Consider the following 144,179-nt stretch of genomic DNA (forward strand, 5'->3'; position numbering starts at 1 on the left):
GATTGATTTTTATATTGTTCATAAAGTTATCGCGAGTGAGTCAGCCAAACTGGGGCATACCTATAACCTGTCATGAAAATGTCGCTTTTGACAATGTCAGACACGGCTTCTGTCAGAGTTAAGCCGCAACGCCCACTTTAACAATCATCTTATTTAGACAAAATCATTACATCTAACGCACGTCTATAATAGATAATATTTATTCCAGGTCAAGGTGAAACATACGGAAGCTTATTCGAGCCACACTTTTCAATTTGTTCTTGAAAGTTTAATATAGTATGTTGAAATGTCAAAATATTAACGTGATACTAAGTTGGAAATTGAAGATACTACCATGATTTTGTTTTGTCTGTTTGTTGTTTAACGCCGTAATCAGCAATATTACAGCTATATGACGGCGGTCTGTAAATAATCGAGTCTGGACCAGACAAGTACAATCTAGTTATTGACATCATGGACATCGATCCACGCAATTGGGATGCGGTAGCATGCATCAACCAAGTCAGCGAGCCTGACCACCCGATCCCGTTAGTCGCCTCTTTCGACAAGCATAGTCGCCTTTCACGGCAAGCATGGGTTGCTGAAGACCCATTCTAGTCCGGATCTTCACGGGTAACACTACCATGAAATGACAAGGGCAATAAAAGTGTTGGAGCATGAGTTGTAGTATCTTGAAATTTCAACTAATTATCTTGAGTTTTCAACATGATAGTAGCTTCAATTTTCAACGTAGTAGTTTGAATTTTAAACATAATTGCTTGAAATTTTAAATTAATTTCGATAAAAATTATATGACCCTAATGGGCTTCCGTAGGAAACACCTTCGTACTCGTTGGTCCCCACAGTCGTTACAAAACGAGGTTGGAAATAACTCATATCATATTATTCAGCGTCATATTAAAGATGAATATAATCCTTGACGGAAATGTCAGTCCATTGATTGCATTATGAAACTTTACAGATGACATTTAAAAGAAAATATATGAGGTGAAGTGGGGTTTAACGTCGCGTTAGAATATTGCACTTATATAACGTGTGTGTGTGTGTGTGTGCGTGCGTGCGTGCGTGCGTGCGTGCGTGCGTGCGTGCGTGCGTGCATGCGTCCATGCGTACGTGCTTGGATTTGTCGGGACTCGTTCCGATTTTATAATGCTAGCCAACTGAGATACCATGCCGCCGTTTAACATGAATACCCCACTCAGACACGGTATACTGACTCCCAGCCGACCAGTCCTTGTTTTGGCCCCTTAAAGCGGAGCGCCAGGCAGGGTGACAACAAGTACCATATTTTAACGTCTTTTGGTATGACGCACCCGGGGCGAAAGTATATGAGTAAATATCAGGAAATGATGCTGATGCATATGCATCACATTTCATAATCAGCATGATCAGCATTACGACACCCCCTCTCTCCCTTGACAGCCTTCTCCACGACACCCCTCTCTCCCTCAACAGCCTTCGCCACGACAGCCCCTTCTCCCCCTGCAGCCTTCTCCATGACACCCCTCTCTCCCTTGACAGCCTTCTCCACGACACCCCCTCTCTCCCTTGACAGCCTTCTCCACGACACCCCCTCTCTCCCTTGACAGCCTTCTCCACGACACCCCCTCTCTCCCTCAACAGCCTTCGCCACTACAGCCCCTTCTCCTCCTGCAGCCTTCTCCATGACACCCCTCTCTCCCTTGACAGCCTTCTCCACGACACCCCCTCTCTCCCTTGACAGCCTTCTCCACGACACCCCCTCTCTCCCTCAACAGCCTTCGCCACTACAGCCCCTTCTCCCCCTGCAGCCTTCTCCATGACACCCCTCTCTCCCTTGACAGCCTTCTCCACGACACCCCCTCTCTCCCTTGACAGCCTTCTCCACGACACCCCCTCTCTCCCTTGACAACCTTCTCCACGTCACCCCCTCTCTCCCTTGACAACCTTCTCCACGACACCCCCTCTCTCCCTGCAGCCTTCTCCATGACATCCTCTCTTCCTTGACAGCCTTCTCCACGACACCCCCTCTCTCCCTGCAGCCTTCTCCATGACATCCTCTCTTCCTTGACAACCTTCTCCACGACACCCCTCTCTCCCTGCAGCCTTCTCCATGACACCCTCTCTTCCTTGACAGCCTTCTCCACGACACCCCCTCTCACCATGCAGCCTTCTTTATGACACCACCTCTCTACCTTGACAGACTTCTTCATGACACCTCCTCTCTACCTTGACAGCCTTCTCCATGACACCTCCTCTCTACCTTGACAACCTTCTTCACGACGCCCCCTCTCTCCCTTGACAACCTTCTCCACGACACCCCCTCTCTCCCTGCAGCCTTCTCCATGACATCCTCTCTTCCTTGACAACCTTCTCCACGACACCCCTCTCTCCCTGCAGCCTTCTCCATGACATCCTCTCTTCCTTGACAGCCTTCTCCACGACACCCCCTCTCACCATGCAGCCTTCTTTATGACACCACCTCTCTACCTTGACAGACTTCTTCATGACACCTCCTCTCTACCTTGACAGCCTTCTCCATGACACCTCCTCTCTACCTTGACAACCTTCTTCACGACGCCCCCTCTCTTCCTTGACAGCCTTCTCCACGACACCCCCTCTCACGATGCAGCCTTCCCCATGACATCCTCTCTTCCTTGACAACCTTCTCCACGACACCCCCTCTCACGATGCAGCCTTCTTTATGACACCCCCTCTCACCATGCAGCCTTCTTTATGACACCTCCTCTCTACCTTGACAGCCTTCTCCATGACACCTCCTCTCTACCTTGACAACCTTCTTCACGACGCCCCTCTCTTCCTTGACAGCCTTCTATCGCCTTCAGCCTTCAATAATATTTTTCAGATTTTTGAATGAACACAAATTTCAGGTTATGTTAAAATGTAAATGTTTACGATCACCTTGATGTTTAGATAATTCTACCAGGCTTGCTGTACGCGCCGTGGCAATATGTAAGATTGATGCCAGCAGCCTTGGTTCTTGTCCTTATGACAGACCCGCTCACTGGCTGCGTCACGTCAAGGAAACATCCCACCCCCCGTTGCGTATCGTACACTCCATCACGTCATCCCAAAAATGTGATATTTAATCATAGATACCAACATTTCTCCTTAGATATAGAACCCCTCAGACAGTGATAAGAGCCCAGGACGAATTCTTCGAGTAAAACCAATTATTATTTCTGACATGTTCCTGGAATAAACTCTTCATGTTTGATAAGCAGGTATATTACATTACCGTAGTCTGTCTCACAGTCCCCGCACCATATTATTTCCCCTCCCGCCAAGCGGTTACTGTAATGCGATTGCTCTAAATGAAGCAAGTCTATATTTTTTTTATTATCACCTGCGACAAAAGTAACTCACTACACGGGTTGGATTGCACAGTAAACATACCCCATGGCTGGCTGGACCAAAACCTCTGCCAGTGGCAAGGAATCGTTTCTTTTGCATCTGCCAACTGTTAATCAGCAAGCACAGGGTGTGGAAGAAGCTAGTAAGGTTAGGACCTAGTCCTGCACCACATGTTGTACACCTAGTCCTGAAATATGTATCAGGCCTTGTAACAGAGAGGCAAGTCTAGCTACATGTGTCTATAAGTCACCGCTTGGAGAAATGCTCCTTATTAATTTTATTTAGTAAATGTTAGAATGTGATGATGCCTAAAAATGGTCTGATTGGAGTTCTTACTTATTGAAACCCACTTGATCCACCGACTTGATCTCATTTTCTAGGGTTAGGTACTGAAACACAATTAGACAATGCGGCCTGTGCGTTTTTCACATGCGTGGGTATTGAGGACTGAGTGGAATGTTCTATAGCTTAACCTTGAGGGTTTATACATAAAACAACACATTTTGTAAAAACAAACGGGAAACGTGTACACGTATTACTAAGCACTGGTCAACTCAAATTAATATTCTATGCTCATCCACTAATATATCAACATTACAAACACATTGAACACTCGTTACCTGTGACTTGATCTTTAATCATTAAGCTAATTATCATTTTTGCTTCTGCAGATTATAACAACCTTTCCATAGTCTTTTTCTCTATTTGAGCAACAAAATTAATTTAATTATCATACTAATTAATTCACCATGTTTAATATTCGAATTTAAATTTAATTGCTCTGAACGGTAACATCTCTCCTGTTCCCCCCATACACGTACTTAAACTCATCCAGTCACGTGTACGGTCCGCCGCTGAACGCCAACATCGGATCAAATGGGGAAGGGGGACCAGAGACCATAACATAGATCTGTTTCATGGTCTCCGGGGGAACCCAGTCTTTAATTAGACGAGTATTTGTGGGTCGAGTATTTGGTTAATTTTAGATCAAGTGGGCTGGAACCCTTCAAACACACATGGCAGATCTCATCTCACGTTGGCTACTTTTCCGTTAAATGGGTTTGTTTGTTTCTATCGAAATTACATATTTTCAGAGACTAAGCATTAACCTACTTTACTTACTGCCTCTAGCGAAGCCATACATTGCAGAATCCCGAGTGGCTGTTGAGATAACTGTCTATAGAGGTGCCATGGGAACAGTTGAGTGAGTAAGCTGAGTTGAACACCTCTTAGAGATATATTTCAATTATATCACGGCACGTCAAGCCATTGTTGAAGGAAAACTCCAAAGTCGCGAAAATAGTGTCAACCTGTCCACCTTGCTGAAATCTATGAACACAGGTATGTGTCGGCATACTTAGGGCCAAAATCCGAGATTCAAACCTACGATTAGTGATCCTGACACGGTACAAATCTCCCGTACCACCTAAAGATAAAAATCCTACATTGAAGAACCTAGTACAATCCATTTCCTTAGATAACGTTCTGAAATCATGAACTGCTCATTTAAATTGCGTAACTTATAAGGGTGGCAACGCTGACAGTAAGTGTTTATGTATATGTGTGTACCTCTATGTGTCTGTGTACATATATGAATGGCCCCGTGAAGATCCGGGGTAGAATAGGTCTTCAGCAACCCATGCTTGCCGTAAAAGGCGACTATGCTTGTCGAAAGAGGCGACTAACGGGCTCGCTGACTTGGTTGATGCATGTCATCGTATCCCAATTGCGTGGATCGATGTTCATGATTTCAATAACTGGATTGTCTGGTCCAGACTCGATTATTTTCAGACAGCCTTCATATAGCTGTCGGCTGAGTGCGGCTTTAACCAACCAACAAACAAACGAATATGAATGTGCATATGTTTATGTTCATATAACTTATGATATTAGGGGCACGGGTGGCCTAGTCGTCTAAGGCGCCGCGATTCGCTGTGCAGAGTTGCGTCCCTTGGGCATGCCAGAAACCTATGATTGTGGGTTCGAACCCCGGTTCGCCCCGATTATGTTTCTAGGTTTGTCAGCACCATACCCGTGCTCGTGGGTTTCACCAAAGTGGTAAACGTCTGAGACCTGCATCCCTTCGGGCTTTCCTCCCACATTAAGCTGACACGCCGTGATATAACTGGAATAATGTTAAAAGCGGCGTTAAACCCAACTCACTCACTCACTCACTTATGATACTGTTCTGGTACTGGTCATAATGATCTGATACCTGTTATTGTATCTGATTATGTAATGTTTTGTACCACCGTGGGTGGATGTCTGAGTTGAACTGAGCTGTGTCGACAAGTTGTACCCGGCTACCGATTTACTGCTTTAGAGCTCGCTCACACTCAGTCTGGCTACCGATTTACTGCTTTAGAGCCCGCTGACACTCAGTCTGGCTACCGATCTACTGCAGAAGAGCTCGCTGACACTCAGTCTGGCCACCGATCTGCTGCATAAGAGCCCGCTGACAGTCTGGCCACCGATCTACCTATTAGAGTTCGCTGACACTCAGTCTGGCCACCGATCTGCTGCATTAGAGCCCGCTGACAGTCTGGCCACCGATCTACCTATTAGAGCCCGCTGACACTCAGTCTGGCCACCGATCTGCTGCATAAGAGCCCGCTGACAGTCTGGCCACCGATCTACCTATTAGAGCTCGCTGACACTCAGTCTGGCCACCGATCTGCTGCATAAGAGCTCGCTGGCAGTCAGTCTGGCCACCGATCTACTGCATAAGAGCCCGCTGACACTCAGTCTGGCCACCGATCTGCTGCATTAGAGCCCGCTGACAGTCAGTCTGGCCACCAATCTACTGCATAAGAGCTCGCTGACAGTCAGCCTGGCCACCGATCTACCTATTAGAGCCCGCTGACACTCAGTCTGGCCACCGATCAAATGCATTAGAGCCCGCTGACAGTCAGTCTGGCCACCAATCTACTGCATAAGAGCTCGCTGACAGTCATCCTGGCCACCGATCAACTGCGTTAGAGCTTGCTTACAGTCAGTCTGGCCACCGATCTACTGCAGAAGAGCTCGCTGACACCCAGTCTGGCCACCGATCTGCTGCATAAGAGCTCGCTGACTCTCAGTCTGGCCACCGATCTACTGCATTAGAGCTCGCTGACAGTCAGTCTGGCCACCGATCTACCTATTAGAGCCCGCTGATGCTAAGTCTGGCCACCGATCAACTGCATTAGAGCTCGCTGGCAGTCAGTCTGGCTACCGATCTGCTGCATAAGAGCCCGCTGACACTCAGTCTGGCCACCGATCTGCTTCATAAGGGCCCGCTGACAGTCAGTCTGGCCGCCGATCTACCTATTAGAGTCCGCTGACTGTCAACCTGGCCGCCGATCAACTGCATTAGAGCCCGCTGACACTCAGTCTAGCTACCGATCTACCTATTAGAGCCCGCTGACACTCAGTCTGGCCACCGATCTACCTATTAGAGCCCGCTGACAGTCAGTCTGGCCACCGATCAACTGCATTAGAGCCCGCTGACAGTCAGTCTGGTCACCGATCTGCTGCATTTGAGCCCGCTGACACTCAGTCTGGCCACCAATCTACTGCATTTGAGCCCGCTGACACTCAGTCTGGCCACCGATCTACCGCATAAAAGCCCACTGACCGCAACCATCACACTGGAACTGTCAGTATGATCACAGATTATTATCACCCGATCTCCACCCATGTGAGACTGTTTTACTACTGTGTAACAGCACATGGGACTGGACACCCAACATAATCCGACATCAGCACTGGACCGTGCGGAAAACATCATACGTTCCTGGTGCAATGCTGTGACGACATTCGACTTATAAGGTCGAGAAAGGGCATTTGATCATCGAATCGAGACATTTTATATGTATTTTATCGGCGGAATGCTAATGGAGGTAGCCCCAATACGCCCCAACATTTTCTGTTTCTGTAAGCACGTTCTGTGGTACTAAAAAGGTTATTTTCGTTAACTGTTGAAGATAAGATGCCAGCAGGAGAAGTTTTAATTACAAAGAAAATGGTTTGGCTGTTGTAATTGGCCTGTTTGATTCATCGTTAATCTTCACACCGTGTTGGGAATTAGTCTAATTAGCTAGTTTCCTTCACAGGGTAGAGGTAACAACACTGAGATTGTCAGACTCATGACATCGCCATGGAGTCACTCTTGGAATAAAACAAGTCTGTCAGGAATTGTGCGTGAAGAAATGAGACAAGTGGACGATTTTGACAGCGGATTTTGCGCTTTCTTTTATTCATCACTGAATTCACAGACGTAACATCACCATTTCACAGATATGGAATAACATAATTAAACTCCTCCAAGTACGAACATTGAATTATAATACGACATTCCACCACGTTGTTGGGTTCTTCAGAAGCAGAGGCACCTGCCCAGGTAAGGTTTCACAAAGCGATCTTAGAAACCCCTCTCTGCTAAGTCTGTTGTTTGTTTGTTTGTTTGTTTGTTGTTTAATGCCGCAACACTCCACCAATATGACCGCGGTCTGTACTTAATTGAAATCTGGACCAGACAATCCAGTGATTGACACCATGAGCATCAAACCACGCAATTGGGATACGATGACATGCATCAACCAAGTCAGCGAGCCTGACCACCCAATCCCGTAAGTCGCCTCCTACGACAAGCTAGGCTAAAGCATGGGTGTTACGACAGTGTCGTAGTGTTATGTTAAGAGGGGTTTGTTTTCAGAATTGACATGGAAATCGGTTGTAAGTACTTGTGAGACAGAGATACAGTGTCCATCACAAGCACTAAAGAGTGTTTACAACAACAGTGTGAACATCGTATACTATGAATTCGACACCAATCAATTATTTTTTCGAAATTAAATAATTACAGATTGTATCCTATTGTGCGAGGGGCGGTCGGGTAGCCTAATGTTAAAGCGTTGGCTCGTCACGCCGAAGACCCGGGTTCGATTCCCCACATGGGTACAATGTGTGGAGCCCATTTCTGGTGTCCCCCGCCGTGATATTGCTGGAATATTGCTAAAAGCGGCGTAAATCCATACTCACTCACTCTATTGTACGAATACCTAGGTATACAGTACCACAATGAAAGCTGTAATGACTGCATCCTGCTAATCGCTTTGTTCGAAGTACTCCTTCAAGCACACAGTCCCCTAATCAGGATCTGGGAAGGACGTTAGAGGGATGTGTAGGATGTTACCGACCAAAGACACGGTCATATAATGGGGCTTAAGAAGTATGTCGGCAATAGGTTTGTTGATTGTACATTTTGTTGCCTAGGTACTTTATCATCCTGAACTAGCTTCCACATGCGATGTGGCTTGGGTAAGATATCTCCTTAGCGATATCACTACAATGACGCTGCATCACAATGCTTTGTAGAACATTGTGACGTCATCGTTTACCATGACATCACCATCAAATTACATATTAATATGTGTCACTGAAGCTGGTGAGCTGTACTCTATACACTCAAGACATTGATAATTATGTAAGACCCGTGAAGATTTCGGGGTAGAATAGGTCTTCAAAACCCATACTTGCCGTAAAAGGCGACTATGATTGTCGTAAAAGGCGACTAACGGGATCGGTTGGTCAGACTCGCTGACTTTGTTGATACATGTCATCGATCCCAATTGCGTGGATCGATGCTCATGATGTCAATCACTGGATTGTCTTGTCCAGACTCGTTTATTTTACAGACAGAGTGCGGCGTTAAACAACAAACAAACAAACAAACTGTATTTAAATCGCAAAGAACAATGAAGAACGAAGCGTGGTTTATTTTACGATAAAACATTGTTGTATCACTACGTCATTTCTGGACATGCGAACATGCGCTCGCAACTTGATGACGTCGCAAATTAGACGACGCTATTTTTGAGTGTCTCGTGAGTTGTTCCCCATAGATGTAGTTGGACAGCGCAGTGGTCGAACGATCGCACCCAAAAGTGGGAAAGATGTGACAATCGGTAGTGGGAGAAAAGGTACAGATACTCGACGTGACACTTGTGAGAATTTGCGGGAGAGACCAAATGTAACCCCCCCTGTTCATAAATGGACGCGGTCGGGTTCTATTCAGGGGGTCATCATTATTTAAATGCGGGTAAATAAGTGTAAAGCGTGTACTTTTTACAAACTGTACGTAATGATAATCACTCATATAAGAAATAAACGATCCGCGGTCGTTGTTTATCGTACAATAAAACTCTGCAGGGAGAATAAACTCGGGGGGGGGGGGGGGGGGGGGGGGGGCGGTATCCTCCCTGGAGGGTTTTATAGTACAATAAACAACTGCACTCGTCGTTTGTTTCTTAATTACAAACAGAAACAAATTGAAAAATGATAAACAGAACCTCACTCTTGTGTGTTCGAATTGCAAATGTACCAACACTCGCCAATAACAGATTACAACAACACCTCAGCAAGCCTTTCATACATTTGATAACAAAAGTCACTCGGGTGAGATTCTCCATTGGCCACTATACATTCCTTGGAGTATCAAATACTAGCGTGTGTGAAGGAACAGACACTACGATGATGACTCGTTCACTAACTGACGACATGGGGAGATACGAACTGTTGTCCCTAAAGCGTACCAGGATCCGCTGATATATGTGTTCGAACCCAAGACCTGAATGTGGTCCATAACCTCCGAGGAGAGTCCTCTTATCGGTCACTAAGTAGTTTTTAATGGTAGCCGTGTTATATCTAGCAAACATCCATATTAACGTATAAAACACGGACGTGGTACAGAAACTTGACTTTGTTTTTTTGCGAGGACGCAAAAGAGATAATCATCTGGCCACGAGTGGGGCATGAGTCAACTTTCGGCTATTTCCGGAAGGACACGAGTGGCCACGAATGCACCATGCCCTTGCTCTTGGATTTCTACTTCCAGCGTCATCTTGGATTTTTTCACCCGAAGCTGACATGACTTGACAATCATAAAACTATCCACAGTGGCGTACCATCCAATCTCACTCACCCCCCTGTCGATGGTTAAGATGAAAGAAAACGTTGTTTTTGATTTTCATATGTAAGTATTTTATTTGTTGTGACGTCTGATGCAGGTAGACCCCCACTCTCACTATTCAGGTCTTTCCTTGATGTTGGATACACTGCCTGTGTCAAGGTCTCTTTGTGGTCACTGCTGAGACATGAGTTCGTCTTGATGATTGGATTAAGACGCCGTTTCTGCTGCAGATGTTTCATGTTTCCGTTATCTTTTCTTCGACCGATGTACTGACTACACAGGTGTTTCGTCAAAAACAGCAAGAAGGAAAAACCTGCTCCACGGCTCCCGAGATCCTACACGCATCACTGAATAACATCCGTGTCTGATGTTGGTTTAGATTTCTGGGAGAATTCGGTTGCGTGGCAACGGGGACTTCTGTCACAGAACACCGACCCTCACACCGTCGTACCTTGAAGCTGAATCGCAACAAATCCTAGTCATCCCTTTTCATGGACGCCATTCTCATTCCTGCAGTGGGAGCTATTAAGGAGCTGTTCTTGGCCACTGTTAGCCGACGCCATTTCTATATGGTCAGTCTGCTCGGTCACAATGTCGAGGTCATCTTCACTGCGGTTGAGGCAACCGCAGCAGGCCTGTCTGATCTCAGGAACAAGGATCCAAAATAGAGGTCGGATACCCGGGCATGCTGACCGAAGCCAACTAAGCGCCTGCATCATCTTGACCGTTGATTCACACGTCGCGTCCACGCAATTTGGCTGTAACATCGATATAGCGCCAAATGGGAGCTGCATTGCCAAGGTGCAGAAGTTGACCATGCACAATGACATCACAATAGATCTATGACCTCGTTTGATGGTCTTCTTGTCCAATCGTTGTCCGTTAAATATTACGCTGGTTAACTCTCCGAGTTCGTCTGGAAACCCTCCAATGACTGTGACCAACACAAGGACTGTCAGCACCATGATGTTAATAGCTGGAATGTACAGAGATATCAATGATGACGCCAACATCGCCTCACCTGTTATACCATAGATGCAAAACTCGGGATGGGGCTCCTGAACAGACGACAGCAGCCACATGGGCGACAAGATGCCGCTGCTTACTACCCACGGCACCAAGATGACCAGACTGCGTGAGAGCCATTTACAGAATAGCTTGTAGTACAACGGTGGTCGGAGAGCAAATATAAGCCGGTCCAGGTTAAGTGTTATAATGATTATCAGGGATACAAAAGGTAAAATGGCATCCAGGATCATCCACGCTTTACACACGTGTTGACCAAGTTGCCACGGCTCCAGCTCATAGTATACTGTCACTGTATCCACTAGCATGCTGTAGGCGAGGTCGGATGCCGCCAGGTTAACTATTTGGGCATAGATGTACCGGTTGTGGGCCTGACGTCGACAGATGAGCAGGATAATGAGAAAGGAGTTCACAAGAAAGTTCCACAAGCAGATGAAGATTCCGAAGCCTGCACTGTGAACAAAGCCGCGCTCGTACGAGCTGTTGTGATAGTCGGCCCACACATCGTCTGTGACGGCGAAGGGTGGCGTGCTGTTGGACGTCATCTGCAACAAAGAAAGCAAGACACTGCTAGTATGGAGGAAGAGTGGTCATTAGACTGCCCATGTCATATACACCAGTCATGTCACTACCACTGTCATATACACCAGTCATGTCACTACCACTGTCATATACACCAGTCATGTCACTACCACTGTCATATACACCAGTCATGCCACAACCACTGTCATATACACCAGTCAGTCATATCAATACCACTGTCATATATACCAGTCATGCCACTACCACTGTCATATACACCGGTCATGTCACTACCACTGTCATATACACCAGTCATGCCACTACCACTGTCATATACACCGGTCATGTTACTACCACTGTCATATACACCAGTCATGTCACTACCACTGTCATATACACCAGTCATGCCACTACCACTGTCATATACACCGGTCATGTTACTACCACTGTCATATACACCAGTCGTGTTACTACCACTGTCATATACACCAGTCATGCCACTACCACTGTCATATACACCAGTCATGTTACTACCACTGTCTTATACACCAGTCATGTCACTACCACTGTCATATACACCGGTCATGTTACTACCACTGTCATATACACCAGTCAGTCATGTCACTACCACTGGCATATACACCAGTCAGTCATGTCACTACCACTGTCATATACACCAGTCATGCCACTACCACTGTCATATACACCAGTCTTGTCACTACCACTGTCATATACACCAGTCATGTCACTACCACTGTCATAGACACCAGTCATGTTACTACCACTGTCATATACACCAGTCTTGTCACTACCACTGTCATATACACCAGTCATGTCACTACCACTGTCATATACACCAGTCGTGTTACTACCACTGTCATATACACCAGTCATGTCACTACCACTGCCATATACACCAGTCTTGTTACTACCACTGTCATATACACCAGTCATGTCACTACCACTGTCATATACACCAGTCATGTTACTACCACTGTCATATACACCAGTCATTCATGTCACTACCACTGTCATATACACCAGTCAGTCATGTCACTACCACTGTCATATACACCAGTCATGTCACTACCACTGTCATAGACACCAGTCAGTCATGTCACTACCACTGTCATATACACCAGTCGTGTCACTACCACTGTCATATACACCAGTCATGTCACTACCACTGTCATAGACACCAGTCAGTCATGTCACTACCACTGTCATATACACCAGTCATGTCACTACCACTGTCATATACACCAGTCATGTCACTACCACTGTCATAGACACCAGTCATGTTACTACCACTGTCATATACACCAGTCATGCCACTACCACTGTCATATACACCAGTCTTGTGACTACCACTGTCATATACACCAGTCGTGTTACACTACCACTGTCATATACACCAGTCAGTCATGTCACTACCACTGTCATATACACCAGTCAGTCATGTCACTACCACTGTCATATACACCAGTCATGTTACTACCACTGTCATTTACACCAGTCATGTTACTACCACTGTCATATACACCAGTCGTGTTACTACCACTGTCATATACACCAGTCATGTCACTACCACTGCCATATACACCAGTCTTGTTACTACCACTGGCATATACACCAGTCATGTCACTACCACTGTCATATACACCAGTCATGTCACTACCACTGGCATATACACCAGTCAGTCATGTCACTACCACTGTCATATACACCAGTCATGCCACTACCACTGTCATATACACCAGGCTTGTCACTACCACTGTCATATACACCAGTCATGTCACTACCACTGTCATAGACACCAGTCATGTAACTACCACTGTCATATACACCAGTCTTGTCACTACCACTGTCATATACACCAGTCATGTCACTACCACTGTCATATACACCAGTCGTGTTACTACCACTGTCATATACACCAGTCATGTCACTACCACTGCCATATACACCAGTCTTGTTACTACCACTGTCATATACACCACTCATGTCACTACCACTGTCATATACACCAGTCATGTTACTACCACTGTCATATACACCAGTCATTCATGTCACTACCACTGTCATATACACCAGTCAGTCATGTCACTACCACTGTCATATACACCAGTCATGTCACTACCACTGTCATAGACACCAGTCAGTCATGTCACTACCACTGTCATATACACCAGTCAGTCATGTCACTACCACTGTAATTTCAGTCACATGGCAATATACTATTTGCCTCTGTATTTGAACTGTATGCGTTCTATATCGGAACATTATCAGATACTTTTGTCACTCACTGGTACACAACACAAGCTTAGAAAACATGATTAAATCGGTTTCAGAACAGACACAGTACGGTTATACATACACCAACCACCGTGTCACAGCAGCTTCCCATGCCGTACAATGCCCACAGTGCGGTATTCAGCCATGCTCGAGTCTGGTTCAGATGGCAATGAGGTGGTACGTGCCAGCAGAATGACTACCTCAAATTTCAAAACTGAGTTTTATCAACTAGGGGCCAACCTTCTCTTTTTTTGCCAGAATATGACATTGTTGCAAGGCGATTTTCTTCAAAACCTATTCAGGTTCAACAGTTTTAATTTTTTAAGAATCTGGTATTGCAGCGCTGATCATATCTCCAGACAAACCCACCACATGAGTGAGTGAGTATAGTCTTACGCCGCTTTTAGCAATATTCCAGCAACATCCGAAATGGGCTTCACACATTTTACCCATGTCGGGAATCGAACCCGGGTCTTCGGCGTGACGAGCCAACGCTTTAACCACTAGGCTACCCGACCGCCCCTCCCCACCACATGAGGAGCCAGCTTGTAATTGTGAGCCGTGAGAAGACCCCGTTGGGACCCAGAGTGCAATAGGTCCCCGGCACTCTATTGTTGTCGTGAGAAGACCCCGTGGGGACCAGGTTGCAATATGCCCCCGGCGCTCTATTGTTTGACGTGAGAAGACCACGTAGGAACCAAGGGTGCATTAGGACCACGCCCGGTTTGTCGTGAGAGGAGACTAAACCGGATCCAATGATCAGACCTGACGTGCCACGACGGTGTTGATCGTCGTCCATGTTGTCAGTCACTGATTTGCCTGGTCCAGTTTCTAGGCAACCATAACGTAGCAAAATAACGCCTGCGACGTTATACAACACTTACTCACGTAGTCGTCAATAGCAACTAGACCCGTGAAGATCCAGGGTAGAACAGGTCTTCAGCAACCCATACTTGCCGTAAAAGGAGACTATGCTTGCCGTAAGAGGCGGCTAACGGAATCGGGTGGTCAAGCTTGCTGACTTGATCGATGCATGTCATCGTATCCCAATAACGTGAAGCGATGCTCATGATGTCAATCACTGGATTGTCTGGTCCAGACTCGAATATTTACAGACCGTCGTCATATAGGTGGAATATTGCTGAGTGCGGCGTTAAACACCAAACAAACAATAGCAACTACGGCCGTGATCCTGCTTCCATAATCATCACCGTTGTTGTGATGGAAACATGAGGAAGATCGATCACGTACGGACACCTTTCCTGTATCTCCTCCATGATGCCACATCAGGTCAGCGTTGACGTACAAACCTATCCGTGTACATCAACTCAAACGCATTACCTGTGATTGAAACAGGCGTGGTTGAGGCCATTACTGAGTGCAATGCGCGCAGTTGCTGATGGTGAACTGATACGAGACTTGATTAGGAAACGAAAAAGTTTGGTTACGGAAACACCTGCTCGTGACAAATATGTTCTGTACAGATAGTAACAGGTAAAATACTTTCGTGTGAAATGGTATTAACATGAGACTATACGAAGAGTTCGGTGATCAATTATAACAGGTGTCTTCACTGGTGATCAACGCGATGGAAAGCAAATCTATTTTACCAACATTTGGAATACAGTTTTCACGGAAGCTGTATAATATACGCAAATACGACTTATAAAGAGTTTGTTTGTTGAAAGACTAGAGGAGTTATGTCGAAAAACGCGAATGTGTCGAGGCAAAAACAAGTTGGGCCTCGTCAAAAAACCCTCGTTCTGTTATTTATGAGTGTGCACGTGCAGTGTATAACGAATGTTACATGTGGAAATTACATGGTAGATAACATTATGAGCTTGGCAGTTCTGCCTGTTTAAGCTTCTTGGAAAGTTTCATGAAATTGATGTGTGTTTTGTTCTATTTAGTTGTTATTCCTGTTTGTTTGGTTCGTTTTCTTTTTTTGTTTTTTAACGCCGTACTCAGCAATATTCCAGCTATATGAAAGCGGTTTGAAAATAATCGAGTCTGGACCAGATAATCCAGTGATTGACATCATGTGCATCGATCTACGCAATTGGGATACGATGACATGCATCAACAAAGTCAGCGAGTCTGACCACCCGATCTAGCTAGTCGCATCTTACGACAAGCATGGGTTGCTGATGACCAATTCTACCCCGGAATCTTATCAGGACTGTTTGTTTGGTGAGAGGGTAGATTTGTGTTGTTGTCATTTGATGTTGGGTTGTTATTGTTGTGCTGTGAATGTGTTATATATATTTACTGTAAACAGCTTTATTTCTGCGCCGTTAAAATATTGCGAATACCACACCAAAGACAATACTGCGACAAGATATTTTTGCGTTTTGCGAGTTTCCGTGTTGATATGACCTCTCGATTACCAAACAATAGACAGCTTCTCTCCGAAGCTAGTTAATCTGAGTTGGCCGGAAAGTTGCGACCAATTATCAAATACGACTAAACTCAGTGTCATGACTGTGAGTTTGAATGCAAACAAAATTGTGGACAAAATTGCAAAGGACACTGACGCAATCAAGAGAGGTTGGAAGAAGGCAGGATTACTGTGAGGTAACTTATTGAGTAACTTATTGAGTAACTTGTGGTTCTGGTTGATGATTTCAACATTTGATGACGTGTTGCAATGAATAAAGTATGTATGTATTATTTATACTTATTTTTGCGTTTTTATTTTTGCGATTGAGTCTCGTTCGCAAAACTCGCAATAATAAAACGGTCACAAAAAATTCCCTGTTTACAGTATTTATTTATTTGTTTGTGTGTTTCTTTTTGTCTCTCTTTTTTATTACTTCTTTTTCATCTTGCACCTATCAATTTACAAGGTATAGTTGAAACAGTAAAGATTATGGTCAGGAGTTGTTAATGAATGTAAGATAAAAAATGTTTGAACAAAGGATGAAGATATCAGAGGTCATATTAAAGACAACTACGGAAAACCATGACAATCTGGAATCATCAAACACCATACAAGCACAAGTCAGGTCGCCCTGCCAAATATAATCTATAAAGTCGCAGTATGATGTGAGAGTGCGCAGTAGGTTGATGGTGTAGTTCCGGCATCAGTAGGTGACTTTGAATACATGAAATGGAGGTCTTTCATGAGCCCGTATAGACCGTTGCGATTTGTCCCAACAGTCAATCAAAGAGTGAATGGTGTAAATTAGGATCCGAGGATCAATGAACCCCTTAAACACGGTGATCTTTAATGTGTGAATGAAAAAGGTGTAGGTCATCTTGGCAGTGACCTATTTAACTCTGCACTAAGTGTACGGTATTGGGTTCATTTCGTGAACCCAATATAAAAACGGGTCCTTTTAGCCAAATCTCGGGTGACATTACTGAGACGTACAGACAATATCTTTAGACACATTCTTTCACCAACGAACTCCATGAGCACGTTTTGTATGGCCGACGGGGGATATCTTAGATATTCATGATCGCGAAGTAAAACAAGATTCACGCCACTATCAATAAAAGGCAATACAAAACAATAAAACAATACGATTTACTGTCACATCTTGATACAGCAGGCGATTGAATGACTCTTGTTTTAACCCGCAGCCAGCGTTATTACAACTGTTTATTATGTTGTTTAACGCCGCACTCACCAACACTGAGGTTGTTTTATGGAGGTTTGTAAATAATCGAGTCTGGACCAGACAATCCAGCGATTGACATCATGAGCATCGATCCAGGCAATTTGGATACGATGACGGGGATCAACCAAGTCAGCGAGCCTGACCACCCGATCCCGTTAGTCGCCTCGTACGACAAGTAGGGGTTTTTGATGACTTATTCTAACCCGGATCTTCAAGGTTGTATTCGAACTGCCACCGGGTGTATTCCAACTGTAACATGAGTGTTTGTAAAAACTTGAGCACGACAAGCAACGAACCATGCTACTGGGGCACGATGACACCATCAGCCAGGTGACCCATTGTATCAACGTCATCCTCAGTCTGTTTGCGGATTACAGGGCGCTATAGTTCAGACCACAATACGTCAATGTATTCCATTATAGATATTACATGTATTTTTAATGAGCTGTTACACCACCACGTGATCAAACTGAACATTGATGAATAGTAAAAGTGCAACATTCAACAGTATGTGAAGCATCTGATAATAAAGTCGTGTATCATACCAGTAAATAGTGAGTGAGTGAGTGAGTGAGTTGGGTTTAATGCCGCATTGAACAGTATTCCAGTTATATTACGGTGTGTCAGGTTAATGAGGGAGGAAAGCTCTAAGAGATGCAGATCTCAGACGTTTACAACGTTGGTGAAACACACGAGCAGGGGCGTGGTGCTGACAACCCTAATCGGGGAGAACCGGAATTTGAACCCACAGCCACAGGTTTCTGGCGTGCCCAAGGGACGCAACTCCGCAGAGCGAATTGCGGCGCTTTAGACGACTGGGACACCCGTGCCCGCAACAGTAAGTACAATACACCAATTCTCAACAATATCCACTGGAACAGAATAAATTATTCAAAACGAAATACTCTTGTACTTCATTGGAATTTGTGATTGTCAATGAATGGTGTCCAGGTGTCTATATCTGAACCTTCAAAATTCTCACTCCAATGGCGTCAAACTTATGTGTACTTAACCTTGAGGTCAAATAACACCAGGGCCCCGTTCCTCAAAGCAATCTTAGCGCTAAGGTGATCGTAAGTCCCATACTTTAACATAGGCTTACGATCATTGTAGCGCTAAGACCGCTTTGAGGAACGGGGCCCTGTACTCTACCTCATACACAACGTTAAGGGTATAGGGACTCGTTAAGGGTATAGGGACACGTAGAGGGTATAGGGACACGTTAAGGGTATAGGGACACGTAGAGGGTATAGGGACACGTTAAGGGTATAGGGGCACGTTGAGGGTATAGGGACACGTAGAGGGTATAGGGACACGTAGAGGGTATAGGGACACGTAGAGGGTATAGGGACACGTTGAGGGTATAGGGACACGTAGAGGGTATAGGGACAGGTTAAGGATATAGGGACACGTAGAGGGTATAGGGACACGTTAAGGGTATAGGGACACGTAGAGGATATAGGGACACGTAGAGGGTATAGGGACACGTTAAGGGTATAGGGACACGTTAAGGGTATAGGGACAGGTTAAGGGTATAGGGACTCGTTAAGGGTATATGGACACGTTGAGGGTATAGGGACACGTTAAGGGTATAGGGACACGTAGAGGGTATAGGGACACGTTGAGGGTATAGGGACACGTTAAGGGTATAGGGACACGTAGAGGGTATAGGGACACGTAGAGGGTATAGGGACACGTTAAGGGTATAGGGACGCGTTGAGGGTATAGGGACACGTTGAGGGTATAGGGACACGTTGAGGGTATAGGGACACGTTGAGGGTATAGGGACACGTTGAGGGTATAGGGACGCGTTGAGGGTATAGGGACACGTTGAGGGTATAGGGACACGTTAAGGGTATAGGGACACGTTAAGGGTATAGGGACGCGTTGAGGGTATAGGGACGCGTTAAGGGTATATGGACACGTTAAGGATAAAGGGACACGTTAAGGGTATAGGGACACGTAGAGGGTATAGGGACACGTTGAGGGTATAGGGACGCGTAGAGGGTATAGGGACACGTTGAGGGTATAGGGACACGTTAAGGGTATAGGGACACGTAGAGGGTATAGGGACACGTTGAGGGTATAGGGACACGTTGAGGGTATAGGGACGCGTTGAGGGTATAGGGACACGTTGAGGGTATAGGGACGCGTTGAGGGTATAGGGACACGTTAAGGGTATAGGGACGCGTTGAGGGTATAGGGACACGTTGAGGGTATAGGGACGCGTTGAGGGTATAGGGACACGTTGAGGGTATAGGGACACGTAGAGGGTATAGGGACACGTAGAGGGTATAGGGACACGTAGAGGGTAGAGGGACGCGTTGAGGGTATAGGGACACGTTAAGGGTATAGGGACACGTTGAGGGTATAGGGACACGTAGAGGGTATAGGGACACGTTGAGGGTATAGGGACACGTTAAGGGTATAGGGACTCGTTGAGGGTATAGGGACACGTTGAGGGTATAGGGACGCGTTGAGGGTATAGGGACACGTTGAGGGTATAGGGACACGTTAAGGGTATAGGGACATGTAAAGGGTATAGGGACAGGTTAAGGGTATAGGGACACGTAGAGGGTATAGGGACACGTTGAGGGTATAGGGACACGTAAAGGGTATAGGGACACGTAGAGGGTATAGGGACAGGTTAAGGGTATAGGGACACGTAAAGGGTATAGGGATACGTAGAGGGTATGGGGACAGGTTAAGGGTATAGGGACACGTAAAGGGTATAGGGACACGTTCAGCAAGATGTTAACTTCCGGGGAAAAGAAACTATACTCTTTAAAATTGGATTGGACTAAACAAATTACAAACGTTATCCTAACATTACTAGGTTAAAAACTCGTATACCTGTATTAAATACATCAGCATCGAATTACCATTTCTTGTCTGTTTCATTATTATCCGTCATCAAACATGGGTGTACACTAGGGCTGGAACGATTCCAAATTTAAAACCCGGGTATCAGACCCCTTATTACCCGACCCTACCCTAGTACCTGCTGTAGGTCTCAAGAGTTGGGTACAAAATGTCCGATTGAGAATAGTTTGACCGTAGCCCTGGCAAAATGTATTTATATTCACGTATTAAACGATCTGGTCATGCATACACTGAAGTTGACTGAAGTTTTATCTAAATTCAAACCTATAAAGGTCAGTAGGAATGGGTGCATAGTCAGAAAGAAATGTGAACGTTAGTGACTTGTACTGTAACCATGGAGTTCTGGATATTTTTTGTCATTAAACAATATATAACGTGACTAACCACGGGTCCGGATGATCTTGTGGGTACCCGAGTCCTACTCAGTACCCCCCGACCAAGGTACCCGAGTTACCCGTCCCAGCCCTGGCGTATACTTTTTTTATGAGGCAGCTTATAAAACAAACTCACCACATGGTGTCACAAAGTTTCAGGTTCATTAAATACACCAGAAGTCCTTGGAACAACACTGAAATTCTTTCAAGAAAACGCGTTTTCAGGTTCCCAGACGTTCTAATGTTTGTCGACACTCGCGTCTGTCTGTAACACAAGGAGTGACGAATGGCTTCATGCTAGTTATCCAGACAAAGCGTCTATGTTGAACAACAGGCTCGCTAGCCAGGTTGTGACTTTCCACGAAGGCGCAACCCCTAAGTTCTTTGTTATTCATCTTGTAGTCTATTTGTCTCAATTAAATGTTCCAGCAGCCTATTACAGTGAGAAATGCTCTGTCAACATATCTCTGTATCAACATGGGATGAGGGATGGAGTGAGTGAGTTACAATTTAAAGTCACATCGGCAGTATTTCAGCCATATTGTGACTTTCAAAGGTTGTACATAATAAATACATGTAAATTATAAAAGCCTGTCAACAACGGACAGTAAAATGACAGACTTATCACAGATTGATATTTAAAACTGTCAGGGAACCTGAACTAAGTACCCAAAGCCTGGACAAGTGTACGTGATAATACACAAAGCCTGGACTAAGTGTACGTGGTAGTACCCAAAGCCAGGACAAGTGTACGTGACAGTACCAAAAGCCTGGACAAGTGTACGTGACAGTACCAAAAGCCCGGACTAAGTGTACGTGGTAGTACCCAAAGCCAGGACAAGTGTACGTGACAGTACCAAAAGCCCGGACTAAGTGTACGTGGTAGTACCCAAAGCCAGGACAAGTGTACGTGACAGTACCAAAAGCCTAGATTAAGTGTACGTGATAGTACCCAAAGCCAGGACAAGTGTACGTGACAGTACCAAAAGCCAGGACAAGTGTACGTGACAGTACCAAAAGCCCGGACTAAGTGTACGTGACAGTACCAAAAGCCCGGACTAAGTGTACGTGGTAGTACCCAAAGCCAGGACAAGTGTACGTGGTAGTACCCAAAGCCAGGACAAGTGTACGTGACAGTACCAAAAGCCAGGAAAAGTGTACGTGACAGTACCAAAAGCCTAGATTAAGTGTACGTGATAGTACCCAAAGCCTGGACAAGTGTACGTGACAGTACCAAAAGCCAGGACAAGTGTACGTGACAGTACCAAAAGCCCGGACTAAGTGTACGTGGTAGTACCCAAAGCCAGGACAAGTGTACGTGACAGTACCAAAAGCCTAGATTAAGTGTACGTGATAGTACCCAAAGCCTGGACAAGTGTACGTGACAGTACCAAAAGCCAGGACAAGTGTACGTGACAGTACCAAAAGCCCGGACTAAGTGTACGTGACAGTACCAAAAGCCCGGACTAAGTGTACGTGGTAGTACCCAAAGCCAGGACAAGTGTACGTGGTAGTACCCAAAGCCAGGACAAGTGTACGTGACAGTACCAAAAGCCAGGAAAAGTGTACGTGACAGTACCAAAAGCCTAGATTAAGTGTACGTGGTAGTACCCAAAGCCAGGACAAGTGCACGTGACAGTACCAAAAGCCAGGACAAGTGTACGTGACAGTACCAAAAGCCTAGATTAAGTGTACGTGATAGTACCCAAAGCCTGGACAAGTGTACGTGACAGTACCAAAAGCCAGGACAAGTGTACGTGACAGTACCAAAAGCCCGGACTAAGTGTACGTGACAGTACCAAAAGCCCGGACTAAGTGTACGTGGTAGTACCCAAAGCCAGGACAAGTGTACGTGGTAGTACCCAAAGCCAGGACAAGTGTACGTGACAGTACCAAAAGCCAGGAAAAGTGTACGTGACAGTACCAAAAGCCCGGACTAAGTGTACGTGGTAGTACCCAAAGCCAGGACAAGTGTACGTGACAGTACCAAAAGCCAGGAAAAGTGTACGTGACAGTACCAAAAGCCCGGATTAAGTGTACGTGACAGTACCAAAAGCCAGGACAAGTGTACGTGGTAGTACCCAAAGCCAGGACAAGTGTACGTGACAGTACCAAAAGCCCGGACTAAGTGTACGTGGTAGTACCCAAAGCCAGGACAAGTGTACGTGACAGTACCAAAAGCCTAGATTAAGTGTACGTGATAGTACCCAAAGCCTGGACAAGTGTACGTGACAGTACCAAAAGCCAGGACAAGTGTACGTGACAGTACCAAAAGCCAGGAAAAGTGTACGTGACAGTACCCAAAGCCAGGAAAAGTGTACGTGACAGTACCCAAAGCCAGGAAAAGTGTACGTGACAGTACCAAAAGCCAGGACAAGTGTACGTGACAGTACCAAAAGCCAGGAAAAGTGTACGTGACAGTACCAAAAGCCCGGACTAAGTGTACGTGACAGTACCAAAAGCCCGGACTAAGTGTACGTGATAGTACCCAAAGCCAGGACAAGTGTACGTGACAGTACCAAAAGCCAGGAAAAGTGTACGTGACAGTACCAAAAGCCTAGATTAAGTGTACGTGATAGTACCCAAAGCCAGGACAAGTGTACGTGACAGTACCCAAAGCCAGGAAAAGTGTACGTGACAGTACCAAAAGCCTAGATTAAGTGTACGTGATAGTACCCAAAGCCAGGACAAGTGTACGTGACAGTACCCAAAGCCAGGACAAGTGTACGTGATAGTACCCAAAGCCAGGACAAGTGTACGTGACAGTACCCAAAGCCAGGACAAGTGTACGTGATAGTACCCAAAGCCAGGACAAGTGTACGTGACAGTACCAAAAGCCAGGAAAAGTGTACGTGACAGTACCAAAAGCCCGGACTAAGTGTACGTGGTAGTACCAAAAGCCAGGACAAGTGTACGTGGTAGTACCAAAAGCCAGGAAAAGTGTACGTGACAGTACCAAAAGCCTAGATTAAGTGTACGTGATAGTACCCAAAGCCAGGACAAGTGTACGTGACAGTACCCAAAGCCAGGACAAGTGTACGTGACAGTACCCAAAGCCAGGAAAAGTGTACGTGACAGTACCAAAAGCCTAGATTAAGTGTACGTGACAGTACCAAAAGCCAGGACAAGTGTACGTGACAGTACCAAAAGCCAGGAAAAGTGTACGTGACAGTACCAAAAGCCCGGACTAAGTGTACGTGATAGTACCCAAAGCCAGGACAAGTGTACGTGACAGTACCAAAAGCCTAGATTAAGTGTACGTGATCGTACCCAAAGCCTAGATTAAGTGTACGTGACAGTACCAAAAGCCTAGATTAAGTGTACGTGGTAGTACCAAAAGCCTGGACAAGTGCACGTGGTAGTACCAAAAGCCAGGACAAGTGTACGTGACAGTACCAAAAGCCTAGATTAAGTGTACGTGGTAGTACCAAAAGCCTGGACAAGTGCACGTGGTAGTACCAAAAGCCAGGACAAGTGTACGTGACAGTACCAAAAGCCTAGATTAAGTGTACGTGGTAGTACCCAAAGCCTGGACAAGTGTACGTGACAGTACCAAAAGCCAGGACAAGTGTACGTGACAGTACCAAAAGCCCGGACTAAGTGTACGTGACAGTACCAAAAGCCCGGACTAAGTGTACGTGGTAGTACCCAAAGCCAGGACAAGTGTACGTGACAGTACCAAAAGCCAGGACAAGTGTACGTGACAGTACCAAAAGCCAGGAAAAGTGTACGTGACAGTACCAAAAGCCCGGACTAAGTGTACGTGATAGTACCCAAAGCCAGGACAAGTGTACGTGACAGTACCAAAAGCCTAGATTAAGTGTACGTGATCGTACCCAAAGCCTAGATTAAGTGTACGTGACAGTACCAAAAGCCTAGATTAAGTGTACGTGGTAGTACCAAAAGCCTGGACAAGTGCACGTGGTAGTACCAAAAGCCAGGACAAGTGTACGTGACAGTACCAAAAGCCTAGATTAAGTGTACGTGGTAGTACCAAAAGCCTGGACAAGTGCACGTGGTAGTACCAAAAGCCTGGACAAGTGTACGCGATAGTACCAAAAGCCTAGATTAAGTGTACGTGGTAGTACCCAAAGCCTAGATTAAGTGTACGTGACAGTACCAAAAGCCTGGACAAGTGTACGTGGTAGTACCCAAAGCCAGGACAAGTGTACGTGACAGTACCAAAAGCCTAGATTAAGTGTACGTGATAGTACCCAAAGCCAGGACAAGTGTACGTGACAGTACCAAAAGCCTAGATTAAGTGTACGTGATAGTACCCAAAGCCAGGACAAGTGTACGTGACAGGAGCAAAAGCCTAGATTAAGTGTACGTGGTAGTACCAAAAGCCTGGACAAGTGTACGCGATAATACCAAAAGCCTGGACTAAGTGTACGTGTTAGTACCCAAAGCCCGGATTCAGTGTATGTGATATACCCTACGCTTCGGCTAAATATACGTTGATTAAACTTTGCAATCTATAAAGATTAAACAGGATAAAGGTTATGCATCCATTGCTTATATTCCAAGGAGTTGGAAAACCTATGTCATAACTTTTGGAAACACTACACCCCTGAAGCAGATTGGCTAGATTGTTGCTACCAGAAATAATAACTTTCATACGCGCATATAGCATCTTTGGATCAATGGATACGGCGCTTCCTAGCGAGGATAGTCTTGAATTACGTGTATTACAGACCTCTGACGCGCCTTTACGGAATCCAACTCTTGCAGTTCAATAAACCAGGGATTTGCGACAGCTGAAGACCCTCGGGTCGAGACGTTCATGAGGACCAAGATATCAGCGAGAGAGCTCCGTCCTTCACTGAATCTTCCAATGTCTTAACCACAGACACCATCAGAGGATATCCTAATACGAAGCATTATTAAGAAGCTGTTCGGGATTCTGTTTGTGGGGATCGCGCACTGACGGATGAGTAACGTGGGCTTCAACAGACTGCTGGATGGAAGGCTTGGAGAAGGATGGAAGTACTCAATGCAAGCCTCTTACAGTTGGTTCAGTCAAAGATCAATCTACGGACACAACTCATTCAGATATAACAATAATAAGTTGTTCTTGTCTACAAGTGCTATGCGACATACATATTAGAAAGAATATGGGGTCTCCAAATCAGGAATATCTAGCATCAATCAGGACAAAGTTTGGGTTCGACCATGGAGCAAGACATCATCAGACAAAGACAAAATTCGCAAAACATCTCCAGACAAAGGCAAAGTTCGCAAAACATATATAAACAAAACAAAATCGCAACACATCTCCAGAATAAGACAAAAATCGCAAAACATCTCCAGACAAAGACAAAAATCGCAACACATCTCCAGACAAAGACAAAGCTCGCAACACATCTCAAGAATAAGACAAAGTTCGCAAAACATCTCCAAAGTCACAGTTCGCAAAACATCTCTAGACAAAGACAAAGTTTGCGAAACATCTCCAGACAAAGACAACGTTCCCAACACATCTCCAAAGACACAGTTCGCAAAACATCTCTAGACAAAGACAAAGTTCGCAAAACATCTCCTGACAAAGACAAAGTTCGCAAAACATCTCCAAAGACACAGTTCGCAAAACATATCTAAACAAAGACAAAGTTCGCAAAACATCCCCTGACAAAGACAAAGTTCGCAAAACATCACCTGAGAAAGACAAAGTTCGCAAAACATCTCTAGACAAAGACAAAGTTCGCAACACATCTCCAGACAAAAACAAAGTTAGCAACACAGCCCCAGACAAAGACAAAGTTCGCAAAACATCTCCAGAATGAGACAATGTTCGCAACACATCACCAGACAAAGACAAAGTTCCCAACACATCTCCAGAATAAGACAAAGTTCGCAAAACATCTCCTGACAAAGACAAAGTTCGCAACACATCTCCAGACAAAGACAAAGCTCGCAACACATCTCCAGACAAAGACAAAGTTGTTCCTTAGCGACATGTTTGATGATAAAAAGCTCCCATAACAAGGAACTCCCATAGAGTTTATCTTCTTTCGAACTATTTTAATAAGATCCGTAATCAAAGTACACTTTATAAATGGCTGCAGACTTCGCGGGAGACGTTGGTGGGCGTGAATATAGAGATGGAAGAAATATCACAAGTAAAATGCAAGGTATAAGTAGAGCGACTTGGTCATACAGTGATAACAGGCTTCCCCCACTACCCCCGCCACTGTCCGCGTTCTCCTGTGTCGCTATGTTCGTCCTATCATTCAGATGCACGTTCGCTGGGAAAATTGAAGCATTTCTGTATGATTCCGTCTGAAAGAATCCCTACAAATCACAAAGTGTACGAGTTTATCCGGTCGGGTAAATACGAATCTATCATTTAGTAAATTAGGCGGTACGCATTGGTCCTTTGCCATTCCACTACGATTGAAGGCAAAAATAATCATACACAATACTGTCGGAGTATGACGTCACACAATACGCCAGTCCGCACACTGCAACCAGCCTGTCCTTATTACTGTCACAGAGTGACTTAATAGAACTCTGGACAACGTATTATCTTTTAAGAATTATAGCTTCTGAACTACTTCCCTTTAATTTCCCTTGTACATACGCGTTGACATTACCATGCGGCTCCTCGGACTATTGAGACCTTTTCTCACCGGAAATGTCCTTACGTTTATTGGTGAATATAGGTCGTAATTTCTATCTTTTGCGCATCATACGACGAGAATTCTGATTATTTTTTTAAGATCTGATTGATAAGAACAAACAATCTATTTGTGATAATCGTCTCCCGTCGGGAATCAGCATGTTAGTTATTCGTAAAGACTCGGGATAGAATAGGTCTTCAGCAACCCATGCTTGCCGTAAGAAGCGACTATGCTTGTCGTAAGAGGCGCTAATATACCGGGATCGGGTGGTCAGGTTCGCTCGCTTCATTGATGCATGTCATCGTATCCTAATTGGACCCGTGAAGATTCGGGGTAGACTAGGTCTTCAGCAACCCATGCTTGCCCTAAAAGGCAACAACGCTTGTCGAAACAGGCGACTAACGGGATCGGGTGGTCAGGTTCGCTGACTTGGTTGATGCATATCATCGTATCCAAATTGCTTGGATCGATGTTCATGATTTCGATCACTGGATTGTCTGGTCCAGATTCGATTATGAACAGACCGCCGCCATATAGCTGGAATATTGGGGAGTATGGCGTTAAACAACAAACCAACAAAAAGATGTGGCTAGCGAAACATCGGCTTCAAAGAGGACATCATCGATTCTGGAGTTTATCCAAGCAACGTATGAGAGCGTAAATCTCTAGCTATCCCAATAACTATCGATTTTACTCACACAAGAAGGACTTGAATATAATAAACACCGTCTCTAAAAATCAATATATGTCTTATGAAGGCTGAAAAAGTATGTGTTCTCAACAACATAAATGACACCTAGTGGTAATAACATGAACCATACAAATAAAAAAACCCACAAACTTTCACATATATGTTTTCCATCACATCACGTCCATTTCTGACACATGTTCTGTCATTTTCTGACATTTCCTTGAAAACTGACAAGTTTGCTTGCTGAGGACAAAATATAAAACAAATTAAGGAAGGGTGTGAACGACGTGAGTTACACGTACTAACGTTTCTGTGTCTAACCAACAGTAATAGTATCTGCCTCGCGTCACCCCTGGGAGGGTTATGGCTGCATCACATCCCCTGCCAGTTGTGTCACACTAACAAGCCGGACCTAGAACCACATAAATTCATTTTGTATTGATACGTTTCTTTGCAAGACACACGGTGCGTGAATAATGAACTGCGGTTAAAATGTACACTTCCGATCAGACACCGTGATATCTGGTTATATTTATACTGTAATTATTATCAATCAACTTACAAGGCGACTGCATGTAATTAACACCCCCACTGTTTACTTCTCGTAATGATGACGAATGCTTAGCGGCTCACCGCTGAATATTCCATATAACGCAGTTTCTTGTTTTGTGACTAAAATGTTTTATTATGATAATTATGATTAATGGGGTCTCCTTTGGGAGGCAAGGGAGCATTGGGAATCACATATGGATGCTGCAAAACAATTACACTTTCCCTTGTGATTAATCCTCTGTCCATCACAGCCTTCGTTTAGAACGTATGTAGTCAACATGACTACCTAAACAGACTAAAACAACGATCTATACTACTTAAAAAAAGTCAAAGAACATCCGATTTTTTTCATATGACTATAGCTAATCTGTCATGGCATGATAGATTATCTCTGGTCATTTGAAAAATCGTATGTTCTTTAAAATGATTCATAAATCTCACGAAGGATCACACATGAATTTAAAACAATGTGCCATGATGGAGTATGATTACCCCCAATACGTGACAGATATTCTTCTATACATCTTCTCATATCATATTTCGGATACGCACCGAGGTTTTCAGAATGAGAATACGTCCCTCACCGGAAATACACCTCGGATTGATTAGTTAATTATTAGTTAATTATTTGGCAGCCATTTCGATCGTCAGATTTCCTTCTGCCAGATCGGAATTATTTTTCCACTTTAAGACTAGTCCATGTCTTGAGTGGCCTTACCGATATGAAATTAAAAAGAAATGTTTTATTCCACTTTCAATCAATAATGAGCTGTTAAAAAAATGTCATACATTAGAGAACGGATGCTGGAATATTCTTGGTCGATCTCACAGACGGAGTTCAAGAGGGCGTACACAGAACTCCTGACGCTAATGCACAGTTTGTGTTGTTCAATTATGCAGGATAGTTCACGAAACTGTCACCCTGGTACTTCTAGACCCATAAAGTTGTTAATTACCCCGACCGAGAAAATGAGGTGCTGAATACGACGTAATACATCATGTTCAAGGTCAGTAATGGGTCGCCTTCGCTCTGAGAAAATGGTTTCAGAAATCTGAACTGATAACTGAAAACATTTTAACTCATTTCCACTTATAGCCCTGTGATCGTTAATGTTTAGCCTGGGTGGTCGGGTAGCCTAGTTGTTTAAGCGTTCAGTCATTACGCCGAAGACCCTACAATGTGTGAAGCCCATTTCTGGTGTCCCCCGCAGTGATATTGCTGGCATATTGCTAAAAGCGACGTAAACCCATACTCACTCACTCACTCACTCACTGATGTTAAGTCTATTGAATTAAAGCGACAAAAGCCTTTTTTTAATGTGTGTTTTTTCAAGTACGCACACACATTAAAGAACAGCCACATCATATTATAAACATTCAGATATGAAGAGATGTAACGTATATTAATAACAATATAACATAGTTAAACAACTGATGGTAATTCAAAGGAATTAACATCCACTACATTCTATATATTATATCAATATATACTTTATACATATACATAGTGTTACGCTAACTTGTTGTAATAGCATTCATTTTTAAGCTTTTGTCTGTACTGTGTATTCATAGCTTTCGAGCATGGGAGCCGTGCCAATTTACACTTGTCATAGGGGTACTCAAAGTGCGTGATCTAGACTACCAGTTGCCGACCATTCCTCTTTTGTGGAAGCCTCGGTGGCTCAATGGGTTAGATCGCTGACTGTGAGTGCTGGCGATAAGGAGCCTCACTCTGGCAAGTGTGGGTTCGAATCCCGGACGGGACTCAACCCCCCAAAAGTACGAGAATCTGTACTTTACTATAAAAGGGTTATCCCAATTATAACATTTGTTACTTTTGTCTGTACCATATAAAAAAATTAGGTTTGTAGGAAATATTGCACCAATAGAAATACCTTTGTGTTTATATTCCCCCGAACCATAATCGCTAAGATTTCGGCACATATAATAAACAAGTAGGCATGCTGGGAACACTGCGTGAGTCGGCCCTGCGTGGTGCACGTGGAATATGTTCCCTGTGCCTTTGGCACGTGCATCTCGCTTTTGGCGACTCGAATAATGGAATGCACGTCCCGGGGCAAATATAGAATTAATATTTGACCAACTTGAGCATTTCTATCATTCACGTAAATATTTTTGTATTATGTTGATAGGCCTATTAAGAGCAAGAAGAATCCTGATCAAGAAAAAAGTAACATCTGAACATATCACACATATGCACTTTCACGGAAAAGAGTAACTGTTAGTTTTGACGTTAGATCCGTTAGATCCGGTTTAGAATGGGTCTTCAGCAAAACATGCTTGTCGAAAGAGGCGACAATGCTTGCCGTAAGAGGCGACAAACGGGATCGGGTGGTCAGACTCGCTAAATTGGTTGATGCTTGTCATCGTATCCCAATGCGGTGGATATGTATGTATGTATGTATGGGGTCTGGTTTTACGCCGCTTTTAGCAATATTCCAGCGATATCACGGCGGGGAACACCAGAAATGGGCTTCACACAGTGTTCCCATGTCGGGAATAGAACCCGGGTCTTCGGCGTGACGAGCGAACGCTTTAACCACTAGGCTACCCGACCGCCCCTATATGCTCATGATATATACAATGGGGATCTGTAGAAATACGGTAACTTATTATGTTTATATATAAAAAAAGGCTCCTTTGTCTTTGATCGTGCATTAACTAACTTACCCCTTACGACAAGCATGGGTTGGTGACGACCAGTTCTAACTAGAAATCTTTTCAGGTTCTTTGTCCCGAACTTCAAGATCCGTGGCAGAGTAGACCCCAGTGCGCCGTTGTCGCACGATACAACTGCTTACGGTCGGTGGTCACAATGTGTCACTTGCTTCAGTTTCTGTCATTGATACACGACGGTGTTTCTTATGCAAACAAACACTTGGTTGCCTGGCCCTAGAAACATAATTAAGGCAAACCGGGAATCGAACCCTTGATCATAGGTTTGTGGCGTGACCAAGGGACGCAACTCTGCACAGCGAAATGCCGCGCGTTAGACGACTGAGACCCCGAAATGACACAGACAGAATCCTTTCGATTCAAAGAGCATCTTACATTAATATATCCGTCCACTGTACGATATTATCTTTTTTCTAAAAAAATCGTATATAATACTCAAGAGGCAGACAATGCATATGTCTTTTAACAGTTTTATTTGCCCAACTCCAAATACATTTCTGAAACCGTCCATTTATACGAATGTCATACCTGTGAATATCCCTTCTATTGTCTAGGACTACGAAGCTACGGGTTGTTTTAGATGCAGCAAAGGAAATAGAGGTAGGCGGCCCTATTCGTACAGCTTCCGATTACTTCCGAGCGAGCGCCACCGTTATCAGCCGAGAGTTATCCGTCTAATCAGCGCTCGGCACCATGTTGATCCCGACACATCTGGACATCTGGACATGAGACGGTCAGGGGACACTGACGTCCTAACAACCACATCGGCAGCGACCACTCAATCTTTGACTACTTCAACTGATTCATGTTTGTCGTATGATGCGGGCGAGCATTCCCTGAACAAGTCGGTTATAACAAGTCTTTGGGATGCTGAGACTACCTGAAAACCAGCCATCAGTCGCCTGGTGTAGTAAATTACCGGATCTCGACAGGACGGAGCCATATTTGCTTTCTCTGATCAAGGTGGGGCGCCGCTTTAAACTTTCCGTCTCCGGTGTAATATCAACTACTAGTTGTTCTGAGTAAGATGTGTTTTGCCGCTTTGAACAGTGTTTCAGTTATATCATGGCGTGTTAACTTTACAGGGGACGGAATCCCGCATCGACATGGGACGAGGATCAACAAACAGCGAGTAAAATTTACATCTTACAACGCGTATATAGAATATTATTTACGTGTATAATTCTATGAGCGTTGTAAGATGTAAACTTACTCGCTACTTGTTGATCTTCGTGACATGACGGTCAACTTCCGGTCAACTTCCTTCTTCTTCTGCGCATGCTTAGTGTGAGAGGTTCCGGTCTGTTGTTTCTACGTTTTCGGCAGCGTGCTTTAAGTTATATGATGCTGTTTCTTAGTTTTGGGTTACGTTCTCAGTATTTTCTTTGGCCGATTCCTTGTGTATTTTAAACATATGACAGTTTTCTGTTGCAGCCTGTCAAATGTCATCGATAGGCCGGTACTTTCTCAAACTCAATTTTCATCCCTTCTTTTTGACAATGACAAAACATATTTTTTGGTCGAAAACTTTTGAAAATTATACCAGAACGCACTCAGCAATATTCCAGCGGCCTTTATAATCGAATCTGGGCCAGGCAATCCAGTGATTGATATTGTGAGTAACGGTCACGCCGTCGGGTTCCGATGACTCGCAATCAGCCATGTCACCGAGTCTGACAACCCGATCCATGTGGTCTCCCCTTGCGACCAGCATAGGTTGCCTATAGGACCTATTCCTAACTCGGAATCCTAACGCTATATATTTTCTCATATGATACATGTTACACCGTGTTGCGAACTAAGGGTTAATAATTCACATAAGAAAAAAAACTATGAAGTAATTGGGTGTTTTTTCTGCTTTACAAATCCCCCGACCTAATATTTCACACATTTTGGCTGAAAAAAATCGTTTGTAAAAAGTATATTTTGTCTTGTTGCCGGACGCGTTGCCAAATTTTAATCAAAAGATATCCCCGCTGTAGATCAAAACTTATTCTGACCTGACATTTCATTAACTCCAAGCACATTTATTTCAGCACAGCAGCGTGTCCTCTCCGACGTACGCGCCTCAACAACCAATCGACTCACTCTCTGAATTAAAAATAGTTCCGTTCCCATTCCTCTCATGTTCAGCTTTTGACGAGTGTAGGTCAATTATGGATGTTATTTTTCGAAAGTATGAACATCCATATAGGGTCGCTATTTAGTGCAAAAATCTTGGACGCGACGTTAAACCCCATTTCACCTCACCATATAGGGTGTTTTACTGGCAAAACTACAAGAAATCTTCCCCAAAGTTTCAACACTCACAACATGGATTTTAGTTGAAAAGCTGTATCTACAGTTTGTTTTGTTACCGTAACATAGTGCCACCGGATCGTAGCCTGGGGACTATTGGCGTGAAAGGTTATTTGAGGAGCCTAGGAAAATAACACTTACCTTAATGTAGAATTCCTGTTTCGGGGAGAAAGCACCGGAAACATAGCATCATGACTGTGTACAATAACATTTCCCGAAACTTTTAGTGAGATGTAGGTCACCTAATTGAACGGTCGTGATGTTAATGTGATAATAAAGTATGGATACATTACTAACAGGATGGTGTTGGTCCTGCGGTCTCAACTATTGGGGCTAGTCCTGCAGTCACACCTATTGGCGCCAGTATGTTTCGGTATTGCGGTTCAACCTGATTATGTTTCTAGTTTGTCAGCACCATACCCGTTCTCGTTGATTCCACCGAAGTGGTAAACGTCTGTGACCTGCATCACTTCGGGCTTTCCTCCCACATTAAGCTGACACGCCGTGATATAACTGGAATACTGTTCAAAGCCGTGTTAAAACCAGTTCACTTACTCACTCCATTGACAATATGTTGTGGCGTTCTGGGAGTCATAGTGACCCCGCTTCATATTATAACAGACCATAGCCACACATTTGTCATGTTGCCTCACGTCGACGTTTGCATGCCTCACGTCGACGTTTGCATGACATTCGTTAGGACGCCCCCAACACGTTCATACCTGTTCAGAAAGTCCAGAGTGAATTTGGACACATCTGAAATCATCACACGAGCCATCGGCGACTCCCCAAGTTTCTACAACCTAAATTCCATTGGCGTCTGGCCAGAATGTGTCGATTTCTTTACCGGTATATACATAACACTTAGCTTTATATAGAATTCTCATTTCATGGAGAAAGCACCGGAATAATTGCATCATCACTGTGTATCATAACAGTTCCCGAAACGTTTAATGATAGCTTGATCATCATAACTCAACTCAAGTGAGTGAGTTAATCTCTTGCTTTTAACGCTGCTTATAAATAGTATTCCAGTTATATCACTGCATGTCAGTGTAATGTGAATCGGGATTCGAACCCACAACCATAGGCGTGCCAGGGGACGAACCTTTACACAGTGAATTGAGGCGCCTTAGACGACCAGGGCCCACTTGCACAAAGCGATCTTAGCGCTACGACTATTATAAGCCTATGTTAAAGTATGGGAGATACGATCATCTTAGCGCTAAGATCGCTTTGTGCAAGTGGGCCCAGGTCTCCCGGATACCACTGATGTCCCTTGGGCATCTTAGAAACCTATGATTGATTGTTCGAACCCTGTTTCGTCCAAATTATGTTTTCTCGTGTTTTCAGCACCGTGCTCGTGGGTTTCACCGAAGTGGTAAACGTCTGAGGCCTGCATCACTTCGGACTTTCCTCCCATATTAAGCTGACACGCCGCGATATAACCGAAACACTGCGGCGATAAACCCAATTCACTCACTCACTCAGAACTATCTGTTAGATCTATTTTAATTACCATTCTGTCTGGCGGAGATTGCCCGAGATGATGGTGCCAATGGTTTTTGTTTTGCTCTGTAAGGTTTGGCCTCAAATGTGCACCCGGATTGAAGTAAACGGTGGTGATAGGTGGTATAGACGGTGGTGTAGATGGGTCACCGTAGGGTCAACTCATTCGCAGAGACATCAAGTCTGGGAGATAAGTGAGTAAATGAGTGAGTTTGGTTTTACGCCGCTTTTAGCAATATTCCAGTAATATCACGGCGGGGGACACCAGAAATGGGCTTCACACATTGTACCCATGTCGGGATTCGAACCCGGGTCTTCGGCGTGACGAGCGAACGCTTTAACCACTGGGCTACCCGACCGCCCCCCCCTGGGAGATAAGCAGGAGTCCGGACTGAATGAGTGATTGGATATAATTCTAACTCTCCTTTAGTTCTCTCACACCAAGAATGTGTTCCACATATGTTGGCAATAATACCCAGATATTCAGCGTGATGTGCGAACGCTTGACCAAATGGCTACCTCATCACTACGTTAACACTGAACTAATGAATCAGCTACAGCAACAAAAAACACTCTCCACTAGACTGTATGACAAGAGGGATGACTTTATGTGGAGCAATATTCCTGCAGTTCTAGCCTTTTGTGTCTACATTTCACAGTTTTTGAGGTACACTCGAGCATGCTTTTACCAAGCTGACAATGGTACAAAAAAGAAATGCCTATTCGATGGTGATGTATTTCATAAGGGTATATAACAGTTGTGTTTTTGACTTTTAAAGTGTTTTGGCAACTGGTTTCAGGCTAGTAACGTTCTTTGGTGAAATGGACTTTAAAGTGTTTCGGCAACTGTTTTCAGGCTAGTAACGTTCTTTGGCGAAATGGACTTTTCAGGTGTTTCGGCAACATTTTCAGGCCAGTAACGTCCTTTGGTGAAATGGACTTAAAAAGTGTATCGGCAACTGTTTTCAGGCTAGTAGCGTTCTCTGGTGAAATCCAAGTTTCAAGAGTGTACTTTCTTTTGGAATTTATATATTTATAAACATCTTCAACATTTTTTTCAAGTGGAAACTATCAATTAGACCCTCCATTTCGAAATTTGCATATTTACTAATAATGTACAAGCATAGCCTAGAATATCCGTACATATTTCTTATGATCATGAACTGTGCTTCATGAGTAATGGCGCTTCCTTGCAAATGTATCGTCCTAATAACCCAGATTATTCAATAATGAAAGGGCTTATTGAAGTCACTCCAGACAGAACCAGCACCAGCACTGGGTGTGGTGTAGACGTTTTGTACATCTGTAGTGAGTCCCAATCAGATGTTCCGTTAACAGTAGTGCCATTACCTAATACACGGTTGCTATTTTGGTCAAGGTCACGTCTCTACTTTCAATACATGTTACAGGTGGTTTCCATAAATCTCCTGGCATTATTGATGCCTCCCTCTGATGCTTTTAATTTCAACTTCGCTGATATACTGAAACCCGAAAACATCTGAATAAAGCAAGTTTGTTTGTATTGTTACGAAGGATTTGTATGATTCTGTTGAATGAAATCAAGTAAAATGTTTTTTCTTTAACCTTAGGCCACAATATACTCTGCTAAAAAAATTGTTCACAATTGGCATACATCATTGTCATTGACCAAGGTTCCACATGGCACACGTGGAACAGTAGACTTTCAAGGTGAAGGTCATCTGTTCTCAATATCTTGAATGGCCACCATTAAAGCCCAAAACTGACTGGCATGGTCGTCCCATGGAAGCAATCAGATCCCGAAAAGTGGCCTGGGGAATGTTCACCCACTCTGCCTGCAGTGCTTGTGCCAACTGTCGGAGGTTCTGTGGTTGTTGCTGAAGTGCTCGCATTCGTTGATCCAGTGCATCCCATCAATATGTCCGATTGGGTTTAAATCTGGAGACCCCGAGGGCTATGGCAGGACCTGGATGTTGTGATTCCTGAAAAGGCTGCGGTCAGTCTTGCCGTGTGAGGCCGGGCGTTGTCTTGTTGGAAAATGACGTTCGCTAGTTGCATAATGGGAAGGACGTGTGGCCGAAGAATCTCATCCGCGTAACGTTGTGCCGTTAAATTACCCAGAACTTGCACCAAGTCTGTTCTACCAGTGCTGGAGATGGCTGCGCACATCATCACACTACCACCACAACATCTCTTCACTTCTTGCATGCAGTTTCTTGCAGAACGTTCTCCGCGACGCCTGCAAACACGACGTGGACAATCCGCACGGCGAAGCATAAAACGTGACTCGGCAAAAAAACAAACTCCATCGCAGCTGTGGCCATACTCTGTGACCTTGACACCATTGACGTCGCGGCCGACGATACAGCTCCGTCAAAATGACGCCTCGAACTGGTCGTCTAGCGCGAATATCTTCAGCGCGTAAACGGTTCCCCACTGTCTGGGCTGATATCCCACGCACTACTGGTATTGCCTTAGTTATAGAGGTGAGCGATGATCCGTATGGATGATGAGCCTGTTTGTAGTCGGCCGATGGTGTTGTTGCGCTGGACATGTTTTCGATGTCCTTTTGCTGTAAGATTGTGATGCCATGCAAATAAAAACCCAACGTTTTTATCGCCAAACAAGTGATGTTAGTGTGTTTCGGCGCCAGGCACTCACGTGGTTGTGTTTGTGCGATTTTTCCATCTTTTCACCAAATTTCTTCTTCTTCCATACAAATCAATCCAAATTCATGCAGAAATGACCAATTCAATTTTGGTCTTGCGTTTGTACGGATGTCGTCAGATATATACGATTTCACTACTTTTGCGTTTCTTTTTCTACGGTGTATACATACATTTCAAGTTAACACACATTGTACTATGGCAGTGAAGTAAGTTTGATTCCGATTGGTTAATATAAGATTAAAATGAGTTGTCTAATTCCATTAGATTCCACAAAATTCAAATGCTTCTTCACACAAAAATATTGTGTATGAAAGTATCGATCTGTTGATAGCCTATAAATCGATGCAACTGTTGGTCATCCATTATAACTGTATACGGTTGATGCGGTAACGACAGCTCATCAAACATGATGAAATCTATTTCAAAATACACATAATTCAGTAAAACATTCACACAACATTTTGTCAAGCCCACATGATCAACGGTCACAAAAATGAGCAGCCACCCAGACTCTCTCGTTTCGTACAATGCCAACTCGTCTTCAGCTAAAAACGGCGGTATTCAGAAATACTTCAGGATGATTCCGTTGGCAAAGAGGTTGTGCCAGCGGTCTCATTTCAAGTAATAAATCATAACGTTTATGGTGCACTTATTTAGTGAAGAGGAACAGTTCGGGGTGGAGATATAGTCACACTGACTATGAATCACTGTTAATGAGACTCTGAGTTTTTCCAAACCAACTGGGTTGATTCCAGTGTTTTGAGTGGGTTGTTGATGTGAATTACGGATTCACCGACAACAGTCTATAAACAAAATATGGCGCTCTATGTGCTCAGGCAGTTTGTTTACTCAGTAATATTTCACTCGAACATATGACAGGCACTGAAAGCATATAAGCACGGCATCCTGGAAAGATGACATGAGGTTGGCACCCCTAAAGAAAACTAAGCAAGCTTTACAAAGCTTTCGTTCTACACCGAACGTCACCATTATGACATCATGTCGCAAATTGTGACGCAAAAGATATGATGTCACAGTCGTATATAGAAAAGCACCAAATTCCAAGCTCTCTGTTGTCCCCAAAACTTCAATAACACTCTCTTTGTTGATTTTATCACGTTTTCTGTATGAAATGTATTGCCACGCATCCTTAGAATTTTGAAGTAACCGTAACTTTGCATTTTGTAACCTATAATTGTTGGTATAATTGCTTAAATACGCCTACCGACAATGACTAAAAAAAGTCATATTCTATGAATATTAGCTTCCGCGGTGATGCGGTCGTCAAACCAGCTATGATTATTGTGACCAATCAGAATCGAGTAATTTCCAAATTCATGGTAGAATGTCAGTTACCCATTTCCTGTCATGATAAAGTATGATTGATTAATTATTCGCCTCTGCTACTCTAAAAGTAAAATGGGGTAACAAAGACAACTGGACGCTTTGTAGATAAAGTATGCATACCTCCCATTCACGACTTATTAAGGAATTTTTAATTTGAGGTATCCTAAAATTTGCGCAATTCAACCTAATTCTACGCCAAAGCCACTGTTATCTTTTTTCCGTGTATAGTTTCTGCATCCTCCCGAGGAACCCCACCGCCATCACAACTGGGATAAAACTAGATGCGTCCTTACCCAGCTTAAAACAGATTAAAACGCCTTAAAAACCGTATCAGCCAGTTACATTGTTTTCAACAAGCCACGAAACTAACAAAAAAGATTTAAAAACTCCCCGCTCAACGACAGTCCATCCCCACAACAACGTAATACGTCAAGAAGGTTGTAAATACTAATGTCAAACCCTTGCCACATACAACTGAAAGTCATTATTAAGTCTCCCTTTTGTGCCAGAGTTTGTAAGATTAGACAGTAAGTATACAGTGTATGGGAGAGTGTCTGTGAGTGAGCGGTGCCTGTAGACAGGTGTACTGACGTCCAGAAGGTGGTCTTCAGGAGCCCCACAGACGCCTGGAACCCGGAGCCCAGTGGCCTAGTGGCCCAGTTGCGTTTCTTAGCGGGTTCAAATCCAGGATTCCACCTGATTATGAAGCTTGATGTGACACAGCATGCTGTCACACCATACTGTCACACCATACTGTCACATCATACTGACGCGCCATACTGTCACACCATACTGACACGCCATACTGTCAGATCATACTGAAGCGCCATACTGTCACACCATACTGTCACACCATACTGACACGCCATACTGTCACATCATACTGTCACATCATACTGACACGCCATACTGACACGCCATACTGTTACACCATACTGTCACATCATACTGACACGCCATACTGACACGCAATACGGTCACACCATACTGACACACCATACTGTCACACCATACTGTCACATCATACTGACACACCATACTGACACACCATACTGTCACACCATACTGTCACATCATACTGACACACCATACTGTCACACCATACTGTCACACCATACTGTCACACCATACTGACACACCATTCTGTCACACCATACTGTCACATTATACTGACACACCATACTGTCACACCATACTGTCACATCATACTGTCACACCATACTGTCACACCATACTGACACACAATACTGTCACATCATACTGTCACACCATACTGTCACACCATACTGACACACAATACTGTCACACCATACTGTCACATCATACTGACACGCCATACTGTCACATCATACTGACACGCCATATTGTCACACCATACTGTCACACCATACTGACACACCATACTGACACACCATACTGTCACACCATACTGTCACACAATACTGACACACCATACTGTCACACCATACTGTCACACAATACTGACACACCATACTGTCACATCATACTGACACGCCATACTGACACACCATACTGACACACCATACTGTCACACCATACTGTCACACCATACTGACACACCATACTGTCACACCATACTGTCACACCATACTGTCACACCATACTGACACACCATACTTTCACACCATGCTGACACGCCATACTGTCACACCATACTGACACGCCATACTGTCCCACCACACTGACACATGATACTCATGCATGTTGGTTTCTCTGTGAGCCCTCTCCTGCCACTGAAATCCCGAGGTTTAATTAAAATACTGCTACTGTCATCAGACCCTCTCCCCAAATAAAGCATGTGTTTTCGGTCACGCCCAGGAGCTCCCACAGAAGGCGCACATGGCCAAGAAGCCAATGAGCAACTACACTGAAACGAGCATGACATATCATAGCAGTCTTCACGGCCCACAATTAAATATGTGCAACGGCACCTCACCTCCACCCCACCTCCACCCCTACTCCACCCACAACGTATTCCATACCATCTGATATCCAGTCCTCTCACCTTTCTATATACAACCAACACGCTTATAACGAACTACTGTTATAACGAACTAAAATTAGTGGTCCCTTTGAGTTTGTAATAACCGTAGTTTGATGAACATTCTATTATCATTCTGCTGTTGTCACATTCAAAGTCTTAACGCTGGTTTTCGAGAAGATCGACCAGACACTGTCAGAATATGGTATAAAAATGAACACGTAAAAGAAATACAAATATGTATACACACAGACAATGTATATTTGATTCCGTTCATTTTACAGTATGTCTAATATACATTTTTACATATAAATGTATTTGTGCATATTTAAATAATCAGAGACACCACCCAAATGAATTAAGATACATGTAAATACCCAAACTTCTAAAAAGAATCTAAAGTACCACCAGAGACCATATAATATGGTTTCTGCTACCCCCAACGCCCATTGGGAACTCACCTGTCCGTGTGCCACTCTCAAGCAGCTCCACCTCCGTTCTAATCAACGCGGTCTTTGAGCGGAAGTTTCTGATGTTCGCCCCTACCCTGGGTCACGTGGGCCGCTCAGCCTGCGTCTAGTGCTGTATCGATTTGACTTTATGCAGTAATTACCTCCGCGCCAACCAGGCTGGAGACCATGGTATACGCAGCCTGTTTAATTATCTGAATCTTCATTTTGCCGTAACGAGGGCCTTAGTTACATCACAAATGTATATTACGATTTATTGACATATGTTGCGATAATTTGACACTGGACGGAAATAGAAATCCTTGTTAATAGACGTGGTACTGATTATTGATTTAATTATGTAATAATTAACACACAGTGGTAATCACCTGTAGCAAGCTATACATATTATACTGAACAGCATTGAAAACGCACCACCATGAAAATGGATGTATTTTTATCCGGGCTTATGTCATATGAAAATATATAATTGAATGAGTAATATACGACGTTCTGGACGAAGCATGAAGAAGAACAGCTCGTCAAAACACATTCCTAATTTTTTTATAAGCGACAACGCCAAAACGCAACAAATTGCGTGCGCATCATGGAAAACGTGTTTTGTTTCACGTGAAGCATGCAGAATAGGGCTATAAAAGACAGACTTTTAAAAGCCACATCACTTGTAGCTGCAGAAGTAAAGGGTACTGACACAAGAAATGCCAAGATTAACAGCAGAGGAACGTGAACGTGCCTTGTGCATGCTTCAAGTTGGTACGTCAAGTAGAGTCGTTGCACAACGGTTTCAATGCCATCATTCAACAGTCCTCAAGCTAGTGAGAAGATACCAGTAGACAGGAACCACCAGAGATCGACCACGTCCGGTCAACGTCGTGTAAGTACACCACGTCAGGGTCGCCATATTGTTCGTCGGCATCTGCGTGATAGTACACTTCCGGCTACCAGGACTGCAGCAACCGTACAAGGCCGACGGGGTTTGATCAGCGCTGACACCGTACGTCAACGTCTCCGCTCAGCACAGCTACGTGCTCGACGTCCATATGTTGGACCCATACTAAGTCATCGACATCGAAATGAACGTCTGGGTTGGGCCGAAAGGCATCGTTATTTTCCTTCAGTGGCATGGTGTGCTGTTCTCTGATGAGTCCCGTTTTCATTTACGGAATGCTGACGGTCGACTGCGAGTGTGGCGTCGACGTGGAGAACGTTACCACAATGACTGCGTTGTACAGACAGATCGATTTGGGGGGAGGGAGTGTCATGGTGTGGACGGCATCAGTCATAACCATCGAACAGACCTCCATGTTTGTCGTGGAAGAGTTAATGCCCTTTACTACAGGAATAACAAATTGGCAAATCACATCATCCCATTCTTTCATCAGCACCAGAATATGCACACCTTCCAGCAAGATAATGCAAGAGCGCACACGGCACGTGCTTCAACACAGTACCTAGCGAACAATAATGTGCCTCTGCTTCCATGGCCAGTCCTGTCACCCACCTATCGCCAATTGAACATCTATGGGATTACCTGGGTCAACGCCTCTCACGTCGTCCGCAAGTACGGAACCTGAGAGAACTTGAAGATACACTACGTCAAGAGTGGAATGCTATCCCACAGAACACATCTTCCCGTGGCAAGTGAGTTAACTGACTATAAAAGTCCAGTTTCCACCCTTGCCGAACTAGGCTGGTATTATGGAGTTACATTTTGGCTGGACTAACGAGTCTATGCATAGCCCAATCAAAATTGCGCACTGAAATCGAAATCCGGTTCGTAAAGTGTCATGCAGATTTCGGTCGACTGCAGGATTTGCAAAGCATGTGCACCGCTAACTCGTCAACAGATATTTTCTAAATCTTTTCATGCTTTTAATCAAGGTGATCTCGTGATTTGATGCACTTCGCGATGTAAGACTCGTTTTATCACAATATAGATCTTGATTATCAATCAGATCGTCTTGACTGGGCGCCACCGTTTCGTTTGAAGCAAATGCAGGTAATACGAGAGGTTGAATCTGATTGGTCAATAGGAAAGGCATAGAAAGGACATAACTCGTAATAGCCACTGGTGGCGCTACGATCGAGCGCAGGAATTCCAGCCTAGTTCGGCAAGGGTGGAAACTGGACTTTTAAAGTCAGTTAACTCTCTTGCCTCCGGAAGATGCACAGAACACTATTCGCAGAGTTATTCGATCAATGAAAAGACGTTGCATGGCCTGTGTTGCCGCCGATGGCGGACATACCAGATATTGACTTTTCATTTTAACCCTATGTGTCTTCCTCACACTGATGACGTAAATGTAATTACTGTGTGGTATTCCTGTTTCCTTTGTCGTCTTTCTTAATAATCCGTCTATGTCTGTTCTAATTAAAATCGATCATTGCTCAAGTTGTTTTTGTAATATTTCAAGATTTATTGCTGGTGCGTTTTCAATGATGTTCAGTATATTATTACGAAAGTAACAGTTTTGAGGAAATGAATGAAATAGTGTTTGTATACTCAAGTAAGTCAAAAGTTACTGTGACGTTGGTGGTTTCCACTTACAAATCATTTTTGGACATTTGGATTTGAATCATGGAAACCTTTTATGAAAAAAGCTCTAAGAAACGCAACCAACCAAATTGCATGCGTGGTTTTATTGATAGAATCTGCCCAGAGAGCGGGAGGTCAGTGGTTCGATCCCCGGCGCGTCAAAGACGTTAAAGCTAGTTTCCCAGCCTGGCGTTTGGCATGAAGGGGATGACGTATGGGGAGTCATAGGAATGCTTGAATTCAACGTCCACAGGAACACCAGATAACGTCCCCATAGTGGCCGCCAACACATGGCAACCCCTCGTCATATGGTGGTAGATGGTATATTCGAACCACGCATCCATGACACATGTTCCAGACAGCACTTCCCACAGCCCGTACCATCCCTGGCAACTGAGGCGTTTATGCGAGGAGAGTCCCCCAAGATCTCTTGATCTGCTACCAATCGAACATGACCGGATGAAATACAACAATGTTTGCGACGTCTTCCAAATCTCCCAACAACGTTGCAGGAGCTATAGAATGTCATCACCCGGGCCTTTCTTCAACGTATAGTGGTCTCGATAGAGCGAGGGTGTCAGGCCAGCATCGATGTACAATGTGGACACACTCACTGACTGTGTATTTGCCTCTGAACTCTCTCCTGTGACAGGACTCATTTACATATGGGATGAACAGTTTTCAGTACGCGGGTACGGATGGCCCAGTCGTCAAAGGCGCCGCAATTGACTGTGCAGAGTTGCGTCCCTTGGGCACGCCAGAAACCTATCGTTGTGGGTTCGAATCCCGGTTCGTCCAAAATATGTTACTAGGTTTGTCAGCACCATACCCGTGCTCGGGTTAACATCTGAGACCTGCATCACTTCGGGCTTTCCTCCTACATTAAGCTGGCACGTCGTGATATGACTGGAAAACTGTTAGAAGCGGCGTCAAACCTAACTCACTTACTCACTCTTTTCAATTCCTTCAGACATTGTTCTTTCCATGGGATAGAATTCCCTCCGGAGCTGTAATTGGTTTTGACCGATTCTCTTTGCGTTTTTTGTACGTCACAATAACTTTTATCGCTTATAACGAATTGACTGATATAACGAACTTATTTTATAGTCCCGGCCATTTGTTGTATATATGCTGTATATATGCTTATAACGAACTACGGTTATAACGACCTAAAATAAGTGGTCCCTTTGAGTTCGTTATAACCGTAGTTTACTATACTTTGGAAACCTTAGCACAATGCAAAATAGCAATGCCTTGTATTCAATGAAAGCAATTTTGGGAAAACATATAAAAGATTGCAGCATAATAAATATTTAAAAACATTAGGGTTCTTTGTATATAAGGAATAAATTTAATGTACGAACACGTGACACCAGTATGAGTAATAATGCAGTATTTATAGCCCCGAGTTTCTGTTTAACGGAGTGACAACCTGCACAGGCACTCCTCGTCCCAAGGCATCCAGATATACATAGCGGAGAACGTAACTGTTTCAACGAACAAGTTTAAACCATCAACGTCATATACATGTCCCAGATGACGTCGAAAGTTTGATATTAAATGAGAAAACGCCCGATAACTTTCCAACAAAGAACAAAATACACTGGTAAGACATACACAGAGACCAGCTCAACTGTGTTTGGCGTGACTATGGGATTGCTATCGATCTTATACTCGCTGTGCCGTTTCCATTGCGTCATTCTCCTCTAAACCTTTCTCGCATTGATCAACATAAAGACTGCATGGCCACAGCTACCTCTCATCCTTACTAGGCGTGGTGCAAATCAGCGCTACCTCTCATCCTTACTGGGCGTAGTGCAATCAGTGCTACCTCTCATCATCACTGGGCGTAGTGCAATCAGCGCTACCTCTCATCATCACTGGGCGTAGTCCAATCAGCGCTACCTCTCATCATCGCTGGGCGTAGTGCAAATCAGCGCTACCTCTCATCCTTACTGGGCGTGGTGCAATCAGCGCTACCTCTCATCCTTACTGGGCGTGGTGCAAATCAGCCCTACCTCTCATCCTTACTGGGCGTGGTGCAAATCCGCACTACCTCTCATCCTTACTAGGCGTGTTGCAATCACCGCTACCTCTCGTCCTTACTGGGCGTGGGGCAAATCAGCGCTACCTCTCATCCTTACTGGGCGTATTGCAATCACCGTTACCTCTGATCCTTACTGGGCGTGGTGCAAATCAGCCCTACCTCTCATCCTTACTGGGCGTGTTGCAATCACCGCTACCTCTCATCCTTACTGGGCGTGGTGCAATCACCGCTACCTCTCATCCTTACTGGGCGTTGTGCAAATCAGCGCTACCTCTCATCTTTACTAGGCGTTGTGCAAATCAGCGCTACCTCTCATCCTTCCTGGGCGTGGTGCAATCACCGCTACCTCTCATCCTTACTGGGCGTTGTGCAATCACCGCTATCTCTCATCCTTACTAAGCGTTGTGCAAATCAGCGCTACCTCTCATCCTTACTGGGCGTGGTGCAATCACCGCTACCTCTCATCCTTACTAGGCGTGGTGCAATCACTGCTACCTCTCATCCTTACTAGGCGTGTTGCAATCACCGCTACCTCTCATCCTTACTAGGCGTGGTGCAATCACTGCTACCTCTCATCCTTACTAGGCGTGGTGCAATCACCGCTACCTCTCATCCTTACTAGGCGTGGTGCAATCACTGCTACCTCTCATCCTTACTGGGCGTGTTGCAATCACCACTACTTCTCATCCTTACTAAGCGTTGTGCAAATCAGCGCTACCTCTCATCCTTACTGGGCGTTGTGCAAATCAGCGCTACCTCTCATCCTTACTAAGCGTTGTGCAAATCAGCCCTACCTCTCATCCTTCCTGGGCGTGGTGCAAATCAGCCCTACCTCTCATCCTTACTGGGCGTGGTGCAATCACCGCTACCTCTCATCCTTACTGGGCGTAGTGCAATCAGCGCTACCTCTCATCCCTACTGAGCGTGGTGCAATCACCGCTACCTCTCATCCTTACTGGGCGTAGTGCAATCAGCGCTACCTCTCATCCTTACTGGGCGTAGTGCAATCAGCGCTACCTCTCATCCCTACTGAGCATGTTGCAATCACCGCTACCTCTCATCCTTACTAGGCGTTGTGCAAATCATCGCTACCTCTCATCCTTACTAGGCGTTGTGCAAATCAGCGCTACCTCTCGTCCTTACTAGGCGTTGTGCAAATCAGCGCTACCTCTCGTCCTTACTGGGCGTGGTGCAATCACCGCTACCTCTCATCCTTCCTGGGCGTGGTGCAAATCAGCCCTACCTCTCATCCCTACTGAGCGTGGTGCAATCACCGCTACCTCTCATCCTTACTGGGCGTAGTGCAATCAGCGCTACCTCTCATCCTTACTGGGCGTGGTGCAATCAGCCCTACCTCTCATCCTTACTGGGCGTGGTGCAATCACCGCTACCTCTCATCCTTACTGGGCGTAGTGCAATCAGCGCTACCTCTCAGCCTTACTGAGCGTGGTGCAATCACCGCTACCTCTCATCCTTACTGGGCGTAGTGCAATCAGCGCTACCTCTCATCCTTACTGGGCGTAGTGCAATCAGCGCTACCTCTCATCCCTACTGAGCATGTTGCAATCACCGCTACCTCTCATCCTTACTAGGCGTTGTGCAAATCATCGCTACCTCTCATCCTTACTAGGCGTTGTGCAAATCAGCGCTACCTCTCATCCTTCCTGGGCGTGGTGCAATCACCGCTACCTCTCATCCTTCCTGGGCGTGGTGCAAATCAGCCCTACCTCTCATCCTTACTGGACGTTGTGCAAATCAGCCCTACCTCTCATCCTTCCTGGGCGTAGTGCAATCAGCCCTACCTCTCATCCTTACTGGGCGTGGTGCAATCACCGCTACCTCTCATCCTTACTGGGCGTAGTGCAATCAGCGCTACCTCTCATCCCTACTGAGCGTGGTGCAATCACCGCTACCTCTCATCCTTACTGGGCGTAGTGCAATCAGCGCTACCTCTCAGCCTTACTGGGCGTAGTGCAATCAGCGCTACCTCTCATCCCTACTGAGCATGTTGCAATCACCGCTACCTCTCATCCTTACTAGGCGTTGTGCAAATCATCGCTACCTCTCATCCTTACTAGGCGTTGTGCAAATCAGCGCTACCTCTCATCCTTCCTGGGCGTGGTGCAATCACCGCTACCTCTCATCCTTCCTGGGCGTGGTGCAAATCAGCCCTACCTCTCATCCTTACTGGGCGTTGTGCAAATCAGCCCTACCTCTCATCCTTCCTGGGCGTGGTGCAATCACCGCTACCTCTCATCCTTACTAGGCGTGGTGCAAATCAGCCCTACCTCTCATCCTTACTGGGCGTGTTGCAATCACCACTACTTCTCATCCTTACTGGGCGTAGTGCAATCACCGCTACCTCTCATCCTTACTGGGCGTAGTGCAATCAGCGCTACCTCTCATCCCTACTGAGCGAGGTGCAATCACCGCTACCTCTCATCCTCACTGAGCGTGGCTCTGTCCCCACTGTCTCTCATCCTAAAGGAATGTGGCTCGTCAAAGAATCCTCAAATCCTTACTGCATGTGGCTCGATCAAAGTTGCCTCTCATCTTTACTGAAGACGGCTTGATCTAAACTGGTCTGCCCAGCCAAAGACGACACATCGCCTTTTGACAACCTCTCAACGCGCCTGCTGTGACCATATCAGCACACTTTACAAATAACTAGTGAGTTGCAGCGATCTGGCCTCGTAAATCTTTAAAGCCAACAAATCCCAACCGAATGTTGTGTCTGTATCGGGCTCAGTGATAACGTCCACGACTGTCGTAACCTTCGAAACAACATGGCGTCGTCTTACACACAACATTAGTGCGTGCACCGAGGAAAAAGACATTTTTGATCGGCACTTTGCGATCACAGGTCTAAACACAGTTCATGATAAATCGTCAAACGAGGTGGCTCGGTTTTTCATTTACTCCGCTACAGGGGCGGTCGGGTAGCCTAGTGGTTAAAGCATTCGCTCGTCACGCCGAAAACCCGGGCTCGATTCCCGACATGGGTACGTTGTGTGAAGCCCATTTCTGGTGTCACCCGCCGTGATATAAAACCATACTCACACACTCACTCACTCACTCACTACTCCGCTACGTTATTATTTCCATCTGTGACGTATAATTGCCGACTGCAACGTTATATTGTTGACTGTGACGTACTCTTTCCAATTGTGACGTATTGTTGCCGACTGGCGAACTAATGCCGACGATAATGTGGTATAGCCGTTTGTCCTTATCATTCTCTGCTGTGACATAAACATCGCCGAAAGTGACATATTTTAGCCGAATAACAATATAATTGTCGGCTGTGACTATGTTATTTTGCCGAATATGACCTAGTATGACAACTGTAACGTAGCGTTGCTGACTGTGACGAATATGACGTAGTATCAAAACTATGACGTAGCGTTGCCGACTGTGAAGAATATGACGTAGTATCAAAACTATGACGTAGCGTTGCTGACTGTGACGAATATGACATAATGATTGTATAAATATTACAACTCTGACTTTGCGTTGCTGACTGTGAAGAATATGACGGTGTATCCCGACATAGTATCACGACTATGACGTAGCGTTGCCGACTGTTCTAATATATGACCTAGTATCAAAACTATGACGTTGCTTTGCCGACTGTGACGAATACGACGTAGTATCACGACTATGACGTAGTTTTGTCGACTGTGACGAATATGACATAGTATCAAAACTATGACGTAGCGTTGCCGAGTGTGAAGAATATGGCGTAGTATCAAAACTATGACGTAGCGTTGCCGACTGTGACGAATATGACGTAGTATCAAAACTATGACGTAGCGTTGCCGACAGTGACGAACATGACTTAGTATTACGACTGTGACGAATATGACGTAGCATCACAACTGTGATGTTGGTTTGCCAACCCATTTTGTTTCCCTTCGCCAACTTCGACTTGTTTTTTCGTCAATACACTTCATTCATCCAGAATACAGAATACTTCAACAAGTTCTATGAAATGAAGGGGCAACCGACACAAACCATCAGGTGTAATTACGTAACATCTGAATATAACACAACGATAAGACCGCCTCCGTGGTCTAGTGGTAGAGCGTCCGCCCGGAGAGCGGAAGGTCCGGGGTTCGATCCCCAACCGCGTCATACCAAAAGACGTTAAAAGATGGTACTTGTTGTTACCCTGTCTGGCGCTCGGCATTAAAGGGCTAAAACAAGGACTGACTCGGCTCGGAGTCAGTATACTGTGTCTGAGTGGGGTATTCATGTTAAACTGCGGCATGGTATCTCAATGAGCTAGCACTATAAATCGGCATCAGTCCGGACTAGTACAAGCAGCCACACAAACACACACACGTACATGCACATCGCTATATAAGTGCAATAATCTTGGACGCGACGTTAAACCCCATTTCACCTCACCTCACCACGATAAGCATATTAGTATCATAATTGCCGACTCAAAAAAAATGTACCCAAGGCGATGTCAGGCGATAAAGGGACATAATCCTGATCTGTTTCTTCTGTCGTATGAATAGAAACCCACAACGTATCACCTGTCAATGACCTGAGGTAACCCGAGAAGTATATCTGTGTCTGGCTATCTAACTAAGCACGGGGCTTAGTTCACGTCGGGAATCAGAGATGCTATTGTAACCAGACTAAAGTTATCATATCAAGAAATGCAATCCTTTGACGTGATCTGTGTTAAGAACGGCAACTGTTTCCCCGGAGGGTGTTGTTCACTTTACAACATACCCTATCGCTTCAAATCACGACAGCCGAATTGGCTCATTAGCTGGTTGGTCCATATTCATTACCCGACAGTTCAAATGCAATTTATGTCAAACTGAAGGCTGAAGGCTGAAGGCTGAAGGCTGAAGGTCTCATGGAGTATACAATAAGAAGTGTAGGCGTATTCTTGTCGTTTTTATATCAAGGTCATCCCTTTAATTTCGATGTCTTTTTGTGTGTATCTGATAAGGATATTTTCATATACAATACAAAAAGATAATTGTTGCTTGAATAGCATTGTTACACAAGTTAACTGTCTTTTTGGACAAAGAAACATACAGTTAGTGAATAGGGTTTTACGGCCATTTTAGCAAAGTTCCAGCCACGTTGTGGCAGTGCACACAAAATATGCTTCATATATTGTGCCCACCCCGGATATACCACCCGGGCTAGCGGCGTGATGATTGAACACATGTTTTTCTTGGCTTCGCAAACACTCCCCATGCACGTGCAAATGAGAAATGCTCTCATATACGACAGAACACTGGCTAACAACTTCGTCTCCAACAGCTCTAATCAACATTTTTGATGTTGTATGTGGTAATATGGCCTCACGACACTCGTGGTAGTCTGCAGATGAGCGCTTAAGTCAGTCAATCTGGAAGGATACATAACCAATCATTTGTAATAACTCATGCGGAATAATGCTGACTGGCATTCATTGGAACTAACAACGTTTTCGGGTGATAAACAGTACAGGTATTGAAATACCAGGACTAAGACAGCTGGTTACCTACTAATTACCACAGAATTACCTCACAGCGCATTTCTTAAACTGAAATAAATTTCAGTCTATGTCTACATATCCTACTCGCACACAAAAACCCAATACTTTGAATACCGTTTGCAATTAAACACTTGATTGAGAATGTTTCTGAAGCGCACCAAGTCGACGAGACTTGTCTATGAATATTCCCGTAAAGCATAAACGAAAGCGGACGTGACTGTTTGCCATCAATTTAACTAACACAACAAATTATCATCATCGAGCAAAAGGGTTTCCCGAAAACATGAAAGGGTTTTCTTGTAGTGGGATGTTTATTTGCAACAGTGATTTGAACAGTGCTATCCACTGTGGGAGCTGGAATTGCCCACCCACCCCACCCCCCATAACACAGCACTAAAACACACCGTGTCATCAGGTCCGGCAGCTGGGGAGGGAGGATGAACTGTCATAAATCTGTCGTTAAACCTTACTCTAGCCTCAAGCCTATCAGCAAACTGGATTATTTGCACTGCCACACTAATGACGACTCGATGAGTATTGCCGTCCGAATAACATCAGGCGTCAACTTTGACTGACTCCAAGTTGGGAATATGTATTCTCACTTGCGGATGAATGTATTTAGGATATTAATTATGTATATATGATGGAGTGATGACGAATAAGTGAAATATCACATCGACTGTCTACTCCCGTCGAAAGAAAAAGAGTAAACCTACAAGAAATCCATTATTCCGCGGACAGTAACAGGCGGTCTGTCTCTCTGTCCATTATTCCATGGAAAGACACAGTCGGTCTAGCTCTCTGTCCATTATTCCATGGATATAAACAGTCGGTCTAGCTCTCTGTCCATTATTCCATGAACAGTAACAGTCGGTCTAGCTCTCTGTCCATTATTCCATGGATAGACACAGTCGGTCTAGCTCTCTGTCCATTATTCCATGGATAGAAACAGTCGGTCTAGCTCTCTGTTCATTATTCCATGAACAGTAACAGTCGGTCTAGCTCTCTGTCCATTATTCCATGGATAGACACAGTCGGTCTAGCTCTCTGTCCATTATTCCATGGATAGACACAGTCGGTCTAGCTCTCTGTCCATTATTCCATGGATAAAAACAGTCGGTCTAGCTCTCTGTTCATTATTCCATGAACAGTAACAGTCGGTCTAGCTCTCTGTCCATTATCCCATGAACAGTAACAGTCGGTCTAGCTCTCTTTCCATTATTCCATGGACAGTAACAGTCGGTCTGTCTCTCTGTCCATTATTCCATGAACAGTAACAGTCCGTCTAGCTCTCTGTCCATTATTCCATGGATAGAAACAGTCGGTCTAGCTCTCTGTCCATTATGCCATGGAAAGACACAGTCTGTCTAGCTCTCTGTCCATTATTCCATGGATAAAAACAGTCGGTCTAGCTCTCTGTTCATTATTCCATGAACAGTAACAGTCGGTCTAGCTCTCTGTCCATTATTCCATGGATAGAAACAGTCAGTCCAGCTCTCTGTCCATTATTCTATGGATAGAAACAGTCGGTCTAGCTCTCTGTCCATTATTCCATGAACAGTAACAGGCGGTCTAGCTCTCTGTCCATTATTCCATGGATAGACACAGTCGGTCTAGCTCTCTGTCCATTATTCCATGGATAGAAACAGTCGGTCTAGCTCTCTGTCCATTATGCCATGGAAAGACACAGTCTGTCTAGCTCTCTGTCCATTATTCCATGGATAAAAACAGTCGGTCTAGCTCTCTGTTCATTATTCCATGAACAGTAACAGTCGGTCTAGCTCTCTGTCCATTATTCCATGGATAGAAACAGTCAGTCCAGCTCTCTGTCCATTATTCTATGGATAGAAACAGTCGGTCTAGCTCTCTGTCCAATATTCCATCGATAGTATCAGTCAGTCTGTCTCTCTGTGCATTATTCCATGGATAGAAACAGTCGGTCTAGCTCTCTGTCCATTATTCCATGGATAGACACAGTCGGTCTAGCTCTCTGTCCATTTTCCCATGAACAGTAACAGTCGGTCTAGCTCTCTGTCCATTATTCCATGTAACAGTAACAGTCGGTCTGTCTCTCTGTCCATTATTCCATGGATAGAAACAGTCGGTCTAGCTCTCTGTCCAATATTCCATGGATAGTAACAGTCGGTCTGTCTCTCTGTCCATTAGTCCATGGATAGAAACAGTCGGTCGAGCTCTCTGTCCATTATTCCATGAACAGTAACAGTCGGTCTAGCTCTCTGTCCATTATTCCATGGATAGAAACAGTCGGTCTAACTCTCTGTCCATTATTCCATGAACAGTAACAGTCGGTCTAGCTCTCTGTCCATTATTCCATGGATAGAAACAGTTGGTCTAGCTCTCTGTCCATTATTCCATGGATAGAAACAGTCGGTCTATCTCTCTGTCCATTATTCCATGGATAGTAACAGTCGGTCTGTCTCTCTGTCCATTATTCCATGAATAGAAACAGTCGGTCTATCTCTCTGTCCATTATTCCATGGATAGTAACAGTCGGTCTGTCTCTCTGTCCATTATCCCATGAACAGTAACAGTCGGTCTAGCTCTCTGTACATTATTCCATGAATAGAAACAGTCGGTCTAGCTCTCTGTCCAATATTCCATGGATAGTAACAGTCGGTCTGTCTCTCTGTCCATTATTCCATGGATAGAAACAGTCGGTCTAGCTCTCTGTCCATTTTTCCATGGATAGAAACAGTCGGTCTAGCTCTCTGTCCATTATTCCATGGATAGAAACAGTCGGTCTAGCTCTCTGTCCAATATTCCATGGATAGTAACAGTCGGTCTGTCTCTCTGTCCATTTTCCCATGAACAGTAACAGTCGGTCTAGCTCTCTGTCCATTATTCCATGGATAGAAACAGTCGGTCTAGCTCTCTGTCCAATATTCCATCGATAGTATCAGTCGGTCTGTCTCTCTGTCCATTATTCCATGGATAGAAACAGTCGGTCTAGCTCTCTGTCCATTATTCCATGAACAGTAACAGTCGGTCTAGCTCTCTGTCCATTATTCCATGGATAGAAACAGTCGGTTTAACTCTCTGTCCATTATTCCATGAACAGTAACAGTCGGTCTAGCTCTCTGTCCATTATTCCATGTAACAGTAACAGTCGGTCTGTCTCTCTGTCCATTATTCCATGGATAGAAACAGTCGGTCTAGCTCTCTGTCCATTATTCCATGGATAGAAACAGTCGGTCTAGCTCTCTGTCCAATATAATATTCCATGAACACTAACAGTCGGTCTAACTCTCTGGCCATTATTCCATGGATAAAAACAGTCGGTCTAGCTCTCTGTCCATTATTGCATGGATAGAAACAGTCGGTCTAGCTCTCTGTCCATTATTCCATCGATAGAAACAGTCGGTCTAGCTCTCTGTCCATTATTCCATGGATAGAAACAGTCGGTCTAGCTCTCTGTCCATTTTCCCATGAACAGTAACAGTCGGTCTAGCTCTCTGTCCATTATTCCATGGATAGTAACAGTCGGTCTGTCTCTCTGTCCATTATTCCATGAACAGTAACAGTCGGTCTAGCTCTCTGTCCATTATTCCAAGGATAGAAACAGTCGGTCTAGCTCTCTGTCCATTATTCTATGAACAGTAACAGTTGGTCTGGCTCTCTGTCCATTATTCCAAGGATAGAAACAGTCGGTCTAGCTCTCTGTCCAATATAATATTCCATGAACAGTAACAGTCGGTCTAACTCTCTGGCCCTTATTCAATGGATAAAAACAGTCGGTCTAGCTCTTTGTCCATTATTCCATGGATAGAAACAGTCGGTCTAGCTCTCTGTCCATTATTGCATGGATAGAAACAGTCGGTCTAGCTCTCTGTCCATTATCCCATGAACAGTAACAGTCGGTCTAGCTCTCTGTACATTATTCCATGGATAGAAACAGTCGGTCTAGCTCTCTGTCCAATATTCCATGGATAGTAACAGTCGGTCTGTCTCTCTGTCCATTATTCCATGGATAGAAACAGTCGGTCTAGCTCTCTGTCCATTTTTCCATAGATAGAAACAGTCGGTCTAGCTCTCTGTCCATTATTCCATGGATAGAAACAGTCGGTCTAGCTCTCTCTGCAATATTCCATGGATAGAAACAGTCGGTCTAGCTCTCTGTCCATTATTCCATGGACAGTAACAGTCGGTCTAGCTCTCTGTCCATTTTTCCATGGACAGCAACAGTCGGTCTAGCTCTCTGTCAATTATTCCATGGATAGAAACAGTCGGTCTAGCTCTCTGTCCATTATTCCATGGATAGTGACAGTCGGTCTATCTCTCTGTCCATTATTCCACGGACAGTAACAGTCGGTCTAGCTCTCTGTCCATTATTTCACGGACAGTGACAGTCGTTCTAGCTCTCTATCCATTATTCCATGGATAGTAACAGTCGGTCTGTCTCTCTGTCCATTATTCCATGAATAGAAACAGTCGGTCTATCTCTCTGTCCATTATTCCATGGATAGTAACAGTCGGTCTGTCTCTCTGTCCATTATCCCATGAACAGTAACAGTCGGTCTAGCTCTCTGTACATTATTCCATGAATAGAAACAGTCGGTCTAGCTCTCTGTCCAATATTCCATGGATAGTAACAGTCGGTCTGTCTCTCTGTCCATTATTCCATGGATAGAAACAGTCGGTCTAGCTCTCTGTCCATTTTTCCATGGATAGAAACAGTCGGTCTAGCTCTCTGTCCATTATTCCATGGATAGAAACAGTCGGTCTAGCTCTCTGTCCAATATTCCATGGATAGTAACAGTCGGTCTGTCTCTCTGTCCATTTTCCCATGAACAGTAACAGTCGGTCTAGCTCTCTGTCCATTATTCCATGGATAGAAACAGTCGGTCTAGCTCTCTGTCCAATATTCCATCGATAGTATCAGTCGGTCTGTCTCTCTGTCCATTATTCCATGGATAGAAACAGTCGGTCTAGCTCTCTGTCCATTATTCCATGAACAGTAACAGTCGGTCTAGCTCTCTGTCCATTATTCCATGGATAGAAACAGTCGGTTTAACTCTCTGTCCATTATTCCATGAACAGTAACAGTCGGTCTAGCTCTCTGTCCATTATTCCATGTAACAGTAACAGTCGGTCTGTCTCTCTGTCCATTATTCCATGGATAGAAACAGTCGGTCTAGCTCTCTGTCCATTATTCCATGGATAGAAACAGTCGGTCTAGCTCTCTGTCCAATATAATATTCCATGAACACTAACAGTCGGTCTAACTCTCTGGCCATTATTCCATGGATAAAAACAGTCGGTCTAGCTCTCTGTCCATTATTGCATGGATAGAAACAGTCGGTCTAGCTCTCTGTCCATTATTCCATCGATAGAAACAGTCGGTCTAGCTCTCTGTCCATTATTCCATGGATAGAAACAGTCGGTCTAGCTCTCTGTCCATTTTCCCATGAACAGTAACAGTCGGTCTAGCTCTCTGTCCATTATTCCATGGATAGTAACAGTCGGTCTGTCTCTCTGTCCATTATTCCATGAACAGTAACAGTCGGTCTAGCTCTCTGTCCATTATTCCAAGGATAGAAACAGTCGGTCTAGCTCTCTGTCCATTATTCTATGAACAGTAACAGTTGGTCTGGCTCTCTGTCCATTATTCCAAGGATAGAAACAGTCGGTCTAGCTCTCTGTCCAATATAATATTCCATGAACAGTAACAGTCGGTCTAACTCTCTGGCCCTTATTCAATGGATAAAAACAGTCGGTCTAGCTCTTTGTCCATTATTCCATGGATAGAAACAGTCGGTCTAGCTCTCTGTCCATTATTGCATGGATAGAAACAGTCGGTCTAGCTCTCTGTCCATTATCCCATGAACAGTAACAGTCGGTCTAGCTCTCTGTACATTATTCCATGGATAGAAACAGTCGGTCTAGCTCTCTGTCCAATATTCCATGGATAGTAACAGTCGGTCTGTCTCTCTGTCCATTATTCCATGGATAGAAACAGTCGGTCTAGCTCTCTGTCCATTTTTCCATAGATAGAAACAGTCGGTCTAGCTCTCTGTCCATTATTCCATGGATAGAAACAGTCGGTCTAGCTCTCTCTGCAATATTCCATGGATAGAAACAGTCGGTCTAGCTCTCTGTCCATTATTCCATGGACAGTAACAGTCGGTCTAGCTCTCTGTCCATTTTTCCATGGACAGCAACAGTCGGTCTAGCTCTCTGTCAATTATTCCATGGATAGAAACAGTCGGTCTAGCTCTCTGTCCATTATTCCATGGATAGTGACAGTCGGTCTATCTCTCTGTCCATTATTCCACGGACAGTAACAGTCGGTCTAGCTCTCTGTCCATTATTTCACGGACAGTGACAGTCGTTCTAGCTCTCTATCCATTATTCCATGGATAGTAACAGTCGGTCTAGCTCTTGGTCCATTATTCCACGGACAGTGACTGTCGGTCTAGCTCTCGGTCCATTATTCCACAGACAGTAACAGTCGGTCTAGCTCTCTGTCCATTATTCCATGGACAGTAACAGTTGGTCGATGTCCCAAATGATGCAGTGTGTTAATCCAATCTTGGTCTGCGCCGCCGTGATATAGCTGGGACTCTGCTAAAAGCAGGTTAAATCCCGACTCACTCACTCACTCACTCACTCACTCACGAACCATTTTTCATACTCTAATATGAAGTACAATTAACTCCCTACCGTGTTTTCTGCTATATTTAGTATCCCTGCTTTAAACTGACCTTTCTCGTATACCAATTTCCTTTTCAGAGCGACAGAAGAACTATAATTTTAGCTTTAAGGAAATGCATTTATTGTATTAATCTACAGATCCATTTCCATATTCCCTTCACATATCCACTCATTCACGTCTGCTTTTTACGATTACCCCGGGGGTCCTTACAGAACTCGGCGCATTTATATATGGACCTCAGCACTCAGTGTCCTTCTGTCTCAGTCCGCATGTCCGAGAATGAAACCGCCATTAACCCCACATCGTCGTGTAAGATATATGATAAACTAAGATTACATCGTACAATCCTATAATCATGGCGGTAATGCACGGGATAACCACAGCATTTCCACGCGATTAGACACAGATTTCCACTGACACGTCGTTAATAAACTGCAGTTGTCCCTCGTGATTCATGAACGGCTCTTGATGTAATAAGCGAGAAACAACCTCGGGTTAAATATAGGTTATTAAGTGAAAACTTAAGACAATCAGGTTAGGTCAGTTAGGTACGATTATCAAAGTTACACTCAAAGTCTATATTAAATATGTTAAGATGAGTGAGCGAGTACGGTTTTACGCCGCTTTTATCAATATTCCAGCAATATTACGGCGGGGGACACCAGAAATGGGTTCACACATTGTACCAAATGTCGGGAGTCGAACCCGGGTCTTCGGCGTGACGAGCGAACGCTTTAAACACTAGGCTACCCGACCGCCCCGTTAAGAAGATGAAACATCTAAACTGGTATTGAAGCATTAAACTGCACTTTATTAAATCTGTGTTATACTTCCAGTGTGTGTTTTTTTCATATTGATGTTGATTGACAAAAATAATATATTTCAGAGATATATATCAACCGACCTGTGGTATCAACGCAATCGCAGAATTATGGAAAAGGCCCATTTAAACAGTACAATGTCACAATTACCTCATTAATAATAAGAGCGGAAAGAACTGATGTATATGTATTCTCATTTGTATTATATCAAAATGTTTGTTTAGATTTGTGTCGTCAGTTAATAGTCTCTAGGCGAACGTTTCCACGCATCACTGGTGTCGTTTTTAATCTATTGATACAAACTTGATTTTTGTCATGAAACTTATTATTCTTTCATAAACTGTTTCGTGGTGTGTGGTTTTGAACTAATAACCTAGATATAATGAACCTGACGTAATAAGCCTAATTATTAAATGTTTTTAAAGTTGCATATGGACTTCAGGTTCTTACTCGGTACTATTAGAAATGTATCCTATTTGTAGCCTATGGCAACATTATAATGGCTCCTGTCGATAATTAGTATGATGCACATTTCGTCTTCAAAGCCGCGGTAACGCCAAGGCCGATCTTAGTTTGGCTTGTTTTTTTCTGTTATATAAATAAACCTCTTTGTACTTTACAAAAAGCTCCTTGGACCGTTGTGTTTGCAAGAGAATATCCATATTTCGATTTTCTCAAATCAGAAATTGAACTTTCTCTACCAGACACCTCGTAATAAAGGTCGGAGATGAACCAGCATCAAAGGTTGCACATCACAAGTAATTTTCACAAAGACCACAGTTTTGACTGATGACAAAGCTAACCAGGATTTGCCAACGTGGTAGGAATGAGCCTCGGAGGTTTTCGGGAGCAACAAAATGTGTCCCCGCTTCGTTGCCCTTGAAGACTCCGTCACGAAAATAAACTACTGCGGACAGGATTCAAGGGACAAGGTATTTGTTGTGAGGTGACCCTAATACATAGACAGATAACGACCACGTACAGACCATGGCCAGATTGGCCTACTCACAGACAGGTTATGAACACGTTCAGACCATGGCCAGATTGGTCTACTCTCAGACAGGTGATGAACACCTACAGACCATGGCCAGATTGGTCTACTCTCAGACAGGTGATGAACAGGTACAGACCATGCCCAGGTGGGTCTACTCTCGGACAGGTCATGAACACGTACAGACTATGCCAAGATGTGTCTACTCTCGGACAGGTCATGAACACGTACAGACCATGCCAAGATGTGTCTACTCTCAGACAGGTGATGAACACGTAAAGACCATGCCAAGATGTGCCAACACTCAGACAGGTGATGAACACGTACAGACCATGCTAAGATGTGCCAACACTCAGACAGGCGATGAACACGGTCAGACCATGATAAGATGTGCCAACACTCAGACAGGTGATGAACACGTACAGACCATGCTAAGATGTGCCAACACTCAGACAGGTGATGAACACGGTCAGACCATGCCAAGATGTGCCAACACTCAGACAGGTGATGAACACGTACAGACCATGCTAAGATGTGCCAACACTCAGACAGGTGATGAACACGGTCAGACCATGCCAAGATGTGCCAACACTCAGACAGGTGATGAACACGGTCAGACCATGCCAAGATGTGCCAACACTCAGACAGGTGATGAACACGTAAAGACCATGCCAAGATGTGCCAACACTCAGACAGGTGATGAACACGTACAGACCATGCTAAGATGTGCCAACATTCAGACAGGTGATGAACACGTACAGACCATGCTAAGATGTGCCAACACTCAGACAGGTGATGAACACGTACAGACCATGCCAAAATGTGCCAACACTCAGACAGGTGATGAACACGTACAGACCATGCTAAGATGTGCCAACACTCAGACAGGTGATGAACACGGTCAGACCATGCCCAGCTGGGTCTACTTTCAGACAGGTGATGAACACGGTCAGACCATGCCAAGATGTGCCAACACTCAGACAGGTGATGAACACGTACAGACCATGCTAAGATGTGCCAACACTCAGACAGGTGATGAACACGTAAAGACCATGCTAAGATGTGCCAACTCTCAGACAGGTGATGAACACGTACAGACCATGCTAAGATGTGCCAACACTCAGACAGGTGATGAACACGTACAGACCATGCTAAGATGTGCCAACACTCAGACAGGTGATGAACACGTACAGACCATGCTAAGATGTGCCAACACTCAGCGGGTGATGAACACGTAAATACCATGCCAAAATGTGCCAACACTCAGACAGGTGATGAACATGTACAGACCATGCCAAGATGTGTCTACTCTCAGACAGGTGATGAACACGTACAGACCATGCCAAGATGTGCCAACACTCAGACAGGTGATGAACACGTAAAGACCATGCTAAAATGTGCCAACACTCAGACAGGTGATGAACACGTACAGACCATGCCAAGATGTGTCCCTTCTCAGACAGGTGATGAACACGTACAGACCATGCCAGGATGTGCCAACACTCAGACAGGTGATGAACACGTACAGACCATGCCAAGATGTGCCAACACTCAGACAGGTGATGAACACGTACAGACCATGCCAAGATGTGTCCCTTCTCAGACAGGTGATGAACACGTACAGACCATGCCAAGATGTGTCCCTTCTCAGACAGGTGATGAACACGTACAGACCATGCCAGGATGTGCCAACACTCAGACAGGTGATGAACACGTACAGACCATGCCAAGATGTGCCAACACTCAGACAGGTGATGAACACGTACAGACCATGCCAAGATGTGCCAATACTCAGACAGGTGATGAACACGTACAGACCATGCCCAGCTGGGTCTACTGTCAGACAGGTGATGAACACATATGGTCCATATTCACGTGTAAGCATGTGCTCTTAGATACACTATTAGCTAACACAGTAATTGATTTGATGTAGACAGCGAGCCTGGGCCGATGACATGGAACATCCTTGTGTTACCTGCAACCTTCATCATGTGATGACGTCACTGACACTAAAGACGAAGGCTGAACCGGCTAGTAAGAACTACAGACCACCAGGCGAATAAACCAATACAACTATCGAGTTTCGAGTGATAGTGGATATAGTTAAGTGCTTCGCACTCCTTGGGGGAAACAGTCGCGCTTCATAACGCGGACCACGTCTCATGATAAATGTCTTCCTTGATATAACAAACAGTCTGGTTTCCATAACAATTTTGATTCCTGACATTTACTGAGCTCGTAAAAGACAGACGGAGATACAAATCTCATTATGCTTGAATAATACATTCTGAATGAGTGATCAACATGTCCCGTCTATTGACATACGAACAATTTTCGTTTGGTTTGCATTAGGTATTACCTCAAATTATTGTTGCATTGGGGTTTTATTTGAGAGTCGCGTTTACACACGTGATGGTTTTCATCTTGATAAGGTTTTAACTTTTAATGTGCTTTTTGAATGAGAGTGAACATTAGCTCACCTAACTCAGACTGTGGCTGTGTATTGAGAAAGAATGGTGTATTTTGTGTAAACACTATATGTACATAGTAGTGTTGTTGCAATTCTAGCCACAGGCCATAATTAAGCAGCAAGTGCAATTTTGGATACCTAACATAATGCTCCCTGGTAGCGTTATCTTCCATGTTACAGAGGCATGTTCCATTAGCGACGTGAGCTCTACGACAACCGTAGACCTGCGTGTGTGAGCTACAATAGTCCTGTTAGTCCCAGTACACAATTACGGTGAGTCATTGCACCAAATACACAATTACAATGAGAGTCGTTAACGTCTATTTCAGCTGGGTGCCAACAAAACTGTCCAACATGACCTGAATGCTATGTTGCCACTTGAAGCAAGGTGGATCTGAATGCCATGTTGCCACTTGAAGCAAGGTGGACCTGAATGCCATGTTGCCACTTGAAGCAAGGTGGACCTGAATGCCATGTTGCCACTTGATGCAAGGTGGACCTGAATGCCATGTTGCCACTTGAAGCAAGGTGGACCTGAATGCCATGTTGCCACTTGAAGCAAGGTGGATCTGAATGCCATGTTGCCACTTGAAGCAAGGTGGACCTGAATGCCATGTTGCCACTTGAAGCAAGGTGGATCTGAATGCCATGTTGCCACTTGAAGCAAGGTGGACCTGAATGCCATGTTGCCACTTGAAGCAAGGTGGACCTGAATGCCATGTTGCCACTTGAAGCAAGGTGGACCTGAATGCCATGTTGCCACTTGAAGCAAGGTGGACCTGAATGCCATGTTGCCACTTGAAGCAAGGTGGACCTGAATGTCATGTTGCCACTTGAAGCAAGGTGGATCTGAATGCCATGTTGCCACTTGAAGCAAGGTGGACCTGAATGCCATGTTGCCACTTGAAGCAAGGTGGACCTGAATGCCATGTTGCCACTTGAAGCAAGGTGGACCTGAATGCTATGTTGCCACTTGAAGCAAGGTGGACCTGAATGCCATGTTGCCACTTGAAGCAAGGTGGACCTGAATGCCATGTTGCCACTTGAAGCAAGGTGGATCTGAATGCCATGTTGCCACTTGAAGCAAGGTGGACCTGAATGCCATGTTGCCACTTGAAGCAAGGTGGATCTGAATGCCATGTTGCCACTTGAAGCAAGGTGGACCTGAATGCCATGTTGCCACTTGAAGCAAGGTGGACCTGAATGCCATGTTGCCACTTGAAGCAAGGTGGACCTGAATGCCATGTTGCCACTTGAAGCAAGGTGGACCTGAATGCCATGTTGCCACTTGAAGCAAGGTGGACCTGAATGTCATGTTGCCACTTGAATCAAGGTGGATCTGAATGCCATGTTGCCACTTGAAGCAAGGTGGACCTGAATGCCATGTTGCCACTTGAAGCAAGGTGGACCTGAATGCCATGTTGCCACTTGAAGCAAGGTGGATTTGAATGCCATGTTGTCACTTGAAGCAAAGGAAATTGTCCTGTCTTTCTTCCTTCAGAACACCGTCGAAGCAGCGATATACGACTAAAACAGGAACTAGTTCTGAGGCCTCGGATATTTCTTTTTGCCAATAAAAATATAAATAGAATTCCAGCGTCAAAGGAAGCAGACTCTGCTATCTGTTGACGATGTACATGGCAACTGACGTTGTTTTGAAGAGCCGAGTTATATATGTGCCCAGTTTTGTTTGTTGGTATTATTGGTAGGAAAAAACTATGTTTCTCACTTTTATTTTCAACAATCAATTTATCAAAAAGTCTAACTTCCCTTTGATAGCAATGCAGCCTAAACAACTACTGAGCGACTTTACGCGTTGAACGAGACTGACCGACTGCAAGATGTCATCAATTAGGCATTTTGTAGTGATATAGAAGCGATAACCATTGCCAGTCCTCACAACACAAACATGGATCTTCTTCAATGATTGGAATACCATTTAGCACTGGTTGTGTAATCGTAGAGGTGCACAGTGTGTAGGGCAGACAGACAGACAGACAGACAGACAGACAGACAGACAATTTATTCAGTAATTTGGGCATCAAGGCCCATAGTACAATGCAGATTGAATGTACATGATTAGATTTTAAACGAAGTTACACATTCCTCATTTTAAAGACATGTTTTAAGAACACAGAAACAGCACGGATCATATCAGGATTTTCAGAGTTTAGCAGAATTGTCATTAACTGAGGGTCTTTAAAAATACCTTGCAACTTGGGGAGAAATTTATACCTTAGATGGCAATACGTTTCACATATTAGTAAGACATGGTATTCATCCTCTACTTCTCCGGATGAACAGTTTGTACAAATAGAGTTCACAATATGACCGTCTTTGGACCTGCGACATACATTTACATAAGTTTACAATAAGCTCTGATTAAACTTTTGTCATTTAAACACGTTAAATATCTTTCATTTTGTAACAATGATTTTACTTTGCTGTAATTGCTAAGATAAAGTGATTCAGAAATACTTTGGTGCTACTGTTGACAAAAAATATCCTTTAGTTTTTGCTTAAATGAATATAAAAATAACTGTGGATCTCCCAAATCTTGGAAAATCCATACATATGAAAAGCCACTAACAAATAACAGATTTCTCACATCTGAAACCCAATTATTTTTACCATTATCATCAAGTACCTTTAACATTTAGTAACACTGCAGGCATCATTCTAAGTAATGTAATCCGATACTTAATTACCCTTAATTGGCTGGCTACAAAAATAATACCACGGTCCTTTTCACCAAGGATTGCCTTGTTTGAAGCAACCTTACCAACACCTAGAAAACATTGGAAAAATGAAGTGTGAACTTTTTCAATTGCAGCGTAATACTTAGCACCCCATATTTCAGAACCATACAAGAGTAAAGGCATAATTTTGCCTTCAAAAATGGTACATGCTGTGAAAAAAGACACGCAACTATTTTTCCTGAATAAATTATGTAGATGCATAATGGCTTTCGACGCCTGAACAGCTAATTGCTTACATGCCATAGACCAGGACAATCTAGAGGAGAACATAAGACCTAAATATTTATAGTAAGTGACTACACTCAAGGGTGACGAACCAGGAAAACACTTTTCATGTTTTGCAACAATACCACCTTTTCTAAAAACTACAGCATGGGCTTTAATCAGATTTACTTCAAGCCTCCATTTTAAACAGTAACTCTTTAACACATTTAACTGTTTTGGCAAGCCATTTACAGAATAGGAAAAAATGACAACATCATCAGCAAAGAGAAGGAGCATAATGTCCATTATTTCTTGTGTTACCAATATCCCATGTTGGCAACAATTTTGCATCTCTGTGGCGAATTCATTTATGAAACATATTAACAACAGTGTGTATGGCAAGCTAGGGTTGTACTCACGCCCGATAGGGCTATACAGTAGAACGTCCACATCATAGCTTGTTACAAACAAATTGTCTCAAGGCTATCACTGGCGTTGATGTGGTTGTCAAATGACTTCAAATGTTCTGTAAATCAGTTCACCTGTCACTGCTGGACTAAGATTAAAGAAACCTCTGTGCAAATGTTGGAGTTGGTGTAAAGAAATATTTTTTTCATATTTCTTCCCACAATTAACAAAATAATGTTGATATTATTAAAAATGCCACAACATAATAGTAATGAATGTAATTTTATGGGATGTTTTATTCACAGAAACTTTCATAGTGAAAAAGGGTAACGAATGTAAATGTTTAAAGAGGCTTAACAGTGCATAAAAGAGGTTAAAACAGTCAAAACCAAAGTCTCTTCGTGCGATCTGTACAACGTGTACCAGCTTTTGGTAAGACGCGGCCGAGGAAGGATCCGGGAACTTCCGCTCTCCAGAAGGACGCTCTACCACTAGACCACGGAGGCGGTCTCCTACACCTAAGACGTTGGTGCTTATTATTTGTAACACTGGAACCATTTACATCAGCAAACTGACAACCGTGCACGCAGTAATTATATTTTTAAGCATAATCTAATTTATTGTTATCAAAGTACCATGATGTCATCACTGTCAAATTTCCTTGACTTAGCTGATCGTTGAGTGATTCTAAAATCTTTTTTTTTACAGAACTTTCAACCACGCCGAGTGATATTTCCGACCTGGAGGTTTTCTATTTTCAACCGACACCGAGGAGGAGCGTTTTATCCGTCAAAATGCAAGAAATACCAGAAAGAATAAGAATCGAGTGAAACAATACAGTAGTCGCGGTATAAAACTAATTTAATGGCAGTGGGCGAGAGAAAGACCACGTGCAGCATGAGACAACTGAAGTCATGACACGTAAGATTGAACACCCTTTCATCACCTGCCGTGGTTGCTCAGTGGGTTACAATACTAAACATGGTATTTCAGGCTGCGGGTCGATTAACGTAATGGAATTTTCAGGTGATGAAATGTGACTTTTAACCATTGAATGTGAGACGCATATTAAAAGATTGTGTACACAATTCAAATGTAAAACCTCTGAGCAGGTCTCGTTTGAAAGTAGTACCTCTCACAAGTTACGTTGAGATAGCAAAATATCAACAGTACTGCAGGCTAACGTGGCAATACGTTTATAGTGAGTGAGTGAGATGTGTTTAACGCCACTTTTAACAGTATTCCAGTTATATCGCGGTGCGTCAGTTTAATGTGGGGGTGGAAAGCCCGAAGTGATACAGGTCTCAGACGTTTACCACTTCGGTGAAACCCAGGAGCACGGGTATGGTGCTGACAAACCTAGAAACATAATCGGGGCGAACCGGGATTCAAACCCACAATCATTGGTTTCTTGGCTGCCCAAGAGGCGCAACTCTGCACAGCGAATAGCCCCGTGCCCCCTAATAAGTTTATAATAGCAGTTACCTCGAAATACGATAACCATTCGACACCATTCCGTACATGCAGTTCAGTAGTGTATCTTACTTGTGCATATCTTTATAGCAGAAGGTCCTGTGGAAAAGACGGTCTATCATGGAAGATAATCTTTACTGGCAAAACATCATTTGGAGATGCCAGAAATATAGTTATCACAAGACATTTGCAAGCAGATTAACCATCCTGGAGTGAAAACCCAATATGCAGATGATAGACGAATGTGGCAAGATAGTTTTTTTCTGGTTGATCTAAGTATATCAAATATAGGCTACAGGGTACAAACTAGATGAAAATTATCAGTTCTAGACCTTGTGGGGGTGGGGTGGGGGGGAGGGGGGTCAATGAACCAACCACAGACAAGAGTACAAGCATCGAGGCATATATACATACTAAAATACACTCGGGCAACAGATGGTATACGCCCATGTTTGGTGGTAGTTATGCGTGAAGATCCGGGATATAACAGGTCTTCAGCAATACATGCTTCCGTAAAAAGCGACTTTGCTGGGTCGTTAGGCTCACTGACGTAGTTGATGTATGTCATCTTATCCCAGTTGAGAAGATCGATGCTCGTGATGTCAATCACTGGACTGTCTGGTCCAGATTCGATTATGTACAGACCGCCGTCATATAGCTCATATATTGCTGAGTGCGGTGTTAAACAACAAATAATCAAAAGCTATACGTGAAACACAATTGTGTTTTGTGTTTTGGACCTTCAGCCTAATAACGTTTGTACTCTTTTGGTCAAATCGAATTTTCATGTATATACGTTATTTTGCACGGTCGGTTAGGTATACAATAGACGTCAACATTGTATAAGGTGAGGTGAGGTGAAATTGGGTTTAACGTCGCGTCCAAGATTATTGCACTTATATAGCGACGTGCATGCACGTGTGTGTGTGTGTGGCTGCTTGTACTGGTCCGGACTGATGCCGATTTATAGTGCTAGCTCACTGAGATACCATGCCGCAGTTTAACATGAATACCCCACTCAGACACAGCCGACCAGTCCTTGTTCACCAGTCCTTAATGCCGAGCGCCAGACAGGGTAACAACAAAGACCATCTTTAACGTCTTTTGATATGACGCGGCCGGGGATCGAACCGCGGACCTTCCGCTCTCCGGGCGGAGGCTCTACCACTAGACCACGGAGGCGGTCCCCAACACTGTATAAAATAACTACGTCTAAGAGTGCAGCAGTGCTGATATTCGAACAAGTACAGACATGTACAGACCTCATTGTTTACAATATCAACTGGGGTAACTCGGGTACTCAGGTCGGGTGGGTCCTTAGTAGGACTCGGGTACCCACAGGCCTATCTGGACCCGTGGTTAGTCACGTGATATATTGTTCGATGACAAAAATGATCTAAAACTCTATGGTTACACTGTCTACAAGTCGCTAATGTTCCCACATCTTTCTGACAATGCACCCATTCCTTCTGACTTTTATATGTTTGAATAAAGATAAAACTTCATGCAGTGAACTTCAGTGTATGCATGACTAGATCGTTTTACACGTGTATCTAAATACATTTTGCCAGGGCTACGGTCAAACGTTTGTACGGCCAGTTTGTACTTATCTATAAATATATACGAGTAACCGGGTAGGGTCCGGTAATAGGGTGGTGGGTACCCGGGTAGTAAATTTAGACTCGTCCCAGCCCTTATATCAACCAGTGGTTTGTTCGGCTCAGATCCGATTACCGTGACCTCTGTCATATAAAAGCTACCTTCGGCGTACAGATTCACCCAGCCTCTCATATCGCCTGTTACAGAAGGACACAGAGCAACGCTTGCAGCCCCTTAACACACTATCAACATCATCTACATCACTTAATGACACCAATTTACCTTTGACTTACAACAAATAATGTATTCTCCGCACCCTCAGGCTGTTTTGGCTTCGAGGTGTAGTGCTGAGATCATATCTGTTTGCCTACCTGCCTACTGAAGCGCGCTGACACAGAGTTCTGACGTAGGGATAATGACTTATATTTAAGACCAGGTGACCCCGGGTTAATGGTAAGACAGACGTTCAGTGACAACTTGTGTAAGACAAGGAGGGAAATGTTCGTAAAACAAGGTGTATATATATCTGCCCGTGTCTCCCTCCCGGATCTATACCATTGTGTTTTAAATGTACCCTGTCCTCGTAACGTTGATTTATCGGCTACGTCTACATGGTATTTTGTACTGCACGTGGGCCTGGTTATACTATCACGTGTTGTGTTATATTTGTAAATGAGGGTAATTACGTAATAGGTCCTCGTGCGTTGACTCTTACAGTACGTGCCTCCATGGCGATCGCGCGATGTCGTCCTCGTTCTACAACTGCGAAAAACACGACCCCCTATTTCTCCCTGTAAAACACTTCGATTATCCTCTGATGTCATACCTCGAGCATCCTCAATTATCATGTATTACATGACACACTCAACTCTAGTCTGAGTTTGATTCTGGCTAAATCAATAGAAATTAAAACTAAAAAAAAATAATTATTTCTTTTGAATTTGAAACTGCTGTTGATTTGATCATTCGGAATCATTCGTCATGTCGTTTAAAGCTTCCGGGTACTGAATTAAGTTTTCAAATCTCATGTTATTTGACAATTGAGAATGAAAATCAAGAGAATATCCTATTAGCCTGTTTTTAGACCATACACTGTGTTATCAAAAGTAATTATCACCTTGCACATGATGATGTTCATCTCACGTTTTCCCACGTGGATAAGCGAGAAGTGCACGTCAGAATCGGAGTGTCGTGCTGCAATTCTTTTATGGCAGACGTGTGTTATGCCACACAGCACGTGATTCATTACTGTGAGATGCGTTTAAACATCAGCTTCTTGTGGTGATAAATGGAGACAATTTTCACCTTCGTCCCCTCAATGACGGCGTGACCAGGTACAACAATCACAGCAGACGACACTCTCTGCCGGGTGACACTGTACGATCACGCGTGAATCATGCTAATGTCACAGTATGCCTGTGTTGTAATAATCATTTATTACTTCATTAGCATAATCGTGACAGCATATGTCGCGAGGCTGCGATGACATCAGGACAGAGGCCCCTTGTTTACTTTACATTTAGATGCTGAGGGTAGCACAGTAGTTGACGTGGTCGCATGGTTGCTATCTCACATACACATAACGTTACCAGACAGATCAGCTTCCCCAACCCGACCAGCGCTTATAATGACCGCAATGATATCATATTCTGTGGGGACGTATAACATAGGCGGAACCAGAGGACACAACCCAACCCCCCCCTACCTCCACCCACCCCACAACCCACCCACCCCACAACCCACCCTACCTCCACCCACCCACCCCACAACCCACCCTACCCCCACACAACCCACAACCCACCCACACACACATCTTTTGAAGACCAAATGTGGTATGTTGTAGGCAGTAAAATTGACTGAGAGAGGATTTTGATATTTTGGACTCGTTCCTTTTACAAATGCTGGAACGGACCCCTCCATTTGAAAATGTTGGATGCGCCCTTGTTTAATGATCGAGAACGAAAAGAAAAAGGAAAAAAGAAAAATGTGGGTGTTCAAAGATCAATACATCAAATACCAACTCTGAAATTAAGGGTGGGGTATGTTAACTCTAGTATTGTGAAATACAGTTCCATGTTTCGATTCTCCCGTGTCAATGTTTTAGTTCGGCACGTGACTTGCACAAGATGTAATTTATTCCACTTATCTAACCTGCCCTGGGGAGTGTTATCAGTGATTAGCGTGTGTTAATGTTCGCTGAAGTTGTCTACCGAAGATCTCAATCTGGCCGAAGGATATATTACAACTGCGGTTTTGTGGTTTAGTTTATCAGTCATCTGTGCCACACTACGGGGAGTTCTATAAACACATTTTGTTTTATTTCTGAACTGGAATTATAGCAACGGAAACATTACTTTAGTTGCACTCGTATGTTTCATTCATTCGCATGTCGGACCCGCTTTAAACCCAGTCGTCGCGTGTTAAATGTGTTTGTTTGTCTGTTTAACGCCGCACTAGTCCAGCTGTATGACGACGGTCTGTAAATAATCGAGTCTGGACCAGACAATCCAGTGATTGACATTATGAGCACTGATCAACATAATTTGGATACGATAACATGCATCATCCAAGTCTGAACACCCGATCCCGTTAATCGCCTCTTACGACAAGCATAGTCGCCTTTTACGGCAAACATGGGTTGTTGAAGACCTATTCTATCCCGGATCTTCATGGGTCAGTTGTCGCCGTGCAAGAAGCAGCTCACCGCCAACTCTGTTAGAAGCATCCCGAGCTCACCCTGGTGGTGACGGCCAGCCTAAATGACGATCTGCCGTCCTAACTCTGAAACTAACGGTGTTTAGTCATTACCCAATGGCGTGTGCATGCTTCAATCACTGGTTTTTCTGGTTCAGACAATTATTCACAGGCTTTCACCGGAGATAATGCTTGGATGAGATCAATCGAATAAGGACTCCTACACTGAAACTGCATCGCAATGTTTTGCAGATCATTGTGTGACGTCATCTGCTACAATCGAATGACATCCATAATCTCTATGCCTCTTAATTAAGCTGGATAGATTTGCTTTTTACATCGAGGACACTGAGTATTACCGTTTACAAACTGAAACATTTGGAAGAATAATTTTGGATTACAAACAGAATCCCACCCACGTGCATTTTGATATCAAACATGTCAACTCTTGTCGGCAAGCATCGGAGTTTAACACTTTCAGCGACTCGTGTTGATAAAGTTGATGTCAACAGACTTGGGTGAGATTTTCTTTATAAGTTCAGTACACCCAGGCAGAGTAGCACTGGGACTACTCAGGTAGTTAAATGTTCAACAGCCATTTTAGCCACCTGATCCACATCGCACAGAGAGGACTTATTCAGCGCCATCTGATACACATTACATACACATACAGGGACCCGTGAAGATTCGGGGTAGAATAGGTCTTCAGCAACCCATACTTGCCGTAAAAGGCGGCTATGCTTGTCGTAAAAGGCGACGGGATCGGGTGGTCAGGCTCGCTGACTTGGTTGATACATGTCATCGATCCCAATTGCGTGGATCGATGCTCATGATATCAATCACTGGATTGTCTGGTCCAGACTCGATTATTTACAGACCGGCGTCTTACAGCTGGAATATTGCTGAGTGCGACGTTAAACAACAAACCAACCAACATACCGAGGACTTATTCAGCGCCATCTGATACACATTACATACCGAGCACCCGGATCCCCTGAAAAACGTCGTGAACCTACAAAGCCTGTATGTAGTTAGTCTATGTGATGGCTACTACCGGGGTACTATCCATCACACGACTACACATCCCCCAACACGACTATCTCACATGATGAACACACATTCTTGATCATTCATGCTTCGTCATAGTATTTAGTGTCAGCTTCCCCGCAGTCTGGGAGTCTTAAGTCTCTTGGTCTGACTATCTAATAAAACTAAGGAAATCACACATTTCGTTTATGACATTTTACATATATCAATAAAGAAATTATCAAAAGTTGAGTCACGATAACTAGTAGCGTATTTACCTGTGATTCAGTCAGTGTGCACCTAGCGGGTCCAGCTAGAGCAGTCCTGTGACAGTTAATCCCGACTCGGATGGTGACAACAAACAGTCGTGACGGACACGATATGGAATGCAGGTGTTTTTCTGTAACACAGGCCGAGTTGTGTTCAAGCTGGATCCGACGTTTATATGGAGTTTATACCACTGCTCATGGTCCACCGGTTCCCTATCAGCGTCAGGACGAACGTTCGTCCTGCCCGAAGCTCGCTCTTGTACTGCAGAATCATGGTAACCTTAGACTGACGTTGTTTTTTTTGCAGACACTGTTGTGACTGTCCTACCGTCCATCAAGGAAAGTATTCAGAAGCCTGATTTCAATTTACTCGATATATAACTTAAAATGATGTATGTTCCTGGTCCTGTAAAATCGTATAGATGTTATTGTCTAATATCGACCCCCTGTTTGTTTCGAACTATCAGTTTGAGTTGGATTTTCCAGCAATATCACCGCGGGGGATGCCAGAAATTGGCTTCACACATTGTACTTATGTGGGGAATCGAACCCGGGCCTTGAGCGTGACTAACTAACGCTTTAATCACTCGGCTAATCCACCGCCCCCGAACTATCAGAACTCTTTAACTGTTCAATAGTCTTCAAATTAAGGAGGTATTAAATGTTCTATTGAATTAATGAAAGCTGAAGGGATAGATTTACCTCTAAACTAAGGGAAAGGTTTGTATTCCGTACACAATACAAGCGCTTTTGAAGATTCTGTAGTAAATATAGATAAAATGGCTCATTAATGTACGTTTTAAGTTTGACAGGGAAACCCCGGGACGCAACCCCGGGCGACAGGGGAAGAACGATCACTGTGACCTTGTGACGATACGCCATGCAATTCATTGTGCCAGTCCACGGTGTTGCAAAGTACGTGCAAACCTACAACCCACGTTCACATCACCCTACACCCCTGTATCACTTCACCCCACACCCCTGTATCACTTCACTCTTCACCCCTGTATCACTTCCCCCTTCACCCCTGTATCACTTCACCCTTCACCCCTGTATCACTTCACCCTACACCCCTGTATCACTTCACTCTTCACCCCTGTATCACTTCACCCTTCACCCCTGTATCACTTCACCCTACACCCCTGTATCACTTCACTCTTCACCCCTGTATCACTTCCCCCTTCACCCCTGTATCACTTCACCCTTCACCCCTGTATCACTTCACCCCACACCCCTGTATCACTTCACCCTTCACCCCTGTATCACTTCACCCCACACCCCTGTATCACTTCACCCCTGTATCACTTCACCCTACACCCCTGTATCACTTCACTCTTCACCCCTGTATCACTTCACCCTTCACCCCTGTATCACTTCACCCTACACCCCTGTATCACTTCACTCTTCACCCCTGTATCACTTCCCCCTTCACCCCTGTATCACTTCACCCTTCACCCCTGTATCACTTCACCCTACACCCCTGTATCACTTCACCCTTCACCCCTGTATCACTTCACCCCACACCCCTGTATCACTTCACCCCTGTATCACTTCACCCTACACCCCTGTATCACTTCACCCCTGTATCACTTCACCCTACACCCCTGTATCACTTCACTCTTCACCCCTGTATCACTTCACCCTTCACCCCTGTATCACTTCACCCTACACCCCTGTATCACTTCACCCTACACCCCTGTATCACTTCACCCCACACCCCTGTATCACTTCACCCCTGTATCACTTCACCCCACACCCCTGTATCACTTCACCCCACACCCCTGTATCACTTCACCCTACACCCCTGTATCACTTCACCCCACACCCCTGTATCACTTCACCCCTGTATCACTTCACCCCACACCCCTGTATCACTTCACCCCACACCCCTGTATCACTTCACCCTACACCCCTGTATCACTTCACCCTACACCCCTGTATCACTTCACCCCACACCCCTGTATCACTTCACCCCACACCCCTGTATCACTTCACCCCACACCCCTGTATCACTTCACCCTACACCCCTGTATCACTTCACCCCACACCCCTGTATCACTTCACCATACACCCTTGTATCACTTCACCCCACACCCCTGTATCACTTCACCATACACCCTTGTATCACTTCACCCTACACCCCTGTATCACTTCACCCTTCACCCCTGTATCACTTTACCCTACACCCCTGTATCACTTCACCCTTCACCCCTGTATCACCCCCACCATACACCCTTGTATCACTTCACCCGACACCCCTGTATCACTTCACCCTACACCCATGTATCACTTCACCCCACACCCCTGTATCACTTCAACATACACCTCTGTATCACTTCACCCCACACCCCTGTATCACTTCACCCTACACTCCTATATCACTTCACCCTACACCCCTGTATCACTTCAACATACACCCCTGTATCTCTTCACCCTACACGCCTGTATCACTTCAACATACACCCCTGTATCACTTCACCCTACACCCCTGTATCACTTCACCCCGCACCCCTGTATCACTTCACCCCACACCCCTGTATCACTTCACCCCTGTACCACTTCACCCTACATCCCTGTATCACTTCACTCTTCACCCCTGTATCACTTCACCCCTGTATCACTTCTCCCTACACCCCTGTATCACTTCACCCTACACCCCTGTATCACTTCACCCTACACCCCTGTATCACTTCACCCTAAAACCATGTATCACTTCACCCTACATTCCTGTATCACTTCAGCCTACACCCCTGTATCACTTCACCCTACACCCCTGTATCACTTTACCCTACATTCCTGTATCACTTCACCATGTATCACTTCACCCCTCACCCCTGTATCACTTCACCCTTCACCCCTGTATCACTTCACCCCACATCCCTGTATCACTTCACCCTACACCCCTGTATCACTTCACCCTACACCCCTGTATCACTTCACCCTACACCCCTGTATCATTTCACCCCACACCCCTGTATCACTTCACCCTACACCCCTGTATCACTTCACCCTACACCCCTGTATCACTTCACCCCACACCCCTGTATCACTTCACCCCTGTATCACTTCACCCCACACCCCTGTATCACTTCACCCCACACCCCTGTATCACTTCACCCTACACCCCTGTATCACTTCACCCCACACCCCTGTATCACTTCACCATACACCCTTGTATCACTTCACCCCACACCCCTGTATCACTTCACCATACACCCTTGTATCACTTCACCCTACACCCCTGTATCACTTCACACTGTATGCTTATTTAAATCTCTGGTTTCAAGGAAGAGCTTCTGTACACGAATTTAATACACTCGCCTTTCAAAAGGAAGAAGTTAATATTCACTGACAACGAAAGCGTGTACATTAATACCCCCTGTTTAAAAGGGAGCAGCAATTTCTCCCTTGCACAAATTTGAACATTTACTCTGCGGAAGATGATCACCTCTCAGAAAGATGGATGGTAAAACAGTTTCAAAAACTCTTTACAGTCCGTATGTAGACTTATATTTCACATACAGCCAGTCAACATAATTTGATCATTTGCAACGTTTAGAAGGAGGGTAATGTGTTTGTATTCTTGTCTGTATCAAGTCACCACGCAATAAACACACGATGCCAATATAACTCTCTTGAAGCAGCATCACGTTGCAGCAGCTATACAAGATAGTACTTCGCATCTCGGATGATCAAACATTTCCGCTCTTGGTCAACATAGTTTTAGTTTGAAAAGACATTTTAATCTACTCAATACATGTGCGTTCGTTTTAATACAATACAAAAACTGCGGCGTTAAACAACACATAAACAAATAAACAATAATCAGAAACTCGCACATCGTTTAGTTTAATATTCACCTGGGGAAATGTCATTTTGCATGTAATATCTTGATTTGATATTGTGATCAGCGCAAAAAGATCAGTGGAATGCAAAATGGCAGGTTCTGTGATTGGGTCGGAAAGTTTGTCGGAAATCAATCTCATTAAAATCAGATCTTAGTTCTCGCTATCGCTAAACTAAGATCTGAGGACATCCCATTACGGGTCACATCAGACCGACCTTTCACGAACTCTGACCGACCAATGGAATGGCTGACAAGAAATCGACATTAGCCAGCTTTCTCGTGCTTTACGGCACTAATTTCAAATTGGCGACAGTGCTTCGAAACATATTTTGACAAATTCTCGCTTAAAGATTTGAAACCTGAACAAAAGAACATTCTGGAAGGGCTAATATATGGTCTTGATTGCATGGATTCAGTCGTTAAGCCCGTATTTATCGCTCGGAATACCCCGTGTTAAAGTTTTCGAGGTTGCATGATTAGAAATCAGACTGTCACTTTCATGATCTGGTAAGCGACGCTCTGATTGGTCGGATGAAAGGACGTTCTTACGCGACCCCTAATGGGATGTCCTCAGAATATTGGTCGGAAATGAAACAAAAGTAGATGTTTCTTGATGCAATAATATGTTTTGTCTACTTGGCACGCGGGATCAGAAGTAATTATTGCAAAAAAGTGTTATTCTGCATTTTATAGAAACGCCTTGTAGATTACGGAAAGGATAATGGTGGCGAAAGAATCGGCAGTTTATTCAAAGGTCTTGCGGGTTCGTGTTTGAATCAACGACTATTAGTTTCGTGTGAGTAGACATGCTACTGCAAGGTCGGACCATAAATAGCTCATACATAATACCAAACTACTCCTGAAGAGGCGTAATATTTGAAGCAAATCAGATGAACCGTTATGACGACTTGGTGCCTATAGGGTGAAACACTCAGAAGACAGAAACAGTTTCCAAACGAAATAATTCTAGCCATTAGAAGAACTTCTATGACCAAATTTGATTGATGGATCATACCTCCCGTGTTTCTAGGGACATCATTAAGTAACAGAAACATGAAAGCTAGGTCCTTTGATTTAATCTATTTTCCGAATCACTTCCTCTGCCATTTATCCTTAAATATATGAAACAGTTGGGAAATAACGACAAAAGTACCAGTAAGTATTTAAGCTTAGTGTGGGTTATTTAGGGCGCAGCTCAAGAGCCTTCAAGTGGATCGCCACATATGCTACTTGACACTCTCCTTGCACTCCATAGACATCCCGTTCACCTTAACACTGTCAGACTCAATTTAGACGTCAGGTGGCGCTGTTAATATTGATGTAAATTGGACTTTTTATCCTCTTGTTGAAAATTACACATTCAAGACGCAATTCCGTTCTGTAGACGGGAACAAATACACAACTATTTAGTGTCTCTTTTTAGGTGTTTATGCTGTCCTATTTTCCTTCGTGGCGCTGACCTGGCTCTGGGAGTGACAGACGCGAGACAGTGTATACCATTTGTGAGCACCAATCATAGGAAACAACCCGTATGAATCTACACAAGCTTGGTTATCTTACGCTGTGGATCGAGGTAGCTGTCTGATTAATGAGCATCCATGTCTGTATACAAAATGGCTTCTCTTTTAGAGTCTTGTATCTGTCTTCTTCTGTAGAACTGAAGCTGGTCCGTTTGTACAGATGTATAACCCTTACTTTAATATGGAAGACTAAGCGTTGGTGCGTCCTCATGAAACGTCAGACACACACGGCTAGACCAAAAAACTACGGCGTTAAAGCATCAAAGTTTTAGAATAAATAATTATCAACGCGTCAGGAGTTTCTATGGAGCACACAACGCCCCCATTGTGACAAAGGATAGCAAGGTAACACACCTGAAACTATCGTAGCTATCGAGACATCAGAAGATGGCTTCAATTGACGATGCATCGATTTTGTTTGTGTGTTTGTTTGTTTGTTTGTTTGTTTGTTTGTTGATAAACGCCCCACTCAGAAATATTCCAGCTGTAAGACGCCGGTCTGTAAATAACCGAGTCTGGACCAGACAATCCAGTGATTGACATCATGAGCATCGATCCACACATTTGGGATACGATGACATGCATCAACCATGTCAGCGAGCATGACCACCCGATCTAAGTCGTCTATTACGACAAGCATAGTCACCTGTTAAAGCAAGCATGTGTTACTGAAGACCGATTCTGCCCCGGATATTCACGGGTCCGTTGCTTCGAGTGCGGGGTGGGCCAGTGGTCTAAGGCGCGGATATTCGCTTTGCGGTGTTGCGTCCCTTCTACCGTGGCAGGATCCGCTGACCGTAGGTTAGAATTATATCCGTGGTCGAAGGTTTAAAAACAATGGTACCCGTCTACGATATGATTCATTTTGAGTTATCAATCAATACACTTTATAGCCGTCTGTTTATAGTAGCCACCTCTATGGTACTTATATTAGCACGTACATCTAAATATTCAAATAGTCTTGGACGGCATACATAACAGTGTGATACATTTATGATTATTGAAGTGATGAAATAGCCATAAGCCACGCGTTATTCAACATACAGTCATTATCGTCGCACACAGAAGACGCCAGTGTTCGCGACATGTGAACAAGGTAACGTGGTCCTAATATGCCGTCATTGTCGTCGCCTAGAGAAGACGTAAGTGTTCCAGGCAACATAGCACTAGGAAGCGGTATATGCGTTATACATCATCGCCACCAGCCTGACCACTGAGAGCTGTATGGAGCTCCCAGCTATGAGAGATGTTTGGATATTGATCGACTCGTTTCTCACACCAACTACAAATGCGCATTAACTGTTAAATTACTGTAGTCGTAAGTCCCTCCTAGATACGCATGTGTACGAGAGACCAGTGTGTTATACGGCCTTCTGCTGAGTATAGTCGTGCCAGGGAGATTGCGAGATGTCTCTCTGTTCAACATGCGACCACACGTATCTCTGGGTGTTGGGGCTCGTCGTGGGGGCTTACTTCACTAAAGCATATGGACACTTACAACAGGAAGGAAGGGGGTGGCGGTGTGGCGGGTGTTAAACGGCCTACTGCTGAGTATAGTCGTGCCAGGGAGATTGCGAGATGTCCCTCTGTTCAACATGCGACCACACGTATCTCTGGGTGTTGGGGCTCGTCGTGGGGGCTTACTTCATTAAAGCATATGAACACTTACAACAGGAAGGAAGGGGGTGGCGGGTGTTATACTGCCTACTGCTGAGTATAGTCGTGCCATGGTGATTGCGAGATGTCTCTCTGTTCAACATGCGACCACACGTATCTCTGGGTGTTGGGGCTTGTAGTGGGGGCTTACTTCACTAAAGCATATGAACACTTACAACAGGAAGGAAGGGGGTGGCGGGTGTTAAACGGCCTACTGCTGAGTATAGTCGTGCCAGGGAGATTGCGAGATGTGTCTCTGTTCAACATGCGACCACACGTATCTCTGGGTGTTGGGGCTCGTCGGGGGGCTTACTTCACTAAAGCACATGAACACTTATAACAGGAAGGAAGGGGGTGGCATCGAGTCTATCATCCCTGTAGCGTCCTCGCCTCTGCGTCCGGTGGCTACTGAAGATTTGTTCCGAATCTTACATCATGGGTCTTACTAAGACAGGAAGAACAGGAAATTGCGAATCATTTTGTGTTTAGGTGTGTTCTTTGTGTGCCAACTATTCTTCAATTTGAACGGATGTAAATGTCAGACACAGATACACGTTGTCACGAAATCAATCAATATCTCAGACACACAAACTGTTGGGCACACAACCATTTCAACAGTCCTTCCTCTTCAAGCCTCAAAATACATCACACTACCATAATGAAGCTGGCCTGTACCCTGCATATTTAAACAATGACTGTGGTGTATATTTTATAAACTGAAAAACTGAACAATAATTAAGATGGGAATTTCATGGGTTTTTTGTGAACACAACGTTCACTACACACAGTTTTGAAATCTGCGGGACTCTCTGTTCTCTAAAACCATCCGTTGTAACAACCTCTAAAAATTGGATTCATCACAAATATTTTGACCTTTTACTAAATCACGTTTCGATTTTTTATACGTTAAATATCGGATGGTTACTCTGAGAATACAACTACAAACGTATCACAATTGTGATCACGGGCTTCGATGACTTATTAAATCATCAATTATCATTCCGAAACAACAGCACTTACCCTGGTCTAGTTTGGTAGATTTAAGTAAATAGGTAAAGCCGAGAGGTAGTGAACTTACCGACCTATTTTTAGTTCTCTCAAAATAGCCGGATAATACTGAGAAACATGAACAGAACCAACCACAGTCAAATGCAATACAAACACGTCCGACAGCCACCCGTGTCATTTTATTATCTATATTTTTTTATATCATTATTTCTTTTTTATTATTTATTTCTTTCTTTATTTTTTTGTTTTATTATTTATTTATTATCGCGACATTGCTAAGACAGTAATTGTATGCATGTCGTGTCGAAAAAGCTTTGAATTCTGTTTAACAACTCAAGTTTTTTTTAAACAAACTATGAACAAACATTAGGTGAAATAATATACAACTTAAAATAGTCGTGGCATGGCAGGTTAATCATAGTAATATGCAAGAATCGGGTGTTGTTTAACTTCTTTTGAGTGGTATATAACAGTGTACTGAGTATGGAAATGATGTCTTTCTCTCACGTCAGACTCGCCTCCGTGGTTGATGCATGTCATCGTATCCCAATTGCGTGGGGACCGCCTCCGTGGTCAAGTGATAGAGCGTCCGCCCGGAGAGCGGAAGGTCCGGGGTTCGATCCCCGGCCGCGTGATACCAAAAGACGTTAAAAGATGGTACTTGTTGTTACCCTATCTGGCGCTTGGCATTAAGGGGCTAAAACAAACACTGGTCGGCTCGGAGTCAGTATACTGAGTCTGAGTGGGGTATTCATGTTTAACTGCGGCATGGTCCCCACTAGTACAAGCAGCCATACACACACACGTGCATGCACGTCGCTATATAAGTGCAATAATCTTGGACGCGACGTTAAACACAATTTCACCTCACCTCTCACGCCAAAGACAAGATGTCCATGTCGTCACACAAAAAGTTACATTTGATGAAAAGTCAGTGTACAGTACTCGTACTACGCGGGCCAAAGACATAATAATGTAAATAGGGTAATGTCAGCAATACCATACGTATTTGACAGGACCATCCATTTCGAGATTTCCATTCCATATTTGTGTTGGAATACTGGGAACTAAACAATACGAACATGTATCATCATGATCAACTCTGTCAAAAATACCACCAGGAACGCCGAGAGACGGTGGCCTGTTTCTCAGAATATGGCGGACATTTGGCTCGTGTGTAACCCCTCTGTCGTCTATTGACGTCACGGGGGGATATTGATTTTCGTTATTTACAGCACGTTATTTGTCGGATCGAATGAGTAGCGTTATAAATAAGCACAGAAATATTTTTGCTTCATCATTATGTCATTCAGATATTTAGCAGTATTTTGCTCGCTAAGTTAACTTCCCCACTGACAATATGTTATTCCTCTTTAGTGTTCAAGCGGGATTCCTTGATTCTTATAAATACGTGTAATATAGTTGATATGTCACAATTTAAAAAAATCAAATATAATGGCATTACCACATGTATTATAAGTACTCTTTGTACGCTATAAGGGGGCGGTCGTGTAGCCTAGTGGTTAAAGCGTTCGCTCGTCACGCTGAAGACCCGGGTTCGATTCCCGACATGGGTACAATGTGTGAAGCCCATTGCTGGTATCCCCCGCCGTGATATTGCTGGAATATTGCTAACTGAGGCGGCGTAAAACCATACTCACTCAAGACCACAAGCATTGTTATTACGTAGTGCATGCAGCTGCAGCAATTTGTTTTTTTTAGATTGTCAAGTAGCTCGTATACACAACTCGTAAATAAACAAGCAGATCAACAAGATATCTTCATCTGCATTGCAACCATTAAGATCCTTAAAATATACTTTCAGCTGTCCAATGTTAATCATATCACCATCACATGTCTTTCACTAAAAGATTTATATATGCCTTTAAACAAAAAATATTTGTATTTTTGTTTCACTCAGTTTTTCAGTGATTTCTTCTTATTGGTAAGTTATTTGACGTTTGATAATTTCCATATACTATTTACTGGCAAGTAGATACACGTTGCGGTTTTCCTTACCTTCTTCTTGTCAGTAGGCCCGTTTTTGTTTGTGACATCTTTTTAGGGGCCGATTTATAGTCGGCATAAAACCATGGTTTGGATTTTTACAACCAAAAGTGATTTCCTTTTTTACAACAAAAAGTGATTTCAACTGCCGATACTTTTTCTACAAAGTAAGCTATAGACTGTTTCTTCGCTTTCTTGGTCATAGCATTCGTGGGTAAGTGTTTACAGACATCATCAACACATTTCTCATCAATATGCCGGCCTTTTCAGCAACCCATCTACACCCTGTTAGCAATGAGCAGTCTATGGTCGTTTCGCAGTTCAGCTTATTACGCTTAAATGAAACACTTACAGCAGAGTGCACGCCTGAAAAAATATCATAATCGAAAATATCTATATACTTGCGGGGAAAAGTAACTGTGGTGTAATAAATGTGATTGAAAATACATTATAATGTTTAGACATTCGTCTGATCAATATTTTATCATTACAATTCACTGACAAAAGCCATAACTGGTAACAGAAGACAGAGCCACGCACCCCAAAAGAGGGGTGGTCTAACAACTCAATTAACAATGTCAATGTGACAAACATTTGCGTTGATACGGGAAGTGCAGCGTTGAAGCCCAAGGGGATGTTTGTTCTAAATGTCAACAAATATTGGCCCAACTGTGTTAGCGTTACCGGCTAGTTCTGGTCCTATCGTAGGCGTCACTCCATCTCATCCCAGACATGTACCATGAGGGACAGCCGGCCATGGCAGTACAGCAGTGGCATGCTACCTCAAAAAGTCTGTTACAACACGTGCAACAATGTGGGCGGGCATTATCCTGCATTTGCAAACTTAAGAAGATGATCTCGAACGATGTCCCGCCATCTAAATTGTCAAATATAACAATGATGAGTTGCGTTCTCCCATGAGTTGTGATGCCTACCATGCCATTACACTCTACCCCAAAATGATGACGTTGAGTAACACAAGCACGACCATCAGAGCTGTCCAGATGAAACCTGAAGTCATCTGTGAACAGTACATTGTCCTAGTCTTGTTTTCTGAACCTCAGATGCTGTCTACACCAAGTGAGGCATGCCAGACAGGACGTGGAACATACTTGCAGTTATCGCTTGACATGGGGACCGGATACTTTGCTTTCTCAATCGGTTGCGTGCGGTTCTGCCACTAATTGGTCTCAACCCAGGTATTGTCCGAGGTGTTGATGTGGCAGTTTGGTATCGATTCCGTAGATGCACCAACCTAATATGGTTGTCTCGTCGACGTGACGTCACATGTGGTCGACCGTCCCGGCAAGTCATGATCGTTGTTCTGCTGTAGATAAGTCCCCAAAAATATGATATTGCGTTTTGATGAACATAAAAAGGTTGCCACACATTTTGCACCAGTCCTGATGCAGCATACCCATGGCGCGTAGACGTTGATTTTCAGCAAGCCGTGGTGATGCGTAAGCGTTATTTACGGTTAAACAAAAGTGGTTTTATGAGCACCTGATAGCTGAACGACCATTGTGGGTTGTTCACATTAAAAACCATGTGTGTGACTCTCATGCTCCCAACAAACATGCAAATTGTGAATCACGACCTTAAAGTCGAGGAGATGTCTGCATGAAATTGGATTGAAAGATTCATCATTTAATTTCAAAATGAATTTACTTATATTGAACTTATATGAAGCACAGTAACTTAAAAACAAACCTTCTTTCCAATTTCTAACAGTTCATAGCCCCACAAGTAAACACAGGAGTCCATTGACCTCAGATTAGTGTTACATATGTCCTTCCTTATATGAGACCTGCGCATGCGTGTGTGTGTTTTATAAGTAGGCGTGAGACTCAAATATATTATCAGTCTGTCTGTCTTGATTGAGACAAGATCATAATAGTTGTTTGTTAGCCGCACTATATTCGAGTTATATGACGCCGGTCTGTAAATACAGACAGAAATACATAAGGTCCCTTCTAAACCCATTCTAGGGCCCCGGGTACGTCATGACCTTGGTTGATGTTATTGACCAAATAAAGCAATAGTCTAAAAGTACGGGAAATAGGTTACGAGAACTTCCCCAGAACAATTATATCACATAGGCTTACAGTCTTTGTCAAACATGTTTGGCTCGTAAGCTGACATTGTGACAGTTTGTTTGTTTGTTTGTTGTTTAACGCAGCACACATCAATATTCCAGCTATATGACGGCGGTTGTAAATAATCGAATGTCGACCAGTGATGGACATAACGAGCATCGGTCGATCTACGCAAATGGGATACGATAACATGCATCAACAAAGTCAGCGAGCCAGACCACCCGGTCCCGTTACAAGCATAGCCGCCCCTTACGACACGCATGGGCTGCTGAAGACAGTTCTAACCCGGATCTTCACGGGTTAGACCCTAATGTATGAGGTTTGTGTGTGTAGGTGGGTGCACTTTAAATACAAGCAATTTGTACAAGATTGCAGATAATTCATCGGGAGGAATAATTTACGATTGATAATTGTCACCAAATGATTCAGTAAAATGCCTTCGTAATTTGATAGGAAGGGATGAATCGTGAAAACTCTCGCGCAAACGGTCTGTACATTATTGAGTACTCGGGTGCTCATAAGTATACGATCTCTATGGTATCAATGAGTGAGTCAGTCGAGTTTTACGTCACTTTTAGCAAGCATCATTCTAGCAATATCACGGCGGGGGACACCAAAAATGGGCTTCACACCTTGTACCCATGTGGGAATCGAACCCGGGACTTCGGCGTGACGAGCGAACGCTTTAACCACCCAGGTAACCACACCGCGCGTGCCTGTGTGGATCAGAAAGACGGAAACTGTGATGCAGCAGAATCGCTGTAAGACCACGCCTGTCTTGTGTGTCCGGTGGGTTAAACTTAAAAAAGTCTCATCCAAAACAGGAAATCGACCCCCTGTTTACGAACTTCTTGGTTCTCAAATGGCTGATTTATCTATACGACCAACTTGGCCTTGGAATTAGTCACCAAACGTCCACGGGAAACGGGGATCTGGAACAGTTCAGCGGACTTAGTGTCGTGTAGCTGTTACTATCACGTCCACGCCCACATGGTGTAGGTTGGGCAATACACGTGGGGCGGGATGGATGAGTTGGCTGCAGGCGTAAGTGTGGGAGGAATAATATATCTGGACGGGTTAGAGAGCTTAGCGTACCGCTAACGATAGTTATTACTCCCGTACGAGTGCCCTTTGCGGTTTAACGGCTGTATACTGTGGGTAAATTGGGGGATAACGCCGCGTTCAGGAATACTGCACTTCTGTAGCGACGAGCGCGCGCACACACACACCACACAGACACACACACACCACTAACATACCACACACACATACGCAGTGACACACACGCAGTGTACAAGGGTATCCCACTTAGACACTGTATACTGACTCCGAGACGGCCAGTCCTTGTTGTTTTATCCCCTTTATTGAGCGCCAGTGTCATCAAGATCCACATTTTAACGTCTTTTAGTATGATGCGGTCTTGAAGGTAGACGTTACTGAGTATAGTTTTACGCCGCATTTAGCAATATCACGACGGGGGACTCCAAAAATGGGCTTCACACATTGTACCCATGTGGGGAATTGAACCCGGGTCTTCGGGAGGCTACCTCCCCCTCCCCCTCCCCCTGGAAGGTAGGAAAGAAGCCAGACATGGCCGTACGTTCCCCGTGAAGATCCGGGGTAGAATAGGTCTTCAGCAAACCGGGGGCACGGGTGGCCCAGTCGTCTAAGGTGCCGCGATTCGCTGTGCAGGATTGCGTCCCTTGGGCACGCCAGAAACCTATGATTGTGGGTTCGAGTCCCGGCTCACCCCGATTATGTTTCTAGGTTTGTCAGCACCATACCCGTGCTCATGGGTTTCACCGAAGTGGTAAACGTCTGAAACCTGCATCACTTCGAGCTTTCCTCCCACATTAAGCTGACACGCCGTGATATAACTGTAATACTGTTAAAAGCGGCGTTAAACCCAACTCACTCACTCACTCACTTCAGCAAACCATGCTTGTCGTAAAAGGCTACGCTTGTCGAAAGAGGCGACTGACCAGATCGGGTGGTCAGGCTCGCTGACTTGCTTGATGCATGTCATCGTATCTCAATTGAGTGGATAGATGCTCATGATGTCAATCACTGGATTGTCTGGTCCAGACTAGATTATTTACATATATATGGAATATTGCTGAGTGCGGCGTTCAATAACAAACAAACAAAAAGTATCCCACATTAGTCCGGATCGGATCCTAAGATCGACGGTTCAAGACCAACATTCGCCCTGATCACGATTCTTGGTTTGTCACCAGACCCGCTCATTGATTTCACTAAAGTGGAAAACCTTTAAAAGATGTACCACTAAGGCCTCTACACGCCGGAGAGAGCTGAAACACCACATACGCGTCTCAAAGCGGCACTCCGCCCAGCTCATGCACTCATTCACTCATATGGTAATCTGAATAATACTGTGTTAATGAAGACATCAACCGGTTTGGGTCGGCCGTGTCCAGCTGTCACATGAGACTAAACAACATGGATGCTACTTCTTAAACGTGAATGAGGTGAGGTGAGGTGAAATTGGGTTTAACGTCGCGTCCAGGATTATTGCATTTATATAGCGACGTGCATGTGTGTGTGTGTGGCTGCTTGTACTAGTCCGGACTGATGCCGATTTATAGTGCTTAGCCCACTGAGATACCATGCCGCAGTTTAACATCAATACCCCACTCAGACACAGTATACTGACTTCGAGCCGACCAGTCCTTGTTTTAGCCACTTAATGCCGAGCGCCAGACAGGGTAACAATAAGTACCATCTTTTAACGTCTTTTGGTATGACGCGGCCAGGCATCGAACCCCCGACCTTCCGCTCTCCGGGTGGTCTAAACGTGAATGACGACACTGGGTGTCCGTGAAACGGCCGAGCATGCTCCCGATCACAACAAACGTTCTGTAAAACGTGAGGCTCCCCAACCGTCTTGAAATATTTTACAGCGCTTCCAGTAAATCGGAATGATGGAAAGTCAGATACTGAGAAATGGGCTTTATTTGCAATATTCAAAATAACAGTTGATATATATGTTGGACTACACAGACACTTCCCTTCAGATCGCGCACCGTCATAGTATTCCTGTCCATCCAACCCAGTTCTATGTGTCCTACACGTGTAGTAGGCCAACGGCCCATGGGACATTAAGTTTGTCCATAGCAGTTATTATTGTCATATGTTTCCATTAAGGCTGAAAGGACGATGGACAAATTCCATTTTGGGAAGATGTGTCTTTTTCTTCCACTAAGAGTAAACAAATCTTCTAGTGTTGAGCTTCCCCGGTATGTGGCGTACTTTTAGCCTGCAGCTGATCGAGCCTGCATTTACGAAAACACGTGTAGTCCCCCTCAACAAATTCGTCGATCCCCTTGACGCTGTTTATAGGCTACCACCGTGTACGAGTGTTCAAACTGACGGGTCTTTATCGTGATTGCTGGTGCAGAGCGCTCATCTCCAGACAAATGACGTGCAGTTCCTACTCTCGGCCCGACCATCCCCCTTGGACCGAAACACTATCCATGTGAGCACACCAACCTTCTGGGTGTCAGTGTACAGGTGATTTTGTGGTGAGGGGAGCATGACCTGACGTTGCGACGATCTAGCCATCCATAAATTCCAACAACCGAGTATGTGTAGCAATGTCTCCAGATTGAGGGACCTTGTGGAGTGGAATACAAGATAGGAGAGGACGTAGCTGAATCCTCCCGATTTGGAGTATGTTGAACTCTATCTTTTTACGTTGACTGCGCAGGCACTGTCGAGTGAGTGAATGAGTTGGGTTTAACGCCGCTTATAACAGTATTCCAGTTATATCGCGGCGTGTCAGCTTAATGTGGGAGGAAAGCCCGAAGTGATGCAAGTCTCAGACGTTTACCACTTCGGTGAAACCCATGAGCACGGGTATGGTGCTGACAAACCTAGAAACATAATCGGGGCGAACCGGGATTCGAACCCACAATCATAGGTTTCTGGCGTGCCCAGGGGACGCGACTCTGCACAGTACTATCGACAACTCGGATGAATGAATCTAGGCTGAATAACCCGTCTGCCATCCTGGGTGCGCTTCTTAGTTTCTTGGCCGATTCCTTCTGGAACTTTGGAGGAAAAACAACATAGTCTGTGTTGAGAATCTTTATGTCGTTATCCTACGCGTGTCCGATTTAGTCTTCTTCAAGACTAGGAAGACAAGCGAATAAAACCCCAAGGTTGTGTCTGGGTGTTCTAGTGAACGAACCGCTCCCTTGACCAGTAGAGTCCGTATGGCCAAGTTCGCAGCTGACACCTTAGGTCCTTTCGGGTGAAATCGACGGGATACAAGTGCTGGTCCGAGTGTGTAGGAGTGAGTTGTTATCAGCATCGGCATTATTTCAGCCATATGGTGGCGGATGCAGGAGAAGTGCAACTTGTACGAAGGACTCACAACTTCACAGGTCAGAGAGTTGGTGCTGAAGTCCGCCACGTTGAGTGGTTTCTCGGCAAACCTCGTCCAGAACTGTGTGAAGTTCTTCTGGAAGAATTCCGGCGACGTGACAGGTGTAGATAATACGGACCTCTTCAATAGCTCAGGAATCCAAGTATGCACTTGAGTGAGGAAATGATGCCGTTGACGAAGTAGGAGTTGGGGAGACATCCACACATAGCCTGACAGATCTTCTGCATCTTCAACATGCAATCAAAAGCACTGTGAATGAACCCAAAGTCATCTCAAGCTGTCTACCTGTTGGCAAGTCTGCATAATCCTCGTGAATGGGAGATGGGACGTGGCGTATTCCTGCCGCAAGTCAGTTAATGTACGAGCCAGTATTCACTATCTGCATGTTGACAATATCCATGTTCTTGAACTTGACGATCTGTGTATTCGTCGTATTGACGGTTGACAGAATCCATGTACTTGAACTTGGCCACCTGTGTATTCACTATCTGCGTGTTGACAATATCCATGTTCTTGAACTTGACGATCTGTGTATTCGTCGTATTGACGGTTGACAGAATCCATGTACTTGAACTTGGCCACCTGTGTATTCACTATCTGCGTGTTGACAGTATCCATGTTCTTGAACTTGGCGATCTGTGTATTCGTCATATTGACGGTTGACAGAATCCATGTTCTTGAACATGGCCATCGGTGTATTCATTCTAAGTGAAATTGGCTTAAAGTTTAGAGTAGCCGTCATCAATGAGAGACTGAGGGGAGGGCGAATAATGAGACTTGTAGAAAGATTTACTTTTGTGTTGGAATGGTAATCTGTCCTCCACCTTGGGTTTCATCAGGTAATTATAATCACGTTTGATAAAGTTGTGTATGTCTCAATTCATCAAGTCGACACACCATGGGAACCTGTTGATCTCTATTACGGTTACAATGTGGCTCAGAAGACCTGTCTCATTATCTTGCATGCTGAAAAGTGACCACCATGTCACACTTTAACATGCATACTAGGGCTGGGACGAGTCCAAATTTACTACCTTGGTACCCGACCCGACCCGACCCTACCTGGGTACCCACTGTAGATCTCAAGATGAGGGAACAAAAAGTCTGATTGGGAATCGTTTTACGCCAGCCCTGGCAAAAATTGTATCAAACGATAAGATCATGATACAATGAAGTTGACTGAAGCTTTATCTGTACTCAAACATATACAAGTCAAAAGTAATGTGTGAATCGTCAGAAAGGATTTCGAACACTAACGGCTTATTGTGTAACCACTGAGCTACAGTGAGTTTTTGTCATTAAACAATATCTCACGTGATTAACCATGGGTCCGAATAGTCCTGTGGGTACCCGGGTCCTATGCTGGACCCACCCGACCTGAATACCCGTCCCAGCCCTAATGTATACCCAATTCCAAAACAGTAAACTGACTCCAAGCTGACCAGTCCTAGTTTTACCCAAAAATGTTGAGTGAGAGTGAATGAGTGAATGAGTGATGTTTTACGCCGCATTTAACAATATTCCAGCAATATCACGGTGAGGGGACACCAGAAATGGGCTTCACACTTTGTACCCATGTCGGGAATCCAACCTGGGTCTTCGGCATGACATGCGAATGCTTCAACCACTGGGCTACCTGAATGCCCCACCAGGCAGGGTAACAAGAAGTATATTTTTTTTTAATGTCTTTAGGTATGACAAGACTGAGCATCCAGCCTCTGACCTTCCACTCACCAGGCAGACACTCTATCCACGAGACAATGGAGGCGGTCTCCAGGCAGACGCTCTATCCACAAGACCATGGAGGCGGTCTCCAGGAAGATGCTCTATCCACAAGACCATGGAGGCGGTCTCCAGGCAAATGTTCTATCCATAAGACCACAGAGACCTCCTCTGCCACCAAACAAAACTAACATCAAGTCTTCATAAATCATTTATTGAGGAAATATTTGATATTCCAGCCTGGAAGAGGTTGCATAAAATTGCTTCAGAAAGTAGCTTCCTATAACTGAAGCCATCAAGGAACAATGCGTGTACAAGTCATATGCAATATAATAATAATACACAGTATCACGGCTAAATAATGGGAACAACAAAAGGCAGAGGTTTTGACAAGTTTTCCATAATAAATAACTGATGCCATACGAACAAGTGCCTTGCTCTTCATGAAAGCCAAGCACCCTCCGAACAATATATTATCAGTTTCAGCAAATGTACAATCAAGGTCAGTGACATTAAATTAAAATACACACAAATTAAAATAAGGCTTGAGAGGAGTAAGACATGCCTGTTATCCAACTGCCATAGCCACACACCAGCCAGACTGTGACGTTCAGATCTGCAGCAGTCCAAGCCATCAGTAAAGGAAGTCGCGTCACAACACAAGACATAGCCATGTCTCAAATGCCTACATCTCCAGTCTGGCTTCATATTACAAGGAACTATTGCAAGGCAAGACCTCAATGTGCGAACTCATGTGTGTGTGGATATGACAGTGTCCTGTACACAATTACTTATGGTCAAGGCATGATGCGACATTAAACAGAGCAACAAAGTAAAATGAATAAAATAGCAATAGTAGTGTCCAATACTATTCCTTTGCATAGGAAGAGCAATGCTTCAAGGGGCAATCAACAGCTAAGAATGCCCCTTACTTGCCAGTCACAATACAACAGTATTTCCTAGAAGATTAAGCACACAACTCCTTTGCTTGTGTTCTGCCAATAGTAATCTATCCCATCTTTACAAATACAATAATGCAGACGTAACCACCATAGTGTTACAAGACTGCAGTTATTTGCAATCAGGTCATAATTAAAGTTAATACTTCAAATCTCATGTCTTCCTCCTTGTACATAAGTCCATGAATTGCTTGTAACCATTTGTGCCATTGCAGCGATGGCATTGTTTCAGACAACTGTACAGTTTTTGTAAATAATACAAAATGTAGGCATGGACAATGATGAGCAGCAAATAGTTATCCCACAAGATAGAAGTGGTGAACTGAGATCAGCCTTTCATCAGTAGTCTACAACTGCTTCCAATGGCCATCACGCAGCATATAGCCATATGTCAGGCTGTGGGACTCAACAGTCAGCATTTTGCAAAACAGTCAAATAACTGACATGACTGCTAAACTAAGTTGACATTATGTAGTCACTCCCTCCCTCCCTCCCTCCCCCCCATCCCCAAACCCTCCCTCCCCATCAAATAATACCAAAAGCACCCACCACCAGAACCACGCCCGATTTCCCCACCCCTTCGTAAGAATCTTTAAGACAATAATCAATAAATCAAAAGACTTCCATCCCCACCTCACTTACAACAACCCAGCTCAGTTAACTATTACCCATGATCAAGACTGCCATTCTTATCCATTCAGTCTTCATGTGAGTTTCCAGATGATTTGTAGTGGAATGAGACATCAATTTCAAGAAAAATATATTGGAAGCATAAAATGCTTCTCAACTGATTTCGAAATAAATTGGGATGAAAATCTCACTATTGACCAATTGTGGCCTACTGGCTGAATTTAGTCACCATGTTTCAGTTGAGCACAATTATAGCTATGCTCCCTTAAGTCATGTGAATACTATGTACACAACAATGGTCAACTGCTACAATGTACACAATAACCTTGCAGCCAGCCAATGGCAACTGGTTTCTCTTTTACATGCCATCCTACAAAACAATGAAGAATGTATAACGAGATGAGGGTCACTCTATCACAAGAGACAAACCCCTGACCATGCTTACTCCCATCCAATTGTCCACTCCAGGGGTCTAGGCAAGTCCCTACCAACTCAGAGACACTTGTTGTTTGATACGATGTGACATCACAGCCGCCAGCTTCATAACATGCACAGTTCTGTAGATGCAGAGTGTAAACCTTAGCAACACAGACCTTCCAGTAGCATCATTCGTCCTATTTTCCTCATCACAAATGCAATGACCTGCTCTTCATATCCCATTGGGAACAAGATTCCCCAATGCACAAGCTGATCAGATAATCAGCTTTCCAGTTCTGCTGGATATACTTGCTTGATCAGCTATTATCAGTGTATCAGCATGCCTTTAGTATGATCTGATGTTGAAACAGTAATGAGCAGATTTAAAAATACTTCATGTTAATGAAACCAGACCTCTGACTCTGGCAAGACTCTGGGAGACCAGTCAAGGCAACATCTACAGCCCTATTAAATTCCTGTACACATGAACTCTTCACACACTACATGTAAAACAAGGACTGCGTTAACAATCTGTGTGATCACTAGTCCACACCCATCTGGGTGATAACAGGTATGCACTCATCTGTGTGATAACTCGGTTCACATTCTTCTGTGTGATTGTAAGGTTTACACTCAGCATCTATCTCCTATCACCAGCTCTGTGATAGCTCTCTGTTAAAATGCTAATGAGATTGATGTTGAAAGTCATGTGATGATGTACAGTGACACATAATGGTTTTCCATCACTGCATATGTGACAACATGTTAATAATAAATCACAATAATCATAATAAATCATCCCTTCCATCAAATCCTCCTGCTGAATCTACAGGTTACATGCCCAGGGCACATGTTCAAAATACTTCTCATGTTGGCAAAGTCCATACATTATGGGAACCTGAAATTTGGGATTAGAAAGATCTAATATCAAAATGTGCATCCACATTCATAAAACTGTATCATCAACTAGGTAAAGTATAAGGCACACTACCTATCTGATACCAAGTCATGTCCATGGAGCCAACACAACAGGATTATGGCAGCATTGACATGACTGTTCAGAAGACATCTTTACACGGATTTCATTTTCAAAAAGGGCAGTCTTTAATGTTTACTCATCAGCCTTAAAAACTCATTTTCTGAACCATACATGAAAGCTACAAAGAATTTTGACAAGGCCTGAAACAAATGAAAATTTTAATCATCTGTCAAGATATTTTAGATATGAACAGCAGTCACTGCCTGGCTGCAGTGTTTAATCATTTTGGAGTAGAAACCAAAAGCAGAATCAATAAAAGCGACAGCAGTCTTTGAACGAGGTAATTGTGGTACTCTTGACAGTAACATCAGCCCAAAGAATCTTTGGACGGGTACAGCCTGTCGACGAGTCATACTGTCGCCTCATCATAGTGTCGACATTGTTTTGACAGTTTTACAGTGTACAGTCTGAGGACAAATGGTTATTTCTAAGGCTGATGTACACAGATCCTGTATACTCATATCATTCTCAACACCAAAGAAGGATGGGTCAACTAGAGTCGGGGGAGTTGCCTCCCCTTGTGTAATCTTCTTTCTCCTTGCTGTCCACAAAATAACATCAGTCACATCCAACATCGTATCACAGTATTTGGAATTGCGTATCAAACCTCCCTCTCATCCTTAAAAATGTCTGTGTGCCTAATATGCAAACTTCAAATAAATCACAAATATTATGTACAATAGACATTGGAAACCTGGAAGTGTACATACATGTTTAATGATAACTTCATCATATTCTCATGGGTCAAGTTAGGGCTGTCCACAACTAACACCAGGTGTCGAGACACACAGATCTTGTCAGGAGTAGCTTTCTGTATCGACACAGAAGCAAGTAACGTAGGACACATCTTTAAAGAGAAGGGGTAACCAGCAAAAACAATCTTTCCAAAGTCTGGACAGAATAATCACCTGTGTGCATGAACTTTATTACAAAACATGTCTTTCGGATAGAAATAGTCAAAAGTGTCCTGTTGTATTGCACCCTATGGTACGTACCCCTGACAAAGTGTATCACTACAACCACCGTCTGAGGACAACCTTCCATACAGGGTCGTCACCATGAGTTGAAGCCAACTAGACCACAGCCTGTACTTACGGTTCATGTCGTACCACAATATGGGCTAAACTAGACCTCAGCTTAGTGTCAGTGTCCAACCCTACCTACCACTGCAATTACTGATGGCGTACATACACCACCAAGCCTTCAGTCGTGTCCAGATCATGATGCCCTTTCACAAGTGATCCCAGCACCAGCCACTCCTTTTCTTTGATGAAGACGTTTAGTAATCTGAGTATAACCCTGCTTAGCACTATCATAGGCCCTATCTTTAACATGGGCGTACGATCAGCATGTCCATGTATGCACTGTAGTGTTTACTACACACAAAATGCCCAAACGTATCTGCCTCAGCAGTTGTGAAAAATCATATCCGCTTGGAAAATGGAAAATATTAGTTCACTTTAAACTTAACAAGAACGCTTGTTATCGGTTTGGTTTTAGTTCTGTGTGTCATATGCAAAGAAATGATGAATTTGTCTAAATCCAAGTAGTCATATGTCCTGACTGGACCCCTGAATATGCTGCAGTTATCTCCCCTAGATGGCAGTGGGCATGCTGATGATGATGTGAATGTGAGCACTATCACACGTCCTAGCTTTGATGAGGAGCTACAATAATCTTGGCACTGGGATCCTGGGTTTGTGAAAACACACACGTGATTCCAGCCCATCAGGTTCCCCAAACTGGAGACATTAAAGCTTCAAATGGATGCTGATTGATTTCATGACATTTCATAAAGCAGTCAAATCTGTACAATGTCAAATACAATGGTGATAGCCTTGCCATCTTTATGTACACAAACTGTACAAATACACGTTGAGGGTTGAAACACTCCCAAGAACCTCTCATGTTTCTTGCACAGGGCAGACTGTGGTGGGTGGTCACTCTAGAAACATGTCGCCAAACGGAAAAAAACACTCTCATTACAGAATATAACATACTTCAACACAGGCAGTCATTATTTTTGGCCATTCTGATTTCCTTAAAATGTTGTGAATTTTGAAGACACTAGACACAAAGCACACAATATGTAAAGCAAGATGTATGGCACAAGGCTTGGAGATTCCTGCTCTGCGTTATCCCAGCAAGCCAACAGCTGACACTGCAACTTCGCTACAAAGGCAGTACATGGAATGTGAGGCATGGAAAGAAGCATACAGCTCTTTGGAATTGTCATTTCCTAATGTCTCTGTACCCAATCTCATTTAAATCAGATCTAAGTTCTCGCTGCCGCTAAACAAAGATCCGAAGACATCCTATTACGGGTCACGTCAGAATGACCTATTGCAAACTTTGACCGACCACTGAAACGACTAAGAAGTCTACATCAGCCAATTAGGCACTCGTTTCAACCTGGCAACTTCCATTTCAGACTACGCTTGAAAAATATGTTGACACAGTTCTCGACTAAAATTTTGAAAACTGAACAAACGAACATTGCAGAATGTCTAATATATGGTTGTGATTGTTTGGCAGTGCTTCCCACACACTGTGCAACACCTCCTCCGTTCTATTGTTTATCTCACGGAAACGAGAGATAGACGATAATTTTGACGGAATCAGTCGAACAGGCTGTAACTGTCGTTTGGAATACCCCAAGTTAACGTTTTCGAGATTGCATGACTTGAAAACACACTCCGACTGTCACTTGATCTGGTAAGCTACGCTTTGATGAAAGGTCGTTCCGACGTGACCCGTAATGGGATGTCCTCAGATCACTGTTTAGCGATAGCGAGAACTGAGATATGATTTTAGCGAGATTGCTCTGTACCCAAAACAACATCTGCAAGAATATAAAGTAACAAACAGTTGCATCAATTATTTCAGTTCTCAATTTGGCTGATAATGAAATATTATCACCTATAGATACTGCAGGAAACAGAAACAACACCTGTCACTTAACAATTAATACTTTTTACTAATTAAGTTGTTGGATAAATCCTGCTTTATTAAGTAAACAAGAAACTGACTTCTACTGTTTAAGTTTAAAGGCCTTTAAAGAATTAAGAGAGGATACAGTTCACTACAAAGGGAGACTACTCTTAAATTGAATAAATAAGAACATCACACTTGTCATACAGGAAGTGTTTACAAAATAAATCTGAACAGGAGAAACTATCACTTAGTTTTGTATTGCACATTGATTCCCCAAATGTCATTACTCTAGGAACATGTTTAACACTCATTTTGATTCTATTCAGGAGAGCATGGAAGTCCAAAAGTGCAGATTAATTTCAACTTATAAATGATTAATACTTCAACGTTACTTGAAGCAAACAAACAAGGAAGGGATACACACGGTTTCAGGAGACAAAATGAATAATACTTTAGGGAAAGTAGGGAGACAACAGCTTCCAGTTACCATGGTTACAAAGCTTCACACACAATATACATCAATGAAGACTTAGTAGGGTATTTTTGTAAATATTTGCCAATCTCATACAATGAAACAGCAACAGGGTATTAATAAGATAGATTTATCAAGTAAAATTCAAAACTGTGATTGGAGATTATTATTGCCCAGCTTCCATTATGGAAACACTTTCAGCCATTAATGTTTGGTTGTGTAGTACCTATCAACTGTTAGTCGAGTCATACTAGCAAAGTCAATATGTAGGTACATGTCATATCTGCTCTTCACTTCCAGACTTTAAGCCAGCTATCTACAGGTCCAGTGATCTCCAGATGGCGGAGACATTAGGGACACTATCTGTTCTCCAGTGTCAGCTAGCTAGCATTATGCAACATAACTACATCACAAACATCACATCTCGGAAAAATGCTACCCAGAAAATATGGACCATTTCAGGCTTCGCCAAAGTATTCTGCCAACTACTGAGAGTGCCATGTTCACCCTCCCGCTCGCTACACAACAGAGAGGGTCAGTGTAATATCTCTCACATTTACACAGAAACATCAGTGACCAGAGAGGACTAGAGTATGTGGGAGATTGTACACAACTGTTAGAGGTCTGCAAAAACCTGTCAACAGTTGTCTCCCTTCATACATGATAAATCTGTTAACACATGGCACCAGCAGCCATAGCATGCCACTGGATGCCACAATCTTCCGTGCTGACTTCAAGATTCAAAGTTCAAGAAGGACATCATACATAAGTCATTTGAAGTGCTCAATTTCTGCATTTCACTGAAAAGATACTTGAAAGAGATTGATACAAAATTTAACGCAATGAAATAAATAAGAAAAAGAGTTGAAAGGTCAAACTAAACTATGCTCCTACCAATAGTTTGAGTATTCTATAAGCCAAAGGTCAGCATTTAGTAACTTATTTACATCATTTGAGGCTGCCAAACATGCTAAAGCTAATTCAGATTGAGATGAGATTGTGTTTCTATGTATATAGAAATCTTCCGATTTGAAAATACTTACAACTGATTGATCAAAACATGGTAGAGCATACAACTTGTCATCTATGGTTTCTATCGATGAAATGACAATAAAACCATAGCTAATGAGCTCATCCTGCAGACATCATACATCATCACCAAAGTCACATGTCAGCTTCACAGAGAGATGCGTAGCTTACCGTGCTTACAGAACACTTTCATCCAATACAGTTGAACATCCACGACATAGCCAACAATCACTGCTCAGGACCAACAACACTCCATCAAAGACCACTCATACCCTATCTCGCAGATGATTCTAAACACACATATTGCTAAATTAAAAACACAAACTTGTTTTTTTCTTCATTCTTAAGGTTTGGCTCATGCTTCTTATGTCCTAAGGGTTAAGGTACCATCAGCTCTTACAGTAATAGTTCACAGAATCATAGAACAAAGTTTGGCGCTATCCCTAATGTTTCTTATTTCATGAAAACCCAGTACGTGGCGCTAAACAAGTCTTTGCCTTGATCACATCCCAGGATACTTTGGTCATAGCTCATGGATATTTTTTTCCTAAGGCTAGTGGTAGATATCAACATGTTTAAGAAAACCAGGGCCATGTTGAAAACTGGTCCATAAAACATTCACAATCAGACATGGAGAATGATGACGTGTCATTGTCTACTAACGCCAGGCATCATGAACTAGCTCAGGCCTTTTCTCTCAGTTGGTTTACAGATTTAAAATCAATGGGGGCAAAGTCATCTTGCTTCTGTGTTGCAAGATTCTTGAAACACTTTTATATTCTAGTAAAAGGTTTTTGTGGCTGTCAGAAATAAAAGTATTTTTTTAAATGATTTTTTTATAAAAACATTTTCCATTTTCTCAGTGATTTGGGGTTGGAAGATCCTTAAACCAACTAAAATAGAGGCCCCATCCATCAACATTGGGGTATGCCTGAAGTACATCATGTATGTTCCGACATGCTGATGACTGAACACTGAGGCTACTGGTCCATGATACAAATATAATAAACTGTCCCTTCAACAAGTTGAGCAGATAAGTATTTATGTTTGAAAAGTGGGCACATTCTTTGCAGTAAAAAAGCAAAATGCAGCAACTGGCTTAAAGCAGCAGCCCATTTAACCCTTCTGCTAGCCACGAGCCAAAGGACCAGCAGTCATGTTGACATATAAACTCAATGCTGAAGGAACAGCTGGTTATACTACTGGGCAGGTTCGAGCATATACTATCTGAATAAAAGCAACAGATTCATTGCCTATTTTGTCCCATAGCTTTCAAACGTTCAACGAACATACAACTTGACATGCCAAGAGCATCTCCTTGGAGGTGGCCCTGACAAGACTACATAGAGTAGCCAGGCCAAAGCTTCATGTCAGCACACAATATCCAAGCTCATGGTAACAAAATGTTTATGTGATATCTCTTCATCAAAAATATTCTCATATGCATATATCATGTATCTTTGACATCTCAAATTAACATAGCACATAAAATAGTTTCCTTACATTCTGAAAACAAAATAGACACTACTGATATATTTGTTCAACAGTACCAACGACAGAACTACCGTCATCCACGTCGTCAAGGCGTCACCTCTTTCAGGATTCATACACTGGCTTCAACATGTTTTTCATTACATAACTATCTGCACCAAGGTGCACCACTGCTCAAATTACCGTTTTCACATAAACAACCTAATGTACAAGGGTGTACGACATGTACAAGGGTGTACAAGTGCTCATTTAAATAATGGTGTATAAATACCAATAAATACTTTGTCTGGGGCATGTCATGTACAAGTTCAAGACAAGAAGATCCATTTTTGTTCTTAAAAAGAATTCTCTGCTTTTGATCAGTCATATACAACTCAAAAGATGTTTAGCAGCAGCTGATTTTTTCATATGACTAGAACTAATCTGCCACGACAGGCAACTACATTCATATGAAAAAATCAGATGTTCTCAAACCTCTTTTGAGCAGTATATTTTAATATCAAGCCATTTGACATGTTGTGATAACATTAAACATATATACTACTCAAAATAAGTTAAGGACCACCCGATTCTTTCATCTTACTATAGTAACATGACAGCCTCTGACTGACAATGGTTTTACGCCGCTTTTAGCAATATCACAGCGGGGGACACCAGAAATGGGCTTCACATATTGTACCATGACGGGAATCAAACCTGGGTCTTCAGAGTGACGAGCGAACGCTTTAACAACTAGGCTACCCGACCGCCCTGTAACATGACAGATCAACTCCAGTAATATGAAAGAATCGGGAGGTGCTGAACATCCTTTGATTAGTACAGTGTGAGAAATGCTTTCTCAGGAGTTGTACATAAGCTGAAGCTTCCTGAAGGAAGAATCTACAAACACATTGCACTCCTTTGTGAGCTACATTCCTTTGATTCAGCGGTTCCAAATAAACACTGTATGCGACATGCCATGTCCCCAAGCTAGTCAATTCAAAAGATAAATATGTAAGAGATGCATTTGCTTTCTCAAAATAAACCATGAGAATGCCAAACTGATAATAACTTAACACACGGTCATAAATAAACTAGTAACTCTTTGAAATTAAATTAAATAATTATTAAACAAAAGAGAAAATTTCACCAATACTGTGATATGGCCAATTTGTGAAGCCAGCAGCCTCAAGCACTTATCAGCAAAAGTACACTATTATGGCAAAGTAGACCTGTGCCATTATTGGAGCGAGAGGCTTGGCTTGTGTGACATCACTCTTTCAGTGACCTTCAGCTGGCCATGCACACGCATCAGCTCGGTCTGCACCTGCATTACATGCATGCGCGGGAGCATTACAAGGCACTGGATGGACGTACGGACAGACAGACACAAGAACATTTATACAGGGGGTGCTGTGTAGATAGGGAAGATTCACGCTTCATTAACAGGAGCATGTTGAACTGGGTGTGTAGAACAAACTGGCCAACAAAAAACAGGCCATTTTTATCGAAACAAAAAAGGCAGCAGACAGTTCATCAGCCAGGTAGGTGCTTGTCTGACAAACCTGCAAACATCCAAATTCACATTCCTTCAGAAACATAACCATGTCCACATATCCACCAGTGACTAGCGGGAAGAGCCACACCAGGGACTCTGGTTACACTCTTGCAACATTCAGTAGATCCAGAAACATCCTTCAACTTGGGAACAAGTCGGTATACTGGCCAGACAACAGACCATGTGTCCACATCCATCCAGCAGTCAGCGAGACTCATTACCCCGTGGAATACATCCTATTTACCCATGGTAAGATCCAAGCAATCTGTGTAGAATCCAGAGGCGAGGTTCACTCTGTAACTCCAGTAGATCTCACAACCACAGCTTGTAAGTCTGTTCCGGGCCAGCCAGCCTGCTGCTATGAGCAGAGGGACAGGGAACACTGATCAAAATGCATTATCAACTTTTTGATATGTGCCAGTTTCTTGTGTAGGTAGTCATAGCGCTTTTTTTGTTCAATGAACTTCGGATCACTTTTCTGGGTCTGGTATTCCTCTAGTATCCTGTTCTTCAAAGTCTGGAAAGGATGAAAATAACAGATCAGCATCACCAAGTGTTAGCAATCAGATAGGATTTCAACTACTGTTTCCTAATTGGCTGATAATAGAGTGGAGGGGTTTGAGTTGCATTATTGCTGTCACTCATTTCGTATATTAATAATTAAATATCCAGTCAATGAAGCTATTATTGTTGACATACTTATTTATACAATGTTATAAGCATAGACTTCAATATTATTTGTGCATTTATGGAGATATAAACATAAAGATGCAAAAACGCAAAAAATATTGATGTCAATTCTTAAGATTATCTGTCTAGAGTATGTGTTCATTTGCCAAAAAAATCAAAATAAGAGAAAGAGTTAATTTTCAATCAAAATTTTCATTATGATTTTGAAAAGAAAGGTTTAGATAAGAAAACATGTCCATTTGAGGGACAGCTGCGTTAGTGCTCTTATGTGACCCATGATGGGGTAGAATAGTCTTCAGCAACTCATGCTTGTCGTAACAGGCGACTAACAGGATCGGGTGGTCAGGCCCGCTGACTTGGCTGATGCATGTCATAGTATCCCAATTGCGAAGATCGATGCTCACGTTTTCAATCACAGGATTGTCTGGTCGAGACTCGATTATTTACAGACCGCCGCCATATAGCTGGAATATTGCTGAGTGCGGCATTAAACAAACAACAAACAACAAACATGTTATCATGTACAGTGAAGCAAGGACTTCATGCTAGCATGAGGAACAAAACAAACACTGCACTGCAGTGATGTCAAACAATATTTGCTGACAAGCTGAAATCAATCAGTCACGAGCCACATGGTAAACAATCATCAATCACAAGCAGTCATGGGAACATCACTGACAATAGTCATCCTTCTAAGTATTATCAAGATCTATGCTAGGCCCTACCTCAAAGGCCTCCGATCCTTCCTTCGTCTTGCGAATCTTTATCTCTAATTCCCCAAACTTCTTGGCAATGGTATCCAGATGGCCGAACAGCTTCCGGTACTCGTCATACTCGGAGTTGAAATCACCCTTATACTTCTGTCTCTGTTCCTGGTTCTTGATCATTGTGTAAGTCCTGTAATGTCGACATTGTATGTGTGAACCATGAGGAGTAATGGCAGTCAACTAGCTGACAGTCAATCAGCTCTTCAAGCCTCAAGTCTGTAGCCAGCACAAAAATATTAACACGTCAGTAATTAAAATGGACTTAATTAAATTGGCATTATACAACTTTTCTCAATATCCCTTACTTTCACACTTACTCTGGCTATTTCTGGGATGGGCCATATAATTCTCAAGATATATTTTCAGGGGTCCTTCACGGTTACCTGACAGGACATTTTACCCAGCAATCTCTCTTTTTTTCAAAATAAAATAAAAATGCAAGCCTGAAAGGGTTTTTTTTAAATTCTTTCATTACTTACTACCAGTAGGTCTATAATGTTTTGACAAAGGAGATTCCTTGCATGTTTCAAAATTTTCCTTATCAGTTATTTCAAAGTTTTGGTGTAATAAAACATAGATTAATGATTTAATAACATTACAATTAAACATCTTCATTAGAAACAAAAGAATTCTTCTTAAAGCTCAATACTAACCATAATATAAATTAAACCAGTAACAGTCAAAACACAATTTCAAAAGTTATTTTCTCAATAACAATGCATTATAGTTATCCAAATTTTAATATTTGTGAGAGAAATCTCATGGAAAACAATTTACACGTCTTCTGAAATGTCCACAAGCCTAAATGTCTGCATGATGACTCTCTCCCGTCATCCGTCATCCTTCATCCCTCCCCCTCCCCATGGTAGCCCACCCCTACAGAATGCAAGGCACCCCCTCACTTACTTTAAGTAATCAGCACAGTTGCTGGAATTGGAGGACACTGTGTTTCCGTTATCTGAAGACAAGACGAGACACCATGAGCAGGGCAATGACAATAATTACACAATGTATTTGTCTCCAGGTCCCATCCAAAGACTGTGTCAACACTGTCTGCTAAATGTGCGCAGCTTGGCAAACAACAGAGAATGACAAAATCAAAGTCAATGACAGGGAAACAGCGCTCATCTGCCCTATCTAGGCACATCCTCCGTGTCAGCTTGACTTGTACAATACATTCACAGGCGACCCTGTGCCAAGAATCAGCTCCAGAGAAGGCCAATCAATCCTGTAGCAAGTCTTTCATGTCTTGAGAAATGTTTTTACCTTCTTCTTTTTGTAGTGTCTTTTATCTGTGTAATCCAGGGATAATTGTTTGGATGCTTAAGATCAATTACGTCTTAGAAAGAGATAAACAAAGCCACCAGTAGTACCTATTTGCATTATGAACATGCCATTTGCATTATTATTCAATCAAAGCAAAATGTGGAATGCGATTTTTAGCCGTTCAACAATACCTGTCTGGACAAAAGAAACATTTTTGATTGTTTTTTACACAGTCCACTTTATGTACAGTGTCAGCGGAAAAGAAACTAGTGTATTCCAAACATAAGACAAAACATAGGGAAACAATGACACATTTGTCCTCAAGCTGTGCATATTCCGAATTCAACATGTCATACTGCTACTACCACGACCTCAATTACCATAGTTACAGAACATTCTTCACATTTCAAGAAGAAGTACATCTTAAATACAAAACACTTACCTAATTGTTAATGTAGCACTTTCAGTGTAGTTACAAATTAAACAAATCAGTTAAGAAATATATAAACAATCTGCAGTTGGTATTTTCTCCAGCCCTTTACTACAAATGACCATCTTGAAGCCCTACCATCTATGTGCTACTTGTTCTACAGCCCCCTACAACAGTTCACCCTGCTGAAGCCCCATCATCTATGTGCTACTTGTTCTACAGCCCCCTAAAACAGTTCACCCTGCTGAAGCCCTACCATCTATGTGCTACTTGTTCTAGAGCCCCCTACAACAGTTCACCCTGCTGAAGCCCCGCCATCTATGTGCTACTTGTTCTAGAGCCCCCTACAACAGTTCACCCTGCTGAAGCCCTACCATCTATGTGCTACTTGTTCTACAGCCCCCTAAAACAGTTCACCCTGCTGAAGCCCCATCATCTATGTGCTACTTGTTCTAGAGCCCCCTACAACAGTTCACCCTGCTGAAGCCCCATCATCTATGTGCTACTTGTTCTACAGCCCCCTACAACAGTTCACCCTGACTGAAGCCCTACCATCTATGTGCTACTTGTTCTATAGCCCCCTACAACAGTTCACCCTGCTGAAGCCCTACCATCTATGTGCTACTTGTTCTAGAGCCCCCTACAACAGTTCACCCTGCTGAAGCCCTACCATCTATGTGCTACTTGTTCTATAGCCCCCTACAACAGTTCACCCTGCTGAAGCCCCATCATCTATGTGCTACTTGTTCTACAGCCCCCTACAACAGTTCACCCTGCTGAAGCCCTACCATCTATGTGCTACTTGTTCTACAGCCCCCTACAACAGTTCACCCTGACTGAAGCCCTACCATCTATGTGCTACTCGTTCTACAGCCCCCTACAACAGTTCACCCTGACTGAAGCCCTACCATCTATGTGCTACTTGTTCTATAACCCCCTACAACAGTTCACCCTGACTGAAGCCCTACCATCTATGTGCTACTTGTTCTATAGCCCCCTACAACAGTTCACCCTGCTGAAGCCCTACCATCTATGTGCTACTTGTTCTATAGCCCCCTACAACAGTTCACCCTGCTGAAGCCCTACCATCTATGTGCTACTTGTTCTATAGCCCCCTACAACAGTTCACCCTGCTGAAGCCCCATCATCTATGTGCTTCTTGTTCTACAGCCCCCTACAACAGTTCACCCTGCTGAAGCCCTACCATCTATGTGCTACTTGTTTTACAGCCCCCTAAAACAGTTCACCCTGCTGAAGCCCTACCATCTATGTGCTACTTGTTCTAGAGCCCCCTACAACAGTTCACCCTGCTGAAGCCCTACCATCTATGTGCTACTTGTTCTACAGCCCCCTAAAACAGTTCACCCTGCTGAAGCCCTACCATCTATGTGCTGCGCCTTGTTCTCTCTGTTCGCATCAGGGGACAGTGAGGAGGACTTGCGTTTGTCATGCGGTACATGATGGTGACTGTTGCTGGACTTGAGACCGTTGACAGGAGAGGGTTCTTTCCTCTTCTCATGGTGGGATATCCTCTGCTTCTTGTTTGGCTGGGGGGCTTCAATCACATCCTCACTTGCACGTTTCTGAAATAATATACAAAGATGTCATTATGCTGTCATTGAAAACAACTACATGCAAATCCATATCAGAATCACTGAGTAGCTACAAGTCCATATCAGAATCACTGTGTCGCTACATGTCCATATCAGAATCACTGTGTCGCTACATGTCCATATCAGAATCACTGTGTCGCTACATGTCCATATCAGAATCACTGTGTCGCTACAAGTCCATATCAGAATCACTGTGTCGCTACATGTCCATATCAGAATCACTGTGTAGCTACAAGTCCATATCAGAATCACTGTGTCGATACATGTCCATATCAGAATCACTGTGTCGCTACAAGTCCATATCAGAATCACTGTGTCGCTACAAGTCCATATCAGAATCACTGTGTTGCTACATGTCCATATCAGAATCACTGTGTCGCTACATGTCCATATCAGAATCACTGTGTAGCTACAAGTCCATATCAGAATCACTGTGTCGCTACATGTCCATATCAGAATCACTGTGTCGCTACATGTCCATATCAGAATAACTGTGTCGCTACATGTCCATATCAGAATCACTGTGTCGCTACAAGTCCATATCAGAATCACTGTGTCGCTACATGTCCATATCAGAATCACTGTGTCGCTACAAGTCCATATCAGAATCACTGTGTCGCTACGTGTCCATATCAGAATCACTGTGTCGCTACATGTCCATATCAGAATCACTGTGTCGCTACAAGTCCATATCAGAATCACTGTGTCGCTACATGTCCACATCAGAATCACTGTGTCGCTACATGTCCATATCAGAATCACTGTGTCGCTACAAGTCCATATCAGAATCACTGTGTAGCTACATGTCCACATCAGAATCACTGCGTCGCTACATGTCCATATCAGAATCACTGTGTCGCTACATGTCCATATCAGAATCACTATGTCGCTACATGTCCATATCAGAATCACTGTGTCGCTACACGTCCATATCAGAATCACTGTGTCGCTACATGTCCATATCAGAATCACTGTGTCGCTACAAGTCCATATCAGAATCACTGTGTCGCTACATGTCCATATCAGAATCACTGTGTAGCTACATGTCCATATTAGAATCACTGAGTAGCTACATGTCCATATCAGCATCACTGTGTCGCTACATGTCCATATCAGAATCACTATGTCGCTACATGTCCATATCAGAATCACTGTGTCGCTACACGTCCATATCAGAATCACTGTGTCGCTACATGTCCATATCAGAATCACTGTGTCGCTACATGTCCATATTAGAATCACTGAGTAGCTACATGTCCATATTAGAATCACTGAGTAGCTACATGTCCATATCAGAATCACTGTGTCGCTACATGTCCATATCAGAATCACTGTGTCGCTACAAGTCCATATCAGAATCACTGAGTAGCTACAAGTCCATATCAGAATCACTGAGTAGCTACATGTCCATATCAGAATCACTGTGTTGCAACAAATCCATATCAAAATCACTGTGTTGCAACAAGTCCATACTTTCACAATTGAGTTGTTTTGTTTTTTTGCTTCAACACAAAAGCAGTAAATAAGCATCAACATTCAAACAGAATAATTTCACTATGGCAAGAAACAATTCAACAAACCTCAAAACACGATTCTGATTTTTTTCATTGATCGATATATTAGGGGTGCTTCACTTAATTTTCAGCTGATTTAACAACTTTTAATCTGAGACCTTGCATAATGGTGTTTGTCATCTAATTTTGAAATTCTGAGCATCTATGAGTCCTCTAAAAATGTAAGCTTCTCATCAGCAGCACCGACCTGAGAGTTGCTGGGGCTTTCAGGAGCCTGGTTGCTAGGGGACACTGCAGGGGACGTGGATGCACTTCGAGACTCGGCTTGCAGGTTCTGGAGATTTCTGCGGGAGAAAACCTTTGGTTGTAGGAGAAATCAGTCGATCAATATGACAATCCAATCTACTTAGTTATAATTAGAAATTCTGGGAGCATTAAATTGAACACTTTCATTTGCCCAATGAAGAGGGTATCACAGATCCAGCAGCATCTTCCTGAAGCAAGGGCATTAACTGACTATAAAAGTCTAGTTTCCACCCTTGCCGAACTAGGAATTTCCAGGCTCGTTAGTCCAGCCAAAATGTAACTCCATAATTGCAGCCTAGTTTAGGCAAGGGTGGAAACTGCACTTTTATAGTCAGTTAAAGCCCTTGGCTCAGGAAGATGACCCAGCAGCTGATACTGTAGTCAAACAAATACACCACCTATACTTGTACTTAGAATTACCTCTTGGTGTGTCCTGACCAACAGAACCCTCATTCCATGACGAATACTGTCAAAATCCTGGTCCTTGTGCACCCAACCTACCTTTTCACAAGTTGGCGGTCTGCCTCTGTGTAGAATGGCCAGTCTGTGCGCACGTCAATCCAGGCGTGGTTTGCAAGGGTGTAGCTATTGCTCTTGTTAAGTACTGCCACCTGCTGCAGGATGCTGCCTAGAGAGTTCTTGTCCTTTTCCCGGATACCATCTGATCGACACAAAAACACACACATTAGTCACACACAACATACAGCTCCAGAGATAACAGATGGAATTGGAAGGGGGGGGGGAAGAGAAACAGTATAAGCAATAGCTGGTCTGAAACAGCCACACAAATCTGGTCCATGGACTATGAATAGCAAGCAAGCTCCGACGTTCATATATTTTGGCCCTCACTGTATGAAGGTTCAAACTCCAATGAACTCACACAATGTGAACGTCAATTCTTAAATACATTCTACAAATATCCATACTTTGTAACGGCACCATCGAAACTACCAATCCTCATTACAGTACTACCACAACTATCAAGAGGGTGAATTCCTCCATTTCAAGATTCATGACACCAAGGATGTTCTCCTTCACAATGTTGAATACACTGACATGCCTCACAGATTTGATTACCATATGCATCTAATTCTAAAACCAGCAATCATACGGAGATGACTTACTCACTCCACTGCTGTTACTAGCACCTTGAGGCTGAAACCCTTTTTTCAAGGTCGATGCCAGGTGAATGGCAGACAAGTAATTCCATGTCAATTTTTCTTGAACAATGCCTGGTGTTCTTAATAGTATTTTGAACACAAATAATTTACACAATCACATCAAAGCATGGACAATAGCTGGGCTTCATCAGTATTCTATTCAGACACAGTATACAGACACCAAATACTATGGTCAGAGCATAAATACTATGGCCACGGTATAACACTATGATCAGAGCAAAAATACTATGATCAGGGTATATATTCTATGGCTAGGGACTAACGAGGTGACACCTTGCCGACCAGGCAGGGTAACAACAAGTACCATCTTATAATGTCTTTGTATTGAGCCACCAAACTTCCTCCTTCCAGGCCAATCGACAGGAGATGGTCTATTTACATTGCACAGATGGGACAATCAATGTAAACTACAAAAAGTTGTCCTATGATGTCTGTAAGGTAACTGCATCACTACAGTGCAACCCGGTTTTTCTCAGAGATTCTTTCTAGCACTACAACAACGAACCAATGCAGTGAAGTGCCATCGTTCCTCTATTATCTCTTGGTTTTCTTTATTGACGCACATGAAACAATTAGCTTTTTGTAATCTCTGCCAAATCTAACACATTCTACATAGCAATGATCAATGCAAACAGCAGTAACGCTCTAACACAAACTGGAAACTGATTTGTTCTCTGTCCAAACAGACCATGCCATCAGTCAGCCAACGTGAAACTCACACGTCAGTCCTTAACACACCCAGGAGGAAGTGTGTCTCAGGGTCTGACACACAACATCAGAGACTTAGGGAACAGCAGGGCCGACATACTCTTCCATGTCTCATGAATTAACTTGAGCAGGATGAACATGGTTATCTGAGCGCGACAACATCAAGTTGTCTCCAGCAAAATCTTATATAGGAGTAGAGGTCAGGTGAGATGAAATGGGGTTTAATGTCGCATCCAAGACCATTGCACTTATGCAGCAATGTGCAAGCATGTGTTAAGGTGTGTGTAGCTGCTGATTTTATAGTCCTAGTCCACTGAGATACCATGTCATAGTTTAACATGAATACCCCACTCAGACACAGTATACGGACTCCAACTGACCAGTCCTTGTTTAAGCCTCTTAATATGCAGAGCACCAGACAGGGTAAAAACAAGTACCATCTTTTAACGTCTTTTGGTATGACACGGCCGGGGACCGAACCCCGTGCCACTAGACCACGGAGGCAGGCTATTAAGGAGAAGAATGAAGAGGATTATCTTTACAGTGGAGAGAGGGTGTGAGTGATTGTGGTCGGGTATCATTACAAAGGCTAGAAGAGATTCTTCCCCAGCAAGATATTCAATACACACCCTTCTTTAGTCTCAGTAACATCTCGGGCTTCTTGAAAGGCCGCACCGCTAACAAATGAATGATTCTTTCTCTGAAACACAACATAACAGAATATAAGGAGTCTATCAAACATGGATCCACAATAACATGTAAAGTGGTAATTGTCCATTAACATTTTGTTCCATTAATCACATAAGCACACATTCACATTGTCCATGAACACCAACAGTTTCTGAATGAAAAAACTACTCCTTGTGCAATGCATCATTCACCTGCTTAAAAGCAAGTGTTCTGCATTTCACATCATTTGTTTCCTGCACATTTTAAGAATTAATTATAGCCATTAACACAAACATCAACTGCACAGGTAGACACCATTAGTCATATCCAAGTAGTCCACAGCTCACGTCAGATCATAGCTTATGCAAAATAACTAGATTTGGGGATAAAATAACTAGTCCTCCAGATTGTTACTATGAACGGACGAGGTGTCACGTCTATCTGTCCCTGAACAGGGTCTTAGACAATAACTTTCAAGACATGCAGGATTTTACAAATTCAGATCCAGTTGAGAAGAAAAGGTGCTTTTGTTAAGGATGTCTGCAATCACTGCCTTATGATCACTGCTCATATTGAACTGTTGTGTACTGGGGTGGTTTAGCAACACGTTTTCCGTCAGTCTATCACCTCTATGAAGCTGTACAACTGAGAATCACAGACTAAGTCCATTCATCAAAGATGCAGTGTTATGTAGAAAACAAAAGTGAATTCATTCCTATTATATGACAGGTCGCACATTCAGAGAAAAAACGATAAGCTTCAAGGATTACAGATTAGCTGTCCCGAGTGAATTAAATGTGTAAGTCCTGGTCTTGGCTGAGAGTCAGCAGTCAATCTATTGTTGGAATGATGTCATATAAAACCAACTGTGATGTCATAAACAATGGAAGGGCTGCATCAAAAACACAGGAAACAGCAGCATGAAGTGGCCGTCAGCATGAAGCAAACCTTTCAAAGTTCAGTGAGAATTACTGAAAACAACTGCACCAACATCCAGGCCCTATGGGTAATATTATGCATTGCATATGGACACAGTGAATGTGTTGCAATGTTCCTTTAACAATGACGTCAATGCACTGCAAAAATCCTGCACTATATGGGAGTGAGTGAGTGAGTGAGTATGGTTTTACGCCGCTTCTAGCAATATAACGGCAGGGGACACCACAAATGGGCTTCACACATTGTACCCATGTCGGGAATCGAACCCGGGTCTTCGGCGTGACGAGCAAACGCTTTAACCACTAGGCTACCCGACCGTCCCCTGCACTATATGGAGTCAATGGAGTGTCGCTGAATGTCAAATATACTTAAATCTGCTCTTACATAAGCACCACAACACAGAAGTAATGGTGATTTCTTCTAGATGAACTATTATTTATGCCTAGTTAACATGTCAAAACAATAATCAAATATACAATACTTTAATGCAAAACTGTTGGTGTGTTATTTGGTATGGTATGGCATGACTATGCTGTTATAGTTTCAGGTATGTTTGGACGTGTGTTTGGTGCAGTAGAATACACTTCTCTGTACAGTCCAATTAGTCATTTGATTCATAAACACAAATTTCAAAAAAATTACTCCCTTACTACAGATCAGCAGACATCCTTAAGTCTTATTTGAATTCACAAAACATTAGGAACCAATATCCTGAAATAGAAATAAACAACGTAATCAAAGACATAAGTATACAAGAAGCATCCACTTTTGAGCTGTGCAGGGGGGTGCACTGACCTATATGGCATGTTCATGATTGCAGAGTTAGGTTTGGATCCCCCTCCGCTAGACGGCGGCACATGAGATGATGGTTTGGTAGACATTGAAGACACTGTGGTCGTCCCACTACCCCTCACAGGAGAATGGTTGGACCCAGTACTTCTGTGAGGTGAATGCTGACTGGCTGTGACCCTGTTGGGGGAGTGGTTTGTTCCACCATTAGGGAGATGAGAAGTCCCCGAGAGTCTTGACTGACCAGGATTTGACACATTGGAGAAGTTGGTTGAGCTTTTGGGGATGTGAGGTGGGGGTTGGGGTTTGCTGATTGCAATATTGTTTTTATTGGTGGGCGGTAAGTGCTTGTTATGACCGTTCGTTATCACTTTCTTCACTTTCTTGCTGATGTATCGGCCGCTTGGTTTGATTTCTTTTGTACTGAAATAAAAACATACACATCAACACTTCACTCCCTCTTTCAGCACCAAGGCAAACATATTCTACACCGAAACACAAACACATAAACATTTAAACTCTTGAATCAAAATAATTCAGAATGGCAAAATGTGATCTGTCTGGTGTGAAACTATATTACCTTACAATATCATTACTTCTCTTCTAAGGTTACTTAAGGGACTATCTTTTGTACTTGTAACATGGCAAATAACTAAGTCTCAGAAAATCTGTAGTTATGCTAGTTGTCATGACAATCCCCAGCATTATTTTTCAAAAGCAATTGCAGTGATGATGCCCCGACTCCAAACAGCTGGTATCCTCCACAGTCCCCAAAGCAATACATCTCCTGAAGATGACATTTTAATATGAAGCCAATCCAATCATGGGAATGCATTGATTTGTTTGAGAATTAAACTTGCATGGTAACAGCAGTCATCCACTGCCTGATTCTACGTTGATGACATAAACTAGGGCAGATCTTGCTATGGATATGGAGGTTTCACGGTTTTTAACAACAAAAAAAACGTTCAATTTTGAAAAATCAATCAAGTAAGAATACCTACGTGAGCTGACGTAACTTGTTGCTACAAAGGCTACTACTATCAAAGAAAATATATATTTTTTCAGCCATGAAGGATTTACCTTCAATACTACACAGCTCAAAAACAGCAAGCTGATAATATTTGTGACGACAGCAAGACTAAGTTTATCTCACTGACTACGTAATACATGTCTGCTGTCAGTGTAATGTATCCTTACTACAGCCTAATTTCAATCAATGCCTTTTTCAGCTGACAGCGACCATTTCAGCAGCGTATCACTAACATGAAGACACCACTCAAGACACGCCAGGAATAGAAGCCAGGATGGAGCGATGTTTTAGTTCTTCAGCTCATTTTCAGCTCCTGATCAATCAAGCATCTAAATTTAGTGTTCCAGTGTTTGTAGGAAGGGTAGCTAAACCTGATCACTTTGTGTGTGAAACAATTACAATAATAACACAAATATCATAAACCTCACTGAACCATAAACCAAAGGAGTGGTACATTCACATCAGTTCCGACTGTAATGTCAAAGGTGCTACACTGCTTCGATGGAATTGTCAATTCACAAATATGAATTCACCAAAAATAGCCTCGTAAGAAAAACAGTTCCAACTGAAAGGATTTCAAAATTAATGCTGCTCAAATGCCATTTATTTACATGTATTTACTTACATCATTTTAAAAAGAAAATTAGTTTCAAACCATGTCAACAATAAATAAAAAACATCCCCAAAAATAACACCCTGCAAGAACTCAAGAAGCTATTAATGGTACATTCATGATTTATCATTTTCAGATTTGAGATCCCTATGCAAGCTGCAAGCTGTGATAGTTGACAACTAATTGCAAGTGGTGTACACACACTTCCAACTGTTCACCAACTACCAACAAGACCACAAATCACAATTAATTACCAGTACTATGTCAGTCACCAAACTGTGACAACTGGCTTGTGACACCTGTTGAAAGTATCTTGAAACAGATCAACCATTCAAGATTCATACAACATATGCATTGTACAAATGAATTGATAAGGCACTGGACAACAAAAGCCCTAGGGGTCCAGTCTTGTAGAAGTGTTTCACACAAAACACTTCCAGTCAGAAAATCAATAGCTATATTTAGCGCCCTCACAAGATTTCCACTTTTATTACATCAAGGTGAAGGCTTTTCTTGGCCACAAACAATGTGACTTGATTGTACAACAATGAAATGAGGGGGTGGGTAATCTGGAGTCTCAGAGACGGGGCTGCGACTTGGACCTCGTATCATTAGGGAGACATAGAAGCATGCAACGCAACCTGATATTGTTAAAGTATCTATGCATCAATACTTTGCCTTTCCTCATACTTGTGATTACTTTGAAGCTATTTTGCTTCATTTTTTCTTTTTATATCTAACATCCAATTATTGCTATTTTCATGCATCTGAGACAGTGGCCGCCAGTGAATAAGATACCAAAATAAACATGGAATATATAGATGTGTAAGTAAGGCAGCCAAGCTGGCTGTACCAGAGTTGACACTTGTTTCAAATATAGAAACTGTTAATGACCATCTCCTCAGAGCTTTTCTCTAAAGACAACATTTGTAAGTGATATAACAGAAGTTTTCAAAGACAAATGTGCACGTTAAGTTGGAAGTATTACTTATAAACGACAATATTTTAAAATCAAACAGATCTTTTAGATCTTAATTTCTCTACCAGCTTTTATCTCGACCTTAAGCCAAGTTAAAAAAAAGGTGAAAACTGCACGCATTACCACTGCCTCAGATGAAACCAGTATTCAAACATTAACACGCATGTAGCATTGACACTGCTACGCTTTTATCTGAAAGTGTTCTTAATGGATCATTTGTGTGACGTTTAATTTGTTTCCTACTGTGGTAATGTTCTGGTTCAAAGTCATCTGTACAGTTACAAAATTATTGGAAGTAGAACAATCAGATTTGAAACCAAGTGACAATATATATAGCCTTGGGAACATAGCCACGAAAGCTGAATACAATGTCAAACTGTAAATATACGTCAACATCTGACACATACTTCCTCATTGTAACACCATCTACCAAGCATTACAAGCACCTCATGCAGAAATACACCCAGTTACCTGATCAGAAGATAAATGCCATCATCACTCACTATCTTTAACTGATTGTAACCTACGCAATTCTTAAGTCTTAATCATCATAAAACGTTTGAATTGACTATCATTACTTTATCAACTTGGTAGTTAAAATTGATAAATAATGTTCAAATAATGATTATTCTGAAAAACAAATTAGTTTTAGTATTAGATGCCAATAGCACAAAAACATCTATTTGTTAATTTATCACTTGTCCCTATGTGTCAAACACTTGATGTGCCAATCTCGGGCTAATTACTTGGAGATCACGATACATATAACATGTACACTCCACAACTCGAAAAGATGATTTTATTGATATCCTTCATTGATTTCACTTAGTACATATTAGTAAATCCTAAGATATTTTTTTCAAATTTTGCACATAACTTTTCATTCTGCATTAAGTTTTACCCAATTTAACCAAAGCAACAAGATACTTGAAAACAATGCTTTTCATTCAAGCTTCTGTTTTCATTTTAAAACGTTTCCATCATATATATCATGTTATAGATTGATTTTTATTGCCCCAAGTCCAATCATATAGTCTATATTTATTTTATTTGATCCACCTTTAAAACTGATAATACAGTATTTCAATTTATGTAAAATATGTAAACAAAAGACAGCAATCATTACAATGCAATCTTGATAACATGTCCATTTGTAATGATCCCTTCATCATCGTAATCATCATAATCCATATATCCCGCCTCTTTGTCACAGTAGTTTTCCATTATCCAATACTCACTCTTCAACAACCTGATTTACATAAATATCCTCCACCATAACATGACATATCCTACAGCTAGCCACCACGTGGTTGTCAACAAGGGATACATGCATACATAGCAGAGGTGTCCAAAACCCCTCTATTTTGAGAGTACTCCAGTGTTCCCACAGTCCGGGGGTTCACCCAGTAGACACAGCTACATATACCTGCAGGCTTGCACAAGTGTTCAGGAGCTACATACCACACTTTTTTGCTTTCTTCCTCAGCAAGTGTCATACGTTCTCGTGTGGACTTGTACACATCGTCAGTTGCGAGGACATTGATTTTCTGTTGCATGACGCCCAAACTTTCAAGTGTGTGACCATATCTACAAGGGAAATAATAACCAAAATCTAGATAAAAATGTCACTAGCCAACAGTAAGACAAAGAAGATCTAATGCATAATGTCTCTTATGATGCTAAAGGAGGCAGACTTCCCTCCTCCATCACTAGATAACAGTGATCTAGATAAAAATGACATATATTTCAAAACATACTTTAAAAACAAGATATAAAATCAAAACATGGTTGGCATATCTATGTCATATTGATCATGTTCATAAATTTATCACAATGAACGATGATTACTTGATTGGTACTAAATTGGGTTAAAGATCCACCCTGCAGACTTTCTAACAATAAGGATTATTCAAATCAAAATCGAAACAAACTTAACCATGATAAAATTGTCAAATTACAATTTCAATTCAAATTCTGTCAAGCAATTCTTATGTTCTGTACACAAGCATGGTTGATTTCCTGCCACTCGAGATGTGCAGCAGTTTGTGTGAAGGGGAATTGAAATGCAACTTTCTTGTGGACCACACCTGGCCTGAAAGATACATCTAGCTACTGCCCTGTGCACAGAACATCTATGATTGATCAATCTTTAAATAGTCACTTAGTCCATATTGACAACCGTTTAAACTTTCAGTTTATAAATGATCACGGTGACTTAGCTATGAGTAGATTACTGGGGACTGATGGTTCTGATTCTATTACTAGTTAACAGATAAGCTACAACCTACTCCATACTTCCTGCCATCATCCACACTATTCTCTGGTGCTATTAGTCACCAGTGCACCATTGTGTGTTGTGATCAGTCAGAGATCGAGATAAGCTGCATATTTGCATAAAGTACGCATTAAATAAACTGACATAACAACATGAAATAAAAGTAATGCGTATATTATAACTATTAGATAAAACGATTGTGTATATTACAACTGTTAGATAAAATGATTGTGTATCATACGATCGCAAAATTCACTTAACGACAGTTACATTCGGAAAAGCTTCCGCGACATTCATATTGATAGATGCCAATTGAAAGTCAATGTACATGTTGTATCTTAAATAGTCGCAAATTGGTAATTAAAACAATAATGTCTTTCTTGCAATGCTAAGTTTTGTTAAAAAATAATGGCTTTCCGGAGAGGGAGCTGCAATCAGCTGCACACAGATGGGTATACTAAGATTCACATAGTTTTGAATTATTTACGGGATTGTTACGAAACAGGTTTTAAGTTAAATACCAAATGTACAAAACAAAACAGGAGGGTAAAAATATTTGAAAACCCTCAAAATGAAGCTCCTGGGTTAAATACCAAAAGCTTATCTATAGCTCTCTGATCAGTGATAGAAGAAGGCAACAGCCGCTGTACCTGGAGTCTGGCTGTTGGATGCACTCAAAGCTACCATTGGGGTCGCCTTGAAGTTGTGCCAGGTTAAATCGGAATGTGCGCGAGGCCCTAGGGTCATCACCTGAGCCTCGGAGTGGGACTTGGAAGTGCTGAAAACACCAACAAAATCTCATGAGAAACATACATTCTAAAACTGTCCTCTGTCAACTCAGGATGGAACTCTGCCATAAACATGTTTGAAATCCTAACCTGCAGCCTAAGGTTTAACCTGTATATTCTTCAACTTCAGCATATGAAAATGATCACCAAATCTGAACATTCAAGAAACACTACCTTAACATTATGTCAAGGGGAGCCTGGTCAGTTGGTGACCAAATTTCCAATTTCATTAAAATCAGATTTTAGTTCTCCGCTAAACAAGATCTGAGGATACCCCATTACGGGTCACGTCAGACTGATCTAACGCTAACTTTGACCGACCAATGGAATGACTGACAAGAAGTCGACCAAAGCCAATCAGAAGGCAGCTTTCTCGTGCTTTATGGAACTAAATTCAAATTGGCGATTAAAAAATTGAAACCTGAACAAAAGAACATTCTGGAATGGCTAATAGGTGGTCTAGATAGTATGGATTCAGTTGTTAAGCCTGTGACTATCCTTCGGAATACCCCACGTTAAAGTTTTTGAGGTTGCATGATTAGAAATCGCATTCCGAATGTCACTTTCATGATCTGGTAAGCGACGGTGTGATTGGTCGTTCTGATGTGACCCCTGATGGGATGTCCTCAGATCTTTGTTTGGCGGTATCAAAAACTAAGATCTGATTTTAATAATAGTGCCAAATTTCTAACCAGAAAGGGTCAGTCACTTTTCAAACCAGCAAACAAAGAGGGTGCCTCACAAGCTCAACATTACACTGCAAAAAGCAGTTTACTTCAATAATTTCTGTGTTGAATCTCAGTATCAAAAACAGCAATACAGCTTACACAACACAGAGAAAGAAACTACAGCCAACCATCACACTTCAACAGGTCTTTAGGACTTTCTAATATTTAATTTTCTAATTTTTTAACATGTCAAAAACAAATCAAAGTTGTGTACAAACAAGGCCCAATAACAAAGCTGTTTATACACACCCAGAAGTGTATTTTGTTCTTATTGTCTGGGAGTTTTCTCTACCTTATAAACAAATCAGGAGTGTGTTGTGTTGTGTTGTGTTGTCCAAGGACGGCCAGAGGCTAGCCATGGACTTGACCCCTCCCCTCTCCCTATGATTATTAAGTCGACTGTCAACATCCATCAAGCCTCACTCATGGCCTTCAGCAGAGACACATCACTATCACACACGTCAATATCAGTGATGCCTGTATGGCCAAATGACAGATGCCATGCCAATCAGGATTGTACATTCGTCACTCATAGTACATCGTGTAAGTCATATTGATCTTACTAATCTTGGCATCAGGATTTTGTCAACCTTTCTTGGCATAAGGATGCTGCTGACCAATGGCAAAGATTACAGCATGTACAGATTATGTTTGATCCACTGCAGATAAGTACCCACTTGGTAATTAGTGAGAAACTAAAATGCCATGATTCCCACTTTCCCAACAGACAAGATGTATCTGGTGTCTATTTCTAACAATTAACTAACTCACTTATTAACAATTTGACACAATATATCCCCTTACGAATTTCGCCATGTTTAACACTGATCCAAAACAATGGCTTCATTCAGTGTCAAGTGCATTCACAACTAGAATACATCACTAATTCCAAAACAACTTATTTTCCTGTATGCTCTGTTTCCTGAGGAATCTTACCATGTGTACAAAATACATATCATATTCACAATAAAGAGCACCTCAGGCATACAGAAAATTTACCAATAGATACAACATCAAAGATTGAGCGGGCAAGAAGAAACATAGATCAAATGTTGATGAAACAAACTTTTACAATAATAGGTTACATGACAAGTAGATTGAAAATTGTAATACTATTTCCTGTTATGGTAAGAAAATGCTCTAATCAGAGAGCAATGTCCCACATTATTACTTCTGTGATTGTTTAAGTGTAGTATGTTTAATAACAGCAACTAAGCACCTTGCACGTAAGCAGTACATATTGCCCAAATACAAAAACATCCTGTCCAATTCATTTTTTCAACAATGACACAACACTGTGCAAAGTTGCTTCCCTTGGGGACGTCACAACCCATTATTGTGGCTTGCCCCGATTATGTTTCTAGGTATGTTAGCACCATACCCATGCTTGTGGGTTTCACTTCTGAAACCTGCATCACTTTGGGATTGCCTCACACAATAACCGACGAGCTATGATATAACTGGAATACTGTTCAAAGCAGCATTACACCCAGCTCACTCACTCTTTCAATAACATTGCAACACTTACCGGGGAACCATACTGATAAACTCTTAATAAGTTCCTCCTCTCTCATGTCTATTGTGAATAGCATGTAGACAAGGTTAGCAGTTGGTGGCATCTGCACTGATAAACATCACACCACTGTCAGGAGAGTCCCAGTGCTGGCTGAAGGGCGCGTTTTTGCGTCTTGGACGCACAAAAATAAGTTTGAACGCACCTGCGTAACATGTATGGGTCTCGTGGACGCAGTGACTGGGGCTATATTAATTTCATATCGAATTGACACTGTTATCGTACGTCTTTGCGTAAAGGTATTTGTTGCCAAACAAGAGAGCGAAGCATGTTGATTAACACTTCCGTTTGCTAAACCAAACCAGTTTCATTATTCTCTCCCTTTTTATGACAAATACCCAAACCGGTTTCTTGACCTATATCTATTGTCGGTTTTGCATTTATTAATTTTCGGTATGGTCCGTAGCTTTGCTTCAGCCAATCAGGTGCCACATATTAAGCAAGGCGGATATAGTCATAATTAATTTAGCTTGCTGATTGATCGAAAATATCCTGATCTTGTGTCAAACTAAAAATAGCCAGGCACATCAAGGGTATACTTCAGAACGGTGGTAACAGTGACCTGCGAAATCGAGCGACCGTGTTGGATGATACGCTATGTTATCGCGGTAGTTAATTTATAATGGATCATAGAGGGGCACGCTTACAAACTTATTAAATATGTGATTCACAAAATGTTTGTTGTTCATTGGATTGATTGATGCTGATTTTCTTTACCGAGTTCAGTAAACAAAGTACCTGTCATTGGTGAATCTTACCGCAGTAAGTAAGGCTGTGTGGATTATATGGTATATCACTTCCTGTTTTGAATTTTGCATACGACCAAGGTTTGATATTTTGCAGTTGCGAAAAGATTTTTTATTTTTCACAAACACTGTGTTCTGTTGTTAATGTTACGTTATAATGCAATAAATTGGACCCCTCCATTTTTGTTTGGGACTCCTAATTTTATGATGAAGGGGTCCAAGTGACCCCAAGAAAATTTAAGTCAGAGCAGACACTGGAGTCCCATGTAATGTTGCATGGTCCTGATGGTTGGGACGACATGTCCCAAGTTTGGAAGTGACACATTGACAGTGAGACAAATCTGTTGATGCCATTTGCAGTGAGTTCAATGTATTGATGTTCTGAGATGATCAACAGTCTCGTGACTTGATTGTGCTAGCTACACACCCCAGCTGTCAGCCCAGATAATGGTAATCAGAAAGGTCATGAACTATCAACTGTGAACATTAGTGAACATTATTTCCTATTCACACTATCAAATAAACACGTGGATTCTATTTTAATTTTTCATACGACAATGCTGCTATCATTCTTTAAATAGTCAAAAAATATTACTGAGAACATATTAAACTGGCTTCAAATTTAATATAGGATTACTGCCAGTTTTCTGAATTTTGGCATACCAGTACTGACAAGCCGCCAGTTATCGCATTATTTCTTAATATTTTCATTATAATGAATAAAGTATGTGAATGTGTATACCATGGATACCAGAGATAATAAAAAATGTAAGTTGTATAAATGAAGAGGTGCGCATAATCACTTGGCGGGAGGTTTAGACGGTGGCAATAGCTGGTACACTACGTTGACCAGAGGGTCCTTAAAGTCGGCTTATTTCAATTTGCTTCTCTTCGCTGTGTAACAGCAATCGACTCAAAATTTTCCACAAACAGAAAGAAGTGCATTTGCTCATAGTTTCACAAATATTCCAAACATTTCCAAAAAAACATTGGCAAGGCGGCGACAAATGGTCGGTGACCAGAATACAGATTCGACATACCAGTATGTCACACAGTCAACGTTGATTTAACTTTAACAACAGTAACAAATGAAACTGTCAACAATCGCCTGCAACACCAGCATTCTTCTTAAGTCATGATGACACTGACGCCGCAGCAAAAGCTGTTTACTTTTATTTTGCCTTCAGTAAACATTTCTTATTTGAAATCTTATTGTCATATTTCAACTGTTTGCAGTAAAAAGAAAGCAGACATGAATATTTCATTGGAGCTCAGACGATCTTGATCAAGTTTTATCCAAAGTGAGCAGTTAATCTGACTTGTCTTTATAACCGTGATAACAGGAAGGAGCAACATAGGCTATGTCACCAGAGGAAGGGAGAGGTTATCATGGCTCAAGACTTTTATCATGGTATCAACCAAGTCTTCTAGTGTCCACACATTCATGCTATTTATACACAGTGTACTTGAAGCAAGGCTACTACCTCTCAACAAATGTTGGATTCAAATTCCCAAGAGCTAATTATTTAGCAAAAAATAAAACCAAACAGTCAGCAGTTTGACAGCTGCATCTCAAGTTCCATGTCAGTCATAAAGTCTGGCCCAGGTAATCCAAGGCCCATGGCACTGTCTTGGAACAACGACATGCTGCCAAGTGACACAGTCATCCAATCCACAGTCAGCTGTCAGGACAAGTTACTATGAATCACCAGAACGCCACGCTTGTTGCAAGAGCCAAATAAATGAGTATCAAGTGGTCAGGCTCTGTGAGTGAGAGTATGGTTTTACACCGCTTTTCACAATATTCCCGCAATATCACGCTGGGGGACACCGGTAAATGGGCTTCACACGTTGTACCCATGTGGGAAATTAAACCGGGCCTTTGACGAGACACTTTAACGAATAGGCTTTCCCTAGGCCCCTAGGCCCCCAGGATCTGTGACCATGTGGACTTTGTGTCATTGTATCCCAATGGCGTGACCGTTATTCATCCTTGCCTGGTCCAGAATCAACCGTTTACACGCGGCTATGATATAGCTGGAATATTGTTTAATGTGGCAGTGTAAACAACATTCATTCTCTCACCTTATGACAAGCAAAGGGCACCTGAGATCACTTGTCACTAGAATTGTCACACAGGGACAGTGATACTCAACAAGCAGTTGCTTACCCATCCAAGTATTATCCACACTCAGCAGTCATTGTGTCACAACCGGTACTTTACGCATGATACGATGGGAAAATGAGTTTCAATATGGTTGCCACCTAAAAGTTACTGATGCACATACGATAGACAACCTGCCGCATCAGTAGCTCACAAGAATTTCAGATAGACCTTACAAAATAAGTTTAAGACCACTTGCAATAACTACAAAGTTCATAATTTATTATTCCCACCAGCAGGTAAACAGCACTACTCATGCATGGATGATGGAGGTGACCTTGACATAAGCAATAACACTGTTCCCTATAGAGTCCACACACGTCCAATGCAGATTACTTACCCCTTGGTTCCCATCAAGCTGTATTGTAGGCCTTCTGTTGGTGCCATGCTGAAAAAAAAAACCACAAAATTTACTTAATGAAACAACATCTTTAGAAATGAAAAGGAACAAAATGTAACCGAAATGTTCTTAGTTATGAACTGACATTACACAAATACCTCTCAAATCATTTTGAAATGTTTCTTTCTTTCTTCATCCCTTTGGTTACAAAGGAATTAGAAGATGACATCTATTGAGCTCTACATGAAAAATGCAATTCTGAAAACAAATTATTTCCTGGAATGAGATGGCAACTGGTATGGGACATAGGCTTCATTTATCAAAGTGACAATTGCTTAAGGTGAAAAAGGTCAAGGGCAAAAGGTCAGGATGCAATGACCCCTGAGATCAATTTATTATGACCATGTTCCATGACAATGTCCAAAACATCAGAAATCGATAACAATGAGAACGTTTAGCCTGTCAGGTTGATCTGTCAAACTGCAACATAACTCACTGACTCTTGCAAATACCTTTTTCCTATTCAAAGAACTGAACTTCAGTTTATCAAGTGATTTACTATGTCCACTGCTATGAAAGATTTATATTTATCAGCCAAACTGGCTTCCACATGAGATATGGCATGGGTGAGGTTAGATAAAGTGGTATCTCTTAGGAGATACTGGTACAGTGAAATTGCATCACAATGCTTTGCAGAACACTGTGGTGTGATCACTTACCATGACATCACAATCAAATGACATCACTAGAGGCATACTCACTATACTGATACATGCTAGAATCCCATATACACAACCAATTCATGATGAAGGCCAAATTCATACACAACCATTTTCATGATATTTCAAAATCTGTTCATGTGGCAAAATCATATTATGAATATTAAACTACCATTGTACATGTTGTATACATGCATACTTTGTAATGTCATAACTTTTATGCCATGTCAGTATATTTTAGTTACAATTTGTGCACACAATCTTGAGCCAACAAGGTTAACATTTTATGCAAAATGTTGAGTGCTTAGTGGTCATAACAACACGTTGCAGTACTATCACAATATAGATCTAAGTATCACAACTTTTTGTAATACAAAATTCCAAGTAATACACAGCCCTATACATGAGTGAGTGAGTTGGGTGTAACGCCGCTTTTAACATTATTCCATTTATATCAAGGCGTGTCAGCTTTATGTGGGAAAAAGCCCGAAGTGATGCAGGTCTTAGACGTTTACCACTTCTGTGAAACGCACGAGCACGGGTATGGTGCTGACAAACCTAGAAACATAATCGGGGTGAACTGGGATTCGAACTCACAATCATAGGTTTCTGGTGTGTCCAAGGGGACGCAATTCTGCACAGCGAATCGTGGCACTTTAGACGACTGGGCCACCCTGCCCCCTGCCCCCTCCCCCCATACATGAAGCTCTTACATCAAGAGAGTTATAAACCAGACAAGACCAGATTGAGGTCCTCTATAAGTAAACACTAACCATGACGTCGACAATACACAACATACTTTGTTCCTACATACAGTATGATAGATAGACAGATAGATAGTTCTGTTATCAACTTGCTGTAAATCGGTTAACTAGGGGCAAATATGGACACCTACTTATCCTACTTACACCTACTGAAGGAGCACCTTTAAAGTAGCTACATTTTCAAAAGACCTTAGTGTTACTGGTACTACTGTTAATGTATGGATTATTTCCTTCCTTAAAGATATGTAACTAGACTCGGAAATGTGGCTCAAGCAAAAGACTGATACCAATAAACCACAGTAACACACACACACAACTTACAGTGTTTAGCATTCTAAAAATAGATAGGCACAAGGCTATCAAACTAAAAATACTACTTTCACCATATCTTGTAAACAGACCTTGAAAATCTACAATAGTGTTTTTGATTTCAATAATACACTCAACATATCAACGCATCCACCACAATGCATCCCATTCTGAATGTAAACACTCAGAAATATTAATACTGTTTATTAAGTTTATGACTGAGCATCACAGAGTCGTCAGCATTATTTACAAAGTCAGCCACCACAGAGTATGTAAATTTATGCAGCCGTCTATCTGTACAGCCTGGGTATCACCAACAATCCACTATCTCGTTCATGTTAAGGGTTAACCGCCACTGTGTGACGTGACCTGGGTCAGGGCCTCACCGACCTGGCTCTCTCACCCATGGGACAGGTAATCTGGTGCAACAGAAAAGTTGCACAACACAGGCAGTCAGCTAAGCACTGTTTACAACAGCCCTATCTACTAAATGTGTTTACCACATAGGTACTGACATTTTTATTAAATCCTGCCCGGGATCCACTGAAAATTGAACACATACGCTTGGCTAAAGCTACTAATGATAGATTCACATAGACCTTCAACATTTTCAAACACTTAAATAACAAACAAATAAAGTTGGCAAGCATGGCAAGTCAGAGGCAGCTTGCAAAAAATATCACAATGTAGGTAAACATTATTTTCTTTAATGAATGGTTGGTCTAATATATTCTCTCCACCAATAGTTCTGCTGTTCGACATTGCAAATAGCAGCAAATTTGCAATAATTACTGATTCATGCTGAAAACAACCAACACTGAAAATAGAAAGAAATATCTGTCTAATTCACTTGTTGTGAACAATATCTACAGATGTATACAGTTACTGGACAAAGCCGGCCTACTTCAGATCTGTTCTGAACTGAACAGTGGGAGCTTCCAAACGTGCAGTTTACACACAAAAAAACAGGAGCTGACAACAGCCATCTACTTTTCAACAGGTCATACATACACCTGATTGACATGGACAGTAGGCATCACTTAACACACAGTTAAATAACACACTGCTCACACATAGGCACTGCAAGGAGCCACAACTGTTGACCAAATATGGATAAAACCAACATCATGGACAACACATGACAGGCTAGTGTGGGCGGATAATGTAAGAAGAGAGACAGGCCTGTGGGGGTAATGTAAGGAGAGAGACAGGCCTGTGGGGGTAATGTAAGGAGAGAGACAGGCCTGTGGGGGTAATGTAAGGAGAGAGACAGGCCTGTGGGGGTAATGTAAGGAGAGACAGGCCTGTGTGGGTAATTAAGGAGAGACAGGCCTGTGGGTGTAATGTAAGGAGAGACAGGCCTATGTGGGTAATGTAAGGAGAGACAGGCCTGTGGGGGTAATGTAAGGAGAGACAGGCCTGTGGGGGTAATGTAAGGAGAGACAGGCCTGTGGAGGTAATGTAAGGAGAGACAGGCCTGTGGGGGTTATGTAAGGAGAGAGACAGGCCTGTCGGGGTAATGTAAGGAGAGAGACAAACCTGAGGTGAGGTGAGGTGAGGTTTAACATCGCCCTCAAGAATTTTGCAATTTTTCACGACGTGCACGCATGTGTGAGTGCTTGAACTAGTCCGAACTAGTAACGATTTTATAGAGCTAGCCACCCGAGATACCATGCCGCTGTTTAACAAGAATATCCCATCGTGACAGAGTATACTGATTCCAAGCCGACCAGTCCTTGTTTCAGCCCCTAATGCCGAGTGGCAGGCAGGGTAAAAACAAGTACTATCTTTGAACGTCTTCAGGTCGGGATGACGAGGACAGGAATCGAACCCCCCAACCTTCTGCTCTTCATGAAGATGCTCTACCACTGGACCACAGAGGCGGTCTTGTGTACAGGACGTTTAGCTAATTACATTAGAGCCTGGAATGAATCAATGATCATGTGGGCAGTGGCCATGATTGATGGATGAAATAACGTCATAACTGCTCAAGTTGAACTGTAGGTACAATGAATATTTGTGCGTCTGTATAGTCCATTCTCTACATTTGTGGATAGTGGGCGCACATTTGTGTGTCAGGTAAAGCCCTGTAAGGACAGAGAAAGGTTAGAGTGGGTAACGTAATGTAAGAAGAAAGAGGCCAGTGAGGTTGAGGGTCGGGTCAACAATCAGGGTCAGGAATGGAAGGGGAAAAATGGGGAAATAAGGGCCAAGGGGAAGAAGGTACAGACACTTGCACCAGGTGGTATGTAGGGCATTTGAAGCAGGCTGCAGTTCTGTCGTGTGTTTATTCTGACAAGTAGCCAACTCTACCTCAGCCAGACACAATGTGTTGTAGACAAAGTTGCACAGAAGCCAAAGCTGGGCTTATTTAACCTTGCAGTCGAGTTGCACATAACACAATACAGATAATGCATTTATAACAAATCTACAGATTTATTCTAAACAAATTTGACCTTGAAAGAGAAGGCTTTCTCCACATACTAGCTTGAATCAGCACAACATGTTGATGGGCCACCTTATTCTCCATGTTTGTGCATGATAATTCACCTGGTAAAGCTCCCAAATAATTTAGAATACAGGTATGACAGAGAGAGATTTTTCAACTGGCTACCTGGTCACATTTTAAAGATAGCGGAGACAGATATAATCCCTGACCTGAGCTGTAGATCATGAAGTGAGTGACCACCACGGCCAGAGATGACGGGGCGACCTCAAGACTGTCATTCACAACACACACTCCCAACTTCCAAGTCAAACCACAACCTGACACTTTCATCCTGACTGTCAGGAATATTTCAAGCACTCAAGTGGCATGAAATCTATGATTCATATTCAACCAATGAAACAAATCATAACCAAAACATAAAAGGGATTTTTTTAAAATACCTTTTCTAACTCTAAACATACAGTAAACAATGTTTATAACGAACACGCTTATAACAAATAACGAACTGGCGGATATAACGAACATATTTTTGATCCCTTATAACAAAGTACAGTTATTTCGAACTAAAATCAGAGGTCCCTTTGACTTTGTTATGACCGTAGTTTATGGTATTTATTCCATATTACACACCAAGGCCGTGAAGAAAAAATGAAGTTGTATGTTTTTACTGCAGAGTTCTGTGAGTAACAATGCACAAATCTTGTCCATACCGGGTTAGACACCATTGGTCTAACTAGTTGACAGCTCATTTTCGACTAGTGGTGATATAAAATATTAGATATTGCAAGAAATAAAGTCAATATACATTTTTACTAGTCTCAGACAAAGGGACTACTGACGGTGTTTATCCCTGCCCTATCTGTGAAAACCAATAGCAGAAACAAAATGGAGTAGCACTGCTTCTTTGCACGGCCTCTGTCTAGAATATCAACATGTGTGTATTGCCATTAGCCATTTTAAATTATTTTACTTTCAGCATGACTGACACCACAGGCCTATTTCTGAATGAAATATAACAGAATTATGAAATCTGTCTATTGATCTTCAAGTCATTGACAAGTGCTCACAGTGACAGCTGTTTTGGGCAGCATTGAGCCTGCTGAGGATGTGAGCCCAAGCACTAGATGGTAAATGACTTTTGCTCTGTTTGTCATGTTGCACTGGCAAGTAAAGAGTTTTCAATTGCCTTTTTTCACCAACGGTAGCAAGCAAAAACTAACTACCAGCTGCAGCTGTGGTTGTTATTTCCATAAGAATGAGGGCAAATTCAAATTTTCAACAAGAAAGAAAGAAAGAATTTAGAGAAGAAATTTCCAAGTCTTCTCATCGGCAGAGAAATAAATAGTTTCCTATCACATTTACTATAAAAGGAGATAAATCAAACGGGAAAACAAGTCACACCCTCTAACACTTGCAATCACCACCAAGTATATTTACTATTCAGCTTACTTTGCCCAGGAGAACCCTCTTCCTTCACATTTGCCCACGAGAGAGAATCACATTAATTACATTGCACAATTTACAACACACATATACCATGTACACCATTCAAAAACTATTTTCACACACATTTACTATGCACTTTGCATCCACATTAGTAAATAAACACTTTGTATCCACATTAGTAAATAAACTCTTTGTATCCACATTAGTAAATAAACACTTTGTATCCACATTAGTAAAAAAACACTTTGTATCCACATTAGTAAATAAACACTTTGTATCTACATTAGTAAATAAACACTATGTATCCACATTAGTAAATAAACACTTTATATCCACATAAGTAAATAAACACTTTGTATCCACATAAGTAAATAAACTCTTTGTATCCACATTAGTAAATAAACACTTTGTATCCACTTTAGTAAATAAACACTTTGTATCCACATTAGTAAATAAACACTTTGTATCCACATTAGTAAATAAACACTTTGTATCCACATAAGTAAATAAACACTTTGTATCCCAGTTAGTAAATATACTCTTTGTATCCACATAAGTACATAAACACTTTGTATCCACATTAGTAAATAAACACTTTGTATCCACATAAGTAAATAAACAAACTACATTCACATTTTTCTATATTGTTCAACATTGCTATTTTTAGCTTCCCCATGGTTCGATCAACAATGACCGCAAAAATTATGAACCAACATCTGGATCAGACAAGGAAGGTTGAAGTCGTCTATTTCCTTGTATGATTGTTCAGAACTGAAATGTCTCCCGTCTACGTTTACATTTGGGACACTTAGAAGCCAATAATTGTCCTTATCCTGGCAACCCTAATCGTATTAACACAAATGAATGATGCCGAATGATAATGAGAAGAAGAGTGCTATGGATACCTTGCTAAACCTAATGTTTCAATGGCATGCAAAACCTCTTTTTGACAAATCATCCCTCTACACAGTGACACCCTATCAAGTGACCATGCTCTGATGTCACATTACAAACATGGGATGCAAAAAACACCTCATGATGACTTATGATTATGTTTGTTCACAGTTATCTGTCTATGATTAACAAGTGATTTACACACACCTGCCATAAACAAATTAACCCAGACATTCCTATCCTTTAGGAACATACTGCTACAAGTTGGACATGTACAGCACCATCTACAAGGTTGTAGGTAGTTTATGAGGTGATAATAGTCATGGTTGGGTACTTGTTGAATATAACAAGATGTAACCTGCTTGTGTTACCCTTCCCTGTTACACAACGTTGCCTAACTTTACACAATACTAGCTTGATCGTTGGGAGTCCTTGCCTTACTGCATGATAAACTGTCAGCTACAGTGAGTCTCCCTGTGTATGGCCAGGTCATTAAATGGATCCCATTACCAGGGCCTAATCAACAGGGGAAGTTATACAGCACAGTCTACCCCACAAACCACCTGTACACCATCAGCTGTTGTACATCATCATATCAAACTACATTACTATCAGGAGCATAATACAAGGCCCTTTTGTCAATGACAATGCAAACAAATGGCACATATTTAATGGATACTAATTGTTTTCATTTAAGTTTCCACTTAGAGCATAGGCATTTTTGAATCAGATCAGCACATCCCTAAAAACTACTTGACAAGGGATATTTAATGGACAACAACATCTTTGGGTGTGCTGTGGGGTGGTGGTGGTGGTATTTAAGAGCTATCTGCAAGGAAAGCTTTCTGATGTTTCAGGAGCTGTACTCAATCCACAATATTCCTTATCACAATAACATCCATCTTGTAAATGTCATAAAAGACTCTCACACCCATACACAGGGTTAGAAATTGGCACTAGTCCTATAGTCCTTGCCAAACTGCCCAATAGTTAAGGTATCATAAGGAGTAGTAGATATTTGTCATTTTTAGGGGTTTTGCTATATATGATCATTATAAGGACTAGTGGACTAAAAAATGTTAGTTTCTACCGCTGATACATAGTATTCATATGTCTTGAAAATACTGAAAACTCATGATAAAAAACAGCATTTCATTAGGTGTGGCAATATGATGACAAAACTCTAACAATCTTTCAAAGAGCCCACCGCACCGGCTGAACCAACACATGTGAAAACAATGGTGCAAGTGAGTGGCACTGGCAAGGCCTGATAGAGACAACAGTTGGGTCAGAAAGGCCATGTGTACACCATGACATACACATCATCTTATTAACATGGCTGTCTAATTCTTATTACCACACTAAGTGACTCCTGGCCCCAGAAGCAATAGCGGTTAGGGTGTAATGACGCACACCTGTAGGGAAGAGCTTGCATGGTATCTCCCATAGCAAACTCACCCTGGGGTTTCTGTCAAAACTTAAGTGAAATGGGTCCATCTGAGGCGTGTTGAACATCAACATTACAAATAAAACTATAACCAATCTGTCACAGGTTAATAAAAACACTTTATCAAGGATGATGAAAAAATCTTCAATCAGAAAATTTCCATCCTCTTTCTTTTTTCGAGAAATGTGACATGAACTATAATCATTTATCACTGAATGAAAGGGTGCAGTTTTAACTCTGCATTATCTAAACCCTTTTGATTGCCGGGAAGGATCAACAGTGTTGCTAAAGTATTGAGATTAACATGATAATGTATACACTGGCATGACATAAAAGAAATAAATGTGGTTTTAGAAAGATAACAAGATATGGACAGATTACCAACTTCCTTGTGAAGTTTAAGGCAAGTATTGTACAGTCTGTGTGGTAATGATCTTTCCGTGATCAATTATTTATGTCAAATCTATGTTCAAATTACACAAATACATTGAAGTGGATGGAATACAAAAAAGAAAATCACATACAAGACTACAAAACATCCCTGGTATACATCAGAGGCTCAAGCATTTTTTAAAGTTTCATGTCAATCTGTTCAATCAGGTATAATTACCTGAAAATGTTTATGATAAAACCTGCCAAAGAACATCTAAAAAGGGAGCAAAATCATTATGCTGATTAGAATATGACTTAAATGTCTGTCACATGCATAACAAACCCTGATGGTAAATATGAACACAAATCAAAACATGACCTAGATATGGGTTCTATTTTTAGACGCTAGTGAAAACCAACACCCAACAGTGAACACTGGAGGTCTCAGCCACTCATGTCTTAATATGACTGTAGTGGTAAGGGCAGCAGTACCATCTGCAGCAATACAAAGGCACTGATTCTGTGGCCGGGTTTTCACAAGGTGAAAGGACGTATTTGTTCCGCATTTGATATGTGATTACCATAAAACATCATTTTTCCTTATCAACGTCTCGGGAGGGAAACTTTCACAAACATAACAAAAGCTCACACGCTTTAGTGTTAATAGTTGCTCAGCCCTTCAGAATTGAACAGAAATTATTTACTGCAAAACACCAAAGACGTATATTGAAAACACCTCATACTCTGACGTGTATGTCTAACCTGGACTTCCAAGTCAGCATGCTACTACTGAATAAAACAATCCAATAGCAGCATAATAGAACTGGTCAACATACAATATTCAATAATACATACAACAGATGCCGGCATGGCAGACCACTGAATCAAGTGCAGTAACAGAATAACGCAATAAATGTGCATATATGTGTACCGGCTGAGACAAAGCTGTCACGCACTTGTAGCTTGTGTAATATACTTCGTTTTTCACACAGGGATTTCTGACAAAGAGACAACTGTTTAGCTTCTGTAACACTAGAATAACAACTGATATAGCCGTCACTCAGTTCAAACAAACCTACATCATGCCAAATATGTCCTACCAGGAGGACATGGTAAATATGTATCCACACATCTAAGGTCACAATGATCATGCTTCATCCCAGGGACAATACTCTTCCCTCAGCTTACTCAAGTGTGTGGATGTTCCCAATATGTGTCATATTTACATTTATCTTCACTATCAAGGTATGATTCCCACTGTTACAAACGAAGTTACAAGCACTGTACTTGTGAGACTTTAAAAATTCCCCTAGTCATACAACCTTGAACAAACATATATATATATAGATGTGTGGGTTTCCAGAGCACTGTAGAAGATACCAGGCCTGAGCGTGTCAAGTGATACTTGATGCCAGAGCACAACAGTAGGAATAGAATTCCAGGTGAAAAAGACAAAATGTGCACTGTGTGCACTGTGTGCACTGTGGACCTTTAAATGTACATATAACAAATGTATTGATACAGAATTTGTTTGAGTATTTACATGTATGTTACCATTCACATTGGGTATTTGATAGTTTTCTTTGGGTATGTAATAGTTTTGTACTAGCTTACACTAAGCTGCAGTCCAGTCTATTTGGCTATTTTTAAACCAAAGATGAGACATTTTGAAAGAATTCTGTTAAAATGCTGTTTCAGTTAACTCTTAATTATTTCTATTAATATGCTGCCCCAAGTGTGTCATCTGTCATACATGTATGAGCAAACAACAGTGATACATGTCTTGCAGTGAAGATCCAGGGTAGAATAGGTCTTCAACACATGCTTGCCGTAAAAGGTGACTATGTATGTTGTAAGAGGCGACTAAGGGATCGGGTGGTCAGGTTTGCTGACTTGGTTGATGCATGTCACTGTATCCCAATTGTGTGGATCAATGCTCATGAGGTCAATCACTGGATTGTCTGGTCCAGACTCGATTATTTACAGACCACAGTCATAAAGCAGAAATATTGCTGAGTGTGGTGTTAAACAACAAACAAACAAACAAACAACATGTCTTGATTACAATAAGCGAGACCTGCCCTTTTGTGCATTATTACTGCAGTTGAGTTATTGAATAGGTGATTCCTGCAATCGATCAGTAAATAAAGATGAGTAAAGATATCCAGTCCTGAAGCTGAAAAGGCTACATTGGGCAATTATGCACAATGTTATATACAACTGGGCTTTAAACTGTTTCAAGTAGTTGTACACAAGCAGCTCCAAATAAATTGGGTTACTGTGAGTTATTTTGCGAATTTTACACAAACAGGCAGCTTATCTGAAGCTGTGATTCTGAGTAAATCACCACAAGGACTAGACTTAGTTGACGATCTTACCATGGCAACAATACAGTGCAACTGCATGTCATAACACTGTCACAACATCAACAACATTGACAAACAGGTAGGTGTAAGATGAAAATGACAGTGACGTAATCAAATGGAGGATGTGAAGAATTCCATGTGAATTTAACTACAGTGGACCTATATTAAATGACATTAAAGGTGACATCAAGTGCGGCATTTGCTGCAGCTAAAAATGATTAATCCTCTCAAACATGCCTATAATACTAACATAGCAGCACTTAAAAATAACATATGCTCTACCAAAAGGTACTCCAAAAACTATGGAACTATCACCATTGATAAACCAATCAGTAATAGGTGACTGATTGAACATCGAGACCTGAGCGACAACATATGCAGTTTTGGTATGACGACATTTTATCAACCAGGTCATACATTCCCATTTGTGTCCTGCTATTTTAGTCAGTTTCTTTTACAACATGGGAACATATTGCTTGTTTGTGGCAAAGAATTAAAACAAAAAAGTAAGAAGAAAATGGAGAACCAAATCAAGGTTTCTAGTAACATGAGTAGATTTTTGCGACCAACCGCTGTTTCCTATAACATGTATAAGGAAAAACAATTTTGTGTGGGTCATTTAATTCAAGCCAGTAACTCAAATACATCCCATCCATCATTCGAATTTTCAAAGATCTCCACTACTCTTATGCTGACGATGATAAACTTATTGCATTGATGGCGAATACAAGAAGAAAACTCTAAAAAATAACTACCGGAGTTGTGACATCAGTTACACAGGAGTACGGATGTGATTTCACTGACTCTGAACAAGATTTCCAAATATAAACACTTCAAAACCAAATCATGATTAAATAAGGCAGTCCTAGGCATAGAATGTCAACATGGTTCATTTTGGGGTCCCATTCCAGATAGTGATCTCGGCACTATGACTGTCATAAGTTAATGCCAAATTACAAGAGTTATGATTGTCTTAGCACTAAGATAGCTTTGTAAAACAGGGCTGGCTATAAGTTATACTTTATAAGGGCATTCTTTACAATCTAGGAGAAAGTCAAGACTCTGAAATTGTTGTTCAGGACAGACATTTTTATGTCAGAGATGCATGATACCAGGACACAGACGAGCAAAAGGTCCAATCAATGATCCTTATTCGGCAAATAACGTGTGCTTTCAGAAGAATATACTCAGTGAAACAAACTCCTTAAGTACATAGCACTGAATTTCTCGTAACACACATCTATTCTATGAGCTTAAAATTGTTATCAAACATCAAGCATGTGTCGACACCACACATATGACAAACTACCTAATTGCAAAATCAGCCCTACATTAAAACTCAGAAACGTTACACATGATTAATGAACCAATGTATTTTCACACTGCATGGCTGCACAAAGAGTGAACATAGTTTATGTCTGTTATTCAAACATTCAATTATACAATTTGGCTGTTATTCTGACAAGAAATTGTACAGATATCTGTGGCTAAATCATATTACTAAGCCCAGCTGCTACAGGTAAATTTCAGCCAATGTTCAGCTTGATATCACTGCAATGCCTACCCTGAAACATGTGGAATATTGCTAACTGCTCCTTCAATAACAAGCTCTTTGCAGACAGACACCTTTCACTACACAGTTTCAGACAATATTAAATTTGGCCTCAATAAATCATGAAATACAAAATGTACTCCATGATTTGTTTACATATTACACATGACAACAGCTTTAGAAACTTGCACAAATCTTATAGCAACTCCATCCCCATAACACACACAATTCTCAATGCTGAAAGAAATCAAATAATTAAGTTTTCCTATATATACTCACCGCCAAAAGAAATGTGAAAACCTTACATGTTGGTTAATATATGAAGACTTACTCATATCCAAGAGATATTAGATTGGCTTGATGCACAAACGAAGAGACTGGTGTGTTGTGTGAACTGATGCTCATGAACGCATCAGATGTGATGTCATAGATTCATTTGTCTTGTGCAGGATTAGAGTATAAAGATTGGAAATCACATGTGGCATATCGTGATAAAAATAAAGACATTCTGGTAACACTTGTCTGATTCAGACTGGATTGTTAGTTTTGTCATTAAGTGGTACACATTAGAAACATCTCTTAAAGTGCATACTTCTCTATATGTGTCTATGGTTCGTGTTTCTTTTGGCGGTGAGTATACATGTTCAATGACGATGTTTCTACTACTGTTTGAAAGTAATTTGAAACATTTCTTCTAAAACATTACAACTTCATATATAATAATAATATAATAATCTGGCCCTTCTTAATTCCAAGCACAAGGTCAAGAAAAAAGCATAGACAGAACACCTGGTTCACAAAGGCTATACAGGCAACAAGTTTTTCCTTTCTTGAAAGTTTGAGGGTGACTAACTTAATGACTAAGAAGTGAATAATCAAGTTAAGACTCAAACAGATACTTGGGGAGAAATCCAGGTTATATTTCATACCTGAGTTGATGAATTTCTACTGAATATGTTCAAATATTAACCAGGCAATAGCATACAAAATGGGTATTCCTGAGCTAAATGCACTTGCATTAAATAAGAAGCAATCGAGTTGATTATGGGAGACTGTGACATGGCAGAGCATACATATTTCATTTGAGGTCACAAGTCTGAATCCCCACAATATACATGATAAAGTTTAATTCCTCCTCGTCTAGTAAGATCAGCTTAAACTAGCCCACATATGAGACTGAAATATACTGAAATTAATGCTAACATACAAGCTCAGCAAGAAATTTAAACGTTTTAGGCACATAGATTGTGAGCACACGAAAGTTTCTCCCCTGTAAAATATACAAGAACTAACCACATGAAAAATGAAGATTACCCACTCTTTATCAAACTTTCTGAATAAGCGACTAAAGATTTTACCAAATCCAAACATAGCATTATATCCTAACATGGCCACTACCCTACCCTGTATGATTCTTATGTTAATATTACTTAGACATTACAACATGAGCTGAAACATACATTGACCATTCTTCACATACAATTATGAAATTTACAATTAGTTACTAATGATATTTAGATTGAATGACAGTCTGTAAAGAAAATAATCTATCCTGATTCATAATATATTCAAAATCAAATTTATCCAAAACTTTGGTCAAAATTGGTAAAACATCAGATAATATTCCCATGTTCAGAATCATGGGCCAGCTAGTGAGATCAAGATTTTAAGTTACTATGGAGCATATTTTCTCAGGAAACTGACATTAGTGCGAACGTAAATGATAGAATGTCCTTCCATATGGAAGGGTTAGATACAGTTCAGTTGTGATACATTCAAAAATGCGCTACGCCTACCACTTTGTATCTATATATGACTGTACTAAACATGCGAATAATATCATAAAACAACAAATGAATTTTAAACAAACCACGACAGAGACCGAGGAAGACTGAAACGTCTCATGGCCCGATGTCATGAGTGAAATCATGGCTGCCAAACTGCAGTCGATCACGTTCGGCAGATGTGGCTGCGCATTTCTTTTCCGTGGCTCAAGAGCTCGCAAAATTCTATTTCAGGGACCCACTTGTATAGGTTGCATCATGTAGAAGACGTTTTGAAGGTTTTACATTCAATTTTCTTTCAATTTCCACAAAGAAATCAAAACCATCTGATGTCAATTTGATGACCCAAAATGACAGAAAATGCGAAGTCTGCAATTTAACTGAGATTATTAACGGAATTCTCGCTAAATATGATAATGTATTCAAATATAACTTACTTTGATTTTAGAAAATTCTTCTATCGCTCTAAGAGCTGAGTCTGTTAGCTTGACGTGAATTACAGTTTTGTTGCCGATGGAAGAATCGTTTGAGATGAGACCATACTCCTGTCCTTCCACCAGCGCAGCCATATTGGTCTGGCTTGCACCTCGATCTCGGTTGACCTATCAGACAACGCTTTATAAAAACGGACCAACCAAATCAGGCAATAGCGGTTTCGGCTGAACTCAACATCCGCCGTTATTTTTAGCTCTCCGACGTCACGAGGGAACCCGGACAAATTACCAGAGGGATTCTCCCTAGCAATACCGTTGATGACGTAACACCAGAAAACCACCCCCCCATCGTTTTCATAATGCTCCAACCGATATGTGAAACTTTTTCTAATAACGATAATATTATGAAAAAGTGAAAACATCGCCTAAATTTTCAAAAAGAGCATTCTTTTTCTCGATACAGTTTTACTTTTATTTTGATTGGTATGGATGTAGATCTTATGTTTTCCCTTGTTGTCTCCTTACACCAGGCAGAAAAGTGTACACGTTCTTCTTTTGATTTTCATAGATGGATCGTGATTAGTTATTGTGAGTTTATTTGGAGTGAACTGTAATAACTTCTATACAAGAATAATATATGGACTCATGTAGGTTAGTTCAGAATGATGAAGTGCAATTAAAATTATTTAAAACAATACTTTCTCTTTCTGAGCACGCACGTTAAGACACGCTAGCAGCGTCCATGATTATCCCAACGGGGCAAGGTTGGTATAACTGTAGGAGTGACCCGGTGGTCCATGTCAAAACAACTTGATTTATATGACTGCGAGTATTTAGCATGAAGTGATCGCCCATGCGGAAAACCTTCTTCATAAAGACACATACCATCCTACATTGAGCGTTGATGTGGAAATATTTAAAAACATTTTGTTCACGAAACGCGATGGTTGACACATACGCAATACACGGAGGCCATTGCCAATACAGCCTAGATATTAACCTTGTTGCATATTGCCAGGGGCAAGCACTCATCTTGTGAGGATATGTAGGTTTATTCTCAGCGCTTTGTTAGTTGTTGAACGCCACAATAAGCAATAATACAGCTGTATATCGGCGGGACAAGACAAACCAATGAGTGATATTATAATTAACGCCCCGCGCTGTCAAAATAGGATGACACGTGCGATCAAGTTCAAGTTATCGATCAATAACAATGATTAATCAGTAATCCCTGACACAGCAGCCATCATCTTCATAATAGAGATAAATAATAAAACAATAACGTGTGTACTTAATTGCGCTAATGTACAATGTCTATGCTCGAACCACTCGAATATGTTATCCTCATCTCCCTGGGGAGTATACAACCCATGCTGCCTGTGAGGCACTAGAAGGTTAACAACTATCCCCTACCGGGTACCCATTCACTGCTGGGTGAACAGAGGCACATTTCGAACAAAGTCACTTATCTAAGGAGACACAGCTTGTCCTACACGAGCTTCAGTGTGGGGCAGGACCGAAGCCCTAGAAACTCTCAGGAGTCAAGCTCCAAAAACCGGTCGCCCATCCAATCATTCTCCGCGACCAACGTTGCTTAACTTCACCTAATCGTTCATCACGATTCATCACTTAAAAAAGTCAAACAGCGCCGCACTTTAAAACTCGGACAAACAGTCGGTCACTCGAAAACAAAACCTAAACTCGTTAATAGCTGCTTCATGTGATGGCACACTGATGACAGGATAGACCGTGACGATATATCCTCGAAAGTCGACCTACAATGTTATTATAAAATTGACAAATGTTTCAGTAACGTCAGTCAGTGCGATCCACGACATCCCACAGTGCGGGCCGTGCATGGCCACCGGAAATAGAAATCAGTAATTAATCTGAACAAAAGCAATTTGATACAGTTTATTATTACCTATCGCCCGTTGTAACCCTTCTCGTGTTTCACACGTCTTGTTTCCTCGCTAGAACAGTTATTTAGTTATCTAGATATTATATCACCTATTCTGATACTTAATCAGATCAGCTACACCTCGCGGATGTTTATAGTGTGAACAAGTTCGCAAGTATACAGTAGGATACGATCCCTCGATGACGCATTATCACCAAAGTACCATATGTAATGATAAAACGAAGCTTTAACCCCTAGTTACATGAAAAACCTCACTATATGATATTTATTAACGATAACCCACTCTCTCTTTCGCCCCCGTAGGAAATGGTGAAATGGATTAGAATTTAAAGACTATCTGATTTTGATTTTTCTTCTGAAACGCAAATGGCGCAAATATTTAAAAAGTATCAAGATTACAAGGAACTTAGAAACTCAATTATAATTCCAACACAATGTATGTATGTATGAGATATTTAACTTTAAAATCCTGTTATGCATAAATTCATTACGTCTGATGCCCGTGAAGATTCCGGGGTAGAATAGGTCTTCAGCAACCCATGCTTGCCGTAAAAGGTGACTATGCTTGTCGTAAGAGGCGACTAACGGGATCGGGTGGTCAGGCTCGCTGACTTGGTTAATGCATGTCATCGTATCCCAAATGCTTGGATTGATGCTTATGATGTCAATCACTGGATTGTCTGGTCGAGATTCGATTATTTACAACCGCCGTCATATAGCTGGAATATTGCTGAGTGCGGCGTTAAAAAACAAACAAACAAACATTACATCTGAGTGTTATTTCCGAGTGATCTCCATTGATCCCAAGTGTTCCGAGGTGTTGCCGAATGCTCAGTTTAACTGATAGTCGAAAGTGTAGTTGAATCCACATGTGCCATGCAATCTGTTATGGATCAGTGTTATACTGAACCCGCTGCAGCATCACCTGACACAGATACAGGATCCTCCTGCTGTAGCATATTGTTTGAAGGATGGGACACCAACTGTTCTTAAAAAATATTCCCATCGACACATATAACACATATACAAACTATTTATATATATTAAACATCTTAAAGTTTAACACTGTTCCGAGATACTACTCAAACATTAATATTTGCATTTTCAGCATATTTTGAATGTTTGAATTGTGTGAATATGAGTACTTGCTAACGCATTACGCTGGTGTTGCTTCCAGACAATCGATGGAGAGACAAGGATGGTCTATGTAGAATAAGAACTCGCACTATATCGTTTCTGCCCCAAAGAGGATGGTGTATAAAATGCTGAGTGTGTGGATATTTTAGATAAAACGTAACAGCTGTTATTGTTCAATACTGCTGGCGCCTGTACCAGTCATGGATATGTTTCCTGTCACTACAGTACTGACAATTCCGAGTATTTCGGAAGTAACAGGTCCCGTACAGGTGCGTGCTGATTGTCGGAAGACGGTGGTCGGATGGCCACACTGACTGTTGATTGCTCTGTAATATACATGGGTAAGACCAGCGCCCAGGTGACCTGCAGTGAGTGAGTGAGTGAGTATGGTTTTACGCCGCTTCTAGCAATATTCCAGCAATATCACGGCGGGGGACACCAGAAATGGGCTTCACACATTGTACCCATGTCGGGAATCGAACCCGGGTCTTCGGCGTGACGAGCGAACGCTTTAACCACTAGGCTACCCGACCGCCCCGTGACCTGCTGGGACGAGTGGTGTGGCATGAAGCCCCGATGGCATGAACTGCGCACAACATCCATCACTGTCTTAATGTCGCCATATGTCTGCCAATTACTAAATATGTACTGAAACTGAGAAACCAGACACACACTCGCATGCACGCACGCATGCACGCACACAGTCATATACACACGCATACACACACGCAAGCATGTACACACACATACACAGGCACGTACACACATACACACACAAACGCACGCGCACACTCACACTCGCATCATGCATCATCTTGTAATGTTGACACGGCATTATACGACTTGTGTTTGGCATGACTCAAGTCAAAAGTTGTTTTAACCTGTTGACTTGAATGTCAGTTGCTCAAATGCAGGCACACATTCAGCCTGAATCATATATTTATTCACGAGTCATGGATAGTTCTCTCTGTTGATACGTACTTCTTGTTACCCGTGAAGATCCGGGGCAAAAGAGGACCTCAGCAACCCACGCTTGCCGTAAAAGGCGACTAACGGGATCGGGTGGTAAAGCTCGCTGACTTGGTTGATGCATGTCATCGTGTCCCAATTATGTCGATCGATGCTCGTAACGCCAATCACTGGATTGTCTGGTCCAGGCTCGATTATTTACACAGACCGTCGTCATATAACTGGAATATTTCTGAGTGCGGCGTTAAACAACAAACAAACAAATACTTGTTATCATGGGTTTTAATTTGGCACCATATCGCCGACAGGCTGTGGGAATTATCTAATGCACGTGCACAAAGGTGTGAATGAATGTGTGGGTTAGTTTCGCACACTTATGTACTCAGCTCTAACTGCAAAATGTTTCACTTCTTATCGCAGAGTTACGTCAGTACACAAACACAACCACATCGCGTGAATGTGATGTGCATGCATATATATTTCGTAATCAGTGATAAGACAAGTCGTTTTCAAAGGACAGGGCACCATAAGTCCCCTTATTGGCCAACTAGAACTGCTTGAATTAAGAAATGAGCAAACGATTGATAAGTTATCATGAAATCTGTCACATGTGTACATAAATCTATCACATGTGTACATTGAGAATCCTGGTTTAGATTATAATGTATTGAGGTCAGGCTAAAATGTGTCACAAAAGCATTTTCGACGTTTCCGAGAAGCCTTCTAATATTTGAACGTGAGTAAAACTGACCCCAGTTGTTTTTCTTAGATGTAGACAGCATCATCATCACAAATGCATGGTAAAATCAACATGGGTCATAAACTGAGGGGCAAACGAAACTATACCCCTCAGTTGATTTTATCAAATCTTTGATAATTATACGTCGTTCTTGAAGTGGGTTTAGGTCAAAGCGTTAATCCTCCCAAACTGGCACAGCTATACCACCTGCCAATAATTTCCTATCACTGATGTTTTATGAACGGAAAGTGAACGAACACGTTGCCATAACTGCCACGGACCTGATACTCAACAAACACAGGGTGTATTTTAGAATTATGTTTGCAATTAAACCATCCCTGTGACAGTACATATCAGTGACTGTAGAAACTAATACTTATTGTAAATGGAAAATGTCTTTGAAAAGGGACTGGGACTTCTTTGAAGTATTGGGTTTTTTACAGTACATTATAACATTCACGCAGAAACACATACACGCACACAAACATCCATGTGTATATTGTTGTTATAATGGATCCAAAACAACAAGAAAGTTCAAAATAACGTACAGATCATCAAACAGAGATTCTATACAGATCACCATCAAGTTACATTATTGATTCTATATTCATATCAACAACCAAAAGTTCAATTTTTTTCTATATCAGAATAT

General features: G+C 42.5%; 2 protein-coding genes across 2 annotated transcripts; both read right to left on the bottom strand.

Moving 5' to 3' along the window:
* Window positions 1-10,300: 10,300 nt before the first annotated feature.
* On the bottom strand, window positions 10,301-73,489 carry LOC139473764 (beta-3 adrenergic receptor-like). The gene is made up of 2 exons (XM_071256518.1): window positions 73,352-73,489; window positions 10,301-11,877 (listed from the first exon to the last, which is right to left on the bottom strand). Exon 2 carries the CDS (start codon window positions 11,875-11,877, stop codon window positions 10,786-10,788), a length of 1,092 nt encoding a protein of 363 aa, XP_071112619.1. The 5' UTR covers window positions 73,352-73,489; the 3' UTR covers window positions 10,301-10,785.
* A 26,836-nt stretch (window positions 73,490-100,325) lies between these two features.
* Window positions 100,326-138,896, bottom strand: LOC139473757 (RNA polymerase II elongation factor ELL-like). Its single transcript, XM_071256507.1, has 12 exons — window positions 138,765-138,896; window positions 124,226-124,273; window positions 118,537-118,664; window positions 117,073-117,198; window positions 112,993-113,409; window positions 111,219-111,289; window positions 109,202-109,361; window positions 108,642-108,738; window positions 106,649-106,850; window positions 104,478-104,529; window positions 103,530-103,701; window positions 100,326-102,631 (listed from the first exon to the last, which is right to left on the bottom strand). Exons 1-12 carry the CDS (start codon window positions 138,894-138,896, stop codon window positions 102,473-102,475), a joined length of 1,764 nt encoding a protein of 587 aa, XP_071112608.1. The 3' UTR covers window positions 100,326-102,472.
* Window positions 138,897-144,179: the final 5,283 nt, after the last annotated feature.

The sequence above is a fragment of the Haliotis cracherodii genome, unplaced genomic scaffold (genome assembly GCF_022045235.1).
Source record: "Haliotis cracherodii isolate W230 unplaced genomic scaffold, xgHalCrac1.p SCAF_1, whole genome shotgun sequence".
Taxonomy (NCBI): domain Eukaryota; kingdom Metazoa; phylum Mollusca; class Gastropoda; order Lepetellida; family Haliotidae; genus Haliotis; species Haliotis cracherodii.

What these genes read in the sequence shown, in the direction of transcription:
- LOC139473764 (XM_071256518.1), bottom strand. Translation starts at nt 11,877, where the DNA reads ATGACGTCCAACAGCACGCCACCCTTCGCCGTCACAGACGATGTGTGG.
- LOC139473757 (XM_071256507.1), bottom strand. Translation starts at nt 138,896, where the DNA reads ATGGCTGCGCTGGTGGAAGGACAGGAGTATGGTCTCATCTCAAACGAT. An exon ending in ATCCAACAGCCAGACTCCAG is followed by an intron (nt 117,199 to 118,536) that starts GTACAGCGGCTG and finishes TTTCCCTTGTAG; the next exon opens with ATATGGTCACACACTTGAAA. An exon ending in CAAGGCGCAGCACATAGATG is followed by an intron (nt 104,530 to 106,648) that starts GTAGGGCTTCAG and finishes TCTTGTCTTCAG; the next exon opens with ATAACGGAAACACAGTGTCC.